Consider the following 114,792-nt stretch of genomic DNA (forward strand, 5'->3'; position numbering starts at 1 on the left):
CAATCCCAAGCCTCCACCACGGTGGAGGCATATCCCGAAAGTCTGGGATAGCTTTCCTGCTGAGCCATGAGGACAGATTCACCAGGAGGTAGAGAAGGATACCTGGAGAGAGGCATGTTCTACAGAGCAAAAGCCGCACGGTCCCAATCTGCAAACCAAGAAAGTGTGGGCAGCAAAGGAAGAGGGGTGGTAACTGGGACAAAAGATGACTAACACTGCTGAGACCTGTCAGATGTCTGACGTATTTTTCAAGCCTCACAAAAACCTGTCACTTAGATGCTGTGGTCCCTATTGACAAAGGAGGAAACTGAGGCTCTGAGAGCTGAGGCCTTTTCAAATGAAAGGAAAAAGAAACAGAAAAGAAATCAAGATGGCAGAAGAAACATAAGTGTCCACTCACCTCAGGGCTGCTGCTAATTTAAAATGAACCCCCTAAAAGCTTCAAAGCAGAAACAGGTTTCTCCATGGAGCAGGTCACAGTGGGGCCACCACCTATCTTGCCAAGTGCTGGCAAATCCAAAGCCACTCCCCACCTCCCAACCTCTGCTGTTCCTTTGGCCTCATCAGAACAGTCCCTGATGCTTTTTCAAAGAGCCATCCCTACAGGCACATGGTTGGATTGCCAGGATAGTAAAGGGGCAGAGGGGGAAGCTCTTCAGGAGTAGGGACCACCTCCGATATCGTCTCTGGGAGCTCGGGACTCAAGACCAGTCACGTACAACCTCTGAGTGAATGAGTGAAGTGAACAATGAATGAAGGGCAGAGCTGAAATGCTACCCCTGGATCCTCCAGCCCAGGGGCTGTGGAGGAGGCTGACGACTGGTCGAGACCACAGCTCCACCCCTTGGCTGTAGGCCCTGGGGACTTGACCTCTCTGCACCTGTTTCCACATCTAGAAAACAGGTAACACCTACAGCCTGGTTGTTAGGATTTAATTAAATAATGTGTGAAAAGTGCCCAGCATGGGGCCTGACACATAAGAGGCCCTGAAAAACAACAGTAGCTCCTTTTTCCTTCCTCTTAGAAAGGATTTATGTCTCAGAGAGTTGTTTGACAGAGTGCAGCAAATAAATCAGAAATGAGAAACACAGACCTCCAAAGTCTTCCCCAGCTGCTGAACTGCACACTGACCCCTAGCCTGGTTTTCATCTCCCACAAACCCAAGAGGATCCACTCCCAACTGAAACACTCAATGTGTAGCTCAGTGAGTCTGGGTATTTTCATAAAGAGAAGAAAATCAGGTTTAGATTCCGTCCCTGGCCTTTCCAGATTAACTGCTGGGGGATGTAGTTCTTCCCCTTTATACTAGGACTGCAGAGTCTGCAAACACACTCAACTACTTCGAAGATAGGGAACTTCCCTGGTGGCTCAAATAGTAAAGTATCTGCCCACAGTGCAATGGGTTCAATCCTTGGGTCGGGAAACTCCCCTGGAGAAGGGAATGGCAACCCACTCCAGTGTTCTTGCCTGGAGAACTCCATGGACAGAGGAGCCTGGCGGCTACAGTCCACGGGATTGCATTCACCCACTGGATGTTTCCTGGTCAATCAGATGCTCAGAAACACCAAACCCAAACTCAGGTACAGAACACTCTCAAGATACTCATTCTAGTCCTGGTGAGGAGAACTTAGAGCAGTTTTTCTTTCACTTCCCTGTGGTGAGTAGTTCCAAGGACCTGATGTCATAAATGAATTTACAATGAACAGGAGCGACCCGTTTTGCTGAATCGTAACTGAAATGAAGCTGTCCCAAGTCTTGTTCTATTCACAGTGTCATCTGACTCAGCAGTAAGTCCCTGCTGATGCCAAGTGACTTCAAAGGCCTGGTCTCTGACGAGCCCCAGGTGTGACGCAAATTCTTCTGCTCCTGCCCTATAGTCTTGGGCTTCCTGGTGGCTCAGTTAGTAAAGAATATGCCTGCAATGCAGGAAACCCGGGTTTGATCTCCGGACTGGGAAGGTCCCTGAAGAAGGGAATGAACCCACTCCAGTATTCTTGCCTGGAGAATTCCATGGACAGAGGAGCCCAGCAGGTTACAGTCCATGGAGTCACAAAGAGTCAGACACAACTCAACAACTAACACTTTCACTTTCATACCTATAGTCTGAAGGATAGGGGTTACAAGCAAGGGAATCCATTCAAGTGACCATCTTCAAAGACTAAGAGTTCTTAGAAAATCATTTTCTCCTTCTCTAAAAGTTGGTAAGTAAATTATAATAACAACACAGAACATATGTTGAATAGATCACCATACTTGCCTACTGAAACACTCCAGGGATATGTTCATTCATTTTATATAATCTGGAAGCAAATCTTTTTTATCCAAGTAAAATTTTACTTTTGCCTACTGATGCTTCACAATAAAGTGCCAAACTAATACAGGAAGATAAAGAAAATGCTGGTGATATGATACATCTTAACTTGACAGCCTCGTGACATCCTAGTGCAGAGGGAGAACAAAGAACGAACTATGGGCATGAGGGTATACGGGAATTCCAATCACTCAACAAAGAGGTACTCGGGCACCACCTGAAGCTGGGCTTACAGTAGACGCAGGTATAAAACACCTGGCAGACCTGGCTTTTGTGGAGTTTGCGATCTAATGGGGGACTCCATTAAGCAAACAGCACAGGGCAATAAAATCCATGACAGAGAAGAGAGGGGGCTACAAGAGGACAGGGTGGCCTTCAGCAGAAGGGTTACCTCAAGGAAAAAGACAAGGAGGAATTAGGAACAAAAACCAGGTGGGGGAGGAGCAGTGTAGACGCGAGAACAGCTACAAAAGCTACAGAAGAGAACACAGCAGGCCCAGGGTTTTAAAGAGAAGTGACACGGTAAGATGAGCAGTCTGGAAAGATCACTCAGAGGTAGGACTGCTGGGAGACGGCGCAACTAGTGAAGTGCCTGCTGCCGCATGAAGGATGGAGAGACCCAAATAACATCAAGGAATGTGCAGTGGGCACGTTCTTGGTCCAAGCACTGAGACAGTAAGTACTTCATGAACCTTCTCATTAGATCCTTACAACAATCCTGAGGAGGAACTTCTACAGATGAGACAACTGCTGGTATTTTCTTTTCTCCTTTCCCCAATTTTCCCCAAAATCTAAAATGTGTTTGTTGCCTTCGCTGCTGCTTAAAACAGTACAAGGCACAGAAGATATGCAAGGCATAGAGGATAAGACAGGTGGCTGAATGAAGCAATAAAGCAATCTCACCCACAAGCACCCTGCGTGGAGGACCCCACGCCCACTGCACTTACCACACTGGGTTGCAGCTGTCAGTCTCTGCTGGTCCTTCTCAGTCCCGTATGCTCGTCCCTCCGCTCACCAACCTCCAGACTGTCCCAAGCTCAGACCAGGGCTCTCTTCTGTCTTATCTACACTCATTTCACTGCATCTCGTCCTATGGTTTTAAATACCATCAATTGGCTGATGACACTCAGATGTTTATCTCCATCAGAGACTTTCCCCCCATGAACTCTAGACCCTCTTTTTTCAGTGGGGGGCAGGGATGGGGGTGGAGGACGTAGTGCAGCCTGCGGGATCATAGTTCACCAGCTAGGATCAAAGCCCTAGTTCCCCAACTAGGGCTCACAGCAGTGAAAGCTGGATCACAGGGAATTCCCTCCAGACCCTTTCTCCAGCCACTTACTCAACATCTCCGCTTGGCTGCCTAACACTCACCTCAAACTTACTTTGTCCGAGAGTCAGATCCTTTTCTCAGTCAAATGGCAACTGTACTCTTCCAGCTGGTCAAGTCAGAGGTCAAAACCTTGGTATTGTTCTTGACTTGTCCCTCTCAAACCTTTATCTGCTCCATCAGCAACTCTGATTAACACTTACCTTCAAAATATATCCAGAATTCAACTTGTCACAGCCTCTACTGCTGCCACCCCGTTCTGGCCGCCTTCACTTCGCCCAAATTACTGTAAAGCTTCTCAGTGGTCTCCCCAGTTCCCTCCCTGCTTTTTTGATTCTCAACTGCCACGTTTCCGTCCAGTGCCTCCACTGTTCACACTCCGGTGCTGGCTCCTGTCTCAGGCGAGACGTCCTCACCCTGGCCTGGGAGACCCCCAAAGAGCTGGCTGCACCTCCTACTGTGCTCCCCTGTCTTCTCTGGCCACAGTGGCCCCCTTGCCGGTGCTGGAGCAGACCAAGCCATCCCAAAGTCAAGCCTTCACACTTGCTATACCCTCACTTGGGGGCACTCTCCAGACACCCGCCTGACTCACTACCTCACCTTTCAGGTCTCAAGTGCCACCCTCTGAATAAGCAGCCCCCAAAACTGCAACCCTCCTTCTCCCTACTCACATACAACCTAATCACTAAATTTGACTTTTTGTCTGCCTCTCCTGAGCCCCCAACTGCAGGAGGGCAAGGACTCTACTTGGCTCACTGTTATATCTCCAATAGTAACAAAAATACCAGACACAGGGCAGATCTCAACAGATATATACTGAATGAAAGAAGGAATGAATGAATGATCTTCTTTACAGGATTTTCTCCATGCTGGCCACACTGGACATCAGAGACAAACTGAGGAGACAGAAAATTTCTATAGAATTGCATTACACATAACCCGATAAAGCATAGAAGCTGATGGCTTTAATTTGAAGAATCTTCCATATGTGTTTTATGATCAAAAAAGAACAAGCAAGGAGTCTGAAACAATCTGAAAATGCTTTCCAAAAATATTTTAGGAATTTTATTATTATAAAATTTTTAATTCATGTATTAAAAATGTATACCAAGGCAAAAAAATCATGTAAGCATATCACAAAACAGTTTTCAAAACAAACAAAACACATCTAATGTAAAAAAATAAAAAATAAAAAACTTACACATACAAAATGCAATGTATTTCCAATTAAAAAATAATAATAATAAAGCAGGGAGAAATGTTTGAAAAATGCTCGTCCAAAAGTAAAAAACAAAACCCTCCCCTTGACTGGCCACTTAAGCTGCCTTGAAAGGCTTTTCCTCTTCCCTCATGTTACCTGGTTTTTCTTTTTATTTGTAAGATAAGGGCCAATCAAGGCATTTTTAAAGGCTTATCTGTTGCTATATTTTTATAGTCAAGTGACTTAATTCCAAAAGTTAAAACTTATACAATGAGCTATAAACACAGAGTTCCTTAACACTGTATGCAAATCAAATTATGATTTCAGTACTCTGCACAGAACATGAGTAACATTATAAAACATTTTTATGAAATTGAGATTTTCACATCACATTTGCTTAAGTCACAGTAAGTCCATAAATCAGTTCCTCAACCCACCATAAAACAAACAAAAAAAACAAAAACAAATCTTCTAATCAAAGTATTTTATTCACTCTACTTATGGTTCCCTCAAATGCTAAATAAGAATATCTAATCTAAAATACATCTGGAGTGGTCTATTCCCCCTACTCACCCCACATCTAATAATATGCACCAACAACAGAAACTGGCTCAATGCTTGCCTACTATTGAAGCTAATGTTCACTTGATTTAGTTCTTCTTGCAGCAACAAAAAGTTTTGAATTTTGGTTGTCTTTTTATGTAAGAACCACATCTATTACTAACACTTAACAATATATTTCAGTGAAAATGTTTGGATTTAAGCTGCAAATAAAATTCCTAATCAGGAGGTCAAAAAAGCTAGTTACTGATACTGATATGCTTTTCCCTGTCAAAAACTATCTTTTCTAATTTCTTTTTTTAATTAACTTTGGAGGGAGAGAAAGGAGGAGGAAGAGAAGGGAAGGAAAACAGACTGGCTGGGAGGTTAAAGGTGACATCTTCCAGTCACAGCGACTCTTCCAATATGGTGTAGAAAACCAGAGATTCTCTTGAAATTCACTAAGAGAACAGCACTGGCAATGCCGTTCATCTAAAAGTAAATGGAATTTAGAAGAAAAAAAAAATTTTTTTTTTTTTTTACTATTTTCTATATCTTAGAAAAAGTCTGTTGTTAAAACTTATGATTAAAATTAGCTCCTCCTTAATTATTCCAATTTACTAACATTTAAATGTGGAGCAATTACTTTTAAGAAAAGAGAGAAAGTGAGGATTAAAAAAGGTTAAGTTCAGTCAAGTAGGAAGTCTGGTATGTAAAAAACCAGAGAGAGCAGGAGAGTGCCCAGTCCAGAGACTGACAGACTCCAGGTCCAGCCTGGGGCTGCCACAAGCTAAGGAAAAAAGGTAGACCGACAAAATCAACTCTCTCCAACACACATAACATTTGCTTCACAGAGGGAACTTTTGAAATCTCAGACTCACTTATCAAGTGAATTAAAGAAAATTTTGCAAACTGTGCACGTAGACACAATATTTTGAAAGTAAATTTTAAGGGGTGCAAATAGGCTCTGCGATTATATTTGAGAGAATATAACCACACCCCTTGGGGTGTGGTTCAGAAAGCAGGCTACCACCACCCTGAGTCATGGCCTGCACCAATGACAGTATTAAAATATATATATTTCCTTCCAATTATTCTCATTAATTATGTCAACCAATTTGAATGCAGCAAGGGAGAATTTTACCAATGGTATAACTAGGTACACATTCACATTTTCATTTGCATATTAAGGACAAACTGTTAAAAAATAATGGTGATTATGAAAAACAAGATTAAAGGTGTGTTCATTTGGGGAAAATTACATTAATATTATTCATCCAACCACAAACACTTTTGTAATTAATGCAATACTACAAAACAATTCACAGCTTTATAAAAGTTAAAGTACAGAGTTTCATTAGGATTTTTTTCCAATTCAAAATTAAAAGAGGTCAACTTACATCACCACTTAACTATTTTATTCTAAAATCTTTAAAATATATAAAATACCAAGATTATCAACAGTCACATATGTTTTGAAGTCAGGGGACACATGTATTTTCTTAAGATTGGTTCCGTTTGTGTAGAAGGTCTGTGAGGATTCCCCAGTGACAACATTCCACCACTGTGCAGAGAAAAATAAAATTCTTATTAGGCTGGTAATTAGAGTGAGACAATCTGCAGTGCCAACAGGATCCTTCGCCCCCACCCCTCCTACTCCCAAATTTAAGCTAATACCAGGAAAGATGTCTATAGATAGTTTAATGCTGAATACAGTATCATCAACCCAGTCTGCCTTTCATGATTAGCCCTGGTGAGTGCCTCACAGCGACCCCACACCTAACCCCCTGTAAGGCAAAATAGAGAAACACACAGCCTACTCAAAACTGCAGACACAGGCTACCTAGAGAGCCCATTACAGCCATGGCTGAACTGAATTCTGTCTGCATGTCATCCTCAGTAGAATGGCGAGAACAATCCTCTGTCCTATGTAGTCAAGCAGTCTTGACTACTCATAATATGAGCTGCAGAATAGACTAGGTTCTCTCTACTGAATCCTCCTTTCACCAGGAGTGATTCAAGAGTCCATGACCAAGTTTTTTATTTGGGCTTCTCTAGTGGCTCAGCAGTAAAGAATCACTGCCAAAGCAAAAGACAGGGGTTTGATCCCTGATACAGGAAGACCCCCCATGCCTCGGAGCAATGAAGCCACAACTCTTGAGCCTGTGCTCTAGAGCACAGAAGCCACAACTACTGAGCCCACGTGTCGTAGAGCTGGTGCTCCCCAACAAGAGAAACCACTGCAATGAGAAGCCCATGCATTGCAACTAGGGAGTAGCCCCTGCTCACCATAACTAGAGAAACGCCTGTGCAACAACGAAGACCTAGCACAGCCAAAAATAAAATAAATAAATAAATAATATTTATTTATAAATAATTTAAAATAAAAATTAAAAAAATAATTTGTTTTAAAAAGTCTATACATGTATTTGCCAAATAAATACAGAACATTCAAATGTAGGAGGTACCTGGACCAAGTCCTTCCTTTCTACTCCCAATTGTTGAATTGGCTAAGATTATAATAATATTTATATTCTATTACCAAAAAGAGATCATGATGCTTACCTATATATCTCACAGTTGAGGGCAAGAGACCATGTACATGAACACCTTTTGAAAAGGCCTCAGGTACATCAAGATTCTGAGAATTTAAACGCAATGGTCACTTCTGTATCTGTGGCAATGCCCAGCATTCTGCCTTGCTCGTGTGACTGGATCAACTATTCATGTTCAGTATTGGTCATGCTAACTGGTAAAAGTATACCTTGTGGACTTAAGTAAAGCAACATGTACTAACTTGAAATCTTCCAGAACTAACAGTTTTGCACTATAAAACAGCAGTGTAATCAAGGCTGCGGAGGACGGCCACTAAAGGCAAATCATAGAGATCAGCTAGTCCAGCTGCCTCACTTTACAAGTAAGGAAACCAGGGCTGAGAGAGAAGAAAGGCCTTGTCACTGTGGACGACACTGCTCGCAGGTGGCAGAAGTGGAACAGACATCTGGTTTCCCAACCATGTGCACCCATTACCCGTCCCACGATTAAACCTCTCTGCTTGGAAACACTACCCCACAGTCATTAATGACCATGAATGAAAAGACAGTATTAAACAGGACTCTTTTTGGCCATACCACACAGCATGCGGGACCCATAGTTCCCTGACCAGTGATTGAATCTATGACCCCCTGCAGTGGAGGCACCGAGTCTTAACCACTTAAACAGGACTTACACAGGGGACTTCTAGGGCGGTGAAACTGCTCTGCATAATACTGCAATGGTGGACACGTCATTATACATTCATCAAAATTCACAGAATGTACAATACCAAGAGTGAATCCTAATAGAAACTATGGACTTTGGTGATAACGAACATTCATCATTTGTAACAAATGTACCCTCTGGTGGAGGATGTTGATAATGGGGAGGCTTGTATGTGGAGGCAGTGGGGTGTATGAGAACTCTACACTTTTCAATCAATTTTGCCGTGAAACTAAATTTGCTCTAGGAAATAAATTTTCTTTAGAAATAGCAAGTAGAGGAAAGGATACATTGGGAATTAGGGACTAAAAGGTACAAACTACTATATATAAAATAGGTAAGTAACAAGGACCTACTGTTAGAGCACAAAGAACTATATTCAATATCTATATTATAAATATATAATCTGAATCATGTTGCTGCACAACTGAAACCCTAAATCAACTATACCTCACTTTTTTAAAAATGGAAAAAACAGCGACCACTTACTCAGGGCACACCGTGTGCCACCACGTACACGTGCTTCACCTGTATTAACTCCCTTACCCTCCCAACCCTGTGAGGCAGGCATTATTATTATACCGACTTTACAGATGAGGAATCATCTATGCAAGATCACAAAGCTAGTGGCAGAGCGAGGCTCTGAATTCAAGCAGTCTTCCCCAAGGCTCATTCTCCTGAACTTTATACTCTGTTGCCTCTAAGTCATGGCAAACCTGTACTTATCACCATGTATTTAATATTTCAAATCAGCCCTTCTCCTCACGAGTATAACTTACTGTGGATTTCCTGCCTTTCTAACAGGATGTACTCTGTGGTATAACACAAGTAAATGACATTATTTTTAACTTATAAATAGGAATAATTTTAAAAGTTAAGAGCTTTTTAGCTACTGGATACACACTTTATCTTACTGACATTCAATTTATATAGCTTGGGTTATAAACAGACTCAAAAGGCCTATTTTCTTGGATACTAGCAGCTATTCCTTTTTATTTGCTTTGTGCTTTTGGATAGTCTCATTAACATGCTGGGTAGATGTAGGCTGGACTGTATCACAATCAGTTTAACCATGCTGGTAACCAAACCAGAAGAAAGAATAGCCTGACTATCACTGAAATATACAGACTGAATACACAGGCTGTAGGTTCTTTCACGCTCAAGACCTAACTCTACTGACGCTGATTTGCTGTTTATCTTGTGCTTCTCTAGGAACGCTGGCTATCTAGTCACTGATCTCTATTCTATCTTGTAAGCCAGACTCACAATTCTGTGATAGTCTTCTATGGGGCCCAGAGCATCAAAAGACAGGGTCTCTAGAAGCTCAATGTCAAAGCTGAGCAGTTAAATTTTTCAGCAGTTAATACAGCTGAAGACTCCCAGCTTCCAACACAAAAACAGCAATGCTGCTCCCCTAAGAATTATCCTTGGAGCAGTTTATCTCTACACTCAAGGAGGACAGGGGCTGACAGTATCGCAATCCCCCAGCAACTAACTAAAGGTGTGCCTTTCCTTGCTGTGGCCGTTTGGTCGGTGAGTCGCGTCTGTGGCCCCACGGGCCTTTGTTTAGGCACAGGCTAACGAAACAGGTGGCAGTGTACTCTCAGTGTGAACTTGCAAAACGGATCACAACACACATCCTCTCACAGAGCTAAAACCGCCCTCGGACTTCTCTTTTTCACAAGCTAGAGTATCCATTAAATAAAACTGCATTTATATAGGTGCCATATATCCAAAAACTCAATTCAGTCATTCAAATATTTTTGAACATCTATACTGAGCTGATGTTCAAATTACACCACAATTGCACTCATTTCACATGGTAGCAAATGCTCAAAATTCTCCAAGCGAAGTTTCAACAGTACATGAACCAAGAAATTCCAGATGTTCAAGCTGAATTTAGAAAAGGCAGAGGAACCAGAGATCAAATGGCCAACATCCGTTGGATCATAAAAAAAAGCAAGTGAATTCCAGAAAAACATCTATTTCTGTTTCATTGACTACACTAAAGCCTTTGACTGCATGGATCATAACAAACTGGAAAATTCTTAAAGAGATGGGAATACCAGACCACCTTACCTGCCTCCTGAAAAATCGATATACAGGTCAAGAAGCAACAGTTAGAACCAGACATGGAACAACGGACTGGTTCCAAATTAGGCAAGGAGTACGTCAAGGCTGTATGTTTTCACCCTGATTATTTAACTGATAAGCAGAATACTTCATGCAAAATGCCAGACTGGATGAAGCACAAGCTGGACTCAAGACTGCTGGGAGAAATATCAATAACCTCAGATATGCAGATGACACCACCCTTATGACAGAAAGAGAAGAGGAACTAAAGAGTCTCTTGATTAAAGTGAAACAGGAGAGTACAAAGCTGGCTTAACAAGGTGAAAAGACAGCCTTCAGAATGGGAGAAAATAACAGCAAATGAAGCAACAGACAAAGGATTAATCTCAAAAATATACAAGCAACTCCTGCAGCTCAATTCCAGAAAAATAAATGACCCAATCAAAACATGGGCCAAAGAACTAAACAGACATTTCTCCAAAGAAGACATACAGATGGCTAACAAACACATGAAAAGATGCTCAACATCACTCATTATCAGAGAAATGCAAATCAAAACCACAATGAGGTACCATTACACGCCAGTCAGGACGGCTGCTATCCAAAAGTCTACAAGCAATAAATGCTGGAGAGGGTGTGGAGAAAAGGGAACCCTCTTACACTGTTGGTGGGAATGCAAACTAGTACAGCCGCTATGGAAAACAGTGTGGAGATTTCTTAAAAACTGGAAATAGAACTGCCATACAACCCAGCAATCCCGCTCTTGGGCATACACACCACAGAAACCAGATCTGAAAGAGACACGTGCACCCCAATGTTCATTGCAGCACTGTTTATAATAGCCAGGACATGGAAGCAACCTAGATGCCCATCAGCAGACGAATGGATAAGGAAGCTATGGTACATATACACAATGGAATATTACTCAGCCATTAAAAAGAATTCATTTGAATCAGTTCTAATGAGATGGATGAAACTGGAGCCCATTATACAGAGTGAAGTAAGCCAGAAAGATAAAGACTAATATGTATACTAATGCATATATATGGAATTTAAAAAGACGATAACAATAACCCTATATGCAAAACAGAAAAAGAGACACAGATGTACAGAACAGACTTTGGGACTCTGTGGGAGAAGGCGAGGGTGGGATGTTCTGAGAGAATAGCATTGAAACAAGCATACTATCAAGAGTGAAACAGATCACCAGCCCAGGTTGGATGCATGAGACAAGTGCTCAGGGCTGGTGCACTGGGAAGACCCAGAGGGATGGGATAGGGGATTGGGATGGGGAACACATGTAAATCCATGGCTGATTCATGTTAATGTATGGCAAAAACCACTACAATATTGTAAAGTAATTAGCCTCCAACTAATAAAAATAAATGAAAAAAAAAAAAAAAAGAAAAAGCTGGCTTAAAACTCAACATTCAGAAAACTAAGATCATGACATCCAGTCCCATCACTTCATGGCAAACAGCAAGCAGATGGGGAAACAACGGAAACAGTGAGATAATTTATTCTTTTGAGCTCCAAAATCACCGCAGATGGTGACTGCAGCCATGAAATTGAAAGACGCTTACTCCCTGGAAGAAAAGCTATAACCAACCTAGACAGTATATTAAAAAGCAGAGACATTATCTTGCAACAAAGGTCCGTCTAGTCAAAGCTATAGTTTTCCAGTAGTCATGTATGGATGTTGAGAGTTGGGCCATAAAGAAGGCTGAGCACTGACGAACTGATGCTTTTGAACTATGGTGTTGGAGAAAACTCTTGAGAGTCCCCTGGACTGCAAGGATATCAAACCAGTCAATCCTAAAGGAAATCAGTATTGAATATTCATTGGAAGGACTGATGCTGAAGCTCCAATACTCTGGCCACCTGATGCAAAGAGCCGATTCATTAGAAGAGACCTTGATGCTGGGAAAGATTGAAGGCAGGAGGAGAAGGGGATGACAGAGGATGAGGTGGTTGGATGGCATCACCGACTCAATGGACATGAGTTTGAACAAGCTCCAGGAGCTGGTGAAGGACAGGGAAGCCTGGCATGCTGCAGTCCATGGGGTCGCAGAGTCGGACACGACTGAGGACTGAACAACAACACCACCACTGTGCCAACGGGCCTCCCTGGCAGCTCAGCGGCTTCTGCACGCTGAGAAGGGATAGGCTACAGACTCCCCTATTTCTGGGCTTCCTGGGTGGCTCAGATGGTAAAGAATCCACCGGCCACTCAGGAGATCTGGGTTTGATCCCTGGGTTGGGAAGATCCCCTGGAGAAGGGAATGGCAACTCACTCCAGTATTCTTGCCTGGAGAATCCCATGGACAGAGGAGCCTGGCAGGCTACAGTCCATGGGGTCGCAAAGAGTCAGACACGACTGAGCGATGAAGCACAGCACATACTGTACTAGACAATTAGAATCATCTCCTACCCTTGAACGTTTTCAGGAAGAAAAAAACAGTATCACGAGATCTAATTCAATAGCGTTCTATGTTAAGCAATCAGTACAATATACAGTACCATCTTCAAACCCCTTTTACACGTCAACCACTACTGCAAAGGCTCAACTCCAGCATCCCTCCCCAGGAACCCTCTGTCCTCTCCTTTGTGCTTCCAATCTTCTTCTGCAGACATGTCCTAGAACCCCTCTTACACTTAAGAGACTTTATTTACTGTCTGTTTCCCCCAAAGACTGTCAACCACCTAAGCAAGAACCAAGTTTTAAACACTGTCCCACACAGGAGAGTCAGCAGACAGTGGCACTTAGTACATTCTTAGTGAGGGGATGGACCAAAAGATGCAAGCACCAAAAAACAACCCTGAGGCACCACAGCATACTCCACAGCGGCCTCAGTATTTACTAACACTAGGTTCACATAAGCAAATGTACTAAGCAATTTTAGGACATTCACAACCTCTATGAACATCACTTTCCTCACCTACAAACCAAAGAGGATAAAATTTAAGTCTCACAAGCTGGCTACAAAGATGATGTAAGCAAAGCATTTTCTAAACTATAAAGCAATATGCTGCTGTTGCTATTTTTATTACTACTACTACTATAACAGGATAATAATATTATCACTATTTTTATTATTGTTACTACTACTATTACCACTAATACTTAAGAAAGAAAATTTCACAAATAAAAAAAAATTTTAAAGACTTTCAACCAACACAGTTCACAATTAGCAAAGCAGGAAATCAAATCCAGTTAAACACCCTACTTTCTAGTCATTCTGATCATCTAAGACTTGTATGGGGTGGTATGAGAGCTCTGGTCTGAGAAGATCCCTAACACTGTCATCAGAACTTCCGAAAGACCTGAGAAAAGCAGCCTTGCAAATCATCACCCAAAACAGGGTAACAGTAACTGCCTCTCCTTTCTGATGGGTTGTATGAAGCCCAACCGAGACACAGGATGTGAAAACAGCTTGGAAAGTAGGGTATAGACTGCTCTTTTCCCTTAGTCTTTGAGAATCCCTCACCTTGAGATATCCTCCAGCAGAAACAAGCATTTTGGTGTCTGGAGAAAAGCAAAGGTCGGTCACCCAACCTCCATGAGTAGTAGCTCCTTCTTCTACTGAAATCGGAGCACACAAATGAAGAAGCTCACCGTTTGAGACATTCCATATCTACAAAAGTGATACACAGTTCATTAGCAGGGTTACTCAGAAGTTTTATATCTATCACATCTGGAACATATTTGGAAATTTTTCTTAAAAACATAATTACAATTCGGTGATACCTTAGTAATTTTTTAAATTCCATTCTTTTTCAAATTAAAAACAATAAATATAATTAAAATGCATTACTTGTGATATTTATCTTTATCTTTAATCCAAAAAAATATAACAAAAGGACTTAAGAGTGACTAATTATAAAACTGAGACTCTTTCACTGAATAAAAGAGTATGATAGGAGAAGCAGGGAATAAACAAAAAAGGCCTAATAAATTAAACTACCTCAAAAGAACAAAGAATTCTAGTTTAGGATCTAGAATAATGACAGATACTATACAAACACCTTAAGTATACATATTTTAAACAGTAAGTCCAGTAAGGTTTTTTTTATATACATATCTATAATTTTTAATACTTTATATGTATAAAATAAGGAAGCAAACATATAAACATTCACTAAGATTATTTTACTGAACTTCTATAAACAACCTAATTACTAAAAGATACTACTATTTCCATTTACTTCCAGTGATACTTAATATATGAGCAGTACTCTAATTTTTCAAAGAAATTACACATCAGAATAAGAAAAATAGAGGCATAAACAGCAAAAGAAAATAATTAAAATCATCATTTGTAAATATCTCCCTGGGAAATCCAAGAGAATCAAATGGAAAACTGATTAGAAAGAATTCAGTAAGACAGCTAGATATAAGATATATATAAAAAGTTAACTACTTTCCTGTATTTTTAAAAAATAAAGTGGAAAAACAAATTTTTTTAATGTACTAAAGAAAATTTTCTGAATAGCACTTAAAGAGAGACAATTTTTACCTTTAGGGCTTTCTGGAAAATGAAACACTGCCTTATAACCAATAAAGAGGTCCTTTCATCCAGAGATGAGGACTCAGAGCAAACTCAATGTTCCCAAAGCAGCCCTGCTCCTTCAGTGGGTGTGATACTTGTGAGAATGGCATAGAGATTACTTAGTTGATTACTTAGTTCTTAAGCAAGAGAATCTTATTTTCCTGGCAGGCCTATCTGATAATGCCTCTGTTCCAGCAAACTGCATAATGTCTCACTCTTCTGCACTATATACCTATTCCTTGCATTTTAATTTCTCTTTCATGAAAAAAAAAAAAGACTCTCCTTAATTATACTGGTTGCCAAAGCACCCCAATGTCCAATCATTTTCAACCACACAGTGCTTCTAATACAACCAGCAGCAAATAGCCCCATGAGAACAGCAACAGGCCCTACTCTAAATGTTGACTATTTAATGGGTACAGTGCTAGAGAGACCTTTCAGTGCAGAAAACAGCAAAATTGCAATTCATTTATAATCTAGATAACAATTTACAAAAATTATTCTCCTCAAATTCTGCCACTAAAAACAATCTTTGGTTCAGATCCAAGAATTAGGATGAGTCATTATTCTCAAGCTAACAGCAGAGAGCCAACCGCAAATAACTAGGGCATCTGCCTTCTCACATACATAGGAAATGCTTCTAACTCTAAAACGAATTCTTTTCTGCAGTGGAGTGCAGCTGTGAACACAACGTGCACGGGAAACAGAACAAAGCGTGCCTCATCCAACCAGGACCCCACAGCCTGTGCTTCCCTGTTACATTAACAAAGGGCCCCGATGCGGTACAGAGGACCAGCCACAGCTGTAAGAAAAACAGTGCTTTCATGTCAGCAAACACCCTACCCTGATTTCTCCATTGTCGTCTCCAGTCGCCAACAGGGCACTGTCCACAGAGAAGGAAGAGCAGCGCACACAGCCTTTGTGGCCTCTCAATTCATGAAGAGGAGAAAGGAGTTCAAAACTCCAAATCTGGAAGGCAATTCAGATTGTTTAAGAATCTTGAAATAAGCACCTACAAACCCTGCCTTGAATGCTGTGTGTGTTAGTTGCTTGGTCTGACTCTGCAACCCCAAAGACTGTAGCCTGCCAGGCTCCTCTATCCATGGACTTCTCCAGGCAATAAAAGAGTGGGTTGTCATTCCCTTCTCTAGGGGATCTTCCAGACCCAGGGATTGAACCTAGGTCTCTCGCATTGCAGACAGATTCTTTCCTGGCTAGTTAGCCATAAATTCAATCATACGAAGTTCTAATATTCAGCAGTTCATAACCTTTTATGAGAGGCCCAAATGCAAACTAGCAACCTTGATAATATTTTAGTTTCTCTTTAATTATTCAAGTAAACTTCAGCATAAGGATCAAAGTCACAGTTTCCTTAAGTTCTTTAGACTCAGAAGGAAGAAGAGCAAAATGGTCTACAGAGTGAAGCAGACCTGAGTGGAGTCCTGGCTCCACAATTTATTAGTTCCTTGGCCTAGGACAACTACATGAGCTTCTCTGGCTTCAGTTTCTTTATGTGTATGATGGGAATAGTAGCACCTGTAGAGTGAAAATTAAATGAGATAATAGAGACTGAAATTCCTAGGTTAATCCCCATCAGTTCAGTCCAGTCACTCAGTCATGTCCAACTCTTTGCGACTCCATGGACTGCAGCACGCCAGGCCTCCCTGTCCATCACCAACTCCTGGAGTTTACTCAAACTCATCTCCATTGAGTCAGTAATGCCATCCAACCATCTCATCCTCTGTCATCCCCTTCTCCTCCTGCCTTCAATCTTTCCCAGCATCAGGGGTCTTTTCCAATAAGTCAGCTCTTCACATCAGGTGGCCAAAGGATTGGAGCTTCCAATGAACACTCAGGACTGATCTCCTTGCAGTCAAGGGACTCTCAAGTCTTCTCCAACACCACAGTTCAAAAGCATCAATTCTTCAATGCTCAGCTTTCTTTCCAGTCCAACTCTCACATCCATACATGACCACTGGAAAAACCATAGGCTTGACAAGACGGACCTTTGTTGGCAAAGTAATGTCTGTTTTTTAATATGCTATCTAGGTTGGTCATAACTTTTCTTCCAAGGAGCAAGTGTCTTTGATTTCTTGGCTGCAGTCACCATCTGCAGTGATTTTGGAGCCCAAAAAAATAAAGTCTGCCACTGTTTCCACATCTATTTCCCATGAAGTGATGGGACCAGATGCCATGATCTTAGTTTTCTGAATGTTGAGCTTTAAGCCAACTTTTTCACTTTCCTCTTTCACTTTCATCAACAGGTTCTTTAGTTCTTCTTCACTTTCTGCCATAAAGGTGGTGTGATCTGCATATCTGAGGTTATTGATATTTCTCCTGGCAATCTTGATTCCAGAGTGTGCTTCATCCAGCCAAGCATTTCTCATGATGTACCCTGCATATAAGTTAAAGAAAAGCAGGGTGACAATATACAGCCGAGATGTACTCCTTTCCTGATTTGGAACCAGTCTGTTGTTTCATGTCCAATTCTAACTGTTGCTTCCTGACTGCATACAGATTTCGCAAGAGGCAGGTCAGGTGGTCTGGTATTCCCATCTCTTGAATTTTCCACAGTTTGTCATGATCCACACAGTCAAAGGCTTTGGCATAGTCAATAAAGCAGAAGTAGATGTTTTCCTGGAACTCTCTTGCTTTTTCAATGATCCACATTTGATCTCTGGTTCCTCTGCCTTTTCTAAATCCAGCTTAGACATCGAGAAGTTCTCAGTTCACACATTGCTGAAGCCTGGCTTGGAGAATTTTGAGCATTACTTTACTAGTGTGTGAGATGAGTGCAATTGTGCAGTAGTTTGAGCATTCTTCGGCATTGCCTTTCTTTGGGATTGGAATAAAAACTGACCTTTCCCAGTCCTGTGGCCACTGCTGAGTTTTCCAAATTTGCTGGCATGTTGAGTGCAGCACTTTCACAGCATCATCTTTCAGGATTTGGAATAGCTCAACTGGAATTCCATCACCTCCACTAGATTTGTTCGTAGTGATACTTCCTAAGGTCCACTTGACTTTGCATTCCAGCATGTCTGGCTCGAGGTGAGTGATCACACCATCGTGATTATCTGGGTCATGAAGATCTTTTTTTGTATAGTTTTTCTGTGTATTCTTGCCACCTCTTCTTAATATCTTCTGTTTCTGTTAGGTCCATACTGTTTCTGTCCTTTATTGTGCCCATCTCTGCATGAATGTTCCCTTGGTATCTCTAATTTTCTTGAAGAGATCTCTAATCTTTCCTATTCTATTGTTTTCCTCTATTTCTTTGCACTGATCACTGAGGAAGGCTTTCTTATCTCTCCTTGCTATTCTTTGGAAGTCTGCATTCAAATGGGAATATCTTTCGTTTTCTCCTTTGCCTTTCAAATCTCTTCTTTTCAAAGCTGTTTGTAAGGCCTCCTGAGACAACCATTTTGCATTTCTTTTTCTTGGGGATGGTCTTGATCACTGCCTCCTGTACAATGTCACGAAACTCCATCCATAGTTCATCAGGTCCTCTGTCTATCAGAACTAATTCCTTGAATCTAGTTCTCACTTCCACTGTATAGTCGTAATGGATTTGATGAAGGTCATAACCTGAATGGTTTAGTGGTTTTCCCTACTTTCTTCAATTTAAGTCTGAATTTGGCAACAAGGAGTTCACGATGTGAGCCACAGTCAGCTCCCAGTCTTGTTTTTGCTGACTGTATAGAGCTTCTCCATCTTTGACTGCAAAGAATATAATCAATCTGATTTCAGTGTTGACCATCTGGGGATGTCCATGTGTAGAGTCTTCTCTGGTGTTGTTGGAAGAGGGTGTTTGCTATGACCCGTGGGTTCTCTTGGCAAAATTCTATTAGCCTTTGCCCTGCTTCATTCTGTACTCCAAGGCCAAATTTGCCTGTTACGCCAGGTGTTTCCTGACTTCCTACTTTTGCGTTCCAGTCCCCTATAATGAAAAGGACATCTTTTTTGGGTGTTAGTTTTAGAAGGTCTTGTAGGTCTTCATTCATAGAACCGTTCGACTTCAGCTTCTTCAGCATTACTGGTCAGGGCATAGACTTGGATTACTGTGATATTGAATGGTTTGCCTTGGAAATGAACAGAGATCATTCTGCCCTTTTTGTGACTGCATCCAAGTACTGCATTTTGGACTCTTGTTGACTATGATGGCTACTGCATTTCTTATAAGGGATTCTTGCCCATTGCAGTAGATACAACAGTCACCTGAGTTAAATTCACCCATTCCGGTCCGTTTTAGTTCACTGATTCCTAGAATGTCAACATTCACTCTTGCCATCTCCTGTTTGACCACTTCCAATTTGCCTTGATTCATGGACCTAACATTCCAGGTTCCTATACAATATTGCTCTTTACAGCATCGGACTTTGCTTCTATCACCAGTCCCATTCACAAGTGGGTGTTGTTTTTGCTTTGGCTCCATCCCTTCATTCTTTCTGAAGTTATTTCTCCACTGTTCTCCACTAGCATATTGGGCACCTACCAACCTGGGGAGTTCAACTTTCAGTGTCCTCTGTCTTTTTGCCTTTTCATACTGTTCATGGGGTTCCCAAGGCAAGAATACTGAAGTGTTTTGCCATTCCCTTCTCCACTGGACCACATTTGTCAGAACTCTCCACCATGACCCTACTATAATCCCTATAACAACATACTATCTTGGCAGAAAGATGCTGTTCTTTTCCTTCCAATATTCTCCCTGGTGGTTCTGTTATCACCATTTAACAAGCACATACTGAAAACATGTTACAGACACTGAGCAAAGAACTGGTAGTACAAAGATAACCAGATTCAGTCCCTGTCCTTGAAAAGTTTCTAGTTTAATCATAAATGGCTGAGTGAACAGTGGTATGAAGTAAATGATTAACATGAGAATATGTAATAGGAACACTGAGGGCAGAGCAGCTAATCCTGCCTAAGGGCCAGGAAAGTGATCACTGAAGAATTGACCTCAAATGCTGGTCTAAAAGAATGAGTCAGGATGCACTGAGATAAAAAAGGATAAAAGGTCAAGTTGAGCCAAAGATAACTGCACAAAAAGGTGGAAGTAGAAGTAGTCTGGCACAGAGGGAACAATTTAGCAGAAAGAGACAGAGATGGGCTAAGAATATGGGCTTGTAAACCATCAAGTCTCAGAGGAGCTTCAACAGGGCACTTGGGCAGCAGCAGGGAAGATAAACTGGAGGAGGCGCAGACCAGTGGCAGGTCCACCAATAAAAGAGGAGAGCCCGGTCTTAGGGTGGGGAAAAGGAAGAGAATAAGGATCCAAGAGACACTGAGTAGTAATCAATAGAACACAGAAGACAGGAGAGTCCCAGGCAATTCCAAGGTTTATAGTTTGGAAAGATGGACAGATAGCAATGCCATTAACAAAGATGAAGAAAAAAGAATATGATGGAGTCATCAGTGTCCCCAAGCAGGCAGCATCATTTCACTGGAATATGATTTCCAGAAGCATCAATTTACATTGATTACAAAAAATTTAACTGTGGGTGTACAATTAAATGTAAATCTCTTTCAATACTTTTTATTCCTATAATATGCAGTAGATGCTGCCTTTGATTACTAACAGACAAAAATATATCAGTAAAGGAGAAATCAAAAGTCCTCAATGTGACTCACTTAGCATGTTTGGTACAAACTAAATGCCAATGGTCATCCTCCAAAAATTCACAAGAGACAAACATCCAGACAGAATATTATTTTTCTCTTTTACACATTAGTTAGCATTTGTCACTCAGTCATGTTCAACTCTTTGCAAACCCATGGACTACAGCCCACCAGGCTTCTGTGCCTATGAAATTCTCCAGGTAAGAATACGAGAGTGGGTAACCATTCCCTTCTCCAGAGGATCTTCCCAACCCAGGAATCAAACCCAGGTCTCCTACACTGCAGATGGATTCTTTACCATCTGAGCCACCAGGGAAGTATTTTACACATTAGTTGGACTCAGAATACATAACCAACACCCAAGTTTTAAGCATGTACCTTTCACCCCATTGACCTACCTTTGCAGTCTTGTCAGCAGAGGTAGAAGAAAACTTAGTAGCATCAGAGGAAATATCACAAGAAAGAACTGTGTCCTGGTGACACACGAAGTCTTTTTCTAGTCTTCTGGTAATAATATTCCATACCTTCAAAGAAAAACTCAGAAGCTGACACTTTTCAGAACACTTTTGTATTGCTGAGCATAATCAGCCAGAAGAGAGCTATAAAACAAGAGCTTTAGGTACACTGGTTGTTCTAACCCCTTTAAGAGCCTTTTAGTACAAATGTTCATAGACACACAGCAGATGTAGATGACTGCAGTAAACAAAAAACAGGCATTTCTACTTTAGAAATTTAAAAATTTAAGTATTTACGTATCAGCCATCTGCTTTTGGCTGTCACTATATAATCAATACAACAGTAGAATATTTCTTAGCAAAGAAACATCTGTTACAAATTACCTTTACTGTTCCATCAAATGACCAGGAAAGCAGTCTTGAATTTTTCAAGAGTCTAAAGTCTTTCACTGTTTCCTGGTGGGCTTGGAGAAAGAAAGGGTCCTCTGATTGCCAATTCCATATCTGAATATCAAAGAAACAAGTCTGTTATAACCCTTTTCTGAAAATACCCCATTAGAAGGGTAGGGGAGAAGCACTCCCTTGTCTGAAGTCTTTCATCTGCATGGCACTTCAGTAAAATATAGATGGGAACCAAATAATAATATGGTATCCCCATTTTACAGAGAAAAAAGAGAAAAGCTAGAGTTAATTAACTTGAATAAGGGCAAAATAAAATATTTTTCCTCCTAAATAAAATTTGTTTCCTTCAGTTGCTTGGAGAGCAGTTAATTATATCAGAAGATAGAGAAAAGTCACAACATGCCAGTGAGCTCACCATCTGATTAAATTTTCCAAAGAAAATTATCCCAATTACATATTCCCATATTTCTGAACCTCACAAGCTAGGCCAAGCCCTGATTCCAGCTCAACTGAAACTACTGAATCCTACTGGTCCTGCTGCCTGGCAAAGTCCACTGACCAGAGCAGCTTCAAACCAGGTCGTGGAATTTCTGAGCTTCAGATATCTTAGCTAGCCCCCAATACAATCTTCAAAATGACAAGTGATACTGTAGATTATTTTTCACATGGCACTCCAGGAATAACTGCTCAGATACAAGGGAAAGAGAAGAGACTGCAATGCTGGAGACAGGGCATTCAAAGTAGGCTTGAGAAATGAACTGGAATTATGATTCACAAACAGAAAAGGGCATTTAAAACAAACACTCTGAATGCCTGAGTTAAGACACAGGAGCAGGAAAAGGTGAAAAGGTTACAGAGACCTGTTCACGGTTTAATCTGGCTGGAGTACAGGGTATTTAGAAGGAACAGTAGCGGGGAAAGAAGGTTGGGAAGATATGCTAAGAAGCAGCCCAGAGAGCCTGAAGCTAGACTTCTGGGCTTCATGCCATTAGTCAGTCTCCCACAGAATTTTCTTCTATTTTTTTTAACATAAGAGATAAAAAGATAAAGAAAAAGCAGCCACCATCTCAGGTATGCACATTAATAGTATTCTGGGTCTAGTTTCTGACTGATAAAGGTTAAACAGTAGAAATCCCTTTGAGGCTTTTTGTATCAGGTTTAGGCCAAATCGTAAAAGAAATTACATCTCTCTTACGCTCTTTCTTTACTCCTGTATCCTCCACTTTTAGCAGCCACCCTCCCACCTCCATCACGCCCCAGCTCTCAGAAAGCTCCATCTTTTCTGTCTCTGAGTGCCCATTCGTGGAAGCAAGGTTATCTCATATGAGAACAAGGGACCTTAGGAGAGGAGCTGGAAGTGAGAGTAATTCTGAGGAGAATGAATTGGGAATTTCGGTATTTTAAGAGCTCAATAAGATATGCTAAGGCGAGGGGGAAGAAACAGAAGCTTTCTGGCTCCCCAAATCATATCAGAAGAAAAGGTACCCTGCGTGACTAAACATAAAATACCCTGGACCATTGTTATAGGAGGTTTCTGGCTCCCTCCTTCAACTTTCTGGGCTTTAGTGGACAAGAGTATCAGTGGTTTCTATTAACAGCTCCTCCTGGTTCACTGGTACTGCCATTCCCAGCTGTGTCTGACTCAGTGTTCATTCCTGACTGAAGTTCTTACTGCTACCCTCCACATCAAGAAGTCAGAGAGCCCTCCTGAGCAGACATAACAAAGCATCTGACAATCGCTGAGGGTGAAGAGACTAGCCTTAGCAGATTTTTTTTTTTTTTTTGGCAGATGCTTTCTACTAAGGCAATGATGACAAAGATACTTTTTTGTTGGGCTTAAATGTCCTCTGCTAATCGAATTATCTTATATAACAGCTAAACTTCTACCAACATTAGTCAAATGTATAAAGGCTGAGTTTGGCTATGTCTCTACCATTAGCTGTAATTTTTGCAATGTATGTACACTAGAATTTTTTCAGCTACATAAATTTAAGTGTTTTAAAATGTGAAAGAATCTTTTACACCTGTAACAATCAACATATTCTCAATCTCAGGTGAACACAGCTACTACTTGGGCTTTACTTACATCCAGGTAAAAAGATCAAAAACTACCAAAATAGACCTCAATATTCACAGCTCTAGGTGCTATCATCAGGAGAGCTGATTCTTCAAAATTTGCCAATAACTTTAGTTCAGCGTGACAAAGATTTACCAAATCCCTACTACCTCATAGGCACTGGAGATACAAAGATGATTAAAATAAACGTCCAAAAGGGTGACTATGTGAGGTATTTGCAGATTTGTTAATTAGCTTGATGGTGGTAATTATTTCACAATCTATACATATATCAAATCATCACATTATATGTCTTAAACATATTACAATTTTGTCAATTCAACCTCAATAAAGCTGGCGGGTGGGGGAAACCAACCTCCAATTGATTATTTACTAAAACACTAAAAAACTAAAACAAAAACCCAACCAGTCAATTCTTAGACATACCTACCATGAATTTTGTTATGTGAATGTATATACATTAAAACATTTTAAATGTAAAAAGTATTCTGAGTAGAGCAGAAAGAAAGGATGAAACAGGACTCATTTCTAAAAATAACTTAACTCAGATTCTAAAAATATTCGTAGATATTATTTCTCCCTCTGGCTGAGAACATCTGATCTTCAAGCAGGTCATAAAGCCTATGGCTTTAACTTTTGACAAAGTGGCTACACAGTATACAATGTCTCAGCTGAATTTCATCAGATATAGTTTAGTTTTACCCATTTCAAAGCCATCTGGAGAGGAAGAAAAGTGAATATTACACTGAGTTTCACAGCTAATACACTGCTATCATGGGATCCCATAATGAGTAAGTCTCTGTACTAAAGGCAAACTTCATTCCAATCATACAGGACTCACAAAGACACAAAAGACTTTTTTTCCAAAATAGTTTCTAATAGTATAAATACATGCGGGAAGTACATAAATATATAAAAGAATACATACTAACTTCTGTTGAACATATGCATTTATCTTCTTTACTTCTAAAACCCCACTAAAATGACAAAGTCAAGAGAATGAGAAAGAAAATAACAAAACAGAGACTGTAAAGCAGGAGAATGGTAACTGGCTTTGTAGAACCAGGAAAACAGAATCCTAAAAGCATCAGAAAGACAAAAGCAACAAAACTGACACTACAGAATTCCCCAAGTGCTCAGGAACTGAGGTCACTAAAAGCTCATCAAGAGGTTAGAATGAAGGCAGGTCTAAGAACAGAAGTATGGGGAGCCGTGGGAAGACGGCAGTGGTCTGGGGAGCTCCCTGAAGCCTCCCGTAAGAGCAGGCAAAACTCGGACAGCAAATCCAAAACTGCACAGGCAACGTCAACAAGACGACCATGCTAAGTGAGCAGCAGCATCACACGCCACAGGACACGAGTGAGGGCAAACCGAGCCGGGAGACCCGTGCGGTGCCAGCATCTTTACAGGTCGCAGCAGAGGAGCGCGGAGTCCCCACAACCCAAAACCAGGAGAGTCCCGAGAGTGCCAAGTGCCATTCACTGCAAAGGGCGAAGGACCCCTGGGGACAGCAGGAGACACTGAATGCAGGCTGGCTATGGTACAGGGCCACTGGTAGTCCAGTGGCCAGGACTCTGCACTCCCAATGCAGGGGGCCCAGGTTCCATCCCCAGTCTAGGAACCAGTAGATCCCACACGCCACAACTCAAAGATCCCGCATGCCACAACTAGGACCTGGTACAGCCAAATAAATAAACATCAAAAAACTGGGGCAATCCTACAATGAGGAGGAACTGTTGGGAATAGAGTTCAAAGTGAGCAAAACAAGGATGAAGGCAGCAAAGGAAAGGAGAGGTCTCAATGAAAATGAGGGAGGGGGAGAGAACAAAAGGATCTTATCAGGACAAGGCTGAATATTTAATGCTTTAGGAAAACAACAGAAGAAGAAACTGCAGAGCTGTGAACCTAGAAATGCTGTCCTTTCCCATTCCTTCAGAGAGTTCAAGAAAACTGACTTCATGTAAAAGGCAAACAAGTCACTACTGAATACCAAACAAAGTCATTATGAGGGGAAAAAAAAAAAGAGAATACAGTCGTGCAGAATAACGCTCCTAAAACAAACTAGGATTCAAGGACAGCTGAGGATGGGACTGCAGTTGTGAGAACAGGGGGAATGGTGAAGGCCCGTATACTAAACGCTGAGACACTGCACCACCTCTAGTTCCCCTACCTTCTCAGCTCTAAGAGCCTGTCTGCAGGGTTTACACCCTCCAGGCAGAAGACGGGAGATTCCTCTCCAGGAATCTGACAAGACCAAGACAGACCTAAAGACGCAGACAACAAAGTTCTCCATCCAGATCGCCTTTCAGAGAAGGTCTCAGTCAACAAAGAGCATCCCAATCAGCATTTCAGCATCCATCTCTGGGTAGTGGATGACCACCACACAGCTGAGGAAAGACTTTAAAATAAGAGGCCGAAACAACCAAAAAGAAAATAAAAGCTGGGACTTCCCTGGTGGGCCAGTGGCTAAGACTCCACACTCCAAATATAGGGAGCTTAGGTTCAATCCCTAGTCAGGGAACTAGATCCCACATGCCACAACTAAGATCAAAGATCCCATGTGTCACAGCAAAGAACCAGCACAGCCAAACAAAGAAATATATTTGTAAAGAAAGAAAAAAAAAACCTTGGAGGGAAGAACAACTATGAAGGAAAATTAAATCTTGACAGAAAAATTATATATAACATATATTGTATCATTTATATATTATTTGAGCTTCCCTGGTGGTTCAGTCAGTAAAGAATCAGCCTGCAATGCAGAAGACTTGCCTGTCTTGCCTGTCTTGCATTGCAGGAGACCCAGGTTCGATCCCTGGGTCGGAAGAAACCCTGGAGGGGGAAACGGCAACCCACTTCAGTATTCTTGCTTAGAGAATTCCATGGACAGAGGAGCCTGGCAGGCTACCGTCCATGGAGTCACAAGAGTCAGGCATAGCGATTACACCACCATTATTTACATATCCATCTACCCTCAGAGAAGATATTTCATCTACAAAACAAGAATACATACACTCTCAAAAAGAATACATAAAAGTAGAAAGGCTCTCCAGCATTAAAAATATACCAAAGGAAAAACTCAAAGAAAGGGATGGAAGATAAAGCTGAGGAAATTTCCCAGGAAATAGAGCACAGTACACAAAAAGATGAAATGTAGAAAAAGAAAATCAGATGATCAGTCCAAGAGATCCAAATATCTGAATGAGGGATAATAACAGAAAAAAGAAGTATATTGAAGGCAGGGGGTGTCAAAGAAATAATTCAAATAAACCTCTCTGAATTGAAAAATATAAGTTTCCAAACTGAGAAAGGTAGCAAAAGTCCAAAACAATGGACGAAATAAACATACTAAGAGATACCATCATGAAATTTCACAATTCTAAGGACAAACGGAAGATCCTAAAACCTTCCGAAGAGAAAGATTAGGAATCAGAATGGCTTCAGACTTCTCAACATGAGCTCTGAAACCTGGAAAAAAAAAAACAGAACATTGTCTTCAAGGTTTTAGGGTAAAATAATTTCCCACTACCAGGCAAGTGTTTCCTGAACTGCACTAAGGCAGAAAGGGCACCCACAGTACACTTGTTCTAGTCTCAACAGTGACACCAATGACCTACACAAAATGTTTTTGTGATTGCATTGGGGTGAGGGGGACTGACAATAGGGTGGGTGCACACGCTGGAGATAAGCAGGAGGAGAAAAAAGCTAAATCTTCATCTCAATATGAAAAATTCAATAGATAAATTGTCAAAGCTAAAAATCAAGAAGCAACACTATAAGCATGTGCTATGGGGGCATGAAGATAAATACAAAAAAAAATCTAAAAGCTAAAAGCAGTGCTTTAAGAGAAAGAGAAATGGGGGAGTCTGCTATTATTAAAGAGCCTTGTAGTACTATTCGAGTTTTAAAAGTATATGTACTGGAACTTTGATTAAAAATAAATTTTAAAAGAACATACAGTAGGCTTAAGGCCTCTATACCCACAATCCTTAGTTATGGTAAACAATTCTTTTTTCACAGGATTTTAGCCCTATAATAAATATCTTACTCTTAAAGGAAACAATGAAAATATTTCAATCTAAAATAATTTCTATTTTACTACTGTAAAGAAAAATAAACAGAAATTACATAAATGTGGCACAAAGTATACTGACACAAATACAAACACCAATACAGGTGGGAGAATTCAAATAAATGCTTGATTTTCAAAGTAAACAATCTCCCAGTAGAGGGCTCTAAGTCAAACTGCCTGCCTCATGCACAGAAAAATACAAAACAGAAATGGGTTTCACTATGCCCACGTGCATAGTCTAAAAGGAAGCCCAAAGTCAACTGAAAGTTTAAAACATGTGCTGGATTTGAGTCACAACCAAAGTGTTCCCTTGTTGATGTCAGCGTTACACACATTAGGAGGGCAATGTCCTTCTCACCTGAACTGCAGAATCATCAGAGCTTGAGATAAGAGTCTTTCCATCAGCTGTGAACTGGATGTGCCGAACAGTGCTCTTGTGCCCATTCCTGGATTGGAAGATTCTGTTGTTCAGGAGTTCTAAAATCTACAAAGCAGAAAACCACAGAAAATCAATACAAGGATATTCAGCAACACCTGAATCACACTCTGAAAATATTAAATCAAAACTACAGAAGGGCACAGAATTCCCATCTCATAGTGCTTTCAGTTTAACTAAAGACACACAAATGAACAGCACAAATACAGACAAACAAATCTGTGCGTGCACACACACAAATAAAATAAAAAACACTCACTGGAATAACCAGATAGCAGTGGGAACCAGTGGTCCTTCTGAGTACTCAGCTACCCAATTCATCAAACAATGGCAGTCTAAGCTCAGCCACCAAAAAGTAAATGACATTTAAGATGGGTGAGAAGGAAGAAAGAAAAACATCCGCGATGAGAGACAAGGCAATCTCTTTACAAAATAACACAGACAAGGAAAGAAAAAGGATGGTGAGAGAGACAGGTAAAGGAGAAGAGGGTATGAATGGGCTGGAAGGCAGTGCACTAAGGAGACTTAAAAAGGCTAAAGGATGCATGAGACAAGTGCTCAGGGCTGGTGCATTGGGAAGACCCAGAGGGATGGGATGGGGAGGGAGGCGGGAGGGGGGATCGGGATGGGGAACACATGTAAATCCATGGCTGATTCATGTCAATGTATGGCAAAAACCACTAATATTGTAAAGTAATTAGCCTCCAACTAATAAAAATAAATGAAAAAAAAAGGCTAAAGATTAATATGACAAATGCAGAGATTAAGAAAAGTAGAACATAACTCAAAACATAACGACTATGTCAAAAAGACTGTCAAATAAATTCACATCAAAAGAGTAGATAAGCATTAAATAAGTACAAGGGATATAATGTACAACATAATAAATAAGATTAACAATGCTGTATATTATAACTGAAAGTTACTGAGAGTAAATCCTAAGAGTTCTCATCAAAAAGGAAAAATAATTTTCTATTTCTTTAATTCTGTAACTACACGAGATGGCAGATGTTCACTAAACTTACTGTGATAACCATTTCACAATGTAAGTCAAATAATTATGCTGTACGGCTTATGATAACATACACAGTATTGCTGTTTAGTCGCTAGGTCGTGTCTGACTCTTGTTCGATCCCATGGACTGTAACTCGCCAAGCTCCTCTGTCCATGGGATTTCCCAGGCAAGAATACTGGAATGGGTTACTATTTCCTTCTCCAGGGGATTTTCCCAACCCAGAGATGGAACCCATGTCTTCTACACTGGCAGGCAGACTCTTTAGCACTGAGCCACCAGAATGCTGTATGTCAATTATATCTCAGTAAAGCTGGAAGAGGAAAAAAACTCAAAAAATATAAATATATATATATATATTTATCTCCTCTTTGTGGGGCAAATGCAACTGGAGAGTATTTGTGTAATTCCTTATCATAATGAAGCCAATGTAAAATAAATGTGGCTAGTGCTATAATTAACAAATTAAGAAATAATTCCAAAAAGCTAGGTGAGAAAAAGTGAGAAAAACCACCATGTTTTCTGAACTATTATGTAGCTAGAGAAAATATGCTTCTGTGATGAATTTCACTCAAGATGAAATCACTTTTTTCCCAAAATGATTTTCATTATACTATCCTTTTTCCTTCAACCTGATTTTTATTTAATCTTATTTGATAAATTAAGGATTTCAAGTGGTAAACAGGTGTACTTCTAATACCAAAAGTAGGACAGCAAGGATTGGTGAGGTAAGTAAATATAAGGTACCAACGCGGAAATTCTCAACGAACCTGATCAGAACCAACATGGAAACAACTTACACCCCTATATGGCCGAGCTTCTAAGAAGAGAAGAAAATGCTCTTTGCCTAACTAAATCTCTGAGAGTGCTTAATATAATTCAGGAAGAGCAAGACAACTGGGCAGTGAATAAGGAACACAAAAAGACAAAAAGTGTGAGACAGAGCAGCAAAAGCAATATGAAAAATATGCAACCACGGGATTCTAAGATTATGTTCAATCTAACAGAGGAATGACTAATACACCACAGAAAGATTTATTTACTATGTAAGTCTACAAAGCCAGGTGTCTACTTAGTTTTAGATAAAAACTATACTGCTCAGAATGCTTCCGCAGACGAGAACTGAATACCTGAATGGCTCCATCTTCACCTCCGAATGCAAGGTACTGAAGATTTGGACTTAAACAACAGCAACTCACTTGAGCTTCAGTCAGGTAATCAATCTGACCTGTGTTTCCATTAATGAGCTAATGAAAAATAAGGCACAATCAGGTATTTAGACTGTAAGAGCCATTTTTGTTCTTTAGAACAGAGACTGGAAAATAAAACAGAAAATAAACTGGAAAAATAAAACAGAAAATAACCAACAAGAGCTCCCAGGGGAAAAACAAAGCCCTATTCTATTCTCAGCAGCTGCATTTAGCACTTCACACTTTCATTTCATTTTACTTTTGTGGTTCATATACATTTTCATAAAATAAGACGAGCTTTAAAAGGTTTAAAAAGCAGCTGCTGTGCCGGCCTCCTGAGACACATCTGCCCGATTTGTAAGCCCACAGCTAGCTCCACACACTCTTTCCTGTTTCTTCACAGAGCCAATTTTAATAGTGCTATCGTTTGTTAAAATACACTTCTCATTTTTCAAGAAGTTTGGTGAAACAGGACTGAGACAGACATTACATAAAAAGACAAATTAAAATTAAATTGGGCTTTACATCCTCCAAATTACTCACCAGACAGAGCATAGTAAGATTTTTTTTTCTCCTCTTTTGGGAGGAGGAGGCATTGGAGAAGAACCCATTAGCACAATTTGGGTGGCTGGACTTGTAAAGTATAAACTAAGAGCATCACATTTCATAACCTATACCAAAACTAAAGATTACTTTTTAAAATCAAACTAATAAAAATGCCTATCATTCAACTAAAACATGTGGCCTGGGAAAATATTTCTCAAGCTTAAATCAATTGTCAGATAAATCTAACTAAGCATTACAACCTAAAAGTCCTGAATTATTTTTCAATGTGAAATAAGCAATCACCTTTGTTAGAGGGACAAAGATTATAGGATCAATCAATCAAAGTAGCTTTTTCTTTACAATTATTTTACCCAACATGTTCTATTAGGCATTCAAAATGAAGACTGAACTATTAAAAGGTGAATATCTTCTCTCCCTCAAAAGTCAATTTTCATATTCTTTTAAGTAGTGACTAAAAAAATGTATGTTCACTTAAATGGAATGATTACTGGTCAGTTTATCCTCTAAACTTTCCACAACCAATGACATAATAAAATGATATTTTTAATAGTCTGATGACTTCTTTAAGTCTTATAATTACGACTACTGCTAAAGAAAGGTTATACAAATTTAATAAAGGTAATACAAGTACTGAACTTAACAGGAAAACTGTAGTGGGAAAAAACCACAACAATCAGCCGGCTAAAAATCAGTAATGAGGAAACCACGTTTAATTCCACATTCCAATTCATACCAGAAATACAGGACATGAGGAGTTCCTCATAAACACATTAAAGACAACAGTTAAACTTGTAAAATACAGAACAAGCTGAATTTAAGAGGTATCTCACAGCTCGACTCTGACCCTCACAGCAGACAAAGAGAAATTACCACATGCCATAGACAATGTATTCCCAGATCTCTGCTTCCTGTATTTGGACTCCACCGTGACCCTTATAAACTAGCTTACAGATTTTTTAAAATGAAAAGGACCTTCTAGGTGAAGAAAGTGAGGTTCTGAGAAGTGATACAATTCACTCAACATCACAGAACTAGCTGACGATAAAGCTTGAACTTGAACCCGGGTTTCCTGAGTGAAGTCACTGTTCCCTCTACTACTTCTAGCTGAGCTCTGGAGCTCCAGAACTTCAGCTCTGTCCCCCTGCCAGCCCGTCTCAAGCTTGCCAGCTCTCACACCTTCCATGCGCCTGCTCCCTCTACCACCCTCTCCTCTCCTCTCCCGTTTCTCTCTCCACTCCAGTTCCCCTCCAATATCTCGTCTCATTTTCTCTCACGTTCCTGCTCCCTGCCTCCCAGTTAACAAGAGGAGAGGAGTGCGGTAAAGCAAGGTTTAGTTCTAAGTACTAGCATATCTGAGCCTCAGCTCAAAACCCATGTATTTATTCAACTGACATCTACTGAGCATTTCTTAAGATATTAGACAATTATGCCTGATCAAGTCCATTTTGAATTTAGAGTTTGATCAAAACAATTTTTCCAACTGTTTTCTGGAAAATACTCACTTGCAGACGCCTTATATTGTCAACTGCAAGAACCGTCACTTCATTTTCTTGAAACACAACATCCATTTCTTGCTTTAACACTGTAGCAGAGTTCTTACATACTTTCTTTGTCTCCCAGAGCTGATTAAGAGATTAAAAAAAAAATACAGTAGGATCACTGCATTCTCTGAAATAAGGTAAAGACAATCTTAGTCTTAAAACAGTATACAACCATACTTCACACTCCAAATGCCTGTGCTAGAAAATTTTCAATTAGATTATAATTCAACAATAAATATTTATTAATTGCATTCTATAGTAAGAAGTAGCGCTTTCCTGGTGGCTCTTCCCTGGTAAGAAGCAGGGCTTCCCTGCATTCAACAGTTAGTAGGTAAAGAATCCACCTGCCAGTGCAGAAGAAACGGGTTCAATCCCTGGGTTGGGAAGATCCCCTGGAGGAGGAAATGGCAACCTACTCCAGTATTCTTGCCTGAAGAATCCCATGGAGAGAGGAACCTGGCTGGGCTATGGCCCTGGGATCACAAAGAGGCAGACACAAATGAGTGACTAAACAATAGTGCATGCTGAGATGCCTCAGTCACGTCAAACTCTTTGTGACCCTGTGGACTACAGCCCGCCAGGCTCCACTGTCAATGGGATCCTCCAAGCAATAACACTGGAGCGGACTGCCATTTCCCCCTCCAAGGGATCTTCCTGACCCAGAGATCGAGCCCACGTCTCTTATGTCTCCTGCACTGCCAGGCAGGTTCTTTACCACTAGCGTCACCTTATTAACAAGAATAGTAAGAAGCAGTTATTATTAAGAGCAATGGGTGCTAGAATCAAAATGCCTTAGTGTGAATTCTAGTTCTACTCAAAGTTGTGACTTTGGGCATATTACTTAACCCTGTGCTACTCAAAGATAAGAATCTGCTGTTTCTCAAATTGTCTGATAGCAAGATAAGGAGCCTGAACCAGAAAGTAAATCAACTCTATCACTAAACACACTGTTAACAGTATGCTTAAGATACAGCTGATTTTTTTAAATAAGACTTTCTCAATGAAGGAAGCAGTGCTGATTTACATTCTGGCTCAAGCTTATTGAGACTTATTACCCTGTAAATAGCACTGATTTAACCTTTCTGTGACTGCTTCCTCAGCTGCAAAAAGGGCTGTTTTGAGAATCAGCAAATTAACACATTCACAGTACTTTGCCCTATGTCTGGCATACAGTAAATACTAAATGAATTTTAACTACATTTGTATAAGAGACTGCATTAGATGCTACTTGGACAGACCAGGGTCTCCAGGCTCAAAGAGCTTAATTTAAGACGTGTGAACAAGTTCGAGGGGTAGTGACACACAAGAGGTGAGGAGGTGAAATTCTTACCAAGGCAGACTTTGGCAAGTACCATTAAGAAAATGACACAGAGTTACATGGCATTGAAGGAGAAAAGACATTCCTCTGAACAGAACACTAGGAAAGGCTTTACCGAAAGCTTGAGGGGACTCGTAGGATTCTTAGGATTTCAACAAGGAGAGATACAGAGAAGCAGGGTATTCCAAATGTAAGAAACACAGAAGCAAAATTACATCAGCAGGGAAGTACAGGGTGTCTGGGGACATGTGAGTAGTCCAGTGTAGGTTACTTGAAGGAATAAATCAGAAGGCAGACTGGTACAGAATAGCCTTAACCACAGAGAATTTCAACAGCAATTTATTTACTCCAAATGGTAGGCAAGGCAGTCACTATCTTTTTGAGCAAAAATGACACGTCTGCATTTTACATGAGGAAAATGTCTCACAAGCAATATGCACAAAACCAAGAAAGAAAAGACTTGCAAAGAGATTAATATAAGAAAGACAACAAGTAATGAGTACCTAAACTTGAAATGGAAAAGTAGAAATAAATGACAGAATATGGAAAGGTAGAATCCATTCAAACCTCATACCTGCCAGAGATGCTTGGAGGGTACAAACAAAACCTTGTGCACACCAGGACCCAGGGAAAGGAGCAGTGAAAGAATTTAATAGTATTGGCCAGTAATCGGATGTGGGAATTTAAGGTAGGGAGTCAAAAGTTACTCTGATGAAACATATTTAAATTAACCAAAGTATAGTTTTATCACTGGATTTTTCCAGCACCTGGGCCATGGTAACACTCAACATACATGTACTGAATGAATGTGACTGCTATAGTCCATATACCAGCACTTTTCAAGGATAAATGTGAATCCAGCAGTTTCTGTTTTACTTCCCCCCAATAGTGCCCATCAATTTCTTAATTGGTAGGAAATTAAGCTTACCATCATTAAATGTTTAAAATGAAAATCTCAGTATTTCTCACCCTGATTGTCTGGTCATCAGAAGATGTCAAAAATGATGATCCATCAGTAGAAAACATCACACAATGGACCCAACTTAAATGTCCTCTGCAATCAGCTACTTTTAGGCATGAGTCCATACTCCACAACTACAGAATAAACACAACATGTAGGAAATCACATTCATAAGCATTTTGAATATATCAAGAATATTAAAAACAGCAAGAATGATCCAGCAATTCCACCTCTATGAATATAGCCAAAAAATACATTAGCAAAAATTACAAAATAACTTGTGAGGATTATTCACTGCATCAATTGTTTTTAACAGCAAAATCCAAAATGACCATCAGTAGGGAACTGACTAAATAAACCTCATTAATCACAAAATGGGATAATATGCAACCGTTAAAAAAAGTAATGAGAAAAACACTCTGACAATGACTAGTCTATGGCATATGCTGCAAAGAATAGTATATACATTTTTGCAGAAGTGTGTGTGTATATATAGATTTATAAATATTATATATATATATAAAAACTATACTAAATGAGATGAAAAATAAACATGTGAGTATAGTATTAGATACAGTGTGATATACATAATAGATGCATATATATGACTATAACATACATATAGATATCTGCTTATACATGCAAAAAGGACGCTAAGACAAAAATGATTACCTTCAGAAGGTGGGACCAGAGTGGAAGGAATAGGGATGAGAGTCAGACTTCCCTGAATAAAACTTATTGTAAAGCTGTGATTTGGAATCATATAAACATTTTACCTATTTTTAAAAATCAATCTAAAAAATAACAGGATGAGCATTAAGTGGCTTTCATACTCTGACTATTCTCCACTGTCATCTAATCTTCATTTCAAATGACTGCAAAACCCTACAACAAATGAATGTACTATTGCACATGTATACTTGTCTCCTGTTATTCATGCTTGTTACAAATTGTCAATGTCTGTCTCCAGCCTGGCTGCTTTTTGTCCTGAGTTTTGCTGCAAATTACTCAAATATATTCCAGTCTAATGAAGTACCATATGTGCCTGAATTCCTCTCATTACACTCTGAATTACAGACCCTAGTTTATGATTTTAGAACTAGCATGGACAGAACAAGTACTTCATCACATGCCCAGTGGTTTTCAATCAGTGAGTTCTATAATTACAAATTAGTTACAGGAAATTTTCTCTGCCTTATCTCGAGAGTGCAAGCTGAGACATACAGAGCTAAAGGCCAGAAATGAAAAGGGTTCCACAACTGAAATATCTCACTTGAAAATCCTTCCTCTCTTCCCTTGCTCTCTCTCATCATTTCTGTCATTCACAGTCTCCAAAACCAAGTAAGTGCCTACATTTCAAAAAAGACAGACAATGCTCCTTGGAGATTTTTTAAGAATAACAGAGGGTAAGAATTTTAGAAGTGATGGGAAGGGCAAAAGAAGAGTTGCTCCTTCACTCCTAATATCCAGGAAGAGGAAACTTCTAATCATACCTACCTTGAGGATCTACAGATAAGGTGCAAGAGCTCCTAGAAGCTCTGAATCTTTCAATTCAAGGTCTCTGCTGAAGAGAACAAGGCCCACAGCACCTACTCCTAACCACTGCTGCAAAGAGGATTGGAGCCCATTCACACTCAAGGGGAAGATTCTCACTGGGAAGGTCTTCAGTGTTAGCTGCACTGCTGTACTCAGAATTAGGAGGAATTTACAGAGCTCATCCACTCACTCCCATCTTAATCTGTATCTGCATGCTGAAGGACTACAGCTCAGCCACTCTCTAGCCACACCTTCATATAATAGGGCAAGGTTGGAAAACCCACTAAAAAAAGCTGGAACAGGCACAGAACACTAAAGAAATGCTTGCCGTAATCAAGTTTCCTTCGAAGGGAGCCTGTGAACCAAATGAACTTCCCTATTTTCCAAATAAAGGCCCATACCTATCTTCTTGGGCTGCAAGCACAAGGGATTCCATTACTTGGTGGTAAGAATCACTTAAGCAATGAGCAGTAACAAAGCTTGGAAAAACTAATCTATCTTTGGAGGAAAAAAAATCAGGAAACTCACTGCTTTTTGAAAAAATTAATATTAGCAGCTCATCTGAGTAGAATTCTTCTAGATACAGACACTGGGAAAAATAAAATCTATCAGGTTAAGGGAAAAATTACAAATGAAAAATCATTTTATTCATTAGTACTTAGCAATGAAAATCCTAGATTAACCAATTTTAAATTTAACTTCCATCTTACCTTTCTCAGTGGTCTAAGAAATCTGAACTGGACTGACTTCTCATCATCTCTTTTACAGAAGAGTCTATGCCCACATTTAAGAGATGCCACGTTCCTGCTTAGGAAGCCAGTGGTCATTCCATTGTTATCCCCAGACCTTGGCACATACTGACCATTCAGTAAATGCTTAGTGAATGATACTGCCTGTCATTCTCTGTCATACTGTCAAGCCAAGTCTTCAATCACTGCTAAAGTACTGAAGCTGTCAATGTGGCTTAATATCCTAAAGCTATTTGGATAGCTTTTAAGGCATTATGCTATGAAGACAACACTCTTATGATTTCTCAAGCAAACATTCTAAGCAGTCAATGGTTTAAGCAACTCATTGTTTGTCACTCTTGTACCTCTGGAGACCCAGACTTCACAGCGTAAATTCAACTTCTCACCTCCACACAGTACTGGGACAAAGCCACCACTGCCAGATGGTTGTGGGGGGAGAAGTCACAGTACTGGACAGTGCTATGGTGGCCCGTGTGGACTTCTGCCAACAGGCCACTGGTGTGAACGTCAAAGAGCTGTCAACAAAAACAGAGAGATGTCTATAAAAGTTAAGGTATTTTAAAACATCTGCTATACCCAAAGTGAAACTAAATTTATTTCCAAAAGAATACCCTCTTGTTTCGAACATAGAGTACAAGTCCTAAAGAAAAAACGACTGATAATTGGCATAATTAAAGTCATAAAAAACATATAAATTAATATATATATATAGTTTTTAAATACTGCTCATCTTGAAATCTGTTTCCTATAAAGAAAACTTATCATAGATGCTCTCTCAAGCAAGCTTAGGGAGAAATAAAACCTTTGTGAATACACAAATGTACTAGCCAAATTAATATACTGAACAGTTCTTCATAATGCTTGTTTATTCAAAGGGGAAAATGCATGCTCATAAATGATGATCATCAAAACACTACAGAGCAGAGGCATGCTAAGATGAAATGGTTCCATCGTCTCTATTTCTTTTCAGAGCCCAAACTACTCCATCACCAGTCATTTCCCATTTTTGAACCAAAAAAAAAGCTGTTTAAATTTGAGTCATTTAAACTTCATTTCAATTTCTCAAAGATTTTTAAATGCTGAATGTGGCGCTAGTGGGTAAGGAACCCCTCTGCCAATGCAGGAGAAACATGGTTCGATCCTTGGGTAGGGAAGGTCCCCCAAGGAGGGCATGGCTGCCCATTCCAGTATTCTTGCCTGAAGAATCCCACGGACAGAGGAACCTGGTGGGTCCTTAGGGTCGCAAAGAGTTGGACACAACTGAAGTGACTGAGCACGCATGCACACATACTCTTCCAAAGTTTTTGCCAAATGATAAAAATGTTTATACCAATATACCATATAATGATTTAAGACCAAGGCAGTCTTCAGGAAGGAAAAAAAGAATTTCCAGTGGGAGCCATGGAAATGTTTTCTGAATGCACAGCCCTGGGAACATACAAAGGTGGTAAGCAGCACAGCATCAGGGGCCAACAATAATAGACAGGAACTCATACTTAAAATGCTTCCCAGGACAAGCTGTTCTTAAGAATTAGTGGTTGATAGAGGTGTGGGAAATGCAAAAAGGTTGTCTGAGGAGGCCTTACAAATAGCTGTGAAAAGAAGAGAAGCAAAAAGCAAAGGAGAAAAGGAAAGATATTCCCATTTGAATGCAGAGTTCCAAAGAATAGCCAGGAGAGATAAGAAAGCCTTCCTCAGCGATCAATGCAAAGAAATAGAGGAAAACAACAGAATGGGAAAGACTAGAGATCTCTTCAAGAAAATTAGAGATATCAAGGGAATATTTCAGGCAAAGATGGGTTCGATAAAGGACAGAAATGGTATGGACCTAATAGAAGCAGAAGATATTAAGAAGAGGTGGCAAGAATACACAGAATTGTACAAAAAAGATCTTCACAAGCCAGATAATCACAATGGTGTGATCACTCACCTAGAGCCAGACATCCTGGAATGTGAAGTCAAGTGGGCCTTAGAAAGCATCACTACGAACAAAGCTAGTGGATGTGATGGAATTCCAGTTGAGCTATTCCAAATCCTGAAAGATGATGCTGTGAAAGTGCTGCACTCAATATGCCAGCAAATTTGGAAAACTCAGCAGTGGCCACAGGACTGGAAAAGGTCAGTTTTCATTCCAATCCCTAAGAAAGGCAATCCCAAAGAATGCTCAAACTACCGCACAATTGCACTCATCTCACACACTAGTAAAGTAATGCTCAAAATTCTCCAAGGCAGGCTTCAGCAATACATGAACCATGAACTTCCAGATGTTCAAGCTGGTTTTAGAAAAGGCAGAGGAACCAGAGATCAAAATGCCAATATCCGCTGGATCATCAAAAAAGCAAGGGAGTTCCAGAAAAACATCTATTTCTGCTTTATTGATTATGCCAAAGCCTTTGACGGTCTGTATCACAATAAACTGTGGAAAATTCTTCAAGAGATGGGAATACCAGACCACCTGACCTGCCTCTTGAGAAACCTGTATGCAGGTCAGGAAGCAACAGTTAGAACTGGACATGGAACAACAGACTGGTTCCAAATAGGAAAAGGAGTATGTCAAGGCTGTATATTGTCACCCTGCTTATTTAACTTATATGCAGAGTACATCATGAGAAACGCTGGGCTGGAAGAAGCATAAGCTGAAATCAAGATTGCCGGAAGAAATATCAATAACCTCAGATATGCAGATGACACCACCCTTATGGCAGAAAGTGAAGAGGAACTAAAGAGCTTATTGATGAAAGTAAAAGAGGAGAGTGAAAAAGTTGGCTTTAAGCTTAACATTCAGAAAACTAAAAGACGCTTACTCCTTGGAAGGAAAGTTATGACCAACCTAGACAGCATATTAAAAAGCAGAGACATTACTTTGCCAACAAAGGTCCATCTGGTCAAGGCTATGGTTTTTCCAGTGATCATGTATGGATGTGAGAGTTGGACTGTGAAGAAAGCTGAGCGCTGAAAAATTGATGCTTTTGAACTGTGGTGTTGGAGAAGACTCTTGAGAGTCCCTTGGACTGCAAGGAGATCCAACCAGTCCATCCTAGAGGAGATCAGTCCTGCGTGGTCACTGGAAGGACTGATGCTGAAGCTGAAACGCCAATACTTTGGCCGCCTGATGCGAAGAGTTGACTCATTTGAAAAGACCCTTATGGTGGGAGGGACTGAGGGCAGGAGGAAAAGGGGACGACAGAGGATGAGATGGCTGGATGGCATCACTGACTCGATGGACATGAGTTTGAGTAAACTCCGGGAGTTGGTGATGGACAGGGAGGCCTGGCGTGCTGCGACTCATGGGGTCGCAGAGTCGGACACAACTGAGCGACTGAACGGAACTGAACTGAGAGGTGTGGGATGGGGAGGGAGATGGGAGGGAGGTTCAACAGGGAGGGGATATATTATACCCTATGGCTGATTCATGTTGAGGTTTGACAGAAAACAACAAAATTCTGTAAAGCAATTATCCTTCAATTAAAAAATAAATAAATTTTAAAAAAAGAATTAGTGGCTGAGAGTGAGAAAGGAAACTTTTCAAGTATGGAATAGGCAGTTGTCCCAATTACTGGGTAACAAAAAGAAAAGATGTAATAACAGGAGTGGGTTAATAACACAAAAGAGTTGAAAAGAAAGACAGGAAAAGAATAGAGAGACCAAGAGTAAAAAACTGGAATCTCTGGTGTGGTTAAGGGTGATCTTAGGGTAACTTTGTTTTACCACAGTAAAATACAGAGCTGGCCTTCAGATTTTTAAAACAGGAAAGCATTTCACTCAATATAAAATTATTCTCCTCTTTCACTAGAACAGATATTTTTAAATGTTCGAATTTTACTCAACACCATCAGTCATTAGGGGAATGCAAACCAAACTATAATGTGGTGCCACTTCACACCTAATATGACAGTTATTGTACACCAGTGTTCTTGTAGCAATATTCACAATAACCAAAAGGTGAAAACAACCCAACAATAAATAAATGGATAAACGAAATATGGCATACCCATATAAGATTATTATTCAGTCATAAAAAGAAATGAAGTTCTAACACATGCTACAACATGAATGAACCCTGAAAATGTTATGCTAAATGAAATGAGCCAGACACAAAAAGACCGATATAGTATGACTCCACTTATATGAAATATCTAGAGAAGGTACATTTATAGTTCAGAGGTTACCAGGGGTGGAAGAGGGAGTTACTATTTATTGGTTACAGTATTTTTGTTTGATGAAAAAGTTTTGGAAAAATGGTGATAGATGCACATACAACATTGTGAATATAATGAATGCCACTGAATTGTGTATTTTAAAATAGCTAAAATGGCAAATTTCACAAATCTTCACATCTTGTAAATGCGGGGTTCCTTTCTATAGACTTTAACAAACTTAAGAAAAAAGGATGTATTTCTCTTTGGTTTCCTGCTAAAGGGGTAAAAACCTATAAGCAACCAAGATCCAAGGGTCATAACTACTAGATCAATAATAATAACATAAAAGGTCCCTCCCTTTAGTTTTTATACAACTATATGTATGCTTCAATTGTGTTCATTAAAACTGGAATCTCTTGGGTGGGAGAAATAGGGAAAGGTTGACAAAAGGATACAAACTTTTAGTTACAAGATAAATAAGGTTTGTGGATCTAACATATAACATGGTGACTATAGGTGATATTGCGCTGTAAAAGAGAGTAAAATGTAAACATCTTAAAGGAAGGGAGGGAAGAAGAAAAGCAGACAAATATGTAAGGTGACAATATGTTAATTAGCTCAATGAGAGTAATCCCTTCACAATATACGTTGTTGTTGTTTAGTTACTAAGTAACACCCAACTCTTTTTCCACCCCAAGGACTGTAGCCCACCAGGCTCCTCTATCTATGGGATTTTCCAGCAAGAATACTAGAGCAGGTTGCCATTTCTTTCTCCAGGGGATCTTCCCAACCTAGGGACTGAACCCGGGTCTCCTGCGTCTGCTGCACTGGCAGGCAGATTCTTTACCACTGAGCCACCAGGGAAGCCCTCACAATGTATACATACATCAAATCATCATGTTATATACACTTTAAATATTTTACAATTTTGTCAGTCATACCTCAATAAAGCCGAAAATAAAATAAAATTGTAATCGAATATCGCTCATTAAGTTTTTAAAATTACCATTAGAATGTAATGGCATTGGGCCCTAAATTGAGCCAGAAGACCTGGCTCTCCAAATCACAGTGTAACTTTGTACACATTACTACCATAGGGCTACTGCAATGTGCTGTGTCCTTTGGGTAGTTACATCAAAAGAAATTCTATATGAGAGCACTCTGAATACTACAAATGTAAACTGTTACAAGAACTGAAAAAAAGATGGCATTTCCTAGGCATTTTTTGCATATCTTCCTCATTTACTTCACAGAAATTTCACAAACTTCAGCTGTTGATAAGTATTTCTGCTACTGCTGCTACTGCTAAGTCACTTCAGTCGTGTCCGACTCTGTGCGACCCCATCCCTGGGATTCTCCAGGCAAGAACACTGGAGTGGGTTGCCATTTCTTTCTCCCATGCATAAAAGTGAAAAGTGAAAGTGAAGTCGCTCAGTCAGTCTGACTCTTTGAGACCCCATGGACTGCAGCCTACCAGGCTCCTCCGTCCATGGGATTTTCCAAGCAAGAGTACTGGAGTGGGGTGCCATTGACTTCTCCAGATAAGTATTTCTATCAGTCACCAAATCATACCAAATCATAAAATTTTAAGGGTAAGAAAGTACTCTGAAAGTCACCTAAACCAATGTATTTCAAATTGCAGGGGGAAGAAGGGTGAGTGATGCAGCCAGCATTCCATCTATGTTTTAGATCAATTTGAGATACACTGGTTGTAAACAACATAAATTGTTTCTTTATTGTAGGACTTCTAGGGGCCATAAATATTATATGTTAGTATACACTAAAGGGGGAAAAGTACCTCTAATAGGGGAAAGTAATACATAACATTTCCAAACCTAAACCTGTTTGACCATGGAGACCTTTTCTCACAAGGCCTATGGACACTCCCGGAAGCATAGTTCTAAGAACTACAGGTGGTTATGGCATCTGCCCCAAAAACATTCAGCTATACTTTATGTCAATAAATAGTGTAAAATGCAACAATCAATAAGTGTTTCAAGTTTCTTTAAATTAGACTAAATTTGGCTTTTTAAAATACCAGTACTTACAAAGACTTTATTTTTTGCAGCCACCATTATCCTAGCACCATCAGCAGACCACGAGCAGCATTTCACTATCAAGTCCAGATCCTCCTGAGGCTCCTCTGAATTCAGGAAGAACTGCTTCACATTAATGCTTTTCCTCTCGTTTGCAGATTTCACATCCCAAAGCTTCAAATTTCAAAAATAAAAAAATGTTTTAAGTTTGTTTTGATCTCAAGTCACACCTCTAGAATTCCACCTGGATTAAATGTCACACAAATTATTCAAGTTCACTTAATGAATTATTTTTCATTATACATAACTTTTTATGAGGTTTTTAAATTAAGTATTCCAGTTTCATTCAGCACCTTCCTAAAAAGAAAAAAAAAAAAGTGGTGCCCAAAAAGAATGTAAAACTATATAAAATGTTAAAAGAGCCTTGCATGGTGTGGAGGGGGCTAAAGATTAGGCGTCGACAGCAAGGATGACTGCTGAAGAAAGAAGGGAGGTGTGACTCACGACTTGCCCCTGCTGCCCTCTGCTGTGCTGGGCATGAGCTGTGCCTCGCAGTCTACTGTATGCACAGCATGGACGCTACACCCAGGACCTGGGCCAAGCTGAGCCACAATCTAGCAGAGCATCCAGAGATATAAGGAAGTCCCTGAAAACACAAAACAAAGCTATGCTGAAAGGGAGCAAGACACCCTGTGCACTTGGCAGGGCTAAAGGGGTGTCTAAAACAACTGGATCCTGAGAAGTGGGAGACAAACCTCACTTACTAGCAAAGCCACCTGAGCAGCCCAAAAGACAAAGGCCTTCAAAAAAGATCTAGCTTGGAAAAAAATAAATAAATAAAATAAAAATAAAAAAAACAAAAAAGATCTATCTTGGACTTTCCTGGTGGTCGAGTGGTTAACAATCCATCTTCCAACGCAGGGGACATGAGTTCAGCCCCTGGTCTGGGGAGTTCCACATGCTGTGGAGCAACTAGGCCTGTGCACAAATATTGAGCCTGTGCTCTGGAGCCCACGAGTCACAACCACTGAAGCCCAAGTGCCCTAGAGCCTCCAGCAACATCAGAAGCCACTTCAATGAGAAGCCCACACACCACAACGAAGAGTAGCCCCCACTCCCCGCAACTAGAGAAAGCCTTTGTACAGCAACGAAAGACCTGACGCAGCCAAAAAAATTAATTTTAACTGCTTTGTTTTTAACCCATCTCCACTCCCTCGGCCTTGTGCAGGGTCCCGCCTCACAGAATGATGACGGCCTCCACACACAGACCAAGGGCTGGTCGAGGACAAGGACTTAAAACAAAACGAGCAAACAGAAACACTGCTTCTCGGGCTTGAACTCAGCTTCCGAAGCACAGCTCCGAGAGTAAAACCAGATTTGACCAGCCAGACACAAGCTTCCCCAGTGCCTCAGTGGGTACAGAATCTGCCTGCACTGCAGAAGACAGAGTAGATACAAGTTTGATCCCTGGATCAGGAGAAGGAAATGGCAACCCACTCCAATATTCTTGCCTGGGAAATCCCACAGACAGAGGAGCCTGGTGGGCTACAGTCCACGGGGTTGCAAAGAGTCAGACACAACCAAGTGACTAAGCACACACGTTTAAATCTCTCAAGTTTAAAGATTATATACACTAGAAATACAGCCAAACCCAAAACCTTTCCCCATGCAATAACTTCGGATAAACTGGATGAACCAAATGAAACTTCTGAAGTATTGTTAGCCCTTCTTGACACTAAAGAGAGAAAATCTAAACTCCAGTGCCAGAAGCTTCAGTCACATCAGCCAGATTATATGAGAAATCACACAGTTTCCCTCTTAACACAAAAAACAAAAGCAATCACTGCCTTGATTTAAGGAGGAAAAAGAAAACTAACACAACCCAATTTCACTACATCTTTTGCATGTGGGCCTGACTTTAGCTCCTATCCAAGGAATTATGGAATTCCACATGTCGAGGGACCAATAAACACCTGAATCTCATTCTGAGCTAGTAGTCACTGCCCTGTCTCCAGGGCCCAAGTGCACTCTGGCCCTTGTGTGGTTTAAATGGCAATTTTTAAACTAAACTCACATTTTGAAACAGTTTATCATCAGGGCCTGAAAAACACATGTTTATCAACCTGATACACTACAAAACACTTAGATGATTGCAGAGCCATTTGGGGCAAGAAACAATTTTACAGTTCTCCATCGTCTTGGAAAATAAAAGCTTTACAGGACCCTGACCTTGAAAGGCTGTTGCCCGGCATCACTCTGCAGGACGTCTGCTCACTGCACGTCGCTGCATCAGCGCAAACAGCCACCGACCCTGGCCTAACAGCTCTGTGGGAAAGCCGCCACCGACGGCAGTCCTCACCCACAGCAGTGAGGTCTGCCCCTGCTGCCAGGCTCTGCACTCCACAACCACATGCGGTACTCTCCAACGAAAGCAGAATCCTGTCTCCGAGGACTTTTAAAATGTTTTTCCTTTGCGTTTCGAGAAGTCTTAATTCAATCTGAAGGGACATGGTAAAGGTTTATCATCTTGCTCACATGATGTGAGTCACTCGGAGATTATATAAATGAATCAGATACAGACACTACTCTCAAGGAGTTTAGAGGCCAGTAAAGGAGCTGAAGCTCCAATACTTTGGCCACCTCATGTGAAGAGTTGACTCATTGGAAAAGACCCTGATGCTGGGAGGGATTAGGGGCAGGAGGAGAAGGGGACGACAGAGGATGAGATGGCTGGATGGCATCACCGACTCAATGGACATGGGTTTGAGTAAACTCTGGGAGTTGGTGATGGACAGGGAGGCCTGGCGTGCTGCGATTCATGGGGTCACAAAGAGTCGGACACGACTGAGAGACTGAACTGAACTGAAAGGAGGTAAGACAAGCACATAAATGACTAATGGGACTTTCCTGGTGGTCCAGAGGTTTAAGACTTCGCCTTCCAATACTGGGGGTATGGATACAATCCCTGGTTGGGGAGCTAAGACCTACCTGCCCTGGGGCCAAAAAACCAAAACATAAAAAGAAGCAATACTGTAACAAATTCAATGAAGACTTTTAAAAAATATGCTCCCCTTTAAAAAAATAAAATCACAAAATATGTCAGATGAGTCATTTGAAAGGGAAACACACAACACAGTAGAAACGCTTTACCAAACCAGTGGGCTTAAGGAAACACTTTTTACCTCCTCACCCTCCTGCCTGAAGATCAGCCTCTTTACAACAACTTAAGATGGACACAATTTCAATACCAAAATGATACCCAGGACTTCAGGCTAAGGGGTCAGCATAAGTGAAGGTACAAAATGGGAAAGCAGAGATAATGAAAAGGGAGAACAGGGCAGTGTGGGAACAACAGCAAGGGTCTACATGCTCCCATACAGAACTTGCCTGCTCTGAGCCCCCTGACACACACTTTTACCAGCTTCATGGTTTGTTTATGACTTGGTTTTCTCCTCACTAGACCCTGAACAACTTCAGGCCAGGAAATGTACTTTTTTTCAAAAGTGTTTAAAAACCAAACGTCTAGTACAGAATCTGCCACATAGTAAGTACTCAATAAATAATCAGTAAATACATTTTAAGAGAAAAGACAGATTATTCCCATGTTTCAAACACAGGTGAAAAGAGACAATAGTGTTAGTGAAACAAAACAGGGTTCTGCAGATAGAATACATATATTCACCTCCATACCCTCCCAAAACCCACATGAAACAGGAGTAAAGAGAATTTTCCTCTCTAGGCATATTTTGAATACTCTCTTATAAAATTAAACATTATTTTAAAACATTAAAAAAAAAGAACTGTTACACTTAAAAATATGATAGAAGAAATTTAAAACAAAATAGGAGGAGAAGAAAATAAAGCTAAATAAATTTTCCAAGAAGCAGGACGAATGGATGAGGGGAGAAAAATAAGAAAACATCCCAAACAGACAGACATTCTAGAAAAAGAAACTAGATGAGAATAAATCAAATGATTAAAGAAAAATCTCCAGAACTGATGGACATGAATTTGCAGATTGAAAGAAGCTACCAAGTGCCAAGAACAATAAATAAAGACAAACCCACACCAAGGCATATTGTCATGAAAGTTCTAAAAAGAGAAACGCTGGAAATTTTATAAAGATCTTAAAAGTTTCAAGACCAGGAAAATAGATCACATACAAAACAGAATGGCTTCAAACATCTCAAGAGAAACTTCGGGAGTTCAAAAACAAGGAAGCAATGTCTCCAAAATTCTAAGAAAAAAATTATTTCCTTCTATATGTAATCAAAAATATCAATTAAATATAAAGCTAGAATAAAGGCACTTTTAGATAGACATGGTCTCAAAAATTTCCTCTCAGAGATTCTTTCTTAGAAAGTTAGGGGAGATTTTCCACCACACTAAGAATAAACCAATAAATTCAGGAAACGAAGGTTTCAACTGAAGAGAAAAGCAGGAGGATACCAGGATGGTAGTAAAGAGAGATCCCAGGATGGCATCTGAACACTGGGGATAAATAGTATCACCAGTCACAATGGAACAAGACAGAAGCCTCCAAGAAAATCATTTCTAAGAAAAGAAAATGTCAAATCAAATAACTGAATTATTTAAGAGCAACTTAGACAAGGGATGGCTTAAAGACGGATGAGTGATATGCACATTTAAAAAAATAAGCAAATGAAAACACAAAACACCACTGTTAACTGTCCAACACATTTAACCCCAAAGAGAACAAGGCATCATGTGAGAAAGGAAGGGAAAAAAAAATCATCATATACTACATGGCCCAACTGTGATCAGTCAGGATGATGTAAATCCTGAACACTGGTCTAATCAAAACCATGAAAACATACAGGAACCATAAAAAGTAGGTCAGTTTGGGGAAGAAAAAATGAGTTCAGTTTGGAGGACAATGAGTTTGAGGTATGGTGTATTATCTAAGTGTCAGCACATGAGCAGACAGTTAAAAATGCAGGACATAAGCACGTAAGAGAAACGAGGGCAGGACAGAACACATGTGAAACACACTCACGTGAGAGAGGAGAGAAAGCCGTGAGACTGGCTGACATGGAACAGAAAAAAAGGTGAAGGAGGTGGCAGTCAAGATGAGATGCTTGAGGAACGGCCATATTTTAATGGGAAGGAAAAAGTTACAGAAGGGGTAAGAGGGACAAGCTTCCCTGGTGGCTCCGACGGTAAAGGATCGGCCTGCAATGCAGGAGACCTGGGTTTGATTCCTGGGTTGGGAAGATCCCCTGGAGGAGGGCACAGCAACCCACTGCAGTATTCTTGCCTGGAGAATCCACATGGACAGAGGAGCCCGGCGGGCTACAGTCCACAGGGTCACAAAGAATCGGACACAACTGAGTGACTAAGCGCAGCACAGCAAGAGAGACAGGAGAAGAAAGAAGAAAACATTGATGTCAAATGAGGAGTTTCAAAAAGGAAACACAGGTGGTCAACAGGAGTGTGACAGCAAGGGAAAGAATAAAAATTGGATAAAGAAAAATACTGGATCCCACACTCATCCAAAGAGCTTTAGATTTTACATCAAAAAGAATGGAAATGAAATACAACTGGATTTCACTCTTCAAGGGAATACACAGAAGACAGAACCAGGCTGAAAAAGGGTGAAGCAGTGAACGAGTAGTCAGGAAGTGGAGGCAAGTGTAGGTGACTTAAAGGTCTAGTCAGAAAGAAAAACTGAATGTTTCAGAGGATAACACAATCAAGGAAGAATCAAAGGGTTTTCACTTTTTTGGTTTTATAATGCTTAGGAAGGCCCAAGAACATCTGTAAGCTGTGGAAAGGGGTTCAAAAGAAAATAAAAACTGAAAATGCAACACAGAAATAACCAATTGGGCAAGGTATCAGAGGAAGAAGGAAAAAAGAAACAGCAGGCACAAGTAGAGCACTTCCTGAGAAAGATGAGAGAAAAGAAGTGCAGTAGAGCCTTTTACTTACCAGGTGGTGCTAGAGGTAAAGAACCCGCCTGCCAATGCAGAAGACAAAAGAGACACAGGTTCGATCCCTGGGTTGGGGAAGATCCCCTGAAGGAGGGCATGGCACTCCAACCCACTCCAGTACTTTTGTCCGGAGATTCCCATGGACAGAGGAGCCTGGCAGGCTATGGTCCATAGGGTCACAAAGAGTCAGACACAACTGAAGTGTCTTAGCATGTAGCATCTTTTATGGCAATTTCTGAGGGAGCTCATGATGGGTAGCTCTTGGGTGATGTCAACCTTCTGAATAGGTATGAGGTAAGGTTATCTCCACAGAATGAAAGAGATATAGTGATAGGGTTGGGGGCTTAAGAACAACAAGAAAGGTTTGGAACAAGCACTATCGTGAATTCAATTCAGCGAACAAACTTGGCAGCAAAGAAGGCCTAGTTGAGTTGTACAAATTGTTTTTTTTTTTTTTTTTTTCAAATTGAAATTGTTAAACAGATAAATGGCCTGGTTTCACAACTTTCTTCAACATTAAACAACCTAATAATAATGGAATCTTCCCAGAACTTAGAATTAGCAATGGAGATAAAAGGAGAACCTGCCTTGAGATATATAATGCTTTCTTTGAAGTCATTCTCTAAGTAAAAACCAAAAACTCATAGGACTGAAAGAACCTTTCATAAGAGTGCTGCCTTCACCAGGCCTCTGAAAAACCTGACATGGATCATCCCAAAGAAGACACAGATATTTGGTATTTACAGAGAACATGTCACAGAGGCCAAATCCATTTATCTGAATGTTCTAAGAATGCTCCCAACATCTACTAAATGCTAGGAAACTCTATAAAGTAATGTTCTACCCAGAAAATCCCTAGATGCCCTGAAGTAATCTATACAAAAATGAGATATCCTCAGTCAATAAAGAGAGGTTAAAGATTCAACCAAAGGATCAGCATCAAGAGAGTTTAGCTTGCTGTAACTTAAAAGTCACCTAGTAGCATTAACAAATCTCTGGAGATTCTAACAAGTAAAACAGAGCCTGGTGGGTTCAAGTATTTCCCTGGAAGAGGTACATGCCAAGAAAATCTACTGAGCACATGTTTTGAGTACAACTGTGTACAATGAACTTCAGAGAGTTACAACAAGATGACAAGGTCTCTGCAGGTCATATTTAATCTTATTTATATTTAACCTTATCAAAGAAACCTATATTTAACCTTATTAAAGAAACAGAAGACACATGAAAATGACTAAACTGAACCATGCAACAAATTCATAAGTGGAGGGCTGCCCTGGTGGCTCAGTGGTGAAGAATCCCCCTGCCAATGCAAGAGACATGGGTTCAATCCCCAGTCCAGGAAGATCCCACATGCCACAGAGCAGCCAAGCCTATGGGCCTACAGCTGAGCCTATGCTCTAGATCCTGGGAGCCACGACTACTGAGCCCATGTGCTGCAATTACTGAAGCCTGTACACCTAGAGCCCATGCTCTGCAATAAGAGAAGCCACAGCAATGACAAGCCTGCACACTGCAACTGGAGAGTAGCCCCCACCCAACACAGCTAGAGAAAAAGCCCATGCAGCAATCAAGACCCGACACAGCCAAAAACTTTTAAAAATAAATATATATATTTTTAAATTTACAAGCGGAAATCAGAAGATCAAACAGTTTCCATCTGTACATACAGATACAGGTAGATAGATATGTATATATATTCTCACAACCAGATGGATGGATGTTATAAGAGAACACTCTCTGAAGAAGACTTTGCATTTACTGTGTGTTTAAATTTATAAAGTTGAAGGTCATCAAAAACTACAGACAAGTGAATTGGAGGCAAAAAAAAAAAAATTTCAAAAAGACTAATGAAACACATCTATAGGGACAGTAGCTGAAATAAGCACCCAAAATTATCGTGCCCAGAAGTGACAATTAGTGTACTAAATAGGAACAGAGATAAAAATGATGAAGGTGAAGACCTTAGAGGTGTGTCTGATGAGCCTGGGTTTATAAAATTGAGAACTTGGTAATTTCATGTTCCAGCTAAAAAAGGCAAAATGAAAACAGAGGTAGAGAGTCCATCTAGCAGCTATGTGTTGAGATAGAGAGAGATGGAAATATACTGCAGAAGGTTGCTATGAGACATGAGGGTCTGACACCATGAACCAGAGCAAACGCTACAGCATGGGAGGGAGATGAAGGAGTCAAAGAAGGACTGGATTCAACACGAAAGGAAGACCAGAATAACGGCAGAGACAGGAAACAGCAAAGAAAGTGGCATTAGGATCTTATTGAGAAGGTGGAGATTTTAAAATTTTAGTTTTTTTATAAACACTATAGATTCATGTCAATGTATGGCAAAAACCACTACAATATTGTAAAGTAATTAGCCTCCAACTAATAAAAATAAATGGAAAAAATAAAATTTAAAAAAATAAATTAAAAAAAATAAAAGATTGTTAAAGGGAAAGAAAAAAAAAAAACCACTATAAATTTCAGGAGGCTGAATAAGTTTTTCTTTCCTAGCTCTGACTTTCCCCCCATGATTTCTCAAGAACAGGAATACAGGAACATAAAAAGCAGAATAAGCGAATGATAAATAAAAGCAAGAACTTTACAAACTTGATACCATAGAGCTCAAAAGGTTTTATAAAAATCATAATTTAATATAATGCTTAAAATAACGAACTTGGGCTTCCCTGGTGGCTCAGCAGTAAAGAATCCACCTACTAATGCAGGAGATGAGGGTTCAATCCTTGATCCTGGAAGATCCCACATGCTGTGGAGCAACTAAGCCCATGTGCCCCAACTACTGAGGTTGTGCTCTACAGGTCAAGAGCTGCAACTGCTGAATTCCCCATGCCCTAGAACCCATGCTCTAGGAAAAGAAGAGAAGCCACTGCAATGAGAAGCCCACACACCCCACCTAGAGAGTAGCCCCCACTTGCCAAAACTAGAGAAAAGTTGGACGAGCAACAAAGATCCAGCACAGCCAAAACTAAATATTAATAAATAAACACATGTCTAAAAACACTAACGAATTTCAATTATATGAACTTTAAAGCACAGGGTAGTAAACCATTAATAAACAATCATTATGACAAGGAATTACATTAAAAATGCTCCTGGAAGGTGAAGGAAGCAGCTTTCTGTAGCAATGTGAAAAACAGAAATCTATTTCCATAACCCGAGGATAAGATAATACAGTTATGAAAACTCACTTTAACAATGAACAAAACCATACCTTTAATGTTCCATCAGCTGAACAACTAGCCAAAACCTGATCATCTGGTGAAAATCTGCAGTGACTGACTGAATTTGTATGGCCAAACATGGTATTTCGACATTCTTCTTGATTCAGATCCCAGAGCTATTTGAGAAAGATAAAAAGATAACTGAAACATTACCACTGAATGGGGAAAAGTTAGAAATCATGTAAAGTTCTTCCTCCCCTCCCACTTAAGCTTTTCCAGTTATAGGAATATGTTCAATTCAGTTTGACAAAGGTGTCAAACATAAAGGTAAGCATGTAATTAACAAGTAATGGGGCAGCCCTTAGATTAGCACCTAAATCTAAGGGACCTGAAGACTTACCTAGGCTTTCATCTGAGCACTAAACTAGCCATTGCTTATTTTTAACAAAGCAGTTTGAAATTATTTTTTTATTCAGCTCTATAATAAGTAATATGTAAAATAAATTACATTTTATTTGTAATTTTTTGAGATGCTAAGTTATCCAACTCTATAAATGGTCATTGCTAAGATTTCCCGATACAAACCTTGAGTCTACTAACTAGGCTAAAATCTATTAACACTCTAGAAAATGATTCAAAAATATAAAGACTGTATAGATAGATATAGACTCATCTGACAGCAAACATAATGGATCAGAACAGCAAGTTAAACAACCCTTCCTGGAAGCAGTCAACCAAATCCAGAATGTGGGACATTCCACAGGAAAACTGACTCAATTTCTCTAACAAATCAGTGGCGTAAAAAAAAGAGGAAGCAGGAAGGAGAACGTTTATAGAATAACTAAGTGTCTTAAGAGACCTATCAACCAAATGCCACTTGAAGTTTGGATGCTGACTGGAGTAGGTTGCCATCTCCTTCTCCAGGCAATCTTCTCAACCCAGGAATCGAACCTATATCTCTTACATCTCCAGTACTGGAAGGCGGATTCTTTACCACTAGCACCACCTTGGGAAGCCCAAATCTATGGCAGAAAGATATGTTTTGAGACTAATAAGAAAAAAGGAATATGGACCAGGTATACTATGAAATTGTTTATTATGCTAGGTATGATAAAGACATGCTATTTATGTTTTATACCTGAGAGATACATGCCAAAGTATCCTGAGGGATCTGCTATAAAATGCTTAGTCCAAAAAAAAAATGGGATGTGGTAGGGGAATAAAATATGATTGGCAAAATGCTGATAATTGTTGGAGCTAGGCAATGGACACCACAGGGTTCATGATTATTCTTTCTCCTTTGGGGTATGTCTGAAAAGTATAAAAAATGTAAACAAAAGGCAACAGTCATCTCTGGTGATTTATGCTACCTAGGTTAAACAAAGAAAGAGAAATACTTTATGTCCCAAAATTAATTTCGGTAAAAATCCTTTGGGAATAATCAGTAAATGAGGTAAGTCCTGATCCTTATGTCCATCTCCATCCCTGGGCTCCTTTAATCCCACTCCTAGATCAACCCAAATCTGCAGATAACACAAGTTACATAGGGGCAACTTCAGATTTACATCTTTTCATTGATTTCTCTCAGTTCAAAAAGCACAAGAAGTAAGTTCTAACAGACCTCATGGAAATGCAGGTGTGGAACGACAGGTCTTAAAGTAAAACTTGTCCTTAATTAAAATGGTTGACCAACCAATAACCACTTCCCACATCTTAGAGAATTTTGTCTATATTTAAAAAAAGGAAATATGAACTTCCTCATCCTACAAAATGTTAAAAGGAAATGTCAAAAGTTATTCACAGATATCTGTTGTACATCTATCCCAAACAATTTTCCATCTTGAAAAGCACTAATTTTAATTAAGTCAGAGAAAGACAAATACTGTATGATATCACTTATATGTGGAATCTAAAAAATACAACAAACTAGTGAATGTAACAAAAAAGAAACAGATACAGAGAACAAGCTAGTGGTTACCAGTGGGGAGAAGGAAGGGAGGGGAAGATAGTGGCAGGGGACTAAGAGGTACAAACTATCACGTGTAAAATAAGCTACAAGGATATACCGTCACGTGTAAAATAAGCTACAAGGATATACCGTACAACAGTTTTCTCTATGGGAAAGCCACGGGCCCTGAGCCTGTGATTATGAGCTGCAGTAACCATGCACACCCGAGCCAAGGATACCCATATTTCCCACCATACAGATGGAATACACCTGTCAACACAAAGGGAAATGGGATCCAGAGATGCAGGAGGAGTTTGAGGGCCTGAGAATGTAGTTCAGGCATCTGGAATCAGCTATGCCTGAAGACAGGCTCCTTCCATACTTTCCAGTTTCAAGAGCCAGTAACATTCTTTTTGCTGTTGTTGCTTAAGCTAATACGAAAGTTTCTATCCCTATAACCAAAAGATCTTTGATTAACACAATATATGAAAAAAAAATCAAAGGAGATGTTCTGATATATCTTATCAAATTTATCTACATGATTCTCATTCACACTTACTTTAAGGAAGTAGTCATTTGAACCAGTGGCTAAGAGAAGGTGATTACTGTTGTTGGTGAAGTGGCAGCAATTGACTTGCTCTGAGTGCTCATCATAGATACGCACTAGTTCCCCAGTCATTGAATTCCAAATCTGAAGAGAATAGAGAGAATAAAGTTTACAAGTACCTTATTTTCAAAGGGAATATAGAGAAGCAAAGCAAATGTGAGCTGTTTTGCAGATGTTATCCATCCTGTCTGCCAGGTTTTCCCAGTCAGACATGATGCTAATGAATAACTCCCCCTTCCCTAAAATGTCAGCATTTTGCTAGAATTTTTTTTTTTTAATTACCTGCAAGTAACGCAAAACATTACATTTTTCAAGGGCAAGATTTCACATGTTCAAATGAATGATAGCAGGCAGAAAAGTGTTATAAAGGGGATGGGATAATGGACTTCAGATCAGAAAAATTTATCACAGCCAGTCCAAGGCCCAGCTCTACCATTTTTAAGTTGGGTATACCTAGCCAAGTCCTTAATTTACCTGCATCTCAGCTCCCCACTCTGAAAAATGGGAATACTTGCACCTGTCTTCCACAATTCATGGTGTCGAATGACAAAGAACTTGACAAGTGTTCTGCTGACTTCAAGGTACTAATAAATAAGTAAAGGCAGATGTGTAAGTGGGGAAAAAAAAATAAAAGCTAGGGAAACCTAGCTTTCAATCATGGTTCCACTGCTGCTACTACTGCTAAGTCACTTCAGTCGTGTCTGACTCTGTGCGACCCCAGAGACAGCAGCCTACCAGGCTCCTCTGTCCCTGGGATTCTCCAGGCAAGAACACTGGAGTGGGTTGCCATTTCCTTCTCCGATCATGGTTCCACTAGGTATTAGTTAATATGAGCCTGGGCAAGTGACTTCATCTCTGAACTTGTTTCCTCATCTGTAAAATGGGATCAACACTTACCAAAATGTAGTGAGAAAAGGATAACGTAATATGAGTAAGTGTATAGTATAAAGCCTCACGCAGTGTTAAGTTCTCAAGAAGTCTTCTTCATGGTTACTATGAAAGTAATCTGCTCCATTGAAGAAACAAAAGAAATAAATTACCTAGTGATTCTTTACTGGGCTTTGGACTGTTAGAGGTACTAATGTCCCTTCCACAGCATTTTGTTTTATCCTCTCAAAGCACTCCCCAGAAGTCCAAAGAGTTTATTTCAAAATTCTTCAATAAGTATTTCAGCCTCTTGCTTTAAATTTCTTACAAACAAAAACTTGAGCCACATAGCTCTGACTCTGGAACAGCACAGAATGGCCAACTCCAAGTCTGACTCAGAATAGAGGCTACAAAGTAAACTAACTGGTTGGTTGTAAAGCCACATAGAGTCCAATCTATCAAGAAGTAGATTTTTCCTGGACACTCCAAGGTCCTCTTCAAGTAGGTGCAAACTTCAGGAAAACTTTCAAGTCACTTTCATAGTCCCAGGTCCACTAAGGCCCACCCCACCTATCCAGATTCAGCACTCCACACCCCTTTTGGAAAAAAGCCTACAATGACGATTTCCCTCCATTTGTCAAATAAAACATTTCTCTAGACTTCAGGTTCTCTTAAATTCCACATAAATGCTCTGGCTTAAAGCCAAATTTAGGAATAAGAGACAAAAAAATAATTAAAGGTAAAAATCAATGGGTTTTCTTTTCTCTATTTACTTTGTAGACTAGTAACCTGATTGTTAGTATGTTTATTCATCTAGTTTTGCACTGAATACAAGACAGTTCATAAAGATAAAAAATCTGGGTTGCATTTCAAAGATTATATATTTTACAACAGGAATCAATCTCAGACAATAATTTTCTGCAACAACACTTCCAATCACAATACACTTGGAGATTTTAATTGATATTTAACTCACAGACTTATCAATAAATGGCAGGCAAATTCATTAATTTGAAATTGTTTTTCCCAGCTGCCTGATAAATATCATGGGCTGATCAACCTAGGCATTTTTGCTAGTGCTTATAAATAAAAAATTTTAGACAGCATTAATTTATAATGGATAAAAACTGGTTGGCCTCAAGTTAGTCGATAAACAGGCAAGAGTCCTTTCACCCAACTTATTCTAGTCCCTCAGTAACAGAAAAAGAAAATGAATTTTATGGTGGTTACAACTCAAGAAGAAAATAGTTCCATACCTTCACTTTCTTATCCACTGAGCAGGTTGCTATAAATCTGTCATCTGCAGAGAATGCACAGCAAAGCACTTCATCATCATGAGCCTTGATTTCTAGAAGTTTCTCTCCTGTTTCAGCTTTGAATACCTATACACACAACAATAAGATCTTTTTACTATAACTGCTTACCCATGGATCATCATTCAATAAAAAATATTTGTTTAAAAGATCTTAATCACTATTATTTTGCAAGAGAAGTGAACCTTGGCAATATCAATCCAAAAAAATCAAAATTTGTCAGAATTCATATGCCTTAACATAAAAAAGAAAATTGTCCCTTGTTAAATGTTTATAACATCAATAAAAAGAACTGACAGGACAGCTTCAATTCTTGAAAACAGCTTAGCAAATTCTTAACAATCAACAGAAAACAAATTATTCAATATGCTTTCTGTGGCTCAAAAGCCACATCAATACAAGTGGTAATCAAGTACACATATAGAAGTAAGGCTTACAATCATAGCCTTGCAATCTTAATTTTTTAAAAAATACTATTTATTTATTTGGCTGCATCAGGTCTTACTTGCGGCATGTGGGATCTTTTTTAGTTGTAGCACGTGAACTCTTAGTTGCAGCACATGGGATCTAGTTCCCCAACCAGGGATTGAACCTGGGCCCCCTGAGCTGGGAACATGGAGTCTCAGCCACTAGACCACCAGGGAAGTCCTTTGTAATCTTAAATTTAAGTGTTTTAAAACTAATTTTTGTTTCCTTCAAAATCAAAAGGTTCAATACCAATTTAAAGAAAAACACTCAATCATGCTGTCTGAAAACAAATGAGAAATTAAAGAAAGCACCTTCAAGCATCTTAGGAAATAGTCTAGTCCAATTCCTATTTATAGTCAGAAATTTTCCCAAGTCTGTGACAAAACAGGTATTTGATTTAATCAGCATGTTTTAATCAGAGCCCTGTTCACTGCACTATGACATCCTTCTGTCCTTTAACAGTGATCATTTCCTCATTACCCTTAGCTGGCACATGGGTGACAGTAACTGAATGCTAAGGTAAAAGGCACTTCTACAACACTTGGCAAGTTTAAAATTATGAAAACACACCACCATATCTTTTAAATCTATAGAGATATCTTTCATAAGATGTTCAAGAGATCTCATTGTTCCTCTACTCCTAATGTATAATTTTCTTGAGTTTCAGAATTGAAATATACTCTAATATGCACACAGGAATTCCCTGGCAGTCTAATGGTTAGGACTTGGCGCTTTCACTGCCAGGGCCCAGGTTCAATTCTTGGTTGGGGAACTAAGATCCCACAAGTCATGTGGCATGGCCAAAAAAGAAAAAGAAAAAATACACCCAGTATTAGGTACATGACTCAATTTTTCTCAAAAGAGAGGTTTACCTGTAAAGTTTTATCAGCTCCACAAGAAGCTATTCTTTGACCATCGTCAGAAAAGCAGGCATGGTAAACAGCATCTGTATGGGGGCGGACAACCAAGCGGGAGAGGTTCTTCATGTTTTTTTTGTTTCTAAATATAAGGAAAAAATGAACAGAAACCAAATAAATGTAAGTAATCATTTTCTTTCCATAATAAACTCTTTTAACACAGTTATGCTCCAAAAAATAAAAAACTCTTACATTACCAACATGTAAATGACAGTGGAGATCACCTGAAGTAAAAAAGCATAACAGCAAGCAGCACCTCAAGATAAAAGTTACCCCGTATCAAGCAACCTATCATGTATTATAAATATCCAGTTAATCAAATAGACGTCATTTTTTATCTTCCTCTGATACTTTAATAACAACATGTGCAGAGAAAACATTATGAAAGGAAAAACCTCAAAAAAAAAAAAAAACTATCTTTTTTTAAAAGGAAAGAGTTATACCAAAATGAAGCTCATTCCCTAACTAAAATATGACATTACACCCACCATTATGATATGCACTTTAAAACTGCTCTTCTCTAATTATTCCAATATAGAGGGGGAAAAAAGTCATTTTCTTTGTATCTTAATCTACTAAATACTATTCCACTACTATATATATTATATTACTTTACAGGGCTAAAGGATAAAGGAATGTAATGCACATACTTAAAATGGGGAAAGTATTAGAAGTGTCTGAATTACACACACATATACACCCCAGTCACTATGAGTAAGTATGTTAAATGGTATCACCTTAAGAGTCAAAGGTTAGGAGTCAGATAAACCTAAAAGGCCACCCTAATTCTACTACTTATTGGATGTGTAAACGTACACAAATAACGTAAGCTAGTAGGTTTCTGTTTCCTCATATGTAAATGTAAGTAACGATACCTATTCTAAGCAAGTGTCACACACAAAATAGACCAAAGGAAAAAAGGGAACACAAAGGTAAATCAGACTTAAATCTTGCCTAGGAAGTATTAAACTTCACTAGAAGTGATAAAAAAACAAGCTACAAAAACTAGAGTGATGAGAATCCAGAGGATAAACAGGTAAGTTACCAGCAAAGTTCAGAGAATAAGATTAAGAAACTACTTTCCACTATCTATCTACTCAATTTCTCAAAATTCAGAAACTGCCAGTCACAATGATGCACATATAGCCAAAAAGTATTAAAGAACAAATGAATCTATGAATAAGTGATTTCTTTGAAAGCTGAAACTCAGTTAAGTTTATATGAACCTAAACTTTCTACAGAAAGAACAGAGAAGCTTTCTAGTACTGAAAAATAAAGCTGCTTTGAACATGACCTGGTCAAACCCAGTTAAGGCTTACCCAGTGGCTCAGTAGTAAAGAACCCACCTGCCAATACAGGAGACATGAGCTCTATACCTGACCCTGCTCCCACATGCTGCGGAGCAACTAAGCCTATGCAACACAATTACTGAGTCTAAGCTCTAGAGCTCCAGAGCGGCAACAACTGAAGCCTGTGCACCCAGAGCCCGTGCTCTGCAACAAGAAGCACCACAATGAGAAGCCCGTACACTGCAACTAGAGAAAAATCATGCAGCAACGAAGACCCAGCACAACCAAAAATAATCAATCAATTTATTAATAAAAAAATACAGCTATAAAGGGCATTCCCTGGCAGTCCAGTGGGTGGGACTCCATGCTTCCACTGTAGGGGACACGGATTCCACCCCTGGTCAGGGAACTGGGATCTCACAAGCCACAGAGCCAGAAAAAAAGAAACAACAATGATACAGCTATGAATGACTAAGCATCAAAGGGTTGAAATACAAGTGATGAAATGAGAAAAAAAAGAAAAAATAATAACAAACTCAACAATTCAAAAGAGAACAAGAACTAAATCTATGCCGATCTGATTATGAGACCAAGTACTACAATTCTATTTTAGTCACTAAGACACAAATTCAGCTGTATATATTATACCAACTATATAAACCAGGCAAAATAGTAAATGCTACTTATTCTTAACAACAACTACTAATATTCATGGAGCACTTTCTAAGATCTAAGTACTGTTCTAAGCACCCTACAAATTCATGTTTACATATACACACACATTCATTTAATCCTCACAATAATGCTATGAAATAGTACCACTAGGCAAGAGATGCTGAGTTAACTCTCTTCTAATAATACACAACTAAAAAACTGCATGAGCTAGGAATCAAGCCCAGGCAACCTAGAGCCAGAGCCCACCAGGCTCCTCTGTCCATGGAGTTCTCCAAGCAAGAATACTAGTGTGGGTACCCATTCCCTTCTCCAGGGGATCTTCCTGACCCAGCGATCAACCCTGGGTCTCCTGCTTGCAGATGGATTCTTTACCAGTTGAGCTAACAGGGAAGCCCAATAAGGGCTTTATGCCAGGCAAAGTACTCATCACTTTATATCCAATATCTCATTTAAACTGTCACAAAAACAGAACTTATTTTAAAGCTTTGTTATCACTACTCGATGTATGAGAAAGGAAAGTAACCCGTTAACTTGTTCAAAAATCACAAAACTCTTAGGTTCGAGAATTGAGTCACAAACCTAGGTTTGTAGATTCAAAAACAATGCTCTTCACTACTACAATGTATTTTTAAGTAAAGCATTTACAGCAATATTTAGGATGACTTGTCAGAAGTCAACTTATAGGCAAGCATCTATTTCAATGGACTCTTTGAAAACATATGGTTACTTTTCTAGAACTTTTCAATAAGTAAGAATGCTTATTAAAAGTTTGAGCCCTTTCCAAAGTAGTTAAATCTTCCTGGAGTGAATGTATTCGCTACCTGAGAAATAATGACACAGTCAGCGCTCTGCTCCCTCTGGTTTCTCTCCTAACCTACTTACACCCACTCCAGGTAAAGCATTCCGTTATCGACCTCCTGCTTGGCCTGCAGCTTAGCTTGCCGATAAACCTCTGAAGTTTCCAGTTCACAGAGGCCCAGTTGCACAATATTAGGAAATGGCTGTCGTCCAAGAAGATGTCCATTTAAAGATAAAAACTCCTGGAAATTCTCACAGTCTGTACCATCCTATGAACAAAATCGAATTGCTTAGAAACATAACCAGAGCCAAGATCAGACATTTTTCTGTTTCTGTGATCTTGTCACTTTAAAGGCTTAAATATTCTCTATATGAGCTAAAATTAAATAGCCAACCATTAGGTAACAAATACACAGTGATCCTCTTCAGACTTTTAAACACAGGGTAAAAAAAGTCTCATTATCAAAGTACTGCTCTAACACATTCTTTTTCCTAAAAAAAAAAAAAAAAATCACTGAACACTTTATTTCCCAGCTTTCAAATCTCAATCCTATCCACATTCCCAGTAGGAAAGTAGACAAAATAATGAGACTAATCAAGATTAAAGTGAGGAAATTATTGCTCTTCACCTCTTCTATTTTGCTCATCCCCAATATTAAATCTAGAATTAAATGTATGTCCTTTAAGGACTTATTTTTAATATTAATATATACCTTTTCATCCAATATATGCCTGTATTCCACAAATTCATGAATCAGATGAGCAGGGCCTACAAGTTCCGTTTTTGCTTTAATCCAATCCAGGGAAAACATTAAAGCACACAGTTCCTTTAAAAACAAAAAAAGTAAGATCAGGAGCTCTGTTCAAGAAAACAAAGAATTTTAAATCTACCATCATTACCCTAACACTACTGAGAGAAACTTAGCAGATACCTAGAATTTAAGGACAAGAAGGAACATATCATTAATTCCAAAGAAACAGAAAATGAACCTCACAGCTTAACTCAAATTTCAGTTGGACTATTAAGACTTAAATATAAAACAGAAACTTCAAAAACCACCAGAAGATACAGATATTTACTATTTTTGTAACCCTGGGGTGAAGGAAATTTTCATACACATGACACCAAAACAAAATATCAGAAAGAAAAACAGTGATGCATTTAACTACATATAAGCTCAAATCTTCAATACATTACCAATATAAATAAAATTTAAGACAAAAGATAAAACAGGAAAAGAATTTATTTACAAATGTATGGTAGATGAGAACTTAGTATCTTATAAAAATTATAACAAGAAAAAGACAAACACTCCAACAGAAAAATAGGTAAAGGCAATGGATGAGAGCCAACTCACAAAATAAAAAATACAAATGGTCATGAATCTCACCAATAATCAAAGGGAAACAACAAACATTTACGTTTCATTATTATCAGATTTTTAAAAGATTAAAAGGAATGATAAGAATATTAGCTAGAATCAGAAGAAATGGTCACTCTTGTACACTGCTGGCAGTGATGTAAATCAGAGCACTCTTCTAGAGGACAGTTTGGCAATCTACATTAAAATTCAAGCTGTATACATCATCAACCCAACATTACACTTACAAAGGTGTCCTAAGAAAATAAGCCAGTCACGTGTGCTTAAGTAATCTAACCATTCCTGAAGCAACTGACCAACCATAATGTAGCTATACAATTAAACAGTATACAGCTTTAAAAAATTATGTTTAAAAAATTATTGGGACTCTCCTGGTGGTCCAGTGGCTAAGACTCTGCCTTTCCAATGCAGAGGGCCCCATTTCAATCTTTGATTGGAGAACTAGATCCTCCCACATGCCACAACTAAGACATTTCCATGCTGCAACCAAGACCCAGCACAGCCAAATAAATAATTTTTAAGTATATAAAAAATGTTAGCTCGAAAGAAAATTATATCAGTCTATATAAACTGACAAAAAAAAATAACCATAAAATACAATTAACTAGAAAAAACAAAATATAAGACTATATTCCTATCAAGATCCCATTCTGGTTTTAAACAACAGGTGTGTGTATCTGAGCAGCAAAATGACCTAGAAAACTACACACAAAAGCATTAGCAATGGCTATGATCTTCATTTAGTTTTTTCTTCAGTTTTCCAAAGAAAGTAAGCCACTATTTTTAAAAATCAAGGGGAAAAAAGGTTAAAAAATGAAAGGAACTGAATCCTATCACACTATCATACATGTCAAATGTTTTTAAAAGGTGCATTGACCCAGTAATTTCACTTCAGGGCATTTCCAAAGGAAATAATACAGGTATGAAGACAAACAAGAATTTCATTACATCATCATAAGGGGGGGGAAAAAACTGAAAACCTAAATGTTCAACAACTACAGTTTGGCTAAGTAAATTAGAGCATAGACAGATATTTATTGGAATACCATCATTTCAATGTTGATTACTAAACAAACGATTTTGCGAGGTGGAAAAAAGTAGGCTACAATACACCATATTCATAATCAAGAGACGATATACCTTAGCATAGAAAACTTATTCAAAGTACATACGTTTTCTAAAATGTTAACATTTTGAAAGGACTTCAAATATCATCTATGTGCTGATGATTCCCAAATTTTATCTTTATAACACAGCCTTCCCAGAGGTTCAGGTTGGTATACCCAACTATATGCTCAATATTTTCAGTCAGATATCTTAATATGCACAGCAGACTTGATATATTCCAAATGAGTTCCTAATCGTCCCATCATCCTTGGAAAAATACTTGTTTGACCCACAGCTATTCCCATCTCAGTTCACCACAACTCCAATCTTTCCACTGCACAAGTTTAAGTTATCTTTGACTCCTCTTTCTCTTATGATACACATCAAATTCTCAGCAAATCACAATGATCCCAACACCAAAATCATCACTTCCTTTCTCCATGCAGAAGGCTTTTGCCTTCTTCTGAGCACCTACTATCCCTTGACATAGTAGAAATCTATCTGTCCTGTATCAGTATCTCCCCAGCATATAAGTTCAATGAGAGCAGGGACTTTGTGCCCGTGGTATGTTGTTCATAATGAAGAACAATACCAGTACACAACAGGCACTCCATAAACATTTACTGAATGAATATACTTTCCCAGCCTCCATTTCCTCTCAAAACTTACAAACAAATCCATATCACCCACAAAGATAGTTACTGGTATGAAGAGAGTTAATTTTTAGGGGGTTCACTTACTGCAGTTACTAAGGTACCTGCAGGTAAAAACAGTTAACAAAAACTAAATTATTTGCATAGAATATAACCCTATTTTTACCAATAAAAGAAAATTCTCAAGACAAAAGTCAGAACAAAGAAAATAATGTTTCTTAATGAGTCATCTTACTTTGTGCATATTAGCACTGGCCATGTGATAGGCCAAAAAATTGTACCAATACATGCAGTCCTCCTGATCTGGTGAAAGAGAATGCAGCCGGTGATGTCTCTGGAACTGAGTGACCATCTTCTTGTGTAGATCCTGAAACCCAAATGAAACATTTCAGAAGACAGAAGCAATTTCATAACCCAGGCATCACAGAAACTCCACCTTCCAAAGCTATATAAGAGCGTACAGGACTTCCCTGGTGGCACAGTGGGTGGGAATCCACCTGCCAATGCGGAGGACATGGGTTAGATCCCTGGTCTGTGAAGACTCCACATGCCACTGAGCAACTAAGCCCATGTGCCACAAGTACTGAGCCCTCGGCTCCAGAGTCGAAAGCTGTAACTACCAAGCCCACATGCTGCAACTGCTGAAGGCCGCATACCTAGAGCCCATACTCCACAACAAGAGAAGCCACCATAATGAGGCCCATGCACAGCAATGAAGAGTGGCCCCCACTTGCTGCAACTCTAGAGAAAGCCCATGCAAAGAAACAAAGACCAAAATAAATAAAATTATACATTAAAGAAAAGGTACAGAGAATCTCCCCACAAGATACACATTAATTACAAAAGGAAAAAACAGTAACTTTACAGTGGAGAAACTTTAACCAGGTAACCAGTGCTGCTATCACTGGGAAGCCATTATCAACACCCTGGGTGTGATGCCCCGAGAAGGACACACAGCACCTCTGTAGTGTTACTGCCAAAAATACACAACCTTGCTCTAGTCAAGAGAAAGCAAGAGACAAACCCAAACCAAGGAACACTGTACCAAATGCCTGGTGAGTACTCTTCCAAAGGGACCACAGAAGAAAGCAAGCTGAGGCACTGTCCTAAATTTAAGTAAACTAAGGAATGGACAATATGTAATATGAGAAACAAGTGAATCTGATCTACACAAAGGACATTAATGGGAAAGCTGGGAAATTCAAATAAAGTATCAGCTAACAGTTCTTTTCTTGTCCTTGTTAGTCGCTCAGTCATGTCCGATTCTGTGCAACCCCATGACTGTAGCCCGCCAGGCTCCTCTGTCTGTGGTATTTCCCAGGCAAGAACACTGGAGTAGGTTGCCATTCCCTTCTCCAGGGAAAGTGAGTCCCAGTACTTAGTCAATGTTAATGTTTTGGCTTTGATAACTCTATTACAATTATGTAAGATGTTAACATTGAGGGAAGCTAGGTAAAGGTATACACATAGAAACTATACTATTTCCTATACTAAAATTCTATAAGACTTTTCTATAAGTATAAAATCATTTCAAAATAAAACTTAAAAAAAAGGCATGTACAGAGATGCAAGTACCTGAAGCTGGCTGCGATTCTTTTCAGTAAGGAAATCCACTTGCAGATCATGTAAATAATAAAGAAATGATTTTCCATTCCGGTCACAGAACAAGAGAGACTTATTAACAAATTCCTGTAATATGTCTTCAACTTCTTCTGTTTCCAAGTCCCAGAGGATACATAACACCTAGGAATCATTTTAAGCATTTAATGTGCCACAATGTACAGTGAACCAGGATTGCAGATAAGAGATTAAAACAAAAAAAATCATGTATTTAAAGCCCTGAATAATATCTCCATTTGATAAGAAGTTCAAATATTCATCAAGATAAAAAAGAGAAAGTTCAGAAGAAGTCAAATATTTCTCCAGGTTCATGAAAATCACTGAGAAACAGGTAACTCACCTGAGTTCAACACCAAGTCCTTGAAGGAAACTAAGAGTAGTGGGATTTCTACATCCTCTACCGTACCTCCTCAGGTATACAGGTTTTATCTTGCTAATATCCTCTGTAACAATATCCTCAGTACTAAGCCAAAGCTTACATGCCACAAATAAGGGGATGACAAAGATTGTTGATCTGTCTATTACCTTTGTAGGCACCTTAACATCTTTCTGAAAGATGGAAAGATCTGTGTAATAATCTTTGATATCTTCTCTGAGCATTTCAACACTTATAGACATGGCTTCATCTAGAGCCTCATAATCATAAGATGAAGATTTTCTTATCCTCTTAAATTGCTTATTCTGAAGTTGCCTGAGGTAGTACTCCCAGCGGTTGGGAAAATCTCGTAAAAGTGCACCAATTAAAGACACTACAAGAGGGGAACCTAAAAAATTAAAAAAAAAAACAAACAAACACTGTGTTAATACTGTATCATTTCCAAATTACCACCAAGTTAAGAATCAATCTGTCCTCCAAGAAAGAATTTTTGCTGCATGCTATCCAAAGCCTCAAAATACATAACTCTTGGATTCACTTCAAGTATTTATTCTAAGGAAGTCACTAAAAATAAGAACTATTTCATTTAAGGATGTTAATTACAGCATGGCTCAAAATAGTAAAAAATTTTAAATAATAACAGGGAAATGACTGAATAAATTAAAGTATATCACAATATTGTGCCACTGGTAGATTTTTTTCAAAAGATTTTAATGACAGAAAAATGCTTAAGATTTGCCATTAAATGGATAAGAATGAAAATTATGGGAATTCCCTGATGGTCTGATGGTTAGGACTCCATGCTGACTGCCAAGGGCACGGGCTCTGTCCCTGCAAAATAATTCAGGGAAGTAAGATCCCACAAGTCACAAGACATGCTGCTGCCGCTGCTAAGTCGCTTCAGTCGTGTCTGATTCTGTGCGACCCCATCCCTGGGATTCTCCAGGCAAGAACACTGGAGTGGGTTGCCATTTCCTTCTCCAATGCATGAAAAAGAAAAGTGAAAGTGAAGTCACTCAGTCATGTCCGACTCTTCGTGACCCCATGGACTGCAGCTTACCAGGCTCCTCCATCCAAGGGATTTTCCAGGCAAGAGTATTGGAGTGGGGTGCCACTGCCTTCTCCACACAAGGCATGGCCAGAAAGTAAAAATAAAAGAAATAAAATCCCAACCAAAAAAAATTAAAGCTTGACTCACTATATTTTTTATTCTTTGATAGCAGAGGCCATGTCTTCATCTTACCCCATGCATAACATACATGTCTTCATTAACTATTATTTTAATTAATGAATGAATAACAAAATATCACTATCTATTTATGGCAACAGAGAAGAATTTAAAATACTAAATATTCTAGTAAAGTTTCTGAATGTCATGTGTTATAAATTGTCATGTTCTAGGGCAGAGAGAATAAGCAAGAAGAAACACAATCCCACAGCCTCCAAAACAAAAACTACATTATAGAAAGTTCATCAGAATGAAAAAGCAAAAAGTTATGTGCCAGAAGAAGAGACAAGATAAAACCCCAGGAAAACAATGAAATGAAGTGGAGATAGGTAACCTTCCAGAAAAATAATTCAGAATAATGATAGTGAAGATGATCCAGGATCTCAGAAACAGAATGGAGAAAACACAAGAAATGTTTATCAAAGATCTAGAAGAACTAAAGAACAGACATGAACAATACACTAGAAGGAATCAATAGCAGAATAACTGAGGCATAAGGATGGAAAAATTTCCTGGAGGACAGAATGGTGGAAATCACTGCTGCAGAACAGAATACAGAAAAAAGAATGAAAAAAAATGAAGAGAACCTAAGAGACCTCTGGGACAACATTAAACACACCAATGTTAGCATTATAAGGGTCCCAGGATAAGAGGGAGAGAGAAAGGACCCAAGAAAATATTTGAAGACATAATAGCTGAAAACTTCCCTAACATGGGCAAGGAAATAGTCAACCAAGTCCAGGAAGAACAGAGTGTTCCAGGCAGGATGAACCCAAGAAGGAACACACTGAGACACACAGTAATCAAAATGACGAAAATTAAAGATAAAGATAAGCATTAAAAGCAACAAGGGAAAAACAACAAATAACATACAAGGGAACTCCCATCAGGTTATCAGCTGATTTCTCAACAGAAACTACAAGTCAGAAGGGAATAGCACAATATATTTAAAGTGATGAAAGGGAAAAACCTATAATCAAGAATACTATACCCAGCAAGACTCTTGTTCAGATTTGATGGAGAAATCAAAAGCTTTCCTGACAAGCAAAAGTTAAGAGAATTCAGCACTACCAAACCAGCCTTACAACAAATGCTAAAGGAACTTTTCTAGGCAGGAAACACAAAAGAAGGAAAAGATCTACACAAAATAAAGCCAAAACAATTAAGAAAATGGTAATAGGATCATATATAGTAATAATTACTTTAAATGTAAATGGATTAAATGCACCAACCCAAAGACATAGACTGGCTGGGCAGATGAAAATCTGAGCATGTATGCACTTGCACTTACCATGTCATTCTACATAACCCCCCAAATTTTATGTAATTACTTTATGTTGTTAGGTTAATCGTGTTTCCACTATGGCTTACAACTGCAATTATCTGTTATTTTTCATCTGGCTATTGACTGTGAAAACTGATAAACATCTTTTACTGTTGCAATTATGTAACTATTATTCACTTAATACCACTGTATCATGATTAGTCAACAGAAAATAACAGAATTCTATTATCACTAAAACTACCATTTAATAGAAAAACCTGTAATCACTTTTAAAATTCAGATGCATATCAGAATTATGTAGGAATTTTTTGAAAAATACAAATGCCCAGGTATTGTTTTTCTCCAAAGCTCCAGATGTATTTCTAATGAGAAGCCATATTTAAAAACAACTGGACTATGTGATGACCTCTTACTTTTATCTAGTTTTTCATTTTTTCTATTTCATATTTGGTGCTCCACTTCACTTAGTTTATGTTTCCCAATTTCTTCATCTTTTTTCTTGTAGTCTTCTCAAGCCTTTATCAAGTGTAGTAGAAAAGCTTTTGTATACATAAATAGTATGCATTAATATATATTTTATAAAAATTATTAATTTTTGCCTAGCTCAAAAATTTGTGACATTTTGATTCCACCTGTTTGACTTAGTATGAATAGAATGCTAAAAAAAAATAAAATAAAAAAAAAAAAGAAAAAAAAAGAAAAATTTTTTAAAAAATGAATAGAATGCTAGATTTCTAGTTCATATTCACTCAAAACTTTGCTGTAGTTTCATGTATTTTGGCATCTAGTATTACTGCTAAATATCAACTTCTGCTTTATTGACTACGCTAAAGCCTTGACTATGGGTATCACAACAAACTGGAAAATTCTTAAAAAGAGATGGGAATACCAGACCACCTTACCTGCCTCCTGAGAAACCTATACGCAGGTCAAGAAGCAACAATTAGAACCAGACATGGAATAACAGATTGGTTCAAAACTGGGAAGGGAGTACATCAAGGCTGTATATTGTCACCCTGCTTGTTTAACATGTATGCAGAGTACATCATGCAAAATTCTGGGCTTGATGAAGCACAAGCTGGAATCAAGATGCCAGGAGAAATATCAATAACCTCAGATATGCAAATGACACCACCCTTACGACAGAAAGCGAAGAAGTACTAAAGAGCTCCTTGATGAAAGTGAAAGAGGATAGTGAAAAAGCTGGCTTGAAACTCAACATTCAAAAAACGAAGATCATGGCATCCATTCCCACCGTTCATAGCAAACAGATAGGGAAACAATGGGAACAGTGAGAGACTTTTTCTTGGGCTCCAAAATCACTGCAGCCATGAAATTAAGACACTTGCTCTGTGGAAGAAAAACTATGACAAACCTAGACAGAATATTAAAAAGAAGAGACATTACTTTGCCAACAAAGGCCCACAGAGTGAAAGCTATGGCTTTTCTAGTAGTCATGCATGGTCCAACAGTGTTAAACCATAAAGAAGGCTGAGCGCTGAAGAATTGTTTTTGAACTGTGGTGTTGGAAAAGACTCTTGAGAGTCCTTGGACTGCAAGAAGATCCAACCAGCCCATCCTAAAGGAAATCAATCCCGAATATTCACTGGAAGGACTGATGCTGAAGTTCCAATACTTTGGCCACCTGATACAAAGAGCTGACATTAGAAAAGACCCTGATGCTGGGAAAGATTGAAGGCAGGAGGAGAAGGGGACAACAGAGAACAAGATGGTTGGATGGCATCACTCAGATCAATGGATCTGAGTTTGAGCAAGCCCTGGGAGTTGGTAATGGAAAGGGAAGCCTGGCAGTGCTGCAGCCCCTGGGGTTGCAGAGTTCAGGCACAACTGAGCAACTGAACAACAACAATTACTGCTAAAAGTCTAGAAAATGTATTATATTAGTGATTTTAAAAAAAAATGAGGCTTGAAACTTCTAATCCAATTCTGAGAAGATAAAGAAATACCGTTGTGGAAAAAAACAAAACAGGAAATTAACATGTGACAGTATTATTAACTAAAATACAGATTTTGTTCAAATTTCACAAAATTTTATGCTAATGTCCATCATTTGTTTTCATAGCTTATTCAAGACTCCACACTGTATTTAATTGCATTGAACAGCTTCAGCTGCATGCAACAAATACTGGTAAATTCTCTTTTCACTTTTATTCTATTACAAATATTTTCTAATTTTCCTTGCATGGCTTCTTAGATACACCCATCTTTTTTTTTTTTTTTTTTTTTTACACCCATCATTTAAACATAGACATTTAATTACCAAATACATAGGATTTTTTTCGAGTATCTTTGATATTAATTTCTCATTTGGGTATTAATTTCTTATTTAAATACTTTCTTCTCTGCAATCACCCTCTGTGTTTTTATTTTTATTTTTTTATCCAACACTTGTTTATTGGGATGGTCTCCCCTTCATCTTGATACAGGGTGCTTTTAGTGCTGCTTCCGTCTGAAAGAGCATCCTTCTGTAAGCCTTGCTTTTCCTCCTATAGGCTGGCAGAGGACAGTAGAGCAGCAACACACAAAACTACTGTTTGTGCATGGCTCAAGACGGTGGTGATTTTATAGCATCCTGGGCATTTTACATCCATGAAATAGGAATTGGGGCTCTGCACCAGGCACTTCTTCTTGTGTTTCCTCTTCTCCTCTTCTGGAGATGGATGAAGAAGATCCTTTGCAAGAGGCATGCTCTCGTGAGGAGGTTGTCACCGCCGGAAAAGGCACCCTCTGTGTTTTTAGTCTTCTAACTTTATTGAGACTTTCAATACTAAGTCAAAGATCTCTCTTGGTAAATGTCACACTGCACTTAAAGATATGTGGGTTATTTTCACATATCTTTTGATATTGATTTCTTAACATAATTCCACAGCATTAAGAGAACAGACTCTGTATGATTTCAATATCTTTAGACCATGAAATTTTGTACTTTTCTTTATGTCCCTGGATATATCCCAGTGTCTCCCAGTTTATAGTCTATGGGAACTTGAATAGAATTTGTATCCTACTTTTGTAAATAAGTAAATAAATAAATAAATTGTCATGTTCATTAGCTTAACTCACAAAAGGGTAAATTAATATCTCTATAACTCCCTCATACACAAAATAAATAATTATACCTTTACATTCTTGTATAATACTGTGAGCTTGTTCTGGCAAATCTGTTTTCTTCATATTAACAAAAAGGGATAAGATTTCAAGTCCTTTTTCTTTTCCTAAACCACTCTCCACAGGCACTACATATTTAGGACCTGCAAAATCACCAAGACATAGTAAGCAATTTGGTATGCCACATATTTAAATGTAATTGAATCATCATAAAAAGAAAATTAATAATACTTACCCATTACTGAATCTGTAACACTCTTATCTCTGGTTGTGAGAAGAATTTGACACTGATTGTCAAAAGCTTTTAACACCCAAGGATCCCAAATATCATCCAAGATCAATAAAGACCTTAATAAGAAAAAAACTGTATTGAGCCACTAATGAAATTTATTTTAAACTTCCTTTCAAAAAAAAAAGAAAGAGTATGTCAGGGTGTTTTGTTTTTTAACTTACAAAAATTTTTTTTAAAAGATGTCTATATTATTTGTTCTCTCCTTTGGTATCCCTTATACAATATACCAATAAGAAAAAGATTTAGAGACTTCTCCTTCTTTCTACCCCAAATCACTTCATATTAAAGTTAAGGGACCTACAAAAAAAGAACTGTGAATACCATGTAAATATTAGAAGTAAGCCCCCTAGCGTCTAAAAAGAACTATCTAAACAAGGAGATTTTTCTGACTTTAAGCATCCAAACAAAACAAGAACTGGGCGTAGGTTAGCATTAGAAAGCATCACAGAACAATAACAATATTTGATCATTTTTCACCTACAAAACTAGCAGTTTCATATGTTCCAACCTAACAGAATGCATCAGCAAATACTATTTTTCACTTGGTACACTAGTGCACTAGAAATCATGACAAAGAACCTCTGTGCTAACTCCTAACTGGCCCCTCCAAACACGCTTTTATCCTCACCAGAACAAACAGAGAAAAACACAACTGAAACCTGACAGCATAATCACACACCAGCGTTTTTATCCGGCTGGCACTCTGCTTCTGTACCACACAAAAACAGACTCTAGGAACACACACAGGTTGGAAAACGACAAAAGCATAAGCCAAAATGATGCTGAGAAACAAAATGGCTGCCTTTACATAACACGGTCTGATATATCTGAGAGCGGGTACAGTATTTTCCTAAACAGAAATCATTTTTATTTTTTCAGAGAAAGAAAGTAGGGCTAAGGAGAAGTTACCGAGCAAGAAAAGAGGAAGTGGTTAGTGGTCTCAATCCTATTTCTCCATGAAAATAGATACTAGTGACTATCAAGGCAAAGGTGAGATAATAGAGTTATCTACTAAAGAAACCAGAGAAAAGGGAGTTTGCTCTCTGTAGTGAATACGATCATAATCACTAGGAGGTTTTTTTCCAAAAATAATCCCTCTCCCCCAATATCCTGATATGAATCCTCTTACCAATTTGGGAATCACTGCCATACTCCAGCCACTGTTACACACGAAAGCATATAGCATCATTAGGTGCATCAGGGCAATAAAAAAAATTCAGAGCCATTACTTAATTCTCACCCATTTTAATGTTACACTCACAAGGAATGCTTTATTCATCTTTGTACTTGTAGCACTTGACCCAGAACCTGGCACAACACTCAATGCTGGTTAAATGAACAAATGAAAGAAGGGCTGCTAGATCACAGAAACCAAAGGCAACAACTAAGCTTCTGTCTCCCTCTGGTTAATGAAAATTATGAAATAGCTAGTAATACTTCCTGGAACATAATTATAATGGTATTCACTTAATAAATTATTGAAATAAAAGAAACTATTAAAGTATAGGGAAGTAGAAGTTACATGCATACCCAAAAACTGAAATAACACAGCAGAAGGATCCCATTAAACAAAAATCTTTCCTGACTCCATCTTTCACAAGTTGCCTACATTTATTCTGTCCTTCGTTCTATGTTAATCTATTAGAAATAATGGTTTCAAGGTAAAACATTTGCATTTTTCTAATAAATACCACCTACTTAGGAAATATTTCTTAAGAGCCTACAATGGTATTCAAGAGAGAACACGGCAGGTATCATGCAAACAACAGTGGCAACCACTTTTTTTTTTAATATAAGAGAAAGAGCAGAAAAGCAATGGTTCTTTTTCAATCTTCTACCCAAGAGCAAGAAAAGGTTATGATGTTCTCCAGATGTCAGTAGTTAAGTCTCACTGGGACTACACACATCAACTGAATACGACCATCTGTACCTTGGATGTTTGCGCAGCATCAGAATGCGGAGACGGTCTTTAGCCTCTTCAATATTAAGTGGAAGCCTCTGGGAGAAGCTCTCATCCTGATCCAACCGTGCGCAAAGGTTCTGCAGCTTCATCAGAAGCCCGGATTTGTCCTGTTTCCCAACTGACACCCAATGCACACCCCCTGGGAAACAATCTGGTGAGGAAAAGGAAAATAAATTTAAGGTCTTTAAACAGGAGTCCCCTTTGAAAGATTTTACTGATAGGCAGCAGTAAAGATTTGTTCCAATCTTCGATTTCATCACATCTCCAAACTTCTCTTGATTCAGAGTATATATTTTGTTTGTAGGACTATTACTGAGCTTCAGAGCCCAAATCTAAGAAAAGTTGAAGATGTGAATAAACTGAAGTTTGGTGTTCATCTGCTACATATCAGTAAAATCTTAGCAAACAAAATTTCAAATCTTTGTCCTGTGTCCTCAATGATTACTGTACAACAGTTTCTCAACAGAAGCACTCTGGACATTTTGGGCCAGATAATTCTTTCTTGTGAGGGAACTGTCTGAAGCATTACAGGACATTCAGCAGCCTCCCTGGCCTCTATCCACTGGAAGCCAGCAGCACTTCCCCTCCCCAGTCATGACAACCAAAAATGTCTCCCACGTTTGTCACATATCCCCTGAGGGGAATAATCATCTCTGACTGAGAACCACTGATGTGGTTCCTGAGAACACATAACTCGCTCATTATGGTTCTCATACAGAGACTTCAAGTAAGAAGTTAAGCTCAAGTCTGGCTCTACTGCTTACTAGCTATGATACCTTTAGCAAATCACTAACTTCAATATCATATACAATACTAGAATAAGACTGTTTACCCCTGCCTACTTCAGTTACTATAAGAAATTAATATATATGTGATTTAGCTATGTTAAAAGTAAAAGGTTGTAACAGACAGGATTATTAGTGATATGGATGAGACCACCTTTCATATAATTAAGCTTTGAACTAGTAAGCATTGTAAGAACAGACATTAATATTACTGCTGTCAACTGACATCATCATCATTTTTCTTAATCAATCCACGTGTGCTAAGTTGCTACGTCCGACTCTGTGCAACCCTACGGGCCAAAGGCCGCCAGGCTCCACTGTCCATGGGATTTCCCAGCAAGAACACTGGAGGGGGTTGCCATTTGCTCCTCCAGGGGATCTTCCCGACCCAGGGACCAAACCCATGTTTCCTGCATTGGCAGGTGGATTCTTTACCACAGAGCCAACAGGGAAGCCCAACACAATGATTACACATCTACTAAATAAACTAAGTAAAACTGCCAGGGTATGATCATGAATTTAAACTGAAGCTCAGTTAGGTGATTATCGTCTGCAAAGAAGACAGAAATAATGTCTGAATGAAGCAACAGAGAGCACAGAGAAGGCATCAGCTTTCATTCAAGATAAGGAGAGAACTAAAGAGTATGTACTGAGGAGCAACTGAATACTAGGCAATAAAAATCCAGGCCCAAGGCTGAGAGGGGGCTGATGGGACAAACGGAGAGGATATTATGCTATTAACGGATAAGACTCAGAAAACTGTAGTGAACTTGAAAAACAGAGTAGATGGAGGTAAGCCAAGTGGAACAGAATTTTATAATCAAGATTTCAAAAGTGGTATCATTTCTGGTAATGCCAAAGGCCAGGATCCAACCTATATAGCTGAAGGGGAGTGAAGAAAATGGTCACTATAGATACATAAGTCAAGGAACTGAGAGGCCAAGGTTTTGGATGACTCATCCACATAGATATCAAACCACTAAGATTGCCAGCAGAAGGAGGACTTAAATTTATAACTAAGAACTCCAACCAATCAATCAGAGGGCTATAACATAACCAGGAAAGATTAGAAAAATGAACTTCAAAGGACAAAGAATTTAGCTGGAGAAAGGAGTATTAAAGGCCCAGATGAGGCAACAAAGAGCAAAGAAAGCATCCATCCATTTCTTGGTGCTGAAATATGTGAAATACAAAGGGAAAAGGGTTACCACACCACTGAAAAAGGCTACAGAGAAAGAGGTATCCTCAGGAAAACTACCCCGTTTCACATAAGACAAGGAGGTCTAAGAAGGGTTGATGATATAGAGGAGTTTCCTGACCACAGAGGAGGAAGTCTAGAAGGCACAGCAAAGGCTTGGGAATCAGAGGAAAGGACCTAGATCAGAATTTGGCAATGAATTGGGTGGTAACTACATGAGAATCTAAAAGACGATAAATGACCAGAAGAAAGAATGCTACGTAACCGAGGTAAGGCAGGGCTGTTAAGCATGGCTTCAGTACCAGTGCCTATGTCTTAGATGAAGGTAAACAAGTCCCACACTTCCTTGTCTTTTATTTCGGCTGCGCTGGGTCTCCATCGCTGGACGCAGGCTTTCTCTAGCTGAGGCCACTGGGGGCTGCTCTCTGAGTGCGGTGTGCAGCCTTCTCCTTGGGGCGCCTTCCCTTGCTACAGAGCAGGGGCTCGAGATCGTGAGGGCTCAGTAGCTGCAGCACACGGGCTTAGCTGCTCCAAGACATGTGCGATCTTAGTTCCCCAACCAGGGTTTGAACCCCAATGGAAGGTGGATTCTTAACAACTGGACTGCCAGGGAAATCCCAACAAGTCTTCCTCTTTCCTGCTGAAAGCTTCCTGACGCTCTCTAGGCTTGCTAAAGTCAACAGCTATGAAAGAGTAAACCCCTGGGGCTCTGCTCAGCGCCACAGCTGTGCTCCGTGCTGGTGACAGTGCTCAGTCGCTCAGTTGTGTCCAGCTCTTCTGTGTATGTACATGTGTGTAAATGCACAGGAGAAAGCTTGCGAAAACCCACTCTCAACTGTTAACCATGACTACCTCTGGTGAAGAATGAAGGAGAAAGGAAAGCAGGACAAGTGAAGAGAAATTTTACTTCATTTTAAATGAAAATACTACTACTGTCATATTTAAAACAGTTTTAAACTACATGCTGCTCCTAAGGGGTTTTTCTTTAATTTGTGCTTTCTGCTTAAGATTTTTCAAACTCATCCTAGGGTTCAAGACAAGGTAAAGAAAGTAGCCAGACACAACTGGCTAGTGAACTCTGCAGATTTAAATTTAAATACCTACTATCTACATCAGAGGTCTCTCTCCTAACCTTAGAAGTAATTTAGGGCATTACTAACATATGCAAGAAAAATAATAAACTAATGCTTGGAGAGAAAGACAAACAGGACTACTCCCTGCTTGTCCAGTGGTTAAGACTGTGCTTTCACTGCAGGAGGCACAGGTTTGATCCCTGGTCAGGTAACTAGGATCCTGAATGGTTCACGGTGTGGTCAGGAAAAAAAAAAAAAAAAAACCAGACCAAAAGACCAACTGATCTGCAAATCTCCTATCACTGGGAGCATAAATTTCACATTTCAGAAAGAATCCAAACATCTTGACTGTGGGCACAAGAGGGAGCAATTTAGCCTTGAATGAGGCTTGCACCTATAATTCACTCAGAGAAATTTAAGCAAAGAAAAAAAAACTGCCTTTATTCAGAGAAAATTAACCCATCCTACTCTTACAAGAGGTTTATTGAGGTAGCAATTAATAATCTAATAGTATCAAGGAAGTCCTGGGAAGGAAGGAAGGAAGGAAACAGGTAGACAGCCTCTAGAGAAAACTTCCACATCCTTAGAAACTCAGCACTGAAATACAATCGTGTAAATGGTTGAAAAATTCAACTCTTTTAATTTTTAATTTGTCAAATTAAATGGTTGAACTGGGAACAGGAAACTGGGTTATTAAAAATATACAGACAGAAACAGTTAAGAATTTAATAGTGTTCATCAATTTAGACCAAACACCACCCTAAGGTAACACAGTTTCTACAGAAACCAGTTTTAATGAAGTTTGTAACCCTTACAGTTACCTGTACTTTCAAAAGAAAAAATAAGGTTTTATAACAATGGCAAAATCTAATATTTGTATATTTTAGAATAGACATAAACTCCAGAGATTAAAATTTATCTTTGTTGTCGTCTTTCAGTCGTGTCCAACTCCATCTTTAGGGAGGTATCTACTCTTGAACTAGTGGATATGCAAAAGCAGACTTCAGGTTAAAAGGCTAAATATGAATGGTAAGACTATAATAGGACTCTTACTGTCAGTCGCTAAGTTGTGTCCGACTCTTTGCGACCCCATGGACCCCATGTCAGGCTTCCCTGTCCTTACCTATCACCTGGAGTTTGTTCAAACTCATGTCCATTTAGTTGGTGATACCATCTAACCATCTCAACTTCTGTTACCCCCTTCTCCTCCTGCCCTCAATCTTTCCCAGAGTCAAAGTCTTTTCCAATAAGTCAGCTCTTCAAGTCTGTCGGCCAAAGTACTGGAGCTTTGGCATCAGAACATCCAATGAATATTCAGGGTTGATTTCCTTTAGGATTGACTGGTTTGATCTCCTTGCTGTCCAAGGAACTCTCAAGAGACTTCTCCAGCACCACAATTCAAAAGCATCAATTCTTTGGTGCTCAGTCTTCTTTATGATCCAACTCTCACATCCGTATCTATTTACTGGATAATAATAATAATACTAGATAATAGGACTACTTAAAATGCAGGAAGAAAAAAAAATTCAGGAAGCACAAATTAGAAGGCAAAAAAATTGACTAATCTGACTACATCAGAATTAAAGATTTCTATCAAAGACATCTAGGACAAAGTTAATACAGATGATAAAAAGAGAAAGTATTTACAGAGCCTAAAACCAGTAAGTCCTACTATCTATAGCATTCAAGAAACTCCTTAAAAGCAACAAGATGGAAAGAACAAATGATATCAATAAACTTTACAACAAGGAAACTCAAAAAGCTAAAAAACTTATAAAGAAATGGTCAAGCTCAAGTTATCACAGAAATGTAAACTAAGGTATGATTTCACATCTGCTAGCCTGTCAATAATCTCAAAGATGGAAGATAATCTAATATTACTAGGAAGTGAGGACATGAGTCATCACATGTTACTGATAGGAATGTACAGATAGGAGGGCAATCAAATCTGGCATTTATATACCCTGTATATTTACAAAGAGTATAGATTAAGTAGGCTTCTCAGGTGGCTTTAGTGGTAAAGAACCTGCCTGCCAATGCAGGAGACATAAGAGATGTGGGTTCAATCCCTGGGTCAGGAAGATCCCCTGGAGAAGGACACAGCAACCCACTCCAGTTTTCTTGCCTGGAGAATCCCATGGACAGAGAAGCCTGACGATTACAGTCCAGAGAGTCGAAAAGAGTCAGAAAAGACTAAAGTGACTTAGCGCACACATATATTAAATACATTAGAATGATCACCTATGGGGAGGTGAGATTCTGTGATTAAATATATATATTTGATCTTTGCCACTATTCCTAGCACATAGCTCTAAATCCCTTCTAACTTCCCATGTGAGAGCCTTAGGTGCATCTTTTAACAGTTTTGTTCCCAGTCCTTGAAACTGCTCCAGAGTATAAAAGTGAAATGGTGTCTTATGTTCATGTAATAAGCCCCTTTCAACTACACCTGAGTTTATGTTAATAAAGTAATTTCTGGGAAGTCCCCAAATACCTAGGGATTTAGGGGAACCTTGCCAGGGGAATCAACCACTTGACTAGCATTGGAACTTTCAACCCCACCCTCCAGACCTCTGGGGAGAAGGGAGTGGCTAGAGATTGCATTCAATCACAAATGTTTTAATCAACTACACCTATGTAACTGGAAACTCCGTAAAAAACCAAAAGGGTGAGATTCAGGGCATGTGGGCTGGTGAACACAGGGAGTACACAGAGAGTGATGCATCCACACGGGGCACAGGGACCCCACACCCTTTCCCACATATCATGCCTGACACATCTCTTCCGTCAGGCTGTTCCAGAGTTTTATGCTTGTATGCATGCCTGTGTGCTAAGTCACATCAGTCACATCTGACTCTTTGCAACCATATGGACTGTAGTCCACCAGGCTCCTCTGTACATGGGATTCTCCAGGCAAGAACACTGGAGGGGGTTGCCATGACCTCCTCCAGGGGATCTTCCCAACCCAGGGATCAAACCCGCATCTCTTACATCTCCTGCATTGTCAGGAGGGTTCTTTACCACTAGTGCCACCTGGGAAGCCCCTCATGCTTGTCTAATAAACCAGTAATCTAGTAAGTATAGTTGTCAGAAGCACAGGTAACAACCTGGACTGGCAACTGTCATCTGAAAGGGTTGGGGTGGGGGCAGGCTGGTGTGATCTGATGCTATCTCCAGGTAGGTAGCATCAGATGAGTTAAATCATAGGACTCTCAGTTGGTATTGAAGAACTTCTGCATATGTGGAAAACTCACATATTTAGTGTCAGAAATGAAGCAGTGTTGTAGTTGCATAGAGAAGACACATAGGAGGAGTGTGTTTTCCTTTAGAGGAGGGAAAGGGAAATGAGAATGGGACTTTTTTTTTTAAAGGAAATGAACACAGTAAGAAACTCAGATAGACTTAATATGAAAATAAGCTGTAAATCAGAGAATGTGATTTACTCATCCCTCTGTACTTGAGATCTGAATTAAGCTCATCATACACTAGAAAATTGCCAGTATCCCTGATCTTTTCTCAAAACAAAGTGGTTAAAATCTATTCCAAGACTACATTTTATACAATCTGATTCCTGGGTAATTAATTCCATAGGTTGTCAGTCAATTTTAACCCCTAAAATTTAAAATTCACCCCAATATTATCAAGTGATTTAAATAGCACCAAAGAGCAGTTTTAACCCTAAAAATTGGTATATTATCCATATTTTAAAGGAAATTTATGATTATATTGAAACAAAAACCATTACTTCACACTAAAAGAAATTTAAACCAATTTTATCCTGAAATATCCTTGGTGATCAACTTTGCAGGAGAGGTTAAAAAAAAGTGAATAAATAAATTCTTGGCCCTAAGATTTGCATAGCACTGAGTCACCTAAAACTTCTCTATAAAAACGAGAGAGAAAAACCAGGGTTTAGGAATCAGGCATATTTCTGACAAGAGTATGATCAATATCATCAACAAAGGCTGTGACGTATAAATTAAAACCAGGTGTGTACAAAAGCTGTGTCCCAGCCTCCAACTTTCTAAAACTCTCAGGTGCTAATAAAAATAAATGGAAAAAAAATAAAATAAAACTCTCAGGTGCTTACTATTTATTCCACTCATTGTGTCATCTCGTCATAAACTTTTTTTTTTGCTGCCCTGGGTCTTCTCTCAGGCTTTCTCTAGTTGCAGTGAGCAGGAGCTACTCTCTAGGTGTGGTGCGCAGGCTTCTACTGTGGTGGCTTCTCTTTTTGCAGACGACAGGTTCCATGGCACACAGGCTCAGTTACTCCTCGGCCTGAGGAATCTTCCTGGACCAGGCATCAAACTTGTGCCACCTGCATTGGCAGATGGTTTCTTAACTACTGGGCCACCAGGGAAGTCCTCCTCACAAAATATTTTAACTGGTGATTATATATTGTAAACAACAACAAAATATTAACCACTAGAAGTCGGGAACTATCTTTTTAAATTCCCCCAAACCCACTAATGGATGGAAGCAACTGAAGACTGAGGATGCTATGTAAAGTTCCTGCTAGGGATATCCTTAGAACCTACGGGACTCGTTCAGGTCAGCAGTGCACCTGCCAAATGTCCTAAAGTCTCTGCTGCACAGTTTGACCTTCCTCACTCTGGTAACTACCCAACTCCCTTCCCACCTTCTCTACTCTCTCATCCTTGCTGAGTTCACCTGCCAAACTTCTTTCTATTCTTCAAACTCCAGCTAAAATGTCATCTCATTCAGGAAGCCTGGCCTGCTCAATCTCTTCCCCTGATGGAAAGCTTCCTTCCTTTATTCTAACTTTGTATGTACCTTATACTTGTTTCTAATGTTCAGTTTATCACATATATCATAGTTAACCTGTCTTCCTCTCCTACCAGACTGTAAGTAAATTTCTTAGATACACAAGCTGTGCTTTCTTTCTGGATTTTGCCCAAAACAGTGATAAAATCCATAACAGATTCTCAAACACTTATTGACTACATGAATATTTGAAGCAAGGAAAATCAGTTGCCAGGTGTCTAATGAATCTATAAAGCCTGCTTACAAAAACTCATTGGTTGCTACAGTCAACTTCCAATTTTTTCTTCTTGGAGTTACACGTAAGATAGATAAGTTACTAAAGACTTTTATTTTTAAAGGTAAATAAATGATAGAATTAACTGGAGAAATGGAATTCATATTAATGATTCAGGGTGCCAAATATAAGAAATAATCATCCCTGGGAAGCCATTAATGGAATTGCGTTTCCAATAATCTTCCCTACAGCACGTTGCCAGAACACTCGACGACCAGGAAGCTCTGTTAGTACAGTACTGTTGAAAGGCAGGGATACAAGCTGGGCGACCTTTCAAGATACTTTTTCAACCATGTAATTCCCTCAATTATTAAGATGGGGGGGGGGGGGGTGGGCAGTCAAGGGGAAGGACTTTCCTGGTGGTCCAGTGGTTCAGAATTCACCTTGCTAGGCAGAGGACTCAGGTTCGATCTCTGGTCAAGGAACTAAGATCCCACTTGCCGAGGAGGAACTAAGCCCGTGAACCACAACTACTGAGTCTGAGCACCACAACAAAACATACTACATGACACAACTAAGACCCTACACAGCCAAATAACTGCCCCTCCCCTCCCCATGATGTCCACATCCTATTCCACAGAATTTGTATATATGGCCCCTTATACAGCAAAGAGAGACTTTGCAACTGCAATTAAATTAAGGATTTTGAGATGACATTATCCTGGATTATCCATTTGGCCCAATATAATCACAAGGGCCCTTTTAGGAGGGAAGCAAGAAGGTCAGAGCAGATGTGATGACAGAAGCAAAGATCAGAGGAAAGAGAAAGATCTGAAGATGTTATGCACTGCCAGCTTTGAAAATAAGAAAAAAGACTATGAGTCAAGGAATGCAGAGCACCTCTAGAAGGTGGGAAATGGAAGGGAAAGGATTCTCCCTGAGCCTCAAAAAGGAGCTAAGCACTGCTGACACTTTGGTTTTAGCTCAGTAAGAGCTATTTTGATCTTCTGACCTCCAGAACTACACGGTAATATTTGTGTTGTTTTAAGCCACCAAAAGCTTTGGTAATTTGTTATATCAGCAATAGGAAGCTAATGCAATGCCTAAACAATATCTTCTTAGCCAGCAATGGTAATCAAAACTTACCTTCTAGGAAAGAATGATCTCGAACAGCTTCTGCAGCTAATACAGACTTCCCACAACCTGCCATTCCATATATGGTGACCCATCCTGGTTCACCATTCAGCTTAGAGAGCTTCTGCTGAACTGCATTCACTAGCTTCTTCCTAGTAACAAAAACAACGGGCCTCTGTGGTACTCCACCTTCACACAGGACTGTCCTTACTGAAATCCAAAACAAAACGAGTATGAATGAAGAGAACTTTGAAATGGTTACTCAAGTAATTCCATAAAAACCAAAGAGAACAGGCTGAGATCTCCACCAGAATTTCCAAGAGAAGAAAACATAGCTAGCGTATTAACTTTAACTTTCTGATTTCTAAGAACACCCAGAACAAAAGTAAAGATACACCTTTCAAGATGACCACAAAGCAATGAAAATCTCCATTTATATCTGCCCTGACTCATCCTCTCCCTCTCTAACTCTCCAATCTTTTTCTCATACTAAAGATTAAGAAGAGCGTGTAAAGGAAGGAATATGGAATTGCTTTCAAGGGCATAGATTTCTAAAGATCTGCTCTTTCCTATGCTCGAACTTGGTAAACACAAAACTGGAGAAAAATTTAAAGGCTTATAAATTATCTTATTATCTCTAAAAATTAAGATATGTATATTATTATCTCAGTAGTAGATAGTTCACTGGGTAAGGAAATGAGAAAGTTATATGAACACAAATAAAAATATCTGAACTGGAAAACAAGACTATAATTTTTTCACATGCATGTTTCACTGAACTGTTAAGTCTCTCCAGCAGACACCATCTACAATAAAACAAAACTTCAGCCACGTAGTCATTATGATAGAAGGTATCATGGGTACAAACCATATGAAGTTATTCCACTAACTGAATCTTTGCCATCAGAAGAAGAGACGACAGGAATGCCACCGTGCAGAAGGGCAGCAAGATCTTTGTAACCTTCATGGAGTAGAGCATTGTAGAATGATATATAAGAATAATTATCTTTTTTAAGTATCATTTTAATTAGCATAGCTGCTCGTTGCTGTTGGGTGGGCTAAAAAAAAAAAAAGTAATTCAGTATACTATAAAGAATATATTTGCAACATAAATTAGTGGACACCAGTACAAATTTTGAAATAAATTCTAAGAATTTTTAAGAAAGTACAGACTAAATTTTTTAAAAATCAAAAGGAAAGCATAGGCTGCCTCAGAGGGCTTTACCTCATTTTTCACTTTTTCCTCCTCTGACACTGTTAGAACTCCATTACTAATCATGTGATCCATGATGTAGGACGTTTTGATGTCCCTTTCCAAGGCTTCTCTATGTTGAAGCAAACAATTTCGAGCTTTTGCATCCATCTTCCCTCAGGTTTTTCTTTCTCTGAGCTGTCAACCATGAGCTACAGGCAAAACATCAAATTCTTGTCAGGCCAATAAAGATATGAAAAGACGTACAACCTCACTGGTATTGAAAAATGTAAAGAAAGGATTTTATTTTTGCAAATTTTTTTTTAAATAAACAAAATCCGGACTTCCCTGCTGGCCCAGTGATTAAGACTCTGAGCTTCCAATGCAGGGAGCCCAGGTTCGATCCCTGGTCAGGGAACTAGATCCCACATGCTGCAACTAAGACCTGGTGCAGCCAAATAAATGAATAAATAAAAATAAATAAATAAACAAAATCCAATGCTTTCAAAAATGTGAGGAAATTAGTATTCTTTTAAGATACTTGAGGAGAGAGAGGGAATTTGGGATAGACATGTACACAGTGCTATACTTAAAATGGATAACCAACAAGGACCTCCTGTATAGCACAGGGAACTCTGCTCAATGTTATGTGGCAACCTGGATGGGAAGAGTTTCAAGGAGAATGGGTACAGGTGTATGTGTGGCTGAGCCTCTTAGCTGTCCACCTGAAACTATCTCAACATTGTTAATTACGTGTGTGTGTGCGCGAGCTAAGCCGCTTCAGCTCTTGGCCACCCCACGAACTGAAGCCCGCCAGGTTTCTCTGTCCATGGAATTCTCCAGGCGAGAAAACCAGAATGGACTGGTTTATTAGCTATACTCCAACACAAAATAAACAGTTTAAAAAAAAAAGGTACCTGAGGGGAGTACAAAGTGGATGCAACTTTTCTGGAAGGCAATGTATGATGTATTTAAAGTAAGCATTCTCTTTACCAGAAATCCCACTTCTAGGAATCTACCTCAAAGAGATAGTCATATATGCATGCAAAAAATATCCACAAAAAGAGTTAAAAGAGTGTTTAGGTAAGATTAAAAAGATTAAAACAACCTAAATGCCCATCATTCTGAGTATGGATTTAAAAAATTAGAGTATGTATATACAATGGACTATTACATAGCCATTTAAAATAAGACACACCTCCATGTACGGACATGGAAAGGTGCTCATGACACATAACTGAAAAAGTTTTAAATATGACCCCATGTGTAGCACAAAATATGCGTTGGTCTCATCTAAATACATACGGAGATGTTTAGAAGTCTGTTCAACATAATGTTTGGGTTACTTCCAAGAATCAAGATTTGGAATTTTTTCCCCTTTCTTTTTTGTTCTTTTCTATACTATCTTAATTTTTTTCAATACTCATTATCATTTGTACAATTATAAAACTTTAAGACTTTATAAACAATGATCATATTGAAGTCCTAATAATTACAAACTTCTTGATTTCTTTGCCATCATAAAACTAAATAGAGCATTCTATTGAGTATTAGTTCTCACTCGAGATGGGCATCAGCTGGTATGTCTTCACACATTTCTCACGGACTTACTCCACGAGTTTCAGCTGAGCTGCTAAGTATGACAAAGCAACAGAAAATATCCTCTGATGTCATTTCTTAGATTAGGAGGACATAAAAACAGAAGGATATTCTTCCTAGTATAATACTCGAAGTTCCTATCAACTTTATTTCAAATATGATGCAAATTTTTCAATGAGTATAAATCCCAGATCAGATTGTTTGCAAGTTTTTAAACAGAATCTACTAATGTATTACAGTGAGTGTCTAAATGTGCTTATTAATGTATGTACTCAATAAATATTTGAGTCCCTCCTATGTAGTGCCCAGAATCTACAAAAATTAAATCATACCTATGAAGGAATTCACTATCTGGCAGAAGAGAAAATACAGATAACTATAACGTGATGCACTGAGTGCAAAGAGATAAGCATAAGTAATTTTGAGCACACGGAAGAGGAGTAATAATGATAATCTTCTACACTGACTAAAAAGTACGACCATATGTGTCAGCTGCATACAAAGGTAAGTGAAGCATTTCCCCATTACTGTCAAGGTTCACAAAACGCCCAGTACTGGCATGAAACTGCTTGATAAAAGAAAAAGTTATGGTTAGGACCAGGGCTACGATAATTTTTAAGTGTTAATAATGTTTTTATGATCTCAAACATAAAATGTCCCTTAATTTTACAGTAATAAAATTTGGTTTGACAAAAACAGAAATAAACTTTTTCGGTTAGGTCCAACAGCTATGGCAAAAAACACTCTGAACACTTGTAACTAATTTTCAATTTTACCTAGCCCTATTAAAACTAAAGAAATTAAGTTAAAACTAAAGAAAAGTTAAAACTAATTTTCACATGTTGTTTTTCTAAACTCTGTCCCCATTGAAACATTATGAACAGATTCTCAGCGTCCCACCTTTTGTACCCACATCAACGTAAAGTCAGGACTCGTGAAATATAAAGGTCAGTTTCATGCAGGAAAGCCCTAACAGTTGAGCAGTTCCTTTTTAGACATTTCTCTTCCTGGTACAGTATTAGAACGATTAACAAGTATCCCTTGAACGAGAATTCTGAGTCCCTTAAACTGGCTACTGAACCTCCGGAGAACCCAATTCTGAAAGAAAAGCGAGAGGCAAACTTACCCAAACCTTAGCACAAGGGTCTTCACTGGGAAATCAAGCTGGGGTTGAAAGGAGGCAACAGGGCTTCCAGAAAAAAAATTCAGGGCTAGGGACACAGGCCGGGGTAGGTCGGGGCCTCACAGGTGTCTCACCTGAGCGTCCGCAGCAAGGGGGGTACCTGAAGGGCCCCCGCGAACCTCCGACGCGCAGAGAAGGGGGCGTCACCCCCACAGGCGGCCGTCGCACTCCCGGGGCGCCGAGGTGGTAACTCCAACCCAGACACAAAGGAAGGAGGGTCACTAGGGCTGTGGCTCCTTCCCTCAGGCTGCAATTGCAGCCGGGCGGGAGCCGGGGGCCACTCTGGACGCCGCCGCCGCCGCGGCTACGTCATGTCCTCGCGGGTCGCTGACCCCCTCAGACTCCTCACGGCCGGCCCCCTTACTCCTTCCGCACAGAAATAAAGGCAACCTCTCCGCCTCAGGACCGCGGAGCTTTCAAAACCCGCCTGCGGGCCCAGCTGGGACGTCGCGGCCACGCGCACGCAAATAAACACACCCGGAAATTCACGAGAAGGCCGCCGCCGCGCGCGCTCTACCCCATTTTGTGCCCGCGCGCGCACGAGAAAGCGCCTCCGCCCCACCCACTGCGGGGGCGCGGCTAGGCCCCTCAGGAAGGGAGGGCCCAGGCGGCGGCGCGCTCGACGTGGCGCGCGCGGCCCCGCCTCGCTCGCCCCGCCCCGCCCCGCCCCGCCCCCTGGCGTCCTGACGGCCACTACGCGCCCGGGAGCCTCGGTATCCTCGGGCTTGCATTCGTAAAGCAGAGGTTTGGCGACGTAGGGTTGCCCTCTGCCCCACCTGGAGGGACTCGAAAGCGGGTGGCTGGGAGACGCTGTGGAGCAGCGAGTTGATGGCCGGGAGGGAGGGGAAGGGGGCTGGCTTCTGGGCGGTGCCAAGTCTAAAAGGGGGCGCGGTCAGCGCCGAGCTGTCTCGCAGAGGCTGAGGCGGCCACGTCCCGCTACCCAAGGTTGTAGAGGCGCCCCTCTATTTGTCCTCGGGACCTCCAGACATGTCCGAGGTGAAGAGCCGGAAGAAGTCGGGGACGAAGGGAGCCCCGGCGGAGCCTGGGAAGCGGAGCGAGGGCGGGAAGAGCCCCGAGGCTCGGGGTGGTGGAGGCAGGGGCTGGGCCGACCCCCGGACCGGTGTGAGCCTGCTGTCTCTGGGGACGTGCCTGGGCCTGGCTTGGTAAGTGGTCTGAGGCCGTTGGGCCGTGTCTGGCCTCCCGTGCTCGCCCTCTGCTTGGGCTTCCGCCTCTGCCCCAGCCCCGCACTGCTCGGCATCCTGCTGACCACCAGCTCCCAAACTTGCTGCTTCTGTTTCTCTGCATCAACCCCAAAGAAGGGACGACCCAGCTTTTATTTTCCCTTTCGCTCATTTCTTGTACTGCCTGCGTGCCTGATCGCCCAACTGGAGTTGAGGCTAATATTTGGGAATGAGGCAGCCATTAAGAGGCTTCCCTGGTGATTCAGATGGTAAAGAATCTGCCAGTAGGTGCAGGAGACCTGGGTTGGGAAGATCCCCTGGAGAAAGAAATGGCAGCCCACTCCAATATTCTTGCCTGGAGTATCCCATGGACAGAGGAACCTGGTGGGCTACAGTCCGTGGGGTCCCAAAGAGTCGGACACAACTGAGCGACTAACACTTTCATTTCACTTTCACCATTAAGCAACGTACATTCGGCCAAACTTCCATTAAGCGCGCGTTCTTCACGACTGAAGCGTTCCCGTTTTTATAACCCGTTACTTCCTGTCCGCTGTGCATTGGGACAAATTTGCCCCACCCCATCAATGCCTTGTGGCAACGTTTACAACTTGAAAAAAAATTCATTTTCATCTTAAAGAACCAACGTTCATGATAATATCAAGTTTTGGAGGAGTGCTCATATTTGAATCAGTGTGCATGCGTTCAAAATCTATGCCGAAGTTACAGATTGAATTTTAGTATTGGAAAGCTACAGAAGCACAGAACTTGTGTTCACCGAAAGTACATATGTATAGTTTTTAAGCCAAGCAAATAGGGATATAATGATGTCATAAGAAAAATGAATATTAAAAAATAACCTTACAACCAACTTCTTTTTCTCAACCATATCCTTTAGGGTTAACCTCTTTCACTTTAATAACGGGACTGATGCTTTAGAGTTTCCCTCCATTTGTCACCGATTTTTGAAGTATCTAGAAGATAGTTACTCGTATTCAAGAGTAATTGGATTCTAGAAGTGACCCCAGACGTTCTCTCGTCTAGATTATTTTTGATGCTAGTAAATTTTGAAGTATACTGATCACTCATCGTGAGTCGAAGTCAATAAAGTATGTTACTAATACAATAAAGTGAAATGTTGATTACTAAATATTCTCTTCAAAGAGATAAACTGTTATCTTACTCATATAGTCTATTTATTGAATATTTTGATCTTAAATGTACAGAATTTACTATTTTAAATAAACTGGTTTTATGCCTTAAAATGCATGAGTTTCTTTGGGTAAATCAAAAACTGTGCTGGCAAAGTTGCTCAGAAGTAGAACTTAGTAGGCTAAAATATATAGGTTGCTTCTTTCTGGAACCTAATACAACTGGTTTTAGTTACTGAATTTATTAATTCTTATTAACTATCCAGAGATTCATATTCATATGAGATAAAATACTTCAGAAAATGTTCAGCTTTTCAATAATTTGGTTACTATCCTGGGAAGGCACACTAATAGGAAAAAGCTGTTGAAAAGCAGACACTTCAGCTTAGGAATTTACTGTTAGTGCCTACAATAAACAAGTTCTATTCAAGTAGGAAGATTTTATTTGAACTGTGTCTTTGCAACATAATAAAACAATGCTCAAAGGTTATTTCTAAAATGGGCAGATTCAGTGATTGTTATTGCTCTGGTGAAATCTTCTGCCACAAGAGTTGAAGTATAAATTCAGTCACTATAGCAAATAGCTATTTGTGATAAATTTGGGAATAACAAATTATTAAGTCATTAGGAAGAATTTTCTACATTAAAAAATATTTAGAATTCTGAAAATACTAAAAAGCACACTGGAATTATAACTAAGCCACTGACATTTTTACCACTAGGATTAGCACCTAAAGATCATTCTGTTGAGAATGCATACTGTACTGACACTGTCCTAGTTTTTTAAATACAAAGTTGAGTATGTTTGCCTAAATACAGCTTAGGAGTGAGTCTAAGTTAGGGCAGAGTTTTGAACGCCTGCACTGTCCATGGAGGATTTCAAGGCATCACCATTTCAGTATCTTCAAACCTTTAGTCTTTGGATCCTTGTTTGGAAAATAAACAGAGACAATGCATAATAAAATGGTGGTACTTAAACATTTTTCAGTTAAATGAAGTACTGATAATCATCTTCTGTCAGCTTAACAATAAGATGGAGATAAGGGTTGCTCAGGACTGTAGGGCCTGAGTGTTGGTTTGCATGCCTCATTTATAAATTCTTTAAGGATATTTTCCAGATAAGAGTATTGAAGACATTATGCTTTCAGAAAGTTTTTAAAGGTTATGAAGTTACTAAACAAAACACAAAGTCTTAAAAGCTTCTTATTACACAGAAATTTAGTCAACTAGAAGTTCCATTGTAAAATTTTAGGTTTCTTCTGAAAATTTAAACAGATTCTCTAATTGCTTTTATAAAAGTTTGCCATAGCATTTGTGATAATTATGTATCAAAAGTCAAAAGCTCTTTCAACAGTCAGATAATTCAGGACTTTTTTTCCTCTATCAACTAATACAACTTTATAAATCATTTATACAGCAAAATCTTGGCTAACTCCATTTTTCAGCTTTTGTTGTCATCAGCAGAGTTTAAAAGACAGAGGTATCCTTTGTTTTTTTTCTTTTTAATGGAATATGGTCATTGTTTTCCTGAACTTTCAGTATTATGTTAAAAATGAAGTTGTGGTATGAAACACGGCTAAATGGGTCCTGACCCTAGTAGTGGCCCTGGAACTCCCGTTCTTGCAGAGGGTTCATGATAATAGCTTCTTTGGGGTTGCCTCTTATTACTAATTGAAACAGAGCCAGAGAAAATCCTGTATATATAAATCCTCAATCAGCTGTCTTCCAACACAAGGAAATGCATGGTTTATTCCTAAAGGCCCTGAGTCTATATGAGACCTCTGTAAACTGCAATGGATTATGAAGGAGTCAGAAAGATAATTTTTGTTAAGGCCTACACTAAGGTAACCAGTTCATCTAGGGCCTTTTCCTCTGTATCCATACCTTTAAAATCTTTAACTATGATAGTGAAAAGAGGCCACAAAACATGGGGTAAGAGAGTGCTTCTTTTCCTTTTAGTGGATCTCATCCATTCACTCCGTCCTTTGTTGGCTGTAAACCCAAGGCTGGTTCAAACAGACCTGGAGCTTCTAATGATATCAAGTGTAAGTAGAAGGGAGACCTGATCTATTTTACCACTGTAGGCTTGTCTGAAAATGGGAAATGCAGGTGCACAAAGCAATTCAAAAGAAAAAGGTACTTAAAAAAAAAAAAGTACTTAAAGAGGTACTTAAAGAGAATAGTTGATGTTTTATGTTCCAGGAACTGTAAGAACTTTATAAATATAAACCTATTTAATCTCTACAACACCCTAATCCCCACTTTGCAGATGAGGAAACTAGCAAAGGTAAGTTAAATAACTTGCCCAGGGTGGTTGTACAGTTAGCAGATGGCAGAGCCAAAGTTGCCCAGCTTCACATTCAACCAGTAGGATATGCTGTCCACCTTTAGTATTAATCCACAAACAGGCCAAGATCCTAGAAATAGAAATCCCTAGCCTAGAATTGTTTATAATCATTTTCTTTTTTCTCCTAGCCCTTAGCAGACCCTAACTGTTGTCTTATCTAAGGGAAAGAAGATGGGAGTAAGGCGGTTTTGAACTGCTTCTGTTTGAAAATCCCTAAAACGAAACAAAGCACTTTCGGCACTAATCCGGATGCCAGTTTCAAAAATTACTGTTTCAGAATTGAAACCACCTTCTCTCGGTGTACATTTTTGGCTTCTAGAAAATGGCTTCATCCTCATCCTTAATGTTAAATGAGTTAATATTTATAAAGCTCTTAGAATAGTGTCTGGCACTTCTAAATGAAAAATAAACTGGGAATTCCCTGGTGGTCCAGTGGTTAGGGCTTTGAGCTTCCACTGCAGGGGGCTCAGGTTCATCCCTGGTTGGGGAACTAAGGTCCCTCATGCCATGGGGTGTGGCCACAAAAGAAAACAAATGTATTTTAACTCACCATCATACAGACCACTGTTGATTATTTTTATTACACACTAAATAAACTTTATACCTGTTTTTTCTTATATGCACTATTCATATGTAGAAATGGTGAATTTTTTTTCCATTTTGGTGAGACGCTAACTATGAAAAAAAACTGCAAATTATCATCAGAAATGATCACTCATATAATACAGTTTTCTTCAAGTTTTTGCTTAATATTTGAGATTTTGAGATATTCAGAGATAGCATTAAAAAGATTAAATAAAGTGAGAAGTCCTGTAATGAATTTGAATGGTTCAACCTTCACAAAAAGTTCCCTGTATAATAATGATGTTATTCTAAATGAACACATTGATCTATAGAAGAAATCCATGAGTTAACACTGTGGAGTAAGGATGATAAAACCAATTCCTGAAATTAGGCATTTCTTTAGAGTGGTCTTTCTTCTTCCTCTCTGTTTACTGGTCTCTTAAAAGCCAAGAATGAAATAGCCAATCAGAAAAGAGTTTTTGACACATCTTTCTTTGAAATTAGGATAATAGTGTTTTCTAACAACTAGAAGTTTTGTTTAAAAGTTCATATTAACACACAGGAGAAGTCAATCTGTACTAATTATGCAACCTGGGCTTGCTTACTTAAATCATTTATCTCATAGGATAAATATTCAGTTCAGTTCAGTTCAGTCGCTCAGTCGTGTCTGATTCTTTGCGACCCCATGAATCACAGCACGCCAGGCCTCCCTGTCCATCACCGACTCCTGGAGTTTACTCAAACTCATGTCCATCGAGTCGGTGATGCCATCCAGCCATCTCATCCTCTGTCGTCCCCTTCTCCTCCTGCCCCCATTCCCTCCCAGCATCAGGGTCTTTTCCAATGAGTCAACTCTTCGCATGAGGTGGCCAGGGTATTGGAGTTTCAGCTTCAGCATCAGTCCTTCCAATGAACACCCAGGACTGATCTCCTTTAGGATGGACTGGTTGGATCTCCTTGCAGTCCAAGGGACTCTCAAGAGTCTTCTCCAACACCACAGTTCAAAAGCATCAATTCTTCAGTGCTCAGCTTTCTTCACAGTCCAGCTCTCACATCCATACATGACCACTGGAAAAACCATAGCCTTGACCCAGACGGACCTTTGTTGACAAAGTAACATCTCTGCTTTTTAATATGCTATCTAGATTGGTCATAACTTTCCTTCCAAGGAGTAAGCGTCTTTTAATTTCATGGCTGCAATCACCATCTGCAGTGATTTTGGAGGCCAAAAAAATAAAGATAAATATTAGCCGTTATCAAAAGAAATTTATTTCATCCAACATTGTAAACATTTGTTTAAAAACACAAAAAGTCCATTTTAGTTTTGTACAGTTTTAAGTAACAGCCTATTGATGACTAAGAGTTTGACTCACAAAACTCAGAAGCCTTTCACCTCTCCGTTGAGGTTTGGAATCTTTAAATGTTTGTCTTTCACTCTGTCTTCCACTCTTTTTACAATACTGTCAATTAGTCGTTCTCAACTTGGCTGGGAGGTTTGAAAATTTATGTCATAGTCACATCCCAAATCAACTAAGTCTGAATTTCTGTGGTAGGACCTAGACATTACACATTTTTAAAGCTGCCAGGTGACTCCAATGTGCAGTGAAGCTTTTGAACCGCTGGCCCGCATACGCTGATTAAGTCACTCCTCCAGTTCCTACCGGCCTTCACTTGTGGCTCACCTGGTAAAGAATCTGCGTGCAATGTGGGACGCCTGGGTTCGATCCCTGGGTTGGGAAGGTTCCCTGGAGAGAGGAACAGCCACTCACTGCAGTATTCTGGCCCGGGTCGCAGGAGTTGGACATGACTGCGCGACAGTCACGTCACTTCCGGTTCCTATGGTCTTGCTCCTCTGCTTTTTTATTTTGCCACACCACAGGGTCTGCCGCTTTCGAGATCTCACGTCCCCGACCAGGGATTGAACCCGGGCCCTCGGCAGTAGAGCGCCGAGTCCTAACTACCGGACCAGTAGGGACTTCCCTGTGCCACTGCTTTTTGATGACTCAGTTCCGGTCAGAGTCGTGCCTGACTCTTTGCGACCCCATGGACTGCAGCATGCCAGGTTTCCCTGTCCATCCCCAACTCCTGGAGCTTGCTCAGACTCATGTCCATCGAGTTGGTGATTTGATAACAATAAATACACAATTTCAGCGGCTACTTTTTCTGGGCCCAAAGAATTGAGTCAAAATAGCTTAACGCAGATGGTGCTAGATCCAAAACATTCCTTTTGTGCCTGGTCATTTCAAGTCCTTACAAACAAAAGTTTATTTGTTGTTTTTAAGTTTGGGATAATTTTTTTGTGCTTCTACCCTTTACCAGATGGAGAATACATTCCAATTTTAGACTGGCATCTAAAGGACACTTATGCAGCTCATCATTTAGAGTATAATCAACTGTACATATTACACACCTTGAAAAGCATATGTGTTCTATTGTCACATGGACAATGATTCCTATTTTCAGTTTTGACTCCTGATATTTTTTTACTTCTAATAATCATCACCTCTCTCTTCCACTCCACTGCTTTTTTCTCTTCTCCTACAGTTTTATTTTTAAAAGCCTTTTTAACTTAGATAACTTTTGCTTGTCCTACATCTCAGTGTAACACACTTATTTTCTAGATATTACTCAAATATCGCCTTGAAAAAATAGGAGACATCACATATCTCATTCTAAATAATTCATTACTTCTTTCTTCCAAATGTTTCTTGCATGTAATTTCTATTACAGATGTTACCACATCCCACTTACTGAGCTGTAAACTTGAATAAGAGCAGTGTTTCACTCTTATTTGCATTAAACCAGTACCCAACTACACATCAAGCTTTCCCAATATTTGCTGAAATAAACTAAACTCATGTTTGTTCCTTTTTTAAACTCATGTTTGTTGAAATAAACTACCTATACCAGAATTTATGTTGTCCTTACCAGAAGTGGGCAAAAATACTGCTTTAACATTTAGACTTTAGTGGGTATGAATTAGAAAGTAATGACTTTTTTTTCACCTTTTCTAGGTTTGTATTTCAGCAGTCAGAAAAGTTTGCAAAGGTGGAAAACCAATACCAGTTACTGAAGATGGAAACCAGTGAATTCCAAGGGCTTCAAAGTAAAGTCAGTTTAATTTCAGAAAAGGTAATTATTAATTGACATATTTGGAGAGATTTTACCATTTTTCTTCCCCATTGCCACCCTCCTACCTCAGTTCATAAATTCTTTTTTCCTGCCTTTTAGACCATTAGTACTTTATCCGTTGCTGTTTTCCCTACTTCTTCACATTCTTCCTTCAGTCTAAGCTAACTTTAGATTGCATTTTGAAAGGACAAGATTTTTCTTAATATATAACAAATGTTATTGTTTAAAAGGACCAATCTTCTTATATTGATGTGACCTCAACTTTCTATTTAAATATCAAGTATCTAGGGTGCTGAAAATATAATTGATTTTTAGGTATAAACTTAGAATAGTAACTCTTGTTGGGCAAAGATCCACCGGTTTTTGTTTTATTTCTATTTGGCAAGTATATACATATTCATATGCATATAAGAATGACTAACCTAAAATAAGGGGCTTCCCCAGTGGCTCAGATGGTAAAGCGTCTGCCTGTAATTCAGGAGACACGGGTTCTATCTCTGGGTCAGGAAGGTTCCGTGGAGTAGGAATTGTTCAGTATTCTTGCCTGGGAGAGGCCATGGACAGAGGAGCCTGGCGGGCTACAGTTCATGAGGTCACAAAAGAGTCGGACACAGCTTAGTGACTAAACAGCAACAAACCTAAAATAAATATTGATTATAGCCAAATGAAAACTAAAATTCAAATCTATGTTGTATTTCTTCAAGCTGTAAATACAAATGCATTATTACTGTGATTTTTAGAAATGTGAGACAGATAAAAATTTTTTAACTGTCTACTTGTCTCAAAAGAGGGTCAGGTGCAACCAGGAAGGCATCAGGTGGGCCTTGTCTGGCTACCAGGAACCAAGCTATCATTGGGCATTGTGGCTTGTTTTTTTCATTTATTCATTCACTAAACCTTTGCTCCTGTCATAAGGTAGAAAAGGACTTGTGTTTGGCACCAGGCTGAGCAAGGATGTTGCAAAAATAGAAATTAAATAGATGGCCTAAGTTCCTGCAGTCTGATGCATAGAATGAGCCTAAAATCCCCCAGAAGGAAAGAATCCTGGATGAAAATTATCCCTCACACATGCCGGTGAATTGCATGGAGCCTGAGTTTAGGGGCCTCTGGGAAGGTGTTGCATGAGTTTGTATTTTGACCTAGGGTTCAAGATAAAATCTGATTATAGTTATCTAGGGCCCTCTAATCAGAGCAAACATGATAGAAAAATTCCAGGAAATAGAAATTTCATGTACTTAAACGCTATTGAAGAAAGATTTCCTTTTTTTTTCAGCCATGTCACATAGCATGCAAGATCTTCATTTACTGACCAAGGGTTGAACCCTTGCTCTCCGCAGTAGAAGCTCAGAGTCTTAACTGCCAGGGAAGTCCCAAAGATTTCCTTTTTAAATGAAAAAATTTGGCAGCAATTAAAAAGATTTTGCAAGCAACAAGAATGTATTTCACAGCACAGGGAAATATAGTCATTAATTTGTAATAACTACAAATGGAGTATAATCTATAAAAATATTGAATCACTATGTTGTACATGTGCAACTAATATAAAATTATAAATCAACTATACTTCAACTAAAAGTAAATGAATAACTGCTTTTGAAGCAGATATTTAAAATATCATCCTAGGATTCAAGAAATATTCCATCTTCACATAGCTCTTTCTCTCCCAATCTGCCCTACAAGTAATTTAACAATAGCTGCCTCTTTACAAAGCAGGCCCTTAAAGGCCAGCTTAATACAATAGGAGGGAAAACAGTTAGACTTGGGCTCTCACAAAACTGTGTGACCTGGGAAAAATCACTTTAACTTCTCTTGGCCTCTGTTTCATCACTTGTTAAATGAGAGTAACAAGACTTTTATTAAAATCAAATGAGATACAATATATACGCAAACTCTTTGAAAACTTTCAAGCAGTAATAAATTTAAGAATTTAACTTTTTTAAAAAAATGAAAAACTATTAAAGTATATTCACAGCCCATAAATGCTAACTATTGTGATGTTCCAGGACTTCCCCGGTGGCTCAGCGGTAAGGAATCTGCCTGCGATACAGGAAACGTCACAACACACTCCAGTATTCTTGCCAGGAAAATCCCACGGACAGAGGCGCCTGGCGGGCTACAGTTCATAGGGTCGCAGAGTCAGACATGCCTGAGTGAGCCCCAGTCACTCATTAATTGCAGATTAAATCTTGAGACCTTCATTGTCCTGAAAAGTTGCTCTTGTCCTCGGGGTCTCCTGGGTTATACTGCCTCTAGGTTATAGTGATGCTCTGGTGAACAGCCTCAACAGGGAATTATCTTGCCTGGGTACAAAGTCGCTTCAGTCATGTCCAGCTCTTTGTGACCCTATTGACTGTAGCCCGCCAGGCTCCCCCGTCCATGGGATTCTCCAGGCAAGAATACTGGAGTGGGTTGCCATGTCCTCCTCTGTGTGAACTTCCTGACACATAGACTGAAACAGCATCTCTTATGTCTCCTGCATTGGCAGGCAGGGTTCTTTACCACTAACTCTACCTGGGAGGCCCAAACAAGAAATTACCTTGGATGAAGATAAGCTTGTCTCTTCAAAGTGCTGCTAAAAAGACAACTAAACATAATACTGTTACCAATGTACAAGTATTTCTCAGAACTGCTTTTTAAAGGAACTTGCATTATGGCTACATGTGTACATTAAAAAATTATATTTCAACAAAGTTGCAGAATGACACTGTTTATGCATTGTTCCCAGTATCACCTAGAACTGCTTCAGGTCCTGACTGGGGTAGACCCAGGAGGTTTCCTGGATGTTTTTCCTCCTAAACATCATATACCCTGAGATATGAGCACTACAAAAAGGCATAAGACATGGTCTCTTCCTTTAAGGAATTTAGAAACTTTCATAGCTTCACCTGTTTAATTTATCAGCCTCTTAGTGTCAGATTTGAGAGTCTGAACCTCCTCATTGCCTCCAGACTTCTGATTTCTCCTCTAAGCATGCCTTCTCTCTGTGCTAATTCTGACATGACACAAATTATCATCTACTGTGATTTTCATTGTTGTTGTTAATTTGTTTGTCTCCTTCACTGCTTCTTAGAGCAAACGCTGTCTTTTTTCTCTGTACTCTTAGTTCCTATTCGTGAAACAGAGTCCACTCAGAACATCTTATTAGGGATCCAGAATACATGCCATAGAAGATCCAAAACACTATCTCCCCTATCAGATTGTGAAGTCAAGGCCTGTACTTTATCTATATTTTTATATTCAGTGTCTAGCTCAAGTCTGGTATAGACTGAACACTCAAGAATTCTTGAATTATATGTGCTAAGTGCCAAATAAGTGGTAAATATGTAATACAATAGGTGCTACAGGAGTTCAGGCTCTCAGAGCGAGGGCCATGAAGGAGAACTGCTCTGAGGAGTTAAGGCCTGGCCTGAGTCTTGAACAAAGTAAAGAACTTAGCTAGGCAAAGTGGGAGGAAAATAGCACATAGAGGGGTTATATAATTTGGCACTTCCTCCTAGGAGTATGAGGAAGTAGTAAGTTTTTTTATGTTGCACCATGATGTACATCTGGAGATGGAAATGGCAACCCACTCCAGTATTCTTGCCTGGAGAATTCCATGGACAAAAGAGCCTGGCAGGCTACAGTCCATGGGGTCACAGAGAGTCAGACACGACTAAGCGACTAACACACACACATGATGTACACAGCAGTTTTTAAAATTGTAAATCCGGCTGTAGTGTGTAGGATGATTTAGAGAAGTAACTAGAAGCAGGTCTTAGATATTATTTCTGTAATATTTTCCTTGGTCATTGAAGTTTGGTTTGGACACCCTAGGTAATTGCTTCCATTACTCTTCCTTGTTAAGCGCATGTAAACTTCACTTTCTCTCCAATTAAACTAAACTGCGCAAGGGCAAAACTGTGTCTGGTCAGTGCTATGTCTTCAACATAATGCTGCAGACGTTTGATAAACTAAAGATTGTTTCCAGGCCTTCCTATAGTCTCTAAGGCTATTATCTGAGTGTGAGGGTAGACCAAGAAAGAGGTCCTCAAGCTGGTCCTTCTATATTCTGGACATATTAGGAGACACCAGGAGCTTACCATATTTATAGATTTTAGATATTTATACTTTTAGATATCTGCTATTTATCATAATTTATAGATCCTTAGAACATGTTACTATTTGACATGAGTTGTCTCTGTAAACTGATCTTTTAATTCACTTTTTGCCTTTGTGATAGCTATAAGATCTGCAAAAACTTGTACCTTTTCTGCAAAAACTCAGTCAACAAATTTCTTTTCAGGCAGGAAGTCTTCCAGAGTCATAGAACTTAGGAAAGTTAACAAATTTTATAACTAAATCAGTTTCTAAAAAGCTAAGTAACTCTTAAAATGACAATTAAGTTGATTTACATTGGAATTAAAAAAGAAGGAAATGTGATACATTTCAGGCTTCTTTAACATTATTTGGAATATTTAAAAGTGCACAAATAATCGATATTGAAGGTTACAAGTTCCAATGTTTATAGTTTGCCCTCCATATCCATAGGGTCCGCATCCAAGTGTTCAATCGTGGATAAAAAATACTTGAAAAGAAAACATCCATAAAGCTTAAGAAAACAAAATCTGAATTCACCATTCACTGGCAACTCTTGACATATCATTTGCATTGTATTAGGAATTATAAGTAGAGATAATTTAAAGTTTATAATACACAAACTCTGTGCCATTTTATAGCATTTTATGTGAAGGATTTGAGCATCCATGGATTTCGGTATCCACAGGGAAACCAATCCCACACAGGTGGATACCAAGGGATGAGAAACAGCTTTGTTTTTATACCATAGCCCTAATCTATTAAATGTGTTTTAAAAGTTTTTTTAAAAAAAACTATTAAGTAATAATTATTTTTGTCTGCATGATTCTGATGTACTTGGATATTTTAGACATCTTCAGAATTTGAACTTGGCGCATTGTTGTTAAAGTGTGTTTCCCTAATATAAAAGTTATTAAGTAGCCTTGGGAATTGTTTTGTGTTATAAATGCAGCTTGCCTCTACTGAAAGTATCCTGCAGGAAGCTACATCCTCCATGTCTTTGGTGACCCAGTTTGAGCAGGAAGTAGCCACCCTCCAAAGAATCATGCATGACATTCAAAACAGTGAAGAGATGCTCACCCAAAAGATGCAAAGCCTTAACGAGAAATTCCAGAATGTTACAGATTTCTGGAAGAGAAGCCTAGAAGAAATGAACGTTAATACAGACGTTTTCAAATCAGAATCAAAACATATACATTCTCAAGTCACTGTCCAAATTAACTCAGCCGAGCAGGAAATAAAATTGCTCACTGAAAGGCTAAAAGATTTGGAGGATAGCACAGTAAGAAATATTAGAACGATACAGAGACAGGAAGAAGAGGATCTTCTGCGAGTAGAGGAGCAGCTTGGCTCCGACTCAAAAGCGGTGGAGAAGTTAGAGGAGGAGCAGCATGCTCTGTTGGCCAGAGATGAAGACCTGACTAACAAACTCTCCAGCTATGAACCCAAAGTTGAAGAATGCAAGACACATTTGCCTACAATTGAAAGTGCTGTTCGCTCTGTTCTGAGAGTCTCTCAGGATCTGATCGGGACAGAGAAGAAAATGGAAGACCTGACCCTTCAGATGTTTAACATGGAAGATGACATGCTGAAAGCAGTATCTGAAATCATGGAGATGCAGAAGACCCTTGAAGGAATTCAGTATGACAATAGCATATTAAAGATGCAGAATGACCTGGATGTTCTCAAAGGAAAAGTTCATGATTTTATAGTATATTCAAGCGCAAGAGAAAAGGGGACTCCAGAAGAATATAATCTAGAAAATAAAGAAATCGATAGTGATTTCTAAATGCACTGCATTTATTCTGATGAACCACACTATTATGCACAAGCTGATTAGCTCCAGGCTTTTGAGTTATTTCCATATGCCTCACTTCATCCTAAATTATTAGAAAGTAAGTGAGATATCACAAAAATGGATTATCCAAATAATCAAACCTTATCTTTTTAAGCAATAAAGCTTTTCATTTTAACCATTTTAAATAGAGATATTTTTAAAATATGTTTCTCTGCTTTTTTGAAGTATGTACTGAATATTTTTAAATGTTTTTCTGATAATTGTGTGTCTGCTCAATCTCTCAGATGCGTCCATATCTTTGCAGCCCCATGGACCGTAGCCCATCAGGCTCCTCTTTCCATGGAATTTTCCAGGCAAGAATGCCAGAGCAGGTTGCCATTTCCTATTCCAGGGAATCTTCCTCACCCAGAGATGGAACCTGAGTCTCTTGTGTTTCCTTCGTTAGAAGGCAGATTCTTTACCACTAGCACCACTTGGGAATCCCCTTTCTAATAGTTAACGGACATCATTATGAATTTCATCTGTTATATTGGACCCAAATATATTAATGTCCCTAGTAGCTATTGAGACGTGTTTGTCTCCTTACTCAAGGACCGCAGTTTGCTCTTTTTCAAGTCTTAATGTCTCTTCCTTATACCTCTTCCGTCACCTGAAAAAGTGTTGCATTGACCTGATCTTACCATCAGGTTGATCAGTAATGTGTTTGCCTCTGCCAGTTCCTCATTTCTGTTGCAGTTTACTGCAGGCTAAGAATCCAGACAATTTCGTCCAAAATAAAACATGCCTGGGGTGCTTTGCAATGAATTGATATGCACTTTTTGGAAACTGAGGAGCCTGGGAAACATTTTTACTTTTTGTTAAGGTTCTACTGTTACAGATAACTGTAAGAACTTTTTTTTAAAAGAGTAAACTTGTTCTTTTTGAAGACTTTCCCTTTGAATTAAGTGTGGATCCTTTGAAGCTTGGACTTTGGGAACATCTGTGTATACCTTTATTTTTTTTAAGGTTCTAACTGTGTTACAGACTCTTGAGTTTGCTCAGTACATGATCACTAGATAAATTACTTTACTTATAATAAAAATATACCAATAAACCTGTGGTATATTTTAAAGAGGAAAAAGCAGCATAGTGAGAAATAATGTGATAATTATGGTAATTAAAAGTATGTCATTATTTTAGAGTCCCCAAACCAACCACCCAACCAAATTTGTTTCACTCAGTGATTTTATTTTTTATTTTAAATTAATCTTTATTGGAGAATAGTTGCTTTACAATGTCGTGTCAGTTTCTACTGTAGAGCACACACAAAATTTTAATTTACACAAAATTATATAATAGAGTCACAAGGAATAAAACATGGACATATTGAGGTGAAATTAAGGGGAGGTTAAGACAGATTTTTGCAATAATGATAATCGGAAACGTACAGGTTTGGGGGAGCACATGAGATTTTTATTGGTAAACTGATGTATCAAGACCTATGGCTGATCATGTTGAGGTTTGACAGAAAACAACAAAATTCTGTAAAGCAATTATCCTTCAATAAAGAAAGAAAGAAACTGAAAAAAAAAAAAAAAGTGTCCAAGGTATTGAGTTAACTTTCAATTTGCACACAGAAGTAAAGTTCTTACTTGTTTCTTCTTGCCAATAACCAACTATAGTCCCAGTTTTGTAATGCGATTTTGGTGGAGTTAAACACAAAGAACTTGAAAGCAGTCAGTTATAAAAGATAGATGTGGTCAGGTGGTTTTTTTATGTAAATTTGTACATTTTTGGAAAAGTTCCCAATGAATGCTACATTGGGATCGGGAAGACTTATAGTAGACAGCCAGAAAAGTAAGGCTGAAAGAGTGCTACTATTAAGGAGCATAGCATTAATTTCTGGAATCTTAACATTAAATTTCTTGACTTCTTTTTTTTTTTGGAGGCTAGTTACTTTACAATATTGTAGTGGTTTTTGCCATACATTGACATGAATCAGCCATGGATTTACATGTATTCCCCATCCCGATTCCCCCTCCCACCTCCCTCCCCACCCCAAATTTCTTGACATCTGAATGTCTAAGTTCTTGTCTGTGTGCACTGGCAAATTGTATTTGTTTTTCTTTATTTTCACACTCATAAAATAGATTATAAAGTCAGCCAAAACTATTTCGTTTCAGCCTCCATCCTGCCAGGACAGATATGATCTCTTGTACTCTTCAGTTTTATATATTTACCTATTTTTTGGTGTGTCACCAGATTTGATACATCTTTATTATTAACTAGAATATGTGTCATAGTGATGGTTACAGAAAATAAAATGGAAATAAGGTGGTCACTGAGCTCTATAGTGACAGTTACAAGGAATATGAAAGCTACACTTCTGCAAATATTTCTTGAGAAAATATTGTGCGCATGTATGTACACATGTATATATTCCTTTTTTCAGGCATTTTCCTATTAAAAAGTGTAATTATAGAGATTTAAATGTACCTAATTTGTCTTCCTGTGTTTCTTAAATTCATTTATTTAACCCAGATACTTGAAATTTCAGAAAGTTGCCTAATGTATCAAATATTAAGCTACATTATTAGTCTTTCCTTTAAGGAAGATTACCATGTTCTAAGACACATTTTTGTATCTTTGTAATTAATAATAAATTTTGTCAGTTTCTTCTAGAATACTGTGTCACTTTTTTTCATTATCTCATATAAATCACTTACAAAACAAGCACCTAATTTTTTTTAAAGTTTAAAAAGTGAATTTGGGGGGACTCTTTACCCCCTCAGTGTCTATGCTGACAGCTTTGTACTGCTCTTTAATAAATCCTATTTGTTTGCAAAAAAAAAAAGTGTATTTGTAGTAATAGTTCTTTAAATTTTGTGTTAAGATGAGAAGCTGTTGACTAAAGGTGAATTTTTATATTTTACAATGAAAAATATTGATTTATTAGCCTGTATGGTTTGATAGAAAACTAAATTGGTAAGATACAAAGTTAATGTTTTTGGTTTTTTTTTTTGGGGGGGGGTGGGTGGGTGGTGGGCTATTCTGTGTGACTTTTGGGAAATCTTGGTTTCCTGACCAGGGATTGAACCAGTGCCCTTGGCAGTGAAAATATGGAGTCCTAACCACTGGACCACCAGGGAATTCCCAATAGCATTATTTTAATTTTAATCTAATTGTAGGTCTTTGTATGACTCTATAATCTTGAGCAAAGATTATTATGATGTCATTATAAACTAATGATGCTCCAAATTCACCAAACAGATTTGGTGTGCTCTGCAAATTCACCCAGCATCTGTTTCAGTTCAGCTATGAACTATTCAGTTCAGCTATGAACTATTAATTTCACACAAGTCAAAATGCTCCATCCCAGCTTTACAAAGCAGAGGAAGACAGAACCAGCCTTCTGGAGCCTGTTATGTGTCCCACTGCTAGGAGGCCTGCGGTCCTTCATCGTGCTAACAGCTCTGCGTATTGAGTGCCTACCCTGTCCCAGGCATTGTGCTAGGCACTTTGCATGTGTTATTGCAAATTCTCACCACAGCCTTGCTAGCTATGAGACCCCCTTTTACAAATGAGGAGACAGATCAAGATTGTGAATCTTACAATCTCGCTGCTGAGTCTGTCCAACTCCAGAGGCCGCTCACCTCCCATTGTACTTGCTGCTGTTCAACCAAGGAGGAGAAAAAGAAATCGGCTATCGGTAGCACTATCTTGAGAATTCAAAAGGCCATAATTCAGCCAAATGTGTCCACTACTATGTTGCCATTAAACTAGATATAAGTCCCTCAAAAGTTTTAACTGTGACCTAAAATTATGTGGGCTTTGGGTGTAAGAAGGAATCAATAGATGTTTAGGAAGACTGAGAAAGCAGTGGAAGAGAAAAAAACTTTATACTGGAATCTTTTAATCTAGGCTTTGCCACTAACTCTGTGTGTTTTGGGGCAGTCTGGGGGCTCAGTTTTTAAATTTGTAAAATGAGGAAATTGTACCAAATAATTTCTAGAATCTCTTCTGGCTTTACAGTGTACAGTGTCACTCAGTTATGTCCAACTTTATGAACCCACGGACCACAACCCAACAGGCTTCTCTATCCCTGGGATCCTCCAGGCAAGAATACTGGAGTGGGTCACCATTTCCTTCTCCAGGAGATCTTTCCAACCCAGGGGTCAAACCTGGGTCTCCTGCATGGCAGGCAGATTCTTTACTGTCTGACCCAGCTGGGAAGCCCCTTCTGGCTTTTAAGTGGTTTTAAATTCTAGAGATAATACAATTTCCATGTCTCTTAGGATGGTTCAAAAATCCTTTAGCAAAGTTTTTGGAAGGCAGATTGGATCCAAAAATCATTCCCTTGACTCACGTTGCTTTAGCTTGAAGATTAAGACAAGGTTTAACATTACAGAGCAGCATCTAGCTGCTGCTTCTTGTTCAGTCGCTAAGTTGTGTCCAACTCAGCAATTCAATGGACTGTAGCAAGCCAGGCTTCTCCGTCCTCCACTGTCTCCTAGAGATGTCCCTTGAGTCAGTGATGCTATCTAACCATCTCATCCTCTGTCACCCCCTTCTCTTCCTGCCCTCAATCTTTCCCAGCATCACAGTCTTTTCCATTGAGTTGGTTCTTCTCATCAGGTGACCAAAGTATTGGAGCTTCAGCTTCAGCCACAGTCCTTCCAGTGTTGATTTCCTTTAGGATTGACTGATTTGATTTCCTTGCAGTCCAAGGGACTCTCAACAGTCTTCTACAGCACCACAATTTGAAAGCATCTACCTTAGTACCTTGTTTATGTGATAGGAATAGGAATATTAGTAGATATTTAAATTACTGGGTGAATCTTTTGAGCTGCTGATAGACTCCAACTCTTCTGTTCATCTTAGGCAAATAGCTTAAACAAGCCGTTATGTAATAATAATTAAACATAATTCCGTGAAGTAATTTCTAGGCTATTCCTATACTGTATTGAGTTTCTACTTTAGTGAAGACCAATAGAAATTCATAATATGCTATTTTTATAAGCTGACAAGCGAAACAAGAAGCTTACTAGCAGTTTCTTAATGATCTAATACTTCTAAGAATAAAGTTAACCCTTTCTGAGATGTCTTCATTGTTTAATACTGCTAAGTTATATCTACTCTACCAGAATAGATATATTAATAAATGATAACCTAGAATGAAATATCTAAAAGTAAGCCCTCTCCTTTCACCTTTGAGAATCTCTTTCAGCATATATAATTTGTTGCAAAAATTTCCCCTAAAAAATAAAACTTAAGGTGTTGCAACCACTGCTTGATTTCCTTCCTAGCTGTGGCTATTCATTACTGTCACACCCACTACAACATTTTCACAATCCAACTTCTTATGAAGATTAAGAAAATAAAAAACCTTTGGGCCACCTTCCCCACCACTAATCAACACTGCATAAACCTATTGAGAAAAATCTTAAAATATATTTTGGAACCAAATATATACGATGGGGCAAGAAAGGGGTATTGAGGCTTTGAATTAACTTTTTTACTGCCACATTCAGCTTGTCATTTCTTTGCAACTATATGACTGCTCCTTTTTTAAGCTGCCATAAAAATAATATTCCAAGCATATTAAATATTTATTTGCAGTAAGTAGAACTAAGTTAATGTTACCAAAATAACTCCAGCAGGTTACCTGAGTGAACCAGGCAAATGCAATTTAAGAAAGATGATTCAAAAAAAAACATATCGAAGAAATACAATTATTTTGGGGAAAAAACTTGCTGACTTTAAACTGCATATTTTTTTTCAAAAAAATTTCAGTCTCCATATTCATTTTGTATTCCTTATTTTTTCTGAATTTTAAATAATCTATTGACATTATTTTTCTTTCCCAAACTAAGTGAGAAACATCTTGAAAGCAGAAAATGTTGACCAAACTAGTACATGTCAGCACAGTAAATGTTGCTGATGAAGCTGGTTTTGATTCTTAGCAGGAAGCTATAGACAATTTCCACTTTAAAACAATGCCTTCCTAGGAAACAAGCTGAAAGTTAAATGTGCTAAAGTTGAACAACTGACTCTTAATGTTATAAATGGAATTCCTTTTTTCAGTGTAATCACAATGTATATCTGTTTGGACATGGCTTTGACAATATATTTTACATGTTAATTTTTTTTCTTCATAGTTTAGCACACAGCACACAGGCGTTAAGTTAATCTTCTGATTGAAACTTAAGCCTGACATGTGTTTTCTTTTTTAATTAAGTAAATTTGACATATAGCATTGTGTAAATTTAAAGTGCACAGCATGATACTTTAATACATTTATATATTCAGTCACCAGAAGTGAGGATATCCTGCCGTATATGACAACAACATGGATAGATTTTGAGCATGTGTGTTTTAATTTTCAATTTTGTATTGTTCATGATACTTAACCATCTTATCACCATAATCAGCACTTTAATTTTCCCCTTTTCCTCTTAACTTTATTAACTAATAGCACAATGCAACAAAACTTCAAACATTCAAAATACGGTAAAATAACTCAGCTTTCCCAAAACCACTATATAACACATATACACAACAACAACAACAAAAATAACAACTTGAAGTTTTTCCAGGCAGTTGTGTGGTTCAAAATGGTCATCAGCTAATGTGCCCAAGTGAAACCAAAACAGTTTAGAGACATCAATTTTCAATGGATGGTGGGGAAGGATGATGGCATTGAAAAATCCAAAAGGTTGAAAAAAAAAAGAAAAACGCAAAAGGTGAGAATGACTTGTATTTGGACTCATGGGATTTTAGAACCTGGAGATAACTGTTTGTTTGTTGTTTTGTTTTTACACATCCATCATCTCTATTAACTACTGAACTGAGTTGAAGCCACAGCTGAAGCTGTGCTCATCTTTATGTCCCTCGGACTTCACATGCCTAAAAACATTATAGGAACTTAGAGATCACTGCTGCTGCTGCTGCTAAGTCATGTCAATCTGTCCAACTCTGTGCAGCCCCATAGAGAGCAGCCTACCAGGCTCCTCCGTCCCTGGGATTTTCCAGGCAAGTGTACTGGAGTGGTCGCCACTGCCTTCTCCAGAGATCAATAATTAAATGGAATTAGTTCAACACCCCAAAAAAGTTTTCATGAAAGTAATTCGACAATAAAGTCCCTTCATTCTGGCACTTGTTGTACTGCAAACAAACTTGTGTTTCAGAGGTCATGTTGTCTTGTTTGATCCCCCCAATTTATTTATTTTTAATTAATTTCTACTGAAGCATAGTATAGTTGTGATAGTTTCAACTGTGCAGCAGAATGCATCAGCCGCTTTCCTTCTTCATATATGCCCCTCCCTTTTGGACTCCTTCCCACACAGGTCACCACGGTGTAGAAATAGAGTTCCCTGTGTTGCAGAGTATGTTCTCACTAGTTACCTATTTTATACAAGCCCCAGCAGTGCATGACCTCTCAAATCCACCACCGCTCATCTGCAGGAGGGGCTTCCCAGCTGGCTCAGACAGGAAAGAATCTGCCTGCAGTGCAGGAGACCTGGGGTCGATCCTTGGGTCGGGAAGATCCCCTGGAGAAGGGAATGGGTGCCCACTCCAGTATTCTTGCCTGGAGAATTCCATGGACAGAGGAGCATGGCCAGCTATAGTCCATGAGGTCACAGAGTCGGACATGAATGAACGACTAACACACACACACACACACGTACGTGCAGGTGGCTTCCTCCTCCTTCTCCAGCAACTGAAAAAACATCACTGTCCCTCACTGAGCTCATTTTGTCACTCTACTGAGGACTGAAGGTGCAAAAAGAACTGGAAAATGCCATTTGTAGTAACATGAAATTTCTTTAATGTTTTCCTTCCTATTCACTAGCAATACACAATGCATCTTTTACCAAACACTTTCCAGAAGAGTAGTAAGTTTATAGTTAAAAATGACACCTAAAAAAAAAAAAAAAAATGACACCTAAAATTTAAGTTGTATCTTAACTGTTAAGTTTTTAATCAATTTAATTATTCTGGTACTATATTTTCTTACAGTGTCAGAAGTCTGAAGCTATCATAGAACAATTGAAGGCTTTTCAAATAATGACTCATCTAAAGCATCTACAGGAGGAAATTTATGAAGTAAAAACCTGGTCCAACAGGATAAGTGAAAAGCAGGATATACTGAACAACAATCTGACAACGGTTTCTCAAGATGTTGCAAAAGTAGACCAAAGTACAACTTCCATGGCAAAAGATGTCGGTCTCAAGATTACAACGATAAAAACAGACATACGACGTATGTCAGGTTTAGTAACTGATGTAGCATCATTGACAGATTCTGTACAAGAACTGGAAAATAAAATAGAAAAAGTAGAAAAAAATACAGTCAAAAACATAGGTGACCTTCTTTCAAGTAGCATCGACCGAACAGCAATGCTCCGAAAGACAGCATCTGAAAATTCACAAAGAATTAACTCTGCTAAGAAGATACTTTCTGAGCTACAGGGTGATTTCAACAAGCACACAGATAGGTTTTTAAGCTTAGAAAGTGACAGAGCAAAAGTCCTTAAGACAGTGACTTTTGCAAACGATCTAAAACCAAAGGTATATAATCTAAAGAAGGATTTTTCCCGCTTGGAACCATTGATAAATGATTTAACACTACGCATTGGGAGACTGGTTACGGACTTACTACAGAGAGAGAAAGAAATTGCTTTCTTAAAAGAGAAAATATCTAACTTAACAACAGTCCAAGCTGAGATTAAAGATATGAAAGATGAGATAAAACACATTTCAGATATGGATTAGACTGAATTTAGATTAGGCTGAAATAACGCTTTTTAATAGGACCTCTGTCATGTTACAAAAAGACTGACAGCCGGAAATAATGAAATTTTGGAGTAAATATTATTTTGTAGTAGGTTCTATTTTGTACAGTAAAAATTTTTGAAGGACTAAGCACTTGATTTCCCAAAATAAATGTGCTAAAACATGTTTAGAACTTTATACAAAATGTGTTTGCAACTTTCTATAGCAAGGAACTTATGCATTCCCCTTACATACACACTCATGTATTTACATGCATGCATGCATGCGTACTAAGTCGCTTCAGTCCTGTCTGAGTCTTTGTGACCCTATGGACTATAGCCCTCCAGGCTCCTCTGTCTGTGGGATTTTCCAGGCAAGAATACTGGAGTAGGTTGCGATGCCCTCCTCCAGGGGATCTTCCTGACCCAGGGATCAAACCCGTGTCTTACACCTCCTGCATTGGTAGGCGAGTTCTTTACCTCTAGCACCATCTGGGAAGCCCATGTACATGTGCACACACACACAAATGTACACACACTCATGGTCTGCCAGTCTAGCACTGGGGAATCAAGATGAGGCAGGATCTGAATGCCCTCTTGCTCTCACTGACTGCCAAGGAGCATGGTATGTGAAGTGGGGCCTTATCTGGAGAACTGTCCATCAGGATCAGGGCTGTAACATGCATTATCCATTTAGAGTCAGCAAAACCACCAACAGAAAAGTCACAACAACCAGGGAGCTGCAGGAGAAGAATCATGTAAGCCCTCCTAGGTCCTTCATGGCTTTAGGAAACAGGGAAAGGGCACCTAAAATGAGGTAGGGAAGTGGCAACTAGAGTAGGGTTTGGGAGGTGGGGGCAGCATACGCTTCAGAGGGCTTGCCAAGTCTCATAGAGAAGCTGCCCCGAAGCAGCACAACTCATGTGTGGTGTTATGACCAGAAGTGACCAAAGCAAAGAAGGCAGTTCTAACATTTAAAACAGCATTACAGGTGACTTCTCTGGTGGTCCAGTGGATAAGACCTCACCTTACAATGCAGGGGGTGAGGTTCAATCCCTGGTCCCGGAGCTAAGATCCCACATGCTTCCTGGCCAAAAAACCAAAATGTGAAACAGAAGCAATATTGTAACAAATTCAATAAAGACTTAAAAATGGTCCACATTGAAAAATAAAACAGCATTACATTAGCATAAGAAATCCCAATCTCATCACCATACAAATAGATTACGTATTATTAACTATATTCCCCACCCTACATTTCATACCCATGATTCATTTTCTAACTGGAAGTTTGTACCTCTTATTTAATCTCCCTTTTAGTTCTCTCCACTTCCTGCCAACTCCATTCCACTTGTTTACTAAGTTGTGTCCAACTCTTCTGTGACCCCAAGGACTGTAACCTGCCAGACTCCTTTGTCCATGGGATTTCCCAGAGAAGAATACTGGAGTGGGTTGCCATTTCCTCCTTCAGGGGATCTTCCCAACCCAGAGGTTGAACTCCTGTCTCCTGCATTGGCAGGCAGGTTCTTTTACCACTAGCGCCACCTGGGAAGCCCTTCAGTATAGCCAACCTGACTTGCATGCATGGCACTTTGAGTCTGTAAAAACCACTCATGAAAACCTTAGTTGCTTTCTCGGAAATTCAAGTCACCAAAGATACATGAACCATATTAATGGTGAGATCAACATCTATGACTTCTGAGGATGTGAAGTCAGGGCTGCCATGCAAAAGAGAAAATGATTCAACAGATAATACATGAGGTAAGAGCTGTTAGGAGTAGCTAGTTATTAAGATATCTCATTTGATATTTCAGGAGAGGCACTAGGTTCATCAAAGCTTGAAATCAGTTTCTTATCCATGTTGTATCTTGGATTTTTAACAATTATTTTGTGAATTATCTTACAAATAACAAAAATATTGTGTAAAAAATACTACATAATTTAACTTTAAGCTTTTTATTTTGTATTGGGGTATAGCAGATTAACAATGTTGTGGTAGTTTCAGGTGGACATTAAAGGGACTCAGCCATACACATACATGTATCCCTTCTCCCCCAAACCCCCTCCCATCCAAGTTGGCACGTAACATTGAAGATTATGTAATTTATGCTAAAGAAACAGCATATAACTCTTAATTTAGTAGGAAGACTGACTGCCATGCACCAAACTTGAATATTGTGGACACTCCCCCAAATGGTATCAAAACAGTTCATGAAACTTTCACAAGATACAGATTTGGTTAAACTGTAACTTCAATTTCATTGTATGTTATCACTGAAAGTGAAAGTCACTCAATCACATCCCACTCTTTGTGACCCCATGGACTATACAGTCCATGGAATTCTCCAGGCCAGAATACTGGCGTGGGTAGCCTTTCCCTTCTCCAGGGGATCTTCCCAACCCAGGGATTAAACCCAAGTCTCCCGCATTGCAGGCGGATTCTTTCCCAGCTGAGCCACAAGTATAATTCAGCAAAAATCAGACTTTCTTATAATCCAATTAAACTAGTAATCATATATACTCATTCCACTGGGTTCTACTTTGTGGAACTGAAGTTTTATTAAAACTAAATGTGGGAAAAAAAACTAAATGTGAGAAAAGTTATTAAAATTTCCTTATTAGAATATTTATTTTCAGCATGAATCAATTCTAAAATATAAAATAGAAACTCACATGTTTAAGTGGGCCTTTTAATCAAGTTTTGATGAAACGGTCTTACCTCAGTAACAGCTCTGAAGTGTCTCTGAGCTATAAACAGCGAGCAATTCTTGATAGCGTGAGCGCAGCACACTATGTCAATACCCACAAGTAAAACCTACTGCCTCGCTTGAAAATAAAAACTTGAAACCCACAAGGCTGGCAGTGGAAATCCATCTCATGGTGAAGTTTGGCGAACCACATACCCTAAATCCACAGTCCCCCTTTGGCTGGCCATATATATAATCACACACACACACAATATTCACACATATCCAATCCCACAGGCTCTTACAATGTAACTGACCCTCCTCCTAGAAAGAGGTGGAGTCAGTACAGTGTTCCTTTTCTTTGAAGCGGGGATTTCACTTTTGTGACTTTAGGTGATCAAGAGTACAGTGATCACCCTGAACACCTGCTGACCAAAGCGATCACTCTCAAGGCTAAGTCCTATAAAAAAGACCCGGCTCCAGAGTCCTGAAGCTAGTCCAGTTGCCCTGAAGACACCATACTGTAGATTTCAATGAAAGGCTCAGCCCAAATAGGGAGATACTCAAAGAATCTCCCCTAGCCTAGACGTGAAAAACCCTCTGGAGAGGACTCCAGAGCTACTATCTCACTTAACTCCAGGAGAAACCCAGAAGCAGAAGGGTCCAACAGATGCACCTGAATCCCTGACCCACAAAAAGCTTGAGATCATATTGTCTCTTGCCAATATATTCCAGATGATCTGTCACACAACAGTAACTAATGCACACTGCTGACACCAACTGTCACAGCCATCATTGCTTGAGCTCAGACTGCAGCTCTACCTTTTGACAGTTTTGGTCCAAATGTCTAAGCATAACCCTTCTCTCTCCTCTGCAACAGAGGTAAAACAAACACCAGAACCTTAAACTAAACCAGGTGATGATAATATGCAGAAGTTAAACATGCAATAAGATGCACTTGTTTTCTAAACTTAGTTCACTGATCCTTATTACATGAGTTTGTAATGAGAACATTTCTCTTGCTGTTTAGACTGCTTAGTTTTTTCCTGAGGTCCCATCTGCATTATTTACACAGGGGCTACAAACTCAAGATTATTATATACAAAGGCCTCAAGGTAAAATGTAATCAGACTAGAAAACAAACTATATTACAGACTGGGTTTTACAATGCCTAGCCAAACACAAGGGGAAAGTTAGTAGTTTTGTAAAAAAGATCAGTTTGGGTTTAGATCAAATTTCAGACGCGTGAATACATAAAGTGCTGCTTCCTCAAGAGCATTCACCTACTCCAGCTGTCAAGTTAAGTACCTTTGTGAGAAACTAAACTGAAAACAGCTTAAGGTAAACTTTCTCTAACTTAGAAAGTCAGAGTTGTGTGAGGACTAAAATAAGTTACCTAAAATATTTTCTAGCTATCAACAGGTTTGGTGTTTTAAAAACTATCATTCTAAGAATTAGCCTAATTTAGATTAAATTCTTTTACACATAAATAAGGATTAGTAAACTGATCAGGATTTTTAAAAGTATACTAAGTGTT

The 114,792-nt window shown here is 39.1% G+C and overlaps 2 protein-coding genes and 1 pseudogene across 7 annotated transcripts; 1 reads left to right on the forward strand and 2 right to left on the reverse strand.

Annotated features, from left to right (window-relative positions):
- Window positions 1-5,308: 5,308 nt before the first annotated feature.
- APAF1 (apoptotic peptidase activating factor 1) lies at window positions 5,309-88,075 on the reverse strand. Of its 5 annotated transcripts, XM_061125560.1 has the most exons (27): window positions 87,646-88,068; window positions 84,823-85,001; window positions 84,466-84,655; window positions 83,610-83,807; window positions 74,373-74,556; window positions 72,386-72,498; window positions 72,162-72,293; window positions 66,661-66,899; window positions 66,091-66,258; window positions 64,751-64,882; window positions 62,087-62,200; window positions 61,458-61,642; window positions 58,567-58,693; window positions 57,170-57,295; window positions 54,999-55,130; window positions 52,542-52,667; window positions 43,374-43,535; window positions 37,573-37,701; window positions 34,910-35,035; window positions 32,584-32,703; window positions 30,455-30,571; window positions 28,235-28,360; window positions 21,713-21,832; window positions 21,272-21,397; window positions 16,104-16,229; window positions 14,199-14,345; window positions 5,309-6,943 (listed from the first exon to the last, which is right to left on the reverse strand). In XM_061125560.1, exons 2-27 carry the CDS (start codon window positions 84,958-84,960, stop codon window positions 6,797-6,799), a joined length of 3,750 nt encoding a protein of 1,249 aa, XP_060981543.1. In that variant the 5' UTR covers window positions 84,961-85,001; window positions 87,646-88,068; the 3' UTR covers window positions 5,309-6,796. The 5 variants fall into 5 exon arrangements, 4 of the variants coding, with proteins under 4 accessions (XP_060981543.1, XP_060981544.1, XP_060981545.1 ...); XM_061125561.1 differs by lacking the exon at window positions 16,104-16,229 and having other exon boundaries at window positions 87,646-88,070; XM_061125562.1 differs by lacking the exon at window positions 66,661-66,899 and having other exon boundaries at window positions 66,091-66,128.
- LOC133044018 (small ribosomal subunit protein eS27-like) lies at window positions 66,911-72,152 on the reverse strand (annotated as a pseudogene).
- A 256-nt stretch (window positions 88,076-88,331) lies between the features above and the next one.
- IKBIP (IKBKB interacting protein) lies at window positions 88,332-110,774 on the forward strand. Of its 2 annotated transcripts, none has more exons than XM_061125586.1 (3): window positions 88,332-88,734; window positions 95,826-95,943; window positions 109,814-110,774. In XM_061125586.1, exons 1-3 carry the CDS (start codon window positions 88,559-88,561, stop codon window positions 110,567-110,569), a joined length of 1,050 nt encoding a protein of 349 aa, XP_060981569.1. In that variant the 5' UTR covers window positions 88,332-88,558; the 3' UTR covers window positions 110,570-110,774. The 2 variants fall into 2 exon arrangements, with proteins under 2 accessions (XP_060981569.1, XP_060981568.1); XM_061125585.1 differs by lacking the exon at window positions 109,814-110,774 and adding an exon at window positions 100,970-104,478 and having other exon boundaries at window positions 88,346-88,734.
- The last annotated feature ends 4,018 nt before the right edge of the window (window positions 110,775-114,792 follow it).

This window comes from Dama dama, chromosome 22 (assembly GCF_033118175.1).
Source record: "Dama dama isolate Ldn47 chromosome 22, ASM3311817v1, whole genome shotgun sequence".
NCBI classification, from domain to species: domain Eukaryota; kingdom Metazoa; phylum Chordata; class Mammalia; order Artiodactyla; family Cervidae; genus Dama; species Dama dama.

Bases quoted from the DNA above. Each gene is read 5' to 3' on its own strand.
- APAF1 (XM_061125560.1), bottom strand. From the start codon at position 84,960: ATGGATGCAAAAGCTCGAAATTGTTTGCTTCAACATAGAGAAGCCTTG. The intron at 74,557-83,609 runs GTAAGTTTTGAT...TTTCCTCACCAG, and splicing joins AGATCATTCTTTCCTAGAAG to ATTGTTTCCCAGGGGGTGTG. The intron at 43,536-52,541 runs GTATGGTTTTGT...TGAAATTTGAAG, and splicing joins CAGCTGATGGAACATTAAAG to CTTTGGGATGTGAAATCTGC.
- IKBIP (XM_061125585.1), top strand. From the start codon at position 88,559: ATGTCCGAGGTGAAGAGCCGGAAGAAGTCGGGGACGAAGGGAGCCCCG. The intron at 88,735-95,825 runs GTAAGTGGTCTG...CACCTTTTCTAG, and splicing joins ACGTGCCTGGGCCTGGCTTG to GTTTGTATTTCAGCAGTCAG. The intron at 95,944-100,969 runs GTAATTATTAAT...TTATAAATGCAG, and splicing joins TCAGTTTAATTTCAGAAAAG to CTTGCCTCTACTGAAAGTAT.